Raw genomic sequence first — 124,133 nt, forward strand, 5'->3', positions numbered from 1 at the left:
TTTGTGTTTTCATTTCCATTAGGTTCAAGAAAGGATCCAAAAAAAACTTCCTTCCCTTCCTTCCCACTGAGCAGCTTGCCCAAGACCCTGTTTCAACTCTAGTAGCTAAAGCCTATTTATAGGCCAAGTCCTGCACACTCCCTGAAGTCAATGAGGAACCCCCTATGAGTAGATCTCTCTAGCATAACTCCCAGACTTAATCCACACTAAGCCACCAGCAATTCATCAATTACACTTCACATTTTCCAAAGCCAATACTGGTTCCCCCAAAGGTAAGTTTCTTCTCCAATAAGTTGTGATTCTCTGCACCCATCTGACTTTCCAATTCTGGGGTTATTAGCTTGCTCTGTGATCTCAATTCTCTGACAGATCTAAGAAGAGTTTTTGATTTCTCATTTGTTCAGCTTTTTACTTGTTAGGATGGAGGGACAACTTTCAACCTCCTTACATGCCAGAATAGAAACTAGCAAGGCACTACAAAAATGCAAATGTTTCTTCCCAAAAGATAGACAATATATCAACAATTGGGAAAAGAACATTAACTCTCTGTTAAAAGCTTTCTTTCACTAAAAAACAAAAACAAAAACAAAAACAAAAAACACGCTTGCTACATTCCAAGCAGACATTCTATCACAACAAATGCCTGGACTCAAAAAAGAGAACAGTCCTCTTAAGAAAATTCAAGTGTTCCATAAGGTTGTTTTGAGATCTGTGTAGTGGAATAGCAAAAAATAAGGATGTAGAGATAAGTAGGAACTATGTTATGCATGAACCTGACTGGCCCAGCTAGCATCTGGATTTTATCCCTCTCTCAGCCCTTGAAGATTTTTTTTTTTTTAATTTTTTTTTTCAACATTTATTTATTTTTGGGACAGAGAGAGACAGAGCATGAACGGGGGAGGGGCAGAGAGAGAGGGAGACACAGAATCGGAAACAGGCTCCAGGCTCTGAGCCATCAGCCCAGAGCCCGACGCGGGGCTCGAACTCACGGACCGCGAGATCGTGACCTGGCTGAAGTCGGACGCTTAACCGACTGCGCCACCCAGGCGCCCCTGCCCTTGAAGATTTTTAAATAGTCGAATGACATTTATTTCCTTATAATCCACAGCACTCAGAAACTATAAAAGGTGAAAGGAAATGGCATGAATTAATGTACGTTTCAGAAAGATCACTAAGGGGGCATTAGTTGGAAATGCATTATATTCGGGGGCCTGAAAACAAAAACATTAGATAGGAGGCTTTTTTCAGAAATCCTGTAAGACATAATGAGACCCTGAACTGAGGCAGCAGCAACAGTTGTGGGGGGCGGGGGACACAAAATGTGAGAGGTATTTTGAGTTTGGTGCCAAATTGAATGCAGGTGCTAAGGAATGCAGGGACAGAGAGAAGTGATTTCCAGGTTTCTGGCTGGGGCAAGTAGGTGGATGGTGGGGACACAGAAAGATAGAAGAGTTCCTTTAAGGAGAAAAGATGACAAATGAAGATGTATCTAGTAAGCAGTTGTATGCCCAAGCCTGGAGTTCACCACAGCCATCCTTGTTCATAACCTAGAAGCTGTTGTTAAGTAAAAAGAAGTTAAAATTCAGGATGTAGATGAGAGGGTGGCGTGAAGGGAAAGATAATAGGCAGAATTTTTTTTAATGTTTACTTTTGAGAGAGAGAGACAGGCAGAGCGTGAGCGGGGGAGGGGCAGAGGCGGCGGTGGGGTGGTTGGCACAGACTCCGAAGCAGATTCCAGGCTTTAAGCTGCGTACGCAGAGCCCAACTCGGGGTTAGAACTCACCAACCGTGCAATCATAACCTGAGCGGAAGTCAGACGCTTAGCCCACTGCGCCACCCTGGCGCCCCTGGACATAATTTTTTTAGATCACCAGCTCTTAGGACTGAGCAGAAAGAGCCAGGAAAACGACTGAGAAGCAGAGAAAGAGTGGTCTGGTAGACCTATCTTAAAATAATTCAGCATCCACAATAATCAGAGTTTAAGAGTAAACTGACAAATATTCCGCTCTTCCCTCTCTCTCCACTCTGGCCCCTCCTAAACCACACCATATCAAACTTTCTGGAGGCTTTTCGTTCACTAGTACTCCTTGCAGGTTTCTTCCTGTGTTCTACCAACCGCTAAAAATCCTACTCACCCTTCAAAAGCAGCTGGAATAGTGCCTTTAGAAGTTTCCAGAATGGGTACCTCCTTCGTCTCCCCTTTATCATTCTTCTCCCAACTCAGTTTTCCCATCAATGGAGAGTCCTTTGAAGGGCTCGATCTTACTCGTGCCCTGAAGTCACAGAGCACACAGTGTAGAAGGCGCACAGAATGGTGCAGTCCTCTTTCTCACGTGCTTCCAGTTAAATTCCTGGTCCCTCACCTTCCACATGTGTGCTTCATAAGCCTTATCTACGCTGCCTGGGCTAACGTTACACGGGGAAAACCCCTTCCTGACACAGATGTTTTGCATCCAGCCGGCAGGTTTCTGCCACAAAGCCGCCGCCCTCCAGCCTCGCGCAAACCCCTCCAGCTTTGGAGGCGACACCACGTGGGCGCGAGCTACAACGCCAGCGGCATCACACTTCAGGCACCGTCCTTCGTGCCAGACTGGCCTAGCGAACGCTGTATTCACGCTCCGCCCCCGCGGAGCAGGCGGCGGCGGGACTACGCTGGGAGCACGCCCCGCCCACGCCGCGCCCCCCTGCGCTGGGCGCACGTCCCGCCCATATCCCCAGCCCCATGAGCCCCACCCCGGATGTGCACCTCTCACTGACCGGAGTCCGAGGACATGGCGAACCAGGTAGGCTTGGCTGTGCAGCGCGACCGGGCCCAGGGAAGAGGAGAAAGGGAAAGCATGGGATGGAACCCGGTCGCTTGACTGAGCGGGGCCTCGGCCGGTAGGCTGATATCAGCTTCCGGATCTGAAACGGTGCCTCGGGCAAGCTGCTCCGCGGGAAGGAAGGGAAAGAGTCTTTGGGCTCCTTGAAAGGTTTCGAGGCTTTGGGGGCAGCCCGAGGGGGGAGGGGGCGGTAGAAAAGGTTTAAGAGCGTTCACACTTTGCGTTTGCAAAAATAAGTAACTTGCATGGAGTCATCTTGCTGGTAGCAGAACTACAGCCAGAGCCCGTGCTCCTAACCCTTAGGTTGTTGTGTTTCATGACTATAATTGTTAATTGAATAATTATGGTGCCACTAAAGAATGTATTTGGCGAAGGCTCCTGGGTCCCTTTCAGTAGTAACATTTTTGAGCACTTAAGGCACCAGAACTCTCCTCTTTTAATCCTACCGTGACGCTTCTGCGAGTATTGTCCCCATTTTGCACACCAAAAATTGAGATTTAAGAGGTTGGTCGACCTTAGTGGTCACATTAAGATAGTGAGCCAGGCCTGTCCCTTTGCAAGGAACTGTTCCAGGTTCCTGAAATATACTTTAGACAGTAAAGAAAGGCAGAAATGCACGAGTAACGTGAATAATCAGGCTAAAGTTGCTTAGTGTTTTAATGTTTTGCAAACTTTAGAAAGATTTATGACATTAAATGTTGAGGTTGAAAAGAAATGGTAAACGCTAAGCGATCTTTCATACTTAACAAACTGGCAAGTTTTTCTTTATAACGAAGTGCCTTTATTTGGAGAAGGTGAAAAATTATCCTGTGATCATATTTGAAGTAGGGCAAAGTAGATTTAGGGTGGAGCTTTGTTGTAAAATTGTCATTAAAAGGAAAAAAATCTCTCAAGCATTCCTTAAAATAGGGGAAGGAGGTATAAAAACCTAGATTATTGGGGCACCTGGGTGGCTCAGTCAGTTAAGCATCTGACTCTTGGTTTGGGCTCAGGTCCTCATCTCACCATTGGTGGGATTGAGCCCTACCTGTAGCTCCACGCTGCCAGGATGGAGCCTGCTTGGGATCCTGTCTCTCCCCTCTCTTTGCCCCTCTTCTCATGCACTCTTTCCCAAAATAAATAAAATTTAAAACAGAATTTTTTTCTAATTTAAAAAGAACTTAGATTATGGATGAATTAGGGGCACCTGGGTAGCTGAGTCGATTGAACATCTGACTTGATTTCAGCTCAGGTCATGATCCCAGGGTCAAGGGATCAAGTCCCCATTGGGCTTGCTCACTGAACATGGAGCCTGCATAAGATTCTCTGTATCCCTCTTCCCCCTCACTAAAAAAAAAAATTATGGATGAATTATATTTATTCTTGTTGCCTAAATTCTCTAGAATATGTGACTATTTTGAATTTGACCTTTGTGATTTTGTTTTGAGATTTACGGTCAGTTGAGGTGAAAACGTTCTAATGCAATGTCTGCATATTTTTACCATAAGATTTAGTATCTACCCTTTAATTTTAAAAATAATAATTTCCAGCCTCACCAATTTACACAAGCCACTCAGCTCTCTATATAGTTCAGCTCTGCTTTCCTCCACTCTTTGTTCTAGTTTAATAAACACTATTTGTTTCTGCAAAGCTACACTATGCCAAGCACTATATTAGTGAGTTTTTATTCATTTTCATTTACTCCTCACAATAGCTTTTTATATTTGTAGGTGTTTAATTACTATGATTTGTAACTAACCTTTTCTCATCCTTGGGTATCCTAGTTAAAAGTGAAGTTTTTTCAAACCCACCAATGAAAGTTAACACTCTTTCTCCACTTTGTGCCTCTCCCTTTAACTTACCCTTTTTGTAAGTGTTGACTTTCAAGTCTGTCTCCTATAAACCCAGCAGTTTGCATCCTTTATTCTGTCAACATGTTTCATAAGCATTTTGTGAACTGCTCAAAACTTTTGGGGGTGGGGGGAATGCAAAATAGGTGACAGGGATTAAGAGGTCAAACACGCAGATATAAAATAAAGATGTCATGGGGGTATAAAGTACAACATAGAGAATAAAGTCCATAATATAGTAATAACTGTATGGTGGACAGATGATAACTAGACCTATCATGGTGATCATTTCTTAATGTATATAAATATCAGATTGCTATATTGTCCACCTGAAACTAATACGATATTGTATATTAACTATGCTTCAATAAAAAAAATTTTTTTTTTTACCTTTCCTCATTACACCTGATGCTCTAGTAAAGGAGGCCTAGTATTAAATTCTAGTACTGACTAGAATTTCTAAGTCAATGCTATGCTTGAAGTTAGCATTTCTAGCTAATTAGCTTGGAATTTTTTTTCTAGTAGCCACATTAAAATTGGGTTAAAAAATGAATAATAAAAAATAAAATTGATTAAAATTTAATCCATTATACAGTATTCCCCCCCCCTCCCCTATCCGCAGTTTCACTTTCCATGGGTTCTGTTACCTGCAGTCATTTGCAGTTCAGAAGCAGGTAATCTTCCTTCTGACCTATTGTCAGAAGGTCATTAGTAGCCTAACACTACATCACAAGGCCTATGTCACTCACTTCACTTCATCTCACCAGGTAGGCATTTTATCATCTCACATCAGCACAAGGAGGAGGAGTACATACATATAGTGCGATAAGATTTTGAGAGAGAGACTATTCACATAACTTACTACAATATAATTCTGTTAATTTCTTACTGTTCCTGATTTATAAATTACTTTATCATAGATATATTTGCATAGGAAAAACATAGTATATATAGTTTCAGACATCCACGGGAGTCTGAGAATGTATCCTTTACAGATAAAGAGGAATTACTGTGTTCAAATTACTGCCTTGACATGTAATTAATACTTTTTAAGTATTGAAATACTTTTACTTTTTTTTTTTTTTTTTTTTACTATGTCTTCATAATCTGCGTATCTTTTACACTTACAGTTTATATCAGTTCAGCTTGAAAGGCACACATGGCAAGTGGCAATTGTATTATATAGCACAGTTAAAAGGGGTAGATACAGTAATTTTTTAAGTTTATTTATTTTAAGAGAAAAAATGTGAGTAGGGAAGGGGACAGAGAGAGAGGGAGGGAGAGTGAGAATACCAAGCAGGCTCCACACTGTCAGCACAGAGCCTGACACGGGACTCAATCCCATGAACCATGGAATCGTGACCTGAGCAGACATCAGGGAGTCAGATGCTTAACCGACTGAACCACCCAGGTGCCCCTAAATATAGTGTTTTAAAATTCTCCCATTCTGATCCTCCTTATGCTCCTTCCCACCTTGCAGTTTTGCACTAAACCAGTGTTAACTTAAACCAGCTTTAGTAAAGGAATACCATAGGGTACGTGTTAAGCATTCAGATTCCTTGGATCCTATGGCAGACCTACTGAATCAGATTGTCTTAGAACCTGTATTTTTTTTTTTTAAAGTATTTATTTTGAGAGAGAGAGAGGGAGAGCAAGAATCCCAAGCAGGCTCCGTGCTGTCTGCCTGACATGGGGCTCAAACTCAGGAACCATGAGATCATGACCTGAGCCAAAATCAAGTGTCTGACACTTATCTGACCGAGCCACCTAGATGCTCTGGAACCTGTATTGCTTTTAACTTTTTAAAATATTTATTTATTATTTAGAGACAGAGCACAAGTGGGGGAGGGGAAGAGAGAGAGGGAGACACAGAATCTGAAGCAGGCTCCAGGCTCTGAGCTGTCAGCACAGAGCCAGACACAGGGCTCCAACCCACAAACCATGAGACCATGACCTGAGCTAAAGTTGTACACTCACCCAACTGAGCCACCCAGGTGCCCCCAGAACCCGTATTTTTAACGTATTCCTAGAAGATCGTTAAATATTTGACTAATAAAACTTAACCAAAAGAGGCTTTTACAGCTGACCATGTAGTCATCTGAATTAAATTTTTTTAGTGAACATTACTTATATGAAATCTAAAAACATGCAAGGGGTGCCTGGGTGGCTCAGTTGGTTAAGCATCCGACTCTTGACTTTGGCTCAGGTCATGATCTAATGTTTGGTAGGTTCAAGCCCCACATCGGGCTCTGCACTAAGAGTGTGGAGCCTGCTTGAGATTCTCGCTCTCCCTCTCTCTCTGCCCCTCCCCTGCTCACGCACACTTTCTCTCCATGTCTCTCTCAAAAAAAAATAATGATTTTAAACAATAATAATCTTAAAAACATGCAAAATAATTCTCCGTATCACTTAGAGGTTATGGTTTTTGTGATTCTGCGATATATTTTCTAAGATTAGTAGTCAGGATCTAAATAAGTAGTTGATTATTAGTGCAGGAGGATAAACAACTTGCTCTCTTTTTTCCCTGATCTCAGGTTATCAAGTGCAAGGCTGCAGTTGCCTGGGAAGCAGGAAAACCTCTCTCTGTAGAGGAGGTAGAGGTGGCACCCCCAAAGGCTCATGAAGTGCGAATTAAGGTAATGATGTATTGAGGGCACTGGAAAAGGAGACTTACGATGAGGTCTCTGGATAGATGAATCCTCTGTGGATAAATCCCCAAGGACAGAGTTAAAGAGAAAGTATTGAAAGTCCTCCAACCTGGGAATCACAACATCCTCCTCTTACTTTACCTGCTTCACTTTTGCAGCACTCCTGTCCCTCTTTTTAGCTTGTGATGGTGAGCTAAGCAGCCTTCCCCATGGATCACTGGATAACTGCATTCTTTCTTCTGTAGCCTGTGTTTAAGATGACTTTATAGGATGCTCCCCCTTTCTGCCAAGCCCATAATTTAAAATGTATGATGACACATTAGAAACAAAAGAAGAAATGGTCTTCAGTTTTGTTAGCAGAGGTTTCAAATAAGATTTGGGAAGAGGTTCCTGATTTGATTGGAGCAACAAGCAAGTGAAGTCCGCTTGCTTGGAAAGCTTTAAAATGTACTGACCCTTGCAGGCAAGAGCAGGGTTCAGGGGATTCATTAGTCTAGTGCTTCTCAGCCTCTGCTGTGTCAGAGAAATGAAGTTACCCTTGGAGAGAACAGTATTGCACAAGGCAGCCAACTGGATATTTATAGCATTCTACACTTGTTTTGATGTAAAATTAATACTTTAAAGTAGTAACCATTGAATGAAACTAACATCCTAGAAAAAAATAAGCTCTTTTTTGCTGTGAATTAGAGTATCCTTTCCCCATCCTACCTCCAAACAAATGCTCATGCTCCCAGGGATCAAATAGCAGGTTGCAGAGCCCAGGGCCAAATAATTTCTTAAGATCTTTTGCAACCCAGACTTATGACAGTTTATATGTTTTTCTTTAAGTTCAGAAATGAACCTGATTGTGATTTTGCTACTGAAAAAGAAAATGTGTCCTGGGATATACTAAGATGAGCTGTTTGGGGCACACTGGCTTCCCTGGGAAACAAAACAAATGGCAAAGAATGTTACCTTGTAAGCAGGTACATGGGTGAGAGACAAAGAAGCATAAATATAAACACTCCAAGACTTCCTTTCTGTGCGTTAAATGGTTTGGAAAGATAACCTACTTAAAAGCCAGATAAGAATAAAAGGCTGTTTAAGTAGTAATTGTGTGTGGCTGCTAAAAAGGGAGTTGGTTTCACTAAAAGCTCTGAATTTTGGCCCTAATAAGCAGGCAGGCATATTTCCACAGTAGTCCATACCTTCTTAGGAGTCACATTTGTCAACAGTCACAAGGATCCCAGCAGTGAAATGGACTCTTCCCGCTTTGTACACAGGTCATGTTCTCTCCACACCTGTAGGCACAGTGCCCATAAAATCACCTTGTTCACCTTCTTTTGCTAGCATGCACTGAAAAGGGATAGATGTACCATGTGTCTTTGCATATAAACGCACCATTACTTTTATGTATCACTTAAAAAAATGCTGCCAATTCCAATTGTTAAGATACCATAGATTGTAAACACTTGCTGATTTTAAAGATTAAAATATGAAACAAATGTATCTTAGAATCAATGAAATGTGGTATTGAAAATGCCTTTCCTGGGGCGCCTGGGTGGCGCAGTCGGTTAAGTGTCCGACTTCAGCCAGGTCGCGATCTCGCGGTCCGTGAGTTCGAGCCCCGCGTCAGGCTCTGGGCTGATGGCTCAGAGCCTGGAGCCTGTTTCCGGTTCTGGTCTCCCTCCCTCTCTGCCCCTCCCCCGTTCATGCTCTGTCTCTCTCTGTCCCAAAAATAAATAAACGTTGAAAATGCCTTTCCTTTGACCTGTATCTCTCTGGATTGCAAGCAAACACCCTTAAATGCTCTTGATCTGCTAGATTATCGCCACTGCAGTTTGTCACACCGATGCCTATACCCTGAGTGGGGCTGATCCTGAGGGGAGTTTTCCAGTGATCTTGGGACATGAAGGGGCTGGGATCGTGGAAAGTGTTGGCGAAGGAGTTACTACCCTGAAGGCAGGTAAGGAGGATATCTGAACCACTCTTAATTTTATAATTTCAATTTATTTCTACAAGGAAATTATTTTTATGCATTGTTTCTTTCACAAACAAGTTATCACCTGAGTCATTTTTCAGGAAGAATTTTATTCCTTATCTAGGAAGCACAAATATTTGAGAGTTTTTTTTCTTTCTGATTTTGCAAGCTACTGTCATCTGAAACTATTTAAGTATATTTCCAAAGCCAGTTTGGACCAATTAAACAAGAATTTTTAAAGATTCATCGGTGAGTCAGTATTTTAAAGCCCATGACCTTGTTCTCCAAGTACAGTTTAAGAGCTTTTTCTCAATAAAAATTTTGAAACTTGTGTTTTTTGCATAGTCAGGCAGTGTCTGAATGATGTTGTGTAAGTAAAGTTCTGAGTTGAAGTTAACCTTGCAAAGCCACATGAGGAGTGAGGATTTGCAGAGGCTGATGTATCCGTTTAGAGACAGATGTCACCTATTCAGAATAACGTCTTTGCATTTGTTTCCCAGGCGATACTGTCATCCCACTCTACATCCCACAGTGTGGAGAATGCAAATTTTGTCTAAACCCTAAGACAAACCTTTGCCAGAAGATAAGGTTAGTATCTTTGTTACTTGGTCCTTAAGATAATAAGTAATTGTGTGGCAGTCTATACAGAGCATTCTCCATGAATTACTTCATTCCAGCTTTATGGCAGCCTCACTATCATTGGTATCCCCGTTTTCATAGATGAAAAAATGAAGATTCAAATTAAGTGGTGTGCCCAATATCATCAGCTATTAGATAAAACAGAATTTTCTGAACCCATTCTTCTTCCATAACATTCGTCTAAACTTGCCAAAACGTATATTAAGGAGGGACATGCTTAGGAAATTAAATAGAAGCATTTTTATGAGCCATTTTATTGTCCATGAAATCAAAGTAGTGAAACCCATAAGGTTACTAGGAAGACTACAAGAGATAACATAACCCCTTGACACAGAAAAGGTAGTTACTTTATTGTAATAAGGTAACAGCACTTAACTCTTTCTTTGAGGCAATTTAAGATGTTGTATTCCCCTTTTTACTGAGGTAAAACATACGTAATAAAGTACTATAAACCTTAAGTGTACAGCTCAATGAATTGTTATGTATATACACACCTAATGGTTATAACCACCCAGATCAACGTAGAGAACCATTCCAGCACCCTACAAAGTCATTCGTATCCCTTGCGCTTCAGTACCTGCCTCTCTCAAAGGGAACCACTATTCTGATTTCTTTCACTACAGGACTTCATATAAATAGAATCACATACTGTGTGCTCTTTTGTTTGGTTTCCTCATAATGTCTGTGAAATGTGTTTAAGTTGCTCTGTGAATCACCTCTTTTCTATCATTCCAAATATACATCCATTTATCTCTATCCATTCCCCTGCTGATGGACATTTAAGTTGCTCAAATGTTTGGGGTTGTTGTGATTCTTGCTGCTGTGAACATTCCTATTCATAGCTCTTAGTGAATATGTGACTACTTTCTCTTGGGTATTTTTCTAGGATTGGAATTGCAGGATCCAATATTGTGATTTCATTCAGATAACCAGATACATATTTCTCATATGTATTGGGGTCTTCTGCCATGGTTTCTGGCTCATAGCTATTAAAATTTAGTAGAATTTCCTGTGATGTGGGCTATAAAAGTGCCTTTGTTATGTTAATGAAGGGGTCTTTTGGAAAGCCCTTAGGTAACCTAGGGGTGGCCTGACTTTTGGTAAGGAAAAGGAGGCGTGGAAGTTGAATCAGTCAATGGCCAGTGACTTAGTCAGTCATGGCTATAATGAAGCTTTCACAAAATCCCAAAAGGACTGGGTTCAGAGAGCTTTGGGGCTGGGTTCAGAGAGCTTTGGGGCTGAACACGTGTAGATTGAAGAGAGTGACATACCTGGAGAGGGCATGGAAACTCCTCAGCCTTTCCCCATACTTTATCTTACGCGTCTCTTCATCTAGCTGTTGATTCATATCCTTTATCGTATCCTTCAATAACTTAAACAGCACCTGGGTGACTCAGTTGAGCGTCCAACTCTTGATTTCAGCTCAGGTCATGATCCTGGGGTCATGGGATCAAGCCCTGCACTGGGGCTCTGTGCTGGGTGTGGAGCCTGCTTAAGATTCTCTCACCCTCCCTCTGTCCCTCGCTTGTGCTTGCTCTTTGTCTCTAAAATTAAATAAGTAAATAAAAACTGGCATCTGTGTGGCTCAGTCCATTAAACCTCCAGCTCCTGATTTCAGCTCAGGTCATGATCTCACATTTTGTGAGTTCAAACCCTGCATCAGGCTCTGCACTAACAGCATGGAGCCTGCTTGGGATTCTCTCTCTTTTTCCACCTCCCATGCACTCACTCGCTCTCAAAATGAATAAATAAACTTTTAAAAATAACATAGGTGTTTCCATGAGTTCTGCGAGCGATTCTAGGACATTAAAAGAACCTGAGGAAGAAAATCTTTGGAACCTCCAATCTGTAGTCATTGGGGTCAGAAGCACTGGTAACAGTTTCGGCCTTGCAGCTGTCATCTGAAGTGAAAGGTGGGGGGCAGTCTTCTAGGACTGAGTCCTTAACCTGTGGGATCTGATGCTGTCTCCAGGTGGCTAGTGTCAGAATTGAGTTGAATTGCCAGACACCTTGCTGGTGTCCAAGAATTGCTTTATGTTATGTATAAGGGAACACACCCCCACACACACATTAGAGCTGGGTCCATGACTTAGAAGATTGGGTCATACATAAAAGATCGTGTGTTCTTGAATTTGTTTTCTAGTGCCATTGACAAAATTCTATTTTTGGGAAACAAGATGTCATTCACTATATAACATAAGTCCAGTTAATTTTGGCAAAGCTAGAACCAAAATCTCATTTTGAAAGGTAATTTCAAATGCAGTCTAACAACTTGGGACATATCAAGTATAATAATGGTATTGGCCTTTTTGTGGCTGCCTGTAGCCTTTCAGAGGGACAAGTCCTTTCAGAGCATGAAATGTATCCCACATCACCTTTTGTTCAAGAAACTCCTCTGAGATAGAAGTGATTTCTTCCATTAAGGAAGGGTGAACAAACTTAAGTTGCTCTTAAAGATACAACAGTTATCTGTGGTAGAGCTTTGTCACAGATTTGTTTTTTGTTTCTGGTCATATTTTTTTCTCAAAGGAAATGTATTTACTCTTGAGTCTAGAGGCAATCTATTTTCATGTGTGTATTTGTTTATTCCTGTTTATTCCAAAGGATTAGCCTAAGAATGAACATCAAATTATAGTGCATTATTTTGAAAAATAATAAATATTTAATAAGCACTCTGTGCCAGGCACAATGTTAATGCCTTCCATAACACCTCATTTGATTTTATAGCAATCTTTGAGATATGATTGTTTCTCCATTTTTTAGTGAGGAAACTAAGCCACAGAGGTTAATTAACTGGCCCACGATCACACAGGATTTGACCTAAGTGTGTCTGACTTTAGGACCTGTACTCCTAAGCAAGACATTACATTACTTATTTAGAATATCAGAAACAATTTTTGATACTATTTATCATACCGGTTGCTTTTGTGAGCTTTTTTCTTTTCCTTTATCTTTTACTAGTGTTACCAACTACACAGGCAACAAAGTTATAGAGAAAGAAGAGATAACCTGAATCCTTGAGGATTGTTAGCCTTTTAACAAAGCCTCCTGAAAGATCTAAATCAGCCAGTTTGGCTATTTTCATCACCTAATCTGCATAATTGCTCATAATCTCTGTGTAGATTCTGGTTTGGGCTGTATGCTCTAAGAAGTTATATTTGCTCATAGTTTTTTCATGGAATTTTTTTTTTTTTTTAATGTTTGTTTTGAGAGAGCACACAGAGAAGGTGCAGAGAGCCTCACACGGGGCTTCAATTCACATATTGTGAGATCATGACCTAAGCCAAAATCAAGAGTCCGACACTTAACTGACTGAGCCACCCAGGCGCGCCGGTGATGGAATTTTCAAATTATTTCATCTAATCCATAAGTTGTATCTGTTAAATTTTATCTCAATACCCTGACAGCAAGATCCAGAAGGATACTGAATGTTGGAAAAGATATGTAGGATTATAAGTCTTTTGTAAGGTTTTCTAATAAGGCATTGCTGAAAGGTGGTAAATTATTAATAAATACAGTAGAAATCTGACTTTGGGGCTTAGCACACTTTCTTGTCTACCTGTCATATTTAAAACTTTTTTTTTCCTATGGGTTTTGAAAAACCTGATTTTACCCTGCCTTTCTCCTTTTTTATTTTCTTTAGAGTTACTCAAGGGAAAGGATTAATGCCAGATGGTACTAGCAGATTTACTTGCAAAGGAAAGACAATTTTACATTACATGGGAACCAGCACATTTTCGGAATATACAGTTGTGGCTGATATCTCTGTTGCTAAAATTGATCCTTTAGCACCTTTGGATAAAGTCTGCCTTCTGGGTTGTGGAATTTCAACTGGTTATGGTGCTGCTGTGAACACTGCCAAGGTAAGAGATTGGCCTGGGTTTTAGCTTCCGCCTTCTAGTTTGATACAGTGGAGCTTTGCTGGAATAGTGAAATTGGCCCAGTGTGTTAGAAACCTAGTGATTTCCTTGACTCTTGTGCAATGAGTGCCTTACAAACTATGTTTACTATTAGGTGGAGCCTGGCTCTACTTGTGCCGTCTTTGGCCTAGGAGGAGTTGGATTGGCGGTTATCATGGGCTGTAAGGTGGCTGGTGCATCCCGGATCATTGGTGTGGACATCAATAAAGATAAATTCGCACGGGCCAAGGAGTTTGGAGCCTCTGAATGTATTAACCCCCAAGACTTCAGTAAACCCATCCAGGAAGTGCTCGTTGAAATGACTGACGGGGGAGTGGACTACTCCTTTGAGTGCATTGGTAATGTGAAAGTCATGGTAAGTTTTAGCTTCATTCCTTTTTTTTTCCCTAGCTTTACTGTAAGAATAGAGTATGAAATACATATACAGAATAGCTGGTAATCGACTGTTTATATTGCTGGTAAGTCTCCCAGTCAGCAGAAGGCTATTAGTTAAATTTGGGGGAGTCAAAAGTTAATGTGACTTTTCGACTGGGCAGGGGGTCAGCTTCCCAACCCTTGTGTGTTTTTCAAGGGTCAACTGTATATCCGCTTCACTAACCTTGAGCAACAGCTTCTCTAACACCTCAGTTTCCTCAGGTGCAAAATGCGCCTACTTGACATAAAGTCAATCCTCCGCAAAATAGTACTATTCTCCACCTTGCTTCCTTTATTATAAAGTCTTTAGAATTTTTAACTAGGATTTACTTTTAAAACTAGACGGGAAATAAAAGCTTTAAATTCTTTCATTTTGTGTTAGTATTTAGCCAGATTAATACATTTGGTAATTATCTTATTAAAACTTGAATAAAATTACATTGACTAAATATTCAGTTTGATCTTTTTGTTGTCATTTTTTTTTTTTTAAAAAAGCTCTGTGCCGCCACCCTTCCCCCAAAAGTTACTTACTGGGGAAGCAGAGATGGCCGGCACAACGCACTGACTCCTGTGATTTGATCCTCTCTTTCCTGCAGAGAGCAGCGCTAGAGGCCTGCCACAAAGGCTGGGGAGTCAGCGTGGTGGTTGGAGTAGCTGCTTCGGGTGAAGAGATCGCCACTCGCCCGTTTCAGCTGGTAACAGGCCGCACGTGGAAAGGCACTGCCTTTGGAGGTAAGTTAATGGGTGAGCACATTTTCTCTTTTGTCATTTCCATCGGCAGAATTTTAATCCCAGGCTGATTTTTTGTTTTAAGAATTTTCATGGGCTACCTTCATCAAGTTGTTGCATAGCTATTTTAATAGGAGGGCTTCACATTCAGTCAGTATTTACCCCTGGGACTGGGGAGATACTCAACTTCCTCTGAAGCAGGAGACCCACTTTTTACACACAAAAAATCAGTATCCTGTTAATGAGGAAATAGTTGGGGGTTAGGGCAGAAGTTAGAAGTAGGTTCCAGGGATACAAACAGCATTGTCAGCCACACTCATGTTATGGACTTAAAGAGGTTATCGGCATTTGTGCTCATTTTTCCAGAGTGTCTGGTTGTCGCTGGATGTAGTAATACCTCTTGTCTAAATAGTACTGATTTCAGTAGTAACCAATACAAAGTCTTCAACTGAAAATACTGTATTAGACAAAACTTTATAACAGAAATGAAAAGCTGCCAGACTGATCATTTTTCCCCTTTTGTGCTCCTAAAAAACGCATGGTGGTTTGGGGTTGCCTAACTACTGATAGGATGCTGAGAAACAGTTTCCATCTGTTTTGGTAGTTGCTCAGCTAGGAGGCACAGATCATGCCTGTATATTCCAACAAGTGTGAATGAATGAAATCTAAAGTTTTTGTAGGTTTTTTAAAAATATATTTCTCACCATCCTCTTAGGGAAAAAAATCACTTAGCGTGAATTTTCAATAATCTGAACTTAACAAGGCGTTTAAGATCCCCTATCATGCCAGCTTTTTTCAAGGCCAGAGGAAAAGACCAAGAGGGTATGAGGGGGTTTGGCCGAAGTTTCTGCCTTTATACTATGGAATTCACCATAAAAATTGTCATGCAGACTAACCTCCCCTTTCCAACGAGCTGTACGCCTCACTTGAGTATATCAGAACAGACTTTTAAAGCCACACATCCTCTCAGGTCCTTAGCTGTATTTAAAAGGGCATTTTAAGCCTGGGAGACTGAGCCAGGGGGTTGATCATAACCTCTCACTGAAGCCTCATCACCCCAGCACATGCTAGTTGGGAAAGAAGCTGGAGTATTGGGGTGTGATGGGTGTTGTTAAAATATGACCCACAGATGTAAACAGAAGTTTTGGTCTAACAAATAGAGGTGGCTGTACTTGTCTCTGTTACCAGGGGATTTAAAGAAGGGGGCACCTGGCTAGTTCAGTTGGTAGCGTATGTGACTCTTGGTCTCGGGCTTGTGAGTTCAAGCCCCACATTGGTCATGGAGCATACTTAAATAAATAATACTTTTTTTAAAAAAAGGAGAAAGGAAAAGCCCTATGATTTGTAAGAGAAAAATAATTAATAGAGGATATAAGGAGGCAGATTTGGAAAAGGCTCAAAAGAGGTTTGAAATGAGCTACAAAGTGTCCCTGGTGTAAAAGGTGGGAAGGTGTCTTTGTTGATTTATTGCTTCTTTCAATACAAGTGAAAGATCGAAGCACCAATTTTGTTTAAAATCTTATATAGCTAAGAATTTCCCACTTTTGTTTTCAGTTTCACGGTTTCTGGTGTGAGATGCTATCCCTAATTTCATTGTTGAATTTAAAACCAAAGAAATAAGAGGTGCCTGGGTGGCTCGGTTGGTTAAGCATCCGGCTCTTGGTTTCTGCTCAGGTCATGATCTCACGACTCGTGAGTTCAAGCCCTGCATCGGGCTCTGTGCTGACAGTGAGGAGCCTGCTTGGAATTCCCTCTCTCCCTCTGTCTCTGCCCCTTCCCCACTCAAGCTCACTCTTTCTCTCTGTCTCTCAAATGAATAAATAAACTTAAAAAAAAAAAAAAAAAGGCTTTAAAACCAAAGAAATAAAAGTCCTGTATTACGTCAGGTTTGTTCTTCCTTAAATGTCATAATTATAGAATCTTTGCTGTTGTGGAGCCAAATAAGTTTGTTCTAAGACTTCAGAGTTCTATCCTGGTATCTTAGAAGTCTCACTTGGCTAAAACCTTAATGAGATTTTAGTAAATCTTAACACAGAAAAAGGAAAATACTCAAAAGGCATTTACTGTTTTTTTTTTAACTAAAGATGTACATTAAATTCTTCTTTCTCTGTATGCTAATTTTGAAGTTTTTCAGTCCTCTTTAATTGATGTGAAAATCAGGTTTTTTTTTCTTTTTAATTTAAATTTTAGTTAACATACAGTGAAGTATTGGTTTCAGGAATAGAATTTAGCGATTCATCACTTAGATACAACACCCAGCATTCATCACAAGTCCCTCCTCAGTATCCACTAACCATCTAGTCCATCTCCCACCCAGATCCCTCCACCTTCAGTTTGTTCTGTGTGGTTAAGTCTCTTGTGGTTTGTTTCCCTCTCTTTTTCCCTCCTTCTTCCTGAATGTTCATCTGTTTTGTTTCTTAAATTCCACATATGATTGAAATCATATGATATTTGTCTTTCTCTGATTGACTTATTTCATTTAACATAATACATTCTAGCTCCAAAAATTTATTCTCTTAAATGTCTGTCACCCACTAAGTAATAAGCATACTGCAAAGATTTGTTGGAAGAATTAATACATGTGTGATTTCTTTTAGGATGGAAGAGTGTGGAAAGTGTCCCAAAGTTAGTATCCGAATATATGTCCAAAAAGATAAAAGTTGATGAATTTGTGACTCACAATCTGCCTTTTGACCAAATTAATGAAGCCTTTGAACTGATGCATGCAGGAAAGAGGTAAGCTTCCTCGTTAGCTATATATTATAAAATGTAATGACTTGGGGTTTATGGAGAAGGGTAAAAAAAACTTTTAGTGGTCTTAAAAAATACTTTAGTGGTCATTTAGGGGCACCTGGGTGGCTCAGTCAAAGCATCTTGACTTTGGTTCAGATCATGATCTCATGGTTTGGGAGTTTGAGCCCCACATTTGCTGTTACCATAGAGTCCACTTTGGATCCTCTGTGCCCCTCCTCTCTCTCTCTCTCTCTCTCTCTCTCTCAAAAATAAACATTAAAAAAATATCACTGAAAACTGTTTATTGCTTCCTTCTCTTACAGCATTCGAACTGTTGTAAAACTTTAAATTCAACAGAGAAAATATGTCCATCCTTTCACCTAAATCTTGTGGTCCAACTGGAACAACCAGACAAGCAGGGAGAAGCTCTTCCACGATCAGTCTCTTAGACCTTCTCTACTACTACTTCTAGAGTAACCTATTCTAGGGAGTGATATTTTGTGTATAATTCATACATCTCTAATCAAGGACAAAGCTGATACAGTCCTAAATTAGCTTTCTGAACTCTCCTTCACATGAATAATTGCTAGCTTATTAAGAAATAGTCTAACATAATAAAAGTAATTTCCGCATATGTGTGAAGTTGTGATCTCTGTTTTATGCTGAATTCATTCTCATGGTTCCTGTACTTGTCTTCATTCTTTAAAGGAAAGCCAGAGAAAAAAACAAAATAAAATAAAAAAATAAATAAAGGAAAGCCAGAGGAAACAGGGCAGTGGTGAATATCTTAACCTTGCCTTCTTCCATCCTCGGTAACTTGTGTTTAACTTTTAACAGTCTCTGGCCCGTTTACTAAAGAACATTTCTCGGGGCACCTGGGTGGCTCAGTCGGTTAAGCATCCGACTTCAGCTGAGCTCATGATCTCACCGTTGGTGAGTTCAAGCCAGGCTCTGTGCTGACAGCTCAGAGCCTGGAGCCTGTTTCGGATTCTGTGTCTCCCTTTCTCTATGCCCCTCCCTCACTCTCCCTCTCTCAAAAATAAACATTTAAAAAATAAAAAATAACATTTCCCTCACCATCAGTGGCAATGTTCATGAGAACCCAGGGCTGTCTCTATGAGATTACATTCTTGAGAACAGATAACCATGTCTTGTTCAAACTTAAGAGACCCACCCCCCACAATTCCTCGTATGGCATCTGGCCCACAGTGGGCACTAAACATCATTGACGAAGCTACCCTCTGTGCTTAAGTAGGTGTATGTGTGTAGGTGGTGGCTCTATGAATTCTCTCAAGCATAGGAAAAATACATACTGAATTGCAAAGTTCCCAGCTGCTTTTTCAAATCTTAACATTTTACCATTTCTAGACCACCACATTGCCTTTCGTCTCCAGAAGTTTTTTGTGAAATACCTGTTTACCTCCTTTCCTCACCACCCGGAATTTGGTGTTTTTCACTTACATGTTGTCACACTTACTATATGTATCCATTAACTGTCTCTAGTCTTCAGCATTGAAAACCTGATAACTGTCCTATTCTGCAGCTTTCATTTTTTACTCATTGTGATTAATCCATGTGATGCTCTCATTCACTAATTTTAATACTGTGCATTAGCATTCACTTATATGAACTACCATAATTTATCTGCTGCCCAAATGATGGCCTAACGCTATTTCCAAAGCTGTTTCTATATTGCTGACGACACTGGTGGAACATTCTTGTACATCCTTGTCATGCTCACTGTGTTAGTAATCCTCATTACTTAGGATGTGTAGTTGGCCCTTGAACAACATAGGTTTGAACTGCACAGATTTCACTTATATATGGGTTTTTTACAGTATGGTTCTGTAAATGTATTTTATGATTATCTTCACTTTTTTTTCTCTAGCTTGTTGTAAGAATACCATTTATAATATGTGTGTGTTAATCAACTGTTATCAGTAAGGCTTCCGGTCAACAGTAAGCCAGCAGTAACGTTTTGGGGGAGTCAGAAGTAATACGTGAATTTTCAAATGCATGGAGGGTCGGCATACCTAGTTCCTGCATTGTTCAAGAGCCAACTGTATATCCTAGGATAAGCACATCTGTACTAGAAACTGCCAACATCGTTCCTCAAAATGGTTGGAAATCTTTACAAATTCAATGAGTGTGAAATGATACTTCATTACATCAGTTTGCATTTCCCTCAGTTACTAAAGTACTATCGTACCTTTGTATTTCCTTTTTTGCGAAGTATTTATTTACATCCTTTGTTCATTTTTCTATTGGATTATCTTTTTCTGAGTAATTGTTAGGTGTTCTTATAGATGCCAGTCCTTCCATCAGTTTTATGTTTTAATATATTTTATATTTTTATTTTAATTAATCAACTCTATCAGTCTTTTTGTGGTGCTGTTAAGTAACATTTAGGATTTTCTTTTATTCTGAGCAATATAAAGCAGCAAACAAAAAATGCTTCTCTTCCATCCAGGTAATCCATTGACATTGAAAAAAAAAAACAAAAGCAACATATCCAAGAGTTAGAAAATTCAATTACAGAAAATTATATAAGAGCAACACAACATTCCCCTCCCACAAAAAAAAAAAAAAAAATGGTTGACTCCTAGAAAGTTCATGTATCTTCCCAGAAGTTTCAATTCACGGAATAGCACATATACATATCCTTTAAAACTACACAAAGGAATACTATTAACATTATTTTGCGCTCTTTTGGTTTTTCCACATGATAGTGTATTGCAGACTGCTGTTCTGTCAACACATCGGATATGCCACGCACATAGTTCTTTTGGTTGGATTGAAGTCATGTGTTTTTTTTTGTTATTTTAAAAATACTTTTGGGGTGCCTGGGTGGCTAGTTAAGCTTCTGACTTCAGCTCAGGTCATGATTTCATGGTTCGTGAGTTTGAGCCCCGCATTGGGGCTCTCTGCTGACATCTCAGAGCCTGGAGCCTGCTTCAGATTCTCTCTCTCTCTCTCTCTCTCTCTCTCTCTCTCTCTCTCTCTCTCCCTCTCTCTCCTCCTCCCCAACTCACACACACTCTCAAAAACAACTAAACATTAAAAATAAAAATACTTTTGATTGATATGGCTTAATTGCTCCTGTAAGTGCTTGTGTTTCTGAGAGAGCACTATTTAGTTGATTTAAAAATAGAAAGGTAGCAATTATGGCCATGATCTCTCCTTTTTGGATAGCTAGTGCATTTGTAGAACCAGGTATTGCAACCTAGCTTCTCTCCCATTTTACCTTGGGGGCTGGAGATGCACTAGGGGTCCAAATGGCCCCAAATTATTGTTCTGAGAAAACTGGAAGAAAAAATTAAAACTAGCTTCTACCAAAGCTCTGGAAATAGGCTTTTAACTGTTTCAGTTTAGCCTTAGCCTTCCAGGAACAAAATCTATCACCTTGAGCAATCACACTAAGAAAATGGACAAGTAGTGTGATAATGTAGGAGAGCAAATAATTCTCTAAAAAGTTTTTTCCATCATTAGTTTTCTTCTCATATATGAGGTATATACACGAATGAGATGGCATTTTTATGCCCACCTACATGAAAAAGTAAAGCCGTTTTAACATAAAATAATGGGGGCACCTGGATGGCTCAGTCAGCTAAGCATCTGACTCTTGGTTTTGGCTCAGGTCATACCTCATAGCTTCATGAGTTCAAGCCTCGCATCAGGCTCTGTGCTAGCAGCGTGAAGCCTGCTTCGGAGTCTCCCTCTGCCCCTCCCTGACTCACTCTGTCTCTGTCTCTCAAATTAACAACAAAACCTTAAAAATGATTGCTTTATTTTTAAAAAATAATAAAATATCAAAACAATGTAACTCCAACTTTTGTAGCTGGCCAATGAGGGAGTTAAGTTTATATGATCCTTACTATGAAGATTCTTGGATCATGGGACTATAAAGCCTTTTCAAGATCCTTTTAATATATCCTCTTGGATGGCATCTAGGATGTTGTGTATAATGTTTTTGTTTTTGGAAGAAATAGCATATACAGTTTTTGGAAGAAAGTATAGATAAAACAGGGCTAAAAGCTACTCACTATATGCACATCAGCAAGCCTATCCTAGTTGTCCAAAATTAGGAGGTCTACCACCTGAAAAGTATTGTTGGGAATTTTTTTTAAGTATCTTTAAACTGCTTTCTTGGACAGATACATAATTTTAACACACAATGGCTAACCCACTATATACTTCATGAAAGTTAGTAAAATGTATTTTTAACTTAAGTACCTAAAATTTTACAGTATTAGGAACTAATTTTAAGCAACTTTTTACTGAAAATTTTTCCTATACCTAGTTAGCACTTTTCAAATCTTGCTTGCATATTGTGCTATTCTGTTTAACCTGACTGACGCTCACTGGAGTAAGACAGTCCATTTGCAGACATGTCTGGGAACAAGTTCTTTATTACATGCAGAGAACTAACATATAAAGTAGGAACCTAGGGAATGATGAGGTTTGGGGGGACGGAGACAGGGAAAAACTGCATTACATCCCAAACTGTCACAGTGAACCATTCATGTGTGTACAACTTACATCAAACAAAAAACACTCCAAAAAATATACATAATGCTATTTCTTTCCATTTATCCCATTTGAATGCAAACTTATAGTCAAAACGTGTTTTGATTTGGAAAAGAGGGAACATGTTTCCCATGCACAGAATGCTTCAGAACATTTTCTGCCTGGCTACCAATCTGCCAATTAGGCTGGTGATCAAAGTCCTGAAGTAACTGACAATTCTTTGGGCCTAGAGACACTGTGTGACCCAGGGAAAAAAAAAAAAAAACTGTAGATTGAGCCAATTTTGTTTCAATACACATGCCAGATTGGATTGTCGTCAGCAAATACCCTTTAGAAAAAAGTATACCACAAACACATTTGGAGAACATTTTATTATATTTAAAGAGATATTTAGATAATAAATGCATAGAACTAAGGGAATCGTGTCTTTAAAGAAACAACTACAAAGTGAACAGGGCCATACAAAGTCCTCCATTATACAAATTTCTTTTGGTGGAACTTTATGGGCACTAAGTAGGTGGGATGGTTTTTAAAAGGTAGACTGATTTTTATCAAAGCGGACATCATATCAGAATTCCTTGTGATGAGATAAATTTGCACAAGCCCCTTTCAAGAAAGGAGTGCTAGTCAACTACCTCCAGTTTAAAAATGGACTGAAGCTGGATATATTAAACCAGGATATATTAAGCAACATAAACAGTGAAAATGTGCTTTAAAGTATCTATTGCTCTTTCTCTAACATAGATCTTCAGACTAAAAGTTCTTATCCTTGGCTATTTTGTTTCCTCAGAATCAGATTGACTAATAAAGTTGTAAAAATTCCAGCCTGAATTTTCTGTTGACCCCTGACCCAACTACTGAAATAAATTTGCTTTATAGTCACATTATATATAGAATAAAATAGTTGCTAATAGTATCATTCCACAAATAGGTCTCTCCACAGATAAGTATAGGGATTTGTCCTAGTCTTGCAACCAAATAAAAAACTGGAGAAATCAGAGCCCTGGGGTCCTGTTGGTCCTGTGCTCTTCTCATGACACGAAAATACAAATGTACCTACAAGTTTTGGAAAAGTATTAGCACGTCTGTTCTTGAGGGTGAGGTGAGGAGGCCGAGGTAACATGAAAAGGGCTAAGCACCCAGGAGATGTAAGCAATGCCTCTACTAAAAGTTTTACGATGGTAAAAACGTTCTAGACATCAGTAAAAAATAATTACCAGAAGACTTTGAGCCGTAACAAACGTATCACTGATACCTTTCCAGGAAGCCTTCTTCACTGCTCCACTGGACTTATTGGCACAGTTTGCTAAGACCCCAGCGTTGACATTTTGTAATATAACCACAGAATCGCCATAGACCGACAGCTGTGTTTTTGCTCCTCCACAGTCCCCAAAATGATGAGAGGCAGCCAAGGCCACCTTATGTCCTGCTTTCTTTTTCTCAAAATAACCAAATACAAAGCACTATTTTTCTTATTCATACTTAGCACCAAAAGGAAGAAGAGGTAAAGGAGAGGCTGCCACCAGAGGCTGCTTGCTCCTCAGGGTTCAAACGTGGGGGAGCCTGTGCTAAGCTAACCTTCCCTTGGGTGTTCGTTTTTAAAAACAACACATTAATAACTTTTAGGGTATTAGCATAATGTAGCCTACATTGTGAAACAATCTGTTGCTAAGACAATAATGCCCAGATGTTTTTCTCTACTGGAAAATGGGCCACACATCTACATTACAAAGTGGTATCATGTGCTCCTCTTATAGCTCCAGAGTTTGGTAGAGGTCAAACACCAAATGTAGACAGAATCTTACCACACTATCTCAAACCTTTCCAATACTTCTAACTCCCAGATCACTATCCTTCCCATTCCTCTTACTGTACCTTTTGCCCCCAAGATGCACTGTATTGTCAAAAAGGAGCTCACAGTTTACGAAATTTAGGATACAGAAGGAATAAAATTACTTCCAGTAACAAACCAATAATCTGTACTCCCTTAGTGAGACAGGTTTCAGGAATCACAAATTTTGCACTTAAGTTCACTGTTGGTAGTGATTTTGATACAGTAATTCTAAATTTTACATGTCTTACAGAATCCAGCAAATAAATATTAATGCTGTTCAGAACCAAAGTTCTCACCATGGGATAAAGCAGATATAAATATGAAACAGAAAAAGATGAGGAAGATTAGTGTTAGATTTGAAAGTATCAGAACGAATTCATGATTTATAAAAAGTACATTTCCTGGCTCTGTTCCCTGAAAGTGCCTAGCAACAAGGACACCCAGTAGCACCCAGATCCTCATTTCCAAATACCATTCCCCATGAAAAGGAACGAGGGCTCCTTGGAGAAACAGCCTGTCCCAGTGTGAGACAGGAAAGCTGTACGATAAACTTACAACATCTTGCTACAGCAAAAAGAAAGCGCTCAAAGACTGATAGGCGCAGGTCAAAATGACACATGAATAAGCTTAAAGGTGCTTCTGCTGGCCAAATTTGGGACAATTACAGTAATTAAATAGAATTTTTAAGAACTGATGAGCCCACATTGACAACACTCAACGACCGTGGGTAAAAGGAGGGGGGAAAATGCTTCTTTTTGTAAAAGGGTGCCAGCTAATAAAATGTAAATGGAATGCTAGATTTCAGTCTCAATTTGCAGCCACCAATGTAATAAAATAATGGATTCTGGCAAGGATTATCAGTGCATGTTAATACCATTGAGTGAAAAGAATATCCAAATGGTCTTCAAGTATCTCCTCCCAGATTATTTGCTTCAGAAAAGAAAAATATTCTTAAAATGGAAAGATCTGACAAAGCAAGTGATCAAACTTATATTGGCAATAATGTGACAGTAACATTGTGTCTCCTGATGTGATGTGACACAACGAATGAGACATACCACATACCATCAGTAGAGTCTTCTGCCAAAATATTTATCTTGAAACTTCTCATAAGAAACTCCCAGAGAAATACAGAAATTTATAAGCTAACTGGCCTGCTTTATTAAGTGTCAATTTCATAAAGCACCAAAAAAGGTAGGATTGTTCTAGGGTAAAGAAGACTACAGATACAGGACAACCAAATGCATGGGTCTAGATCCTGGATTTAGAAAAGAGAGAAGCTTTAAAGAACATTTGGAAAAAAATTGAGACTCACATTTGAGTATGTACTATAGATAATTCTGGATCAATGTTAAATTCCTTGGGTGTGGTACTATGATCAGTAAGAAATGTCCTTATGTCTTAACAGACAAGCTGCAATAATAATGTGAAGTATGATGCCATTTGTTTCAAAAGGAAGGTGCTTAAGAGAGAGACGTGGCAAAGTAATGATCGCTGAATATAGATAAAGGGTATATGATCATTTCCTTGTACTATACTTTCAACTTTTTTGTAAATCTGAAAATTTTCAAAATGCAAAGTTGGAAGTAAAAAACTTTTTTTTTTTTTTTTTTTTTGAAAAAAACAGCTTACAGATACCATGAGGGTGCATTCTGGGGGCCTTAGCAAAAAGTAAAGCACCATGCCTGCAATCTTAACCAAACACAAAGAAAAAAATAGTAGTTATAGGACAAAAGAATCAAGGTAAGATGACAAATTCCTCAACCTCCTATTAAATTTCGACCCGTGGCAAGTGGTATTAAAGTGTCAGTGAATGGGTCCTAATGTACCTTAATCCACTACATCAGCAAAAGACATAAAATTTAAAGGCAAATGTTTCCCTGCTTCTAAATTGTAATTCCAAGGGGGCTGGAGGACTGGCAGGAAAAACTATATGTATTAATTTAAAAGCTGACACAAGGGGTGGCTGGGTGGCTCAATCGGTTTGGCATCCGACTTCGGCTCAGGTCATGATCTCACAGCTCAGGAGTCGAGCCCTGCATCGGGTTCTGTGCTGACAGCTCAGAGCCTGGAGCCTGCTTTGGATTCTGTGTCTCCCTCTCTCTGCTCTTCCCCAGCTCATGCTCTCTCTCAAAAATAAACAAACATTAAAAAAATTAAGTTGACACAAAAAATAAAAAGTTAATACACTCTGAAAAGTTGGCAGAATAATGAAACGTGAAGCTCTAATAAACATTTTAAATTAGATATATACAATTAGACTAGAGCCCATACTGTTTTGAAATCTACCAAACCGAAAAAAGCATCATCACCAATGTTAACCTTTTTACAAAAAAATTATCCTATCAAGATATTTTTTCCTTGAGCTTATATTCTAATGATCAAAGAAGCCCACACTGTTAATTCCACCATCAGTACCTAAAATGACTCCCTAAATATTCAGCATTCTGTCTTGAAAGCTCTCAAAACTATGGTTGCATCTCAAATACTGCTGATAGGCTCTGGTGAACTAAACACAGTACTGGAATTATGCAGTCGTTAAACTCGAAAAACTCTTCACTCAAATGGTCATGAGTTTATTTCAGATTATGAAATCAGCCACCCTACTCCCGCCACTTCCCTCTGAAACCCCAAACAAATGCAGCAAAGTTAATAACTACACGGGGGGGGGGGGGGGGGGGGGAGGGGATAATCGTTCAAACTTTTAATCTCCCTTTACACATTATATTAACATTCATATTGCAAGGCATTCCATTCACAAATATTACAGTTTGATAAAAAATTTCACACACATACCCCCAAAAGTCTATACCAGATTCAGTCACTTCACTAAATCATTAAAATAATAAAAGTAATGAAAACATTATCATAATTCTTTTAAAGCAATAAAGGTCTGAGGCACTCTGGGAAAGATGTTCTCATATAACATGTCAGTGGTATCAAATTATCTTACAAGAAAGTTACCAGATACCCAGTAATCAAGTACACTCCAATGACAACGACTTTGATCTGATACGTGTTCCCTGGATACACTTCCATTTGGACTGAACTACTGAAAGGAACAAAGATATTGGGCAGCTGGGGTCATTTCTAATGAGGTTCCCAACCATGTCAAGGTAAAGTGTGTTTTCAACACACCACGGACAGCTGCATCTCTACTGCAAGGGAACAGTACAATCTTCAAAGAAGTTCCTTTCTCATCACTACCAGGTTTACTAAATGTCAGAAGCTAACAGCCCACCTGACTTACTCTGCTCACTGCCAAAGAGATTTCAGAACTGTCTCTTCCCATCAACCTCCACAGTGCAACCGTTCACCCTTCTCTGAATATCTCCAAGGTTTGCCCTTGAAATAAAATAGAGGGGAAGAAAGGGAGCTTTTTCCCTCCCATTTCAACCAGAAAGAGGTCTGAAAGAGCAATGTATCACAAAACGCTCATGCTCTGAAACAGCCAGCTATCATATGAAGCATGGCTATTTTTGCCAGAAACTAGATGTTTTTAAAATGTGACAACCCTTTTCCAAAGTGAATTTTGCCACAACCATTCACTGACAGAGTCCACACTGGAGAGGAAGTCTCACTGACCGAGTGCTTCCTTACACACAATTACAAGGGTAAATAAGTAGCATGGGGAAGGAGGGAGGCCAAATTCCCAACTGGGAAATAAATCACTGCAAACAATGGGTCCATTTATGACAGCATATAGCACTGTCAGGGCAGAATTAACACAAACCCAGGTCATATAGTGTTCAGGAATTACATACATGGAATTTAAAATGTATACATATATATTTTCATACATATATAATAAAAAAAATCTGGAACAACATATGTTGCTAAAGTTTCAAGGATTCTCATCTTCCACATTCACCTGAAGAGCAGCTGGCTCTTGCTGGCCCAGTTGTGGCAGTGATAAAAGCAACTAGAAGCAGGTTTACGTAAAAAGTGCTCAAAGGCCAAGTGAGAAAACAGGGGTGCAGAGATTTCTGGAGGGAGAGGGGAATACTGAAAAGAGTTGAGAATGTTTCTTTTATTCTTCTCAGCTTTTTCAGACCCAAGTCAAGTTCTTGAGGACACACATCCAATGCTGTAGTCTTCCTTATCTATAGTCAAAACAAAACACGTAATAAAAATCTCCTCTTCCATTCTGTACTCTCAATAAAAATGCATGGTACAGCCAGAAGGTATTACTGAGATGTGCCATCTCGGGAGAAATTAAAATTGGGACATGAAGTGAGGCCGCGTGCTATCAAGTCGCCGGGTCAGGATTTCACAGCCAGTGTCCGTGACCAGCAGGGTGTGCTCAAACTGAGCAGACCGCTTTCCGTCTCTCGTCACGGCGGTCCAACCGTCTGGCCAGGTTTCATCCTGCCATCCACCTTAAACAAACAAACAAAAACAATTTCTTAATTCTATCGCTCAGTTTTCTAAACAAACTCTCTAGATAAGTGTATTTGCATGTACTCCTATATCCTTGGATATTACAGAAGCCAATTAGAAAATTCACTATTAAGACTCCAATTTACAAATGGTAGGCAGCTACATTCAAAAGAATGAAACTGGTGAAAAAAAGAATGAAACTGCACCACTTGCTTACATAGTAAGCAAAATACACAACACACAAAAATAAACTCAAAATTAAAGACTTGGAATTCCATGGAACTCCTTAAAGAAAACAGGCAGTAATCTCTTGGACATCAGCCTCACCAACGTATTTATGAATCTGTCTCCCGAGGCAAGGAAAACAAAAGCAAAAATAAACTATCGGGACTACATCAGAAATAAAAAGCATTTGCACAGCAAAAGACACCATCAACAAAACAGAAGGCAACCTACCGAATGCAAAAAGATATCTGCAAATGATAGATCTGATAAGGGGTTAATATCCAAATACATAAAGAATTTATATATACCTCAACACCAAAAACAAAAACAAAAACAAAGAATCCAATTAAAAATGAGGAGAGGACCTGAACATTTTTCCAAAGCAGACATCAGACAGCTAACAGACACATGAAAAGATACTCAACATCACTAATAATCAGGGAGCTACAAATCAAAGCTACAATGAGATTATCACCTCACAACAGGCAATAACATGTGTTGGTTGGTGAGGAAGTAGAGAAAAAGGGAACCCTTGTGGACTGCTAGTGTAAACTGGTGCGGCCACTGTGAGAAAAATTAAAAATAGAATTACCACACAATCCAGTATTTCCATTGCTAGGAACTTACCAAAGAAAACAAAAACACTCCTTCAAAACGATATATGCACCCCTATGTTTACTGCAGCAGAGTAGCCAAGATATGGAAGCAACTCTCAAGCGTCCACTAATAGATGAATGGATGAAGAAGATACGGCATGCACACACAACAAAGTATTACACAGCCATGAAAAAGGGTGAGATCATGCCATTTGCGACAACATGGATGGACCTAGAGGGTATTATGCTAAGTGAAATAAGTTAGACAGAAAAAGACAAATACTCTTATGATTTCACTTACATGTAGAACTTAAAAAACAAAACCAATGAACAATCAAACAGACTCTTATTTTTTTTTTTTTTTAACATTTATTTATTTTTGAGACAGAGACAGACAGCGAGCAGGGGAGGGGCAGAAAGAGAGGAAGACACATCTGAAACAGGCTCCAGGCTGCTCTGAGCTGTTAGCACAGAGCCTCATGCGGGGCTGGAACTCACGAACTGTGAGATCATGACTTGAGCCAAAGTCGGATGCTTAATTGACTGAGCCACCCAGGTACCCCTGCGAAAGACTCTTAAATAGAGAGAACAAACAAGTGGTTGCCAGAAGGGAGGTATATGGGGCGGGGTCGGGGGGTGTGAAATTAGGGAATTAAGAGGTACAAACTTCCAGTTATAAAATAAAGAAATCACGGAAATGAAAAGTAGAGCATAGAGAATATAGTCAATAAAATTGAGAGGTGGTGACTACAGTTATCACAATAAGCACCGGGTAATACATAGTACTGTCTAATCAGTATATTTAATCTATACCTAGAACTAATACAATATTGTACATCAATTATACCTCAGTAATAATAACAATAATAATAATACTCCTATTTATACTTCAACTGTTTTAGTTTTTCCTCCAACTTCATTTTGGTTTTTAGTCCAATGAAGTAATGATGATATTTTAAATTTCCTTGGGTGTGTTACAACTTCACATTTTTTATGCTTCCCGAATACCAAATCAAGATGGTATTTCCAAAATAAAGGCACTGGGTTTCATTTTAGAAAACATATTGATACAGCTCATTATAGAACTATGAGTTAAAAATTGAATTAATAAATTTAGCTCTTTCCTGGTACAACTTTGGCATAAACTACAGCCAATGTGTACTGTAAAGGAAATCATCTTTTTACACTTTTATTACAGCATTTTTTTTAATGTTTATTTATTTTTAAGAGAGAGACAGAGAGAGAGAAAGAATGCAAGCAGGGAAGGGGCAGAGACAGAGAGGAAGAGAATCCCAAGCAGGCTCTTCTCTGTCAGGACAGAGCCTAACATGGGACTCGATGTCACGAACCATGATCTGAGCCAAAATCAAGAGTCAGACGCTTAATCGAGTGAGCCACCCGGGCGCCCCTATAGCATTTAATTTCTAATATGATTTTTAAATGGCAGGCACACAGATGGTGACAAGAGATTCTACTCTGAAATTTTTGACCACACCCCTCTAGTAACCAGAAAAAAAAGGGGCTAAGAGAAAGAAATAGGATTGGTGAGAGAATTTTAAAAAATTAGAATGAGGCAAAATAGGGAGGGGCTAAAAGAGAAAGGAAACAAAGGGACAATGAAAAAAGCCCCAGGACAATGAAAGAAACCACTCTAGAGAAAAAGAGAAGGAGGGGAGGCAGAGGTAAAATGAGAAAGTTATGCAATTCTGGATACTACTATAGAAGTGTGTTTATAGAGACTTTCTTGTCTCCAAATTAGATGTCAAAAAAAATCAATACAGCCTTCATTTTGACTAATCTTTACCAAAGATTAGGTCTCACTGACTCACACAAATCCTAGAACACATATATAAACTGCAGTGAAGTAACCTACTTTTACAATACTAAATCCCAGCCTAAAAAGAAAATATGAGGTAGCTTAAAGAAAGTTAATTCATGCTTTGTCAAACATGTAAAGATGACTATAACTGGGTATTTTCTGATGTAATGAATAACCTTTTCACAACTGGATTAAAGACATAATACTTATCTAACTTTACTGTGAACTGCTTACAAAAGGTTCTTTACCAATGTCAAATCAAACATATCTGGATCCTATTCTGAGAAAATTCAAATTCTTCTTTGGATTTGAAACTTTCCACTCCAGAGCTAGGATTTAGCCTACCTGAGTTACACTGAAGTATGTATGCTATAATATGATGATTATCTGAACAGGCTCTATGAAAAGTTATTTGCTTATTCTTGGAAATACCACACTGTGTCTCACCAACCAGGTGCCAGTTAATGAAAACAGGTATGTAACCAAAACTACACTTTCTTCTCAATGTCTTGCTTTTCTCTGCTAATATACCTCCCGCCCTCAGACTGGTTCCACAGGATCAGAACTTAATTCTTATTCCATGACAACGACAAAAACAGTACCTTGCATGTTTACAGCCCTTAAAAGGACACAAGGTATTTTGTGCTAATGTAAGTCGTCTCAATTCTTAATAGCTGCCCTGGGGAGCTGGCAGTTTAAAGACTGTAATTCCACTTTACAGAAAAGGCAACAAAGGATCAGGTTATAAGAAGGCAGCCTGTAGGCTGAATTTAGTGACTCACTTCTAAGGAAGGCAATCTGACAGAAGTAATGGGATGTCACTGCCAAGATCAGGTTATAAAAAAGACTGGAAGGATCCAGAGAGGAGGTATCCTTTAATGTAGGCCCCAGGACACACCAGCCCCACTACTATAGCCTCACTGCGTCCCCCAATCCCAACAGAGGACTGGCTGAGAAGAAAGGTGAAGAGAACATCCGACCATCTGAGCGACAAGCTCTAATCATGACACTGGGTCTTTATCAATGCTATGAGCCTGCCACAGGGAACAGCGACAGTGAGGACATAAAACTGCCAGCGTTAAGTATGTCTGTGCTGTGCTTTGTCCACAAGAGCTAAATAATGCCACCTGATGACCTGAGCACAGACCCTGACCAGGCAGAACAGCTCATGAGTTTGGTCTAAGTCAGCTGCCACGTAACTAGCTAGATGACTTCAGAAGAGTTACTTACCTACTTCAAGGATCAGTTTGCTCTTCTGTATGATGGGGATGGCACCTACCTCGTAAGTTGTGGAGAAGCAAATCATATACCCGTGTCTGCCTCGAAGTGAGTGGCTCTACTTCTTTTTCCCTCCCCCTGGACACCCATCAAAAAGCTACACAGGCTTGATGGAGGTTCCTGTTATTACAACACACCCTTTGACAGAATCTTTTATGGAAAGGGACCGGGATTCAAGTACTTCAGCATCTACTGACAGCAGAAATCACCAGACAGAAAGCACTGCTTTCTTGCCAGCCCTTACAGTTTTCAGTTCTCTACATGATACTGAATTGAGCTTGAGATGCGACTGGGAGTGGAAATGAACCAAAACGAAAATAAACAGAGCAGACTACTGATCTGATCATGAGTGACCAAAAGTAAATTAAAATTCAATTCAAGAACATTATAGCATCCTTTTTTCTCACCTTCACAAATCATTGGCTCAATTGTAAATACATGGCCAGCCTTCATCACTCCAACTGCTTTATTTTCTGAAATTAAAGAAAAAAAAATTCTCAAAACCCAGCTAAAAACCAGCAGCATACTGTTGAACAGCTCCCTTGTCAGAGTACACAACTTACATTCCTATCAGTGATTCTTAAATTCCTCTCTCCTTTCCCAATTCCCCTTTCTTAAAGGGGATCATTCAACAAACAGGTATTTTGCAGATATCCACCTGCTGTGGGGCAGATACTGTCCTAGGCATATTTTATTCTGCTTCTATTTTCTCTAGGAAAACACAGAGATGTCTGCAAAGTGATTTCAGATGTAGTTATCACTTCTATGAAATGAAAAGTACCACCATTTATGTTACACCAGGAGTAGAGTTGAAATCATGCAACCAAGCAAAGTTCCATTACTCACCCAGATATTTAAAGGAAAACAACAGATGTTCCAGATTACGCCGGAAGCCTCGCACCTTTTGGGCGGGTGTGTGGATGTGGGGTGAGGGGGGAGCAGGCACACAGCCCACAGAAACAATGGCACGATTCTCATGAGGCTTTTATGTTGCCTTCTTTTTCTTATCTTCAAAAAGGAACAAAGCCTCTATGTATGAACCTACTTTTTTTTAATGATGATAAAACTATCCCTTATCTGAAAAGAGAAATTCCATTTTCTCCCCCAAATACTTTTTTAGCTTTTTGTTCACTAATATGAGAGTATTTTTCAGGACCATCATGAAAGACACAACGATGAGTTCAAGTATTCAAACTGGTCATCCTCCAAAAAAGGCCAAAAGGTAAAAACAGGGATGGACATTTTTAGATAATGTCAGACAAAATTGGAGAATCAGTTTAAAGTTCCAATTAAAACAAAAAACAAAAAAACTGACGTGAGCGTCAGTAAACAAATGACTGCATTTGCTCTGCTTAACCACCAGATGGCAACAGCACTGGCTTTCAGGGTTTCTTGGTAAGGCTGGTCTTGGAGATGGTGGCTTTGGTAATGAATGACACGTGTCCAGGGGCTGAATCCACTAAACGCCATCTAGATGTGATCTAATCTCACCTGCACATTTATATTCCTACACATCCTTCCTTGTGAAAAGCCATCATGCTGCTTTTCACTCTCTTACGTATTGCCAAAATACACGCACTGCAGATTCCAAATCTGTACTTTCTAAATCATCCTAAAATCTGAGAGGCAAAAAACAATGACTTATTATTTCTAAGAACTTTCTTTCCTAATGACCTGCAACTTACTACATATAAAGAATTGGTCATATTCCCCTAGGGATATGTATTGTTTTACTGTCAAAAGGGTAGCAGTGTGATGTCACAGAAAGAAAAAGGATAAAGGAATCTGGAACTGAGCTGTCCCACTGCTGCAGCACTGGAAGCATGTAGCCTCTGAGAGCACTTGCCAAGTGGCTAGTCAGAATGATATCAACTGTTCAGTGTAAAATATATGCCGATTTCAAAGATGAAATATATATCTCAATCATTTTTACATTGATTAAATGCTGAAATGCTAATTTTGTGAATGCAATGCATTACATAAAATATATCATTCAAGTTAATTCCACCTATCTATTTTTTTTTTTACTGACCACTAGAAATTTTTAAATTACATAGGCACCTTGCAAGATATTACTATTGGACAGTGATGAAACAGAGACTCAAAGTTCCACTCCTTTCTTCTGTCACTGACTCATTATTCTAGAAGTCACCACTCCTACTCAACTTGACTCATGGTTTCAGTTTCTCCATGTACCTCACTCAGCAAACATACGTTATCTGATTGACTACGCGACTGCAGACAGTATGCTAAGTGCTTCTGTAAAAAGCTGTACCTGCTCTACCACCTACCTCACAGATTATTTAACATACATTCCAAACGTAGGGTATTATCATCATTACCTCTCAGCCCTAATGACTTAAATAAAAGGAAATCAATTCTAACAAGGACTTCTCTAACATAGGAAGCGTGGAGGAAGTTACACAACAGTTTCCTAGTTCCACCTTCAGCTGGTTAGGAATATGGAGTTACAAGCCAAAGCAGGGATCACTTACACATTTAAAAAGGTCTCAGCTGCACAAAGACTCAGCAGTTTCCTTTCACACTTCCCTAAAGTGATCGCAACATATTTTTATATAAACCTGACTGAAACTGGACTTTCCATAAATGTATCAAACATATGAAATCAAGTATACCTGGCCCTTGCTTCTTTTTTCAGAACTGTTTTTTATTTCTAATTAAATGGTTTTATGCATTTTACGGACACGATCATCACTGACCCATGTCCCCTTCTCCCATAAATTCTATCTTCTTCCATCTCTTTATATAATCCATATCTAAACCTGAGTCTGTCATTTGTCAATTCAGTAAGTAAAGGGAATTTTTTCACCCCCCCCCCCCCCGCACACACTCTTTTTACACAAACATACACACACTCATGTATCCCTGTAATCAGAGTAGCCACTTCCATTCTGTTAATGGAATGCACATCAGATTACAGGGCTTACCAGGAAGGAATTAAGTTGGCTACTTATTTTCTGTTGCTAATTTTTATTTCAAACACAATTCACAGCTTATATAAAGAAAACTTCGTGGTCTGCTAATAAATGTTTGCTGATATGTACCAAATGCTGTGCTCCAAACTACTTCTCCAGCTTCTCCCATTGAGAGGTTTCTCACTCCTTTCCCTTTTCTTCACAACTACTGACATCTAGAATCTTACCTCACACCTCGACTACAGCAACAAGTGTGCATCAGGCTGGCTAGACTAGCTCACACCTGCAATACACTCTAGACAACACTGCCAAATTTGTCTTCCCAAAATAGCAACTTCACCTTGTCATTCTTCTGCACGAAAATGTTTCCAATAATCCCAGCAAATAAAGTCAAATATCCTTGGTCTGGCACTGCCTCCTGCTGTATTATTAATATATAGTACTCAGCCCTAGCTCATCATGTCTCTGTTCACTCTCAACTTGAAACATCTATTCATGCTTCCTCTCCACCTGGAATTTCTTCCTCATCTCCACCAAGCCAAAATTTCAACCATTCTTTTTTTCTCCCACAGGAACTACACCAAACTGCTTCGGTCCTTACCAGGCGGCACAAAGTATGGGAATCAAGATTGCCTCTAGAAGGACAAAACCCAGGTACCACTCCTAGTCTTGGTATTTATTTACTAGTCTGTGTGAACCTGAGTAAATGAAGTACTTTTCTAAGCACAGAATCTGCATTTATTTATTTTGTTTGTTTGTTTGTTTGTTTGTTTATTTATTTATTTATTTAGCAGAATCTGCTCTTTAAAATAAGGCTAAGAAATTATTCAGAGTTGTGATGATCAAATGAAATAATGTATATCCATCATTATCATCATCATCCTAACAGTTAACACTAATTGTTTTCCATGTACTATCTCACTTAATCCTAGTAACAATTCTAGGGTAGGTGCCACTCCCTACTATTGTTCAAGATGAGAAAACTTAAGCACAAGAAATTATGTGAAAGTGCCTACACAGCAATAACTCACATATATTTGTTAAATTCCTTCTTAGGTCGCTTACTGTGGACAGCTTTCATTTCTAGCACTAAATAAACAGACTTATTCTTGCATGCCTTATCTCTCCAAGAGAAAAAGGTTTCTGGAAGACATTAATTGTCCCACACTTCCTTTCTTATTCTATCAGATAGCCCTCAACTTAAAGAAAAAGGTACTTCATCTATCTCCTTTATTTATACCAACAAATAGTACAGTATCTGATATATACTACAAAATCAAACCAAGCCAAACCAATTTCATTTAAGGAATCAAAAAAGTGACAGCAGAGAATGCCTGATGACTCAGTCTGACTTCTGCTCAGGTCATGATCTCATGGTTCATGAGTTCAAGCCCCACATCGAACTCGCTGTGTCAGCACAGAGCCTGCTTCAGATTCTCTGTCTCCCTCTCTGTCTGCTCCTCACCCGCTCATGGGTGCACACTCTCTCCTTCTCAAAAATGAATACACATTAAAAAAAAAAAAAAAAAGAACAGTGATAGCTGGATCCATGGCAGAGGCTGTTGACCAAAATTAGGTTACTTCTCTGAGATTCCTCAGCTAGATTACACTTCCCAATCACCTTTTCGGTTAGTGTAGCCATGTGACTGAATTCCCACCAATGAAAAGTAAATGTAAGTGATCTATGCCAATTTCAGGCTGGTTCATTAAAACCTCCCAAAGATACCCCTCTCCATGCTTTTCCCCCTCCTCCCAGTATCTACAGATTAGAAGAATAACTCCCAAAGTGATCTTGAAAGGTATAGGTTGACGATGACAGAACCTGGGTCACAGAATAATTGCTGTATCACCACCACCCCAATAGTGACCAAACACATTTTGGACTGTTAGGTGAGCAAGATAACAAATGTGTATTGTGTATGAGCACATATACATTTTGAGGGTCCATTTATAACAATTAATAGAAAAATAAATACAAAATAGTAGGTCCTGTTAAATGTTTGAATAAATATTTGTTAAATGGTTAGCAAACAGCAAATCTTTGGGTAGTACTTACTGGCATAATGGGGTACATTAGGGGCTGTATGAAAAAGCTTGTGGATTCCATGCCCACAATAGCTTCGAACAACTGAAAACCCATTTGCTTGGGCATGCTTCTGAATAATGTTTCCCAATTCTCTGTATCGAACACCAGGTTTCACTGGAAGGAAAAAAGAGGACTCATGACAAAGTAATAGTAAGTGACACTTACTGCCAATTACTATCTATGTGCCTGGAACCTTTCCAAATGCTTTATATGCCTACATTACATGCCTATACATAAACATGTCCCTTACAAAACTTTCAGATGAGGAAACCAAGGGCAACAGATACTACACTGCCAATAAATAGCAAAGTTGAGATTCAAACTAGGAGCACCTGTACTTCCTCCTTCGGTGCAGAAAGGGACACATGTGCAGTACTAAGGGGTTGAGAGACATACCTTTTGCTTTCTAAATAGACAAAAGAAAGGGGCGCCTAGGTGGCTCAGTCCACTGGGCGTCCCAACTTCGGCTCACCACTGGTGGGTTCAAGCCCCACATCGAGCTCTGTGCTGACAGCTCAGAGCCTAGAGCCTGCTTTGGATTCTGTATCTCCCTCTCTGACCCTCCCCAGCTCATACTCTGTCTCTCTCTCTCCCAAAAATAAACATTAAAAAAAATTTTTAAATAGACAAAAGAATGGAAAACAGGCATCTCTTTCTCTCCTTCTCTAAGGTCAAGTGTGCTATCCTATTAAAGCGAGCAGAAGAAGTAAAGTAGGAAAGAGCACCGGGACAAAAAGCAATGTCCAGAAAGTAACTTGGACTTAGCCTTAGTTTCAGAGTGATCAAGTTCTCAAAGGATTACTTCCCCTGGGCTTCTTTCCCCATAAAAGTGATCCTCAAATTACTCACAGTTGCCTCTGAAGACAGTCCTGAGGATAGGGTATAGAAAGATACTTCTCACTATATACTTCCTGCTCTGCTTAATTTTTATGACTTTTGCCACTATAAACCAAAACAAACAAAGTGGTTCTTGTTGTTGTTATGGCTGACCCAGCACTGAGACCCCCCAAGCTGGGTGCTGCCCAGACTCCCAGAGAACCTAGTCATGGTTCTGGTGCTCCAACTCCCTACAGTCTCCTAACTCTGCCTCCCTGAATTTCAACCTGTGGTTCCAGTACAACGTATCGCCTCCAGCCAATCAAATCTCTGGGCAAATAGCTCCAGGAATTATTTCAATTAATATGTACTTGTTCTTAACTCTATGTTCCAGCTTGACTGTTTTCAGGGGTGGGAAGTTAATAATGTTGAGGAACAAGGCTGACTTGCATAATGACTTGCTTGCATTCCCATCCAAGCCTTCTTATCAGCCCAGTCACAGGGGAGCAAAGCAAAACTTTAACCCATTTTGCGCAATATACAACAACAACAAAAAATCCCTGCTCAAAAATAATGAGAATAAAAGAGAGGAGATTTCTCCCTAATTCTCAAACTAGAGGCAATTCTCATCCCAAGGATGCACTTCATAAGTACCTGGAGACGCTTTTAGTTTTCACCACTAGGAGGGCCGGTGCAAACTGGCATCTAGCGGGTAAAGACCAAGAATGTGGCTAAGCATCCTACAATGCACAGGACAGGCCCTACAATAAAGAATTACCAGACTCAAAACAATTTAATGTGTAGATTGAGAAGCCCAATTCTAAAAGGATAATTTTAACAACAGTCAAGCTCTACTGCTCTACACCATGTTGAGCAGCCAAGCCAGTAGAAAATAAGGGGCAAGAATGATACATACAAAGGTATTAATAGCACTTTCCAGAGTTCTATCCTGGCTACTGTGACAAAGACTTTGGTATCTGCTGGTTTCTTGATAAGTTCTATTCCTGTGTCTTTGTAAAACAACATTTCAGCTCTCTGGTTATTTCCATCAACTCACAGAACAGCAAAAAGGATATAAACATCAAAGATACTACCTGGCAGAAACCCTAAAAAATGTTTTAAACTACAACTTCCAAAAATGAGAAACTAAACACTAAAGAATATTAGCTTTTACATAATCAACACAGATACTTGAAAGTATCACATTTTCATTTTTCATTCCTCTAACTTTATTAGTAAAAATGTCATCATTTTCCATGCATGTTAAAATGGACTCAAAAAAATAAAAATAACAGATCTATGTTATCAAAGATAACTATGTGTTTGTCAAAGAATGTGGTCCTGTCCAATACTTTGTTGATGATATATCAGGTTTATTGTGGGGGAAAGGAAGGTGAATACAGATAATATACTGAACAATATAGCTAAAATGTCATGGGATTCAACCTAAAAAGTTGTTTGAACTCCAACTGTCCTTTTAGTAACAGTCTGCTAACATTCGCAACAAGCCATTCTTTCTCCTCCTAAGACATACTATAAACAACAACAACAAAATCTGTATGAGCTATCTGAGTGGACAAAGACAGCCTGAGAAAAATCCTACAGAAATATACCTGTACTCAAAGATATTATTCACTACAATAGCAAGACATCTAGAAAACACCAAATTCTAGTAGGGGAATACTTGTAGAAATTTTTATAGTATGAAATATAATATACAGCCATTAAAACAAGGGGGTAGATCTATGCATGCAAGTACATATGTTAATTGGGAAAAATCACAAAGACCCTACTGAGAAAACATACAAATTACAGAATATTACAAATATTGTAACTCCAACTAACCTAACTAAACACATACACATAAATATATGTGGTATGTGTATGTCCATCTGTTAATGTACAGGGGAGAAAAAAAACCTAAATGTTAAATGCAGATACCTCTGGGAAAAAAAGATACAAAAAGGAAAGAGGTAAGTATAAAGGAAGATCGTTCATTTTCCTCTCATAATCTAGCATTAATTTTTTTTATAATGAGAACATAATATGAAAGAATTAACATGTAGGAAAAAAAACTGCACTTAAGAACTACACATTTCTATACACTTATCATGTTATACATATAATATACATTCCTCCTCATTTATCGGTCAAAGAAAAGAAAGATAAATCACAGAAGAGATAAAGGATGATAAGCAATCATCTGGTCCACCTCATCAAGGGATCCCCAAATCACCCGTATACCCATCACTGCTAAAACCCACGCTAACTCAGGCAGGGTAGAGGCAAAGCTGGTAAGGGCAAGGAAAGAACTGTGGAGGGACGAGCCATCTGAAGACCATCAACACGTAACAGCTCTAGAGGGTGCCCAGCACTGCCACTGACCTGCATCAATGGCTTGCATCAGGCACTCATACGTGGTCTGAACCAGTTTCCGTGCTCCCTCGTCCACATCTCCGACAAAAAACGTCTCATTCAAGTCCCCGTGGTAGCCATTGCGATAAAGAGTGATGTCCACTGTAAAACAATGTACAAATATATAGACCATATTTTTGTTTCAAAATAGAAGACATTTCTCCAACATGACAGCATCAAGCAGCTTAATGAGAAAGACAATTTCTGCATTCTTAAACTAGACACTAATGGATATACAGTTATCGCCTGAAAGACATTCCTTGTCTGTCATGCAACTAAACTCACTGTGGCGGAAAAGGATGTGGTCACGCAGCACAAGCCAGATGGTGGTCTTTTATACTTACAGTACTAATTAGATCATTTATGTCAGAAGAAATGTATTGAGGATACATTCACACAAGATCAATAAGCAATTAATAACATTAAATGGAGGACTATGCTACGTTTTGACGTTAAACAGAAAATACTGCTTTCACTTACTGTCTAACACATTTTTTTCTCTTCCTAGTGAATCACTAAATAAAAAAACTTATGCTGTTCTACACTTATTTTTTTCAAAAACTCATTTGCTTTCACTTATTTGTGAATATTCACCCTTCCCTTTGTCAACACATTGAATACATACAGACTACTAGCATACAACTGTAATACACTAAATGTATGTTAAATGAGTTTCTTAAAACCATGAATTTTGACCAACTTACAGTATCACGATATAGGTGTGTTGGCTAGCACGACACGTACATTCCTGAAAAACCTCACACATTATGTAATAAATGTGTAAAAATAAAATAACAGGTTTGTATGAAAAATAATAATTAAAAATAACAGGGTAGGTATGAAAAACAGGGTTGGGCAAAAGCCATGGCCTTTGTAAACAGATACCCTAACTAAAAAATAACAACCGAACAAGAAGTGTTGGCTGTCTCCACTATCACTCCCAGTCAGATCATAGGCAAAGCATCCCCTGCAGCCTTACCACTTGGGCTCATGCTTCCTCATCTGACAGGTAAGCGTTTGAAGGTTCTGATTACTAACAAGACCAAGGCCATCAATATTAAAAATACCATCTAGGGATGTCTTCTTCATCGGTATTTCTTTTTATCGCAGCTCCTTCCTCTGCACTTGCAGCGTCCCCAGATACTTTAACACAGTGGCCCCTGTAGCCACTTTCTGAATTTCTTACATCAAGGAAGGCATTTCTGTAGGATTTTACCTTTTTTCTTAAGATCTTCATATATTACTAAAAATTTTTCATCTCTGTAAGAAAGCCTGCCCTGATCTCTTCAACACCATTAGTGGACTAAAAGAAAAGGCAGGGGCAAGGAGTGAATCCCACCTGAATCAACATTACTTCCACATTTCACTGACATCTTCCACGATTTGTCAATCACAATCATGCTGTGCCAAACATATCATACTAGAAGTACTTAAAATCATAAAAAATGTTTCCACAGATTTAAGATTTCTTTAAAATTTTAAATACAAAAAAGGGATAAGTTAAAGACAGGAAGCAAGTAAAGAAAACACAAGTCACTATCAGACCCCCAAAACCTTGTTGTTGCTTTGCTCGTGGTGACAAAAGTCATGCTTACACATTTCTTACCGTTAACAATATCACCTTCTTGCAAGGGCCGTCTGTCTGGAATCCCGTGGCATATGACTTCATTCACTGAAGTACAACAAGACTTTGGGAAATTATAATAATTCAGGGGAGAGGGATAACAATTTCTTGCAATACATGCCTGTAAGAAATTAAAATACAGAGAAAATAGTTTGGAATGTGCAAAAGAAAAATATCTATATGCAATTAACCAGATTTTAAAATTGTTTAAATGTGAAAAAAACTGTTGTACAGATGCTCCTAATGAACTTATTTAATATATCATTTTAGAAAAAGTAATAAATATTATCTTAAACAATATACATCAGACTGTAGACAAACCAATTTACTGGTGCGTGCAAAAGTAAAGCAAGTTCACATATTATAACTATTTCCAAGTACACACAAATGTTACTATATGAAGATTCTAGTTTGGAATTAACTACTCTTTATTAAAAATATATTATTTAAAATAAAAAGATAATATCTAAAGCAAATATTAAATGTACTTTTAATGTAATTATATCTTATAACCAGCTTATATATATCCTTATAACCAAAAATGGAATACCAGCATAATTAAGAGATGACAAAGTACTTCCTGATACATTTTAATCACTACATTCACATGGAACAACAAGGGAACCTCTAAGAAAATGGTCTGGTTTTCCTTAAGAAGTCTTATTTTACTTGGATGTTTTTACACAGTGGGAGTTACAACATATATAATTTCTGTTTCCATACTACCACACAGTCTTCAGACCAATAAATACTTGCATATAATATGATTTGTGAAATATACCATAATTTTACTGGCAATTCCACTACTATTAGAAATTTAAATGAAGTTTCCTCAATTACAAAAAATATTACAACCAGTTAACTATATGCCTGTCACTTTTCCCTTATTTGATGATATGCTTCTCACAGCCAGCATAAATAGTTTAGAGCACATAGCAAATTGTTTTGACTAAAAATGTCAACTCCATCATTTACAAGTTGTGTAACATTGGACAGTTAACCTCTGCCTCAGTTTCCCTATCTATACAACAGAGAGGACAGTGGTATCTAGCTCATGGAGTTGTTGCAGACATTAAATGAGTTAGTGAAAAAGCACCTGGCCTATAGCAAGCATGCAATATGCTACTACTGCATACTACATATTTTATAACATAGGGAAGAATTCCCCAAAATCAGAATTTATAAAAAATTTTATAGGGGTGCCTGGGTGGCGCAGTCGGTTGGGCGTCCGACTTCAGCCAGGTCACGATCTCGCGGTCCGTGAGTTCGAGCCCCGCGTCAGGCTCTGGGCTGATGGCTCAGAGCCTGGAGCCTGTTTCCGATTCTGTGTCTCCCTCTCTCTCTGCCCCTCCCCCGTTCATGCTCTGTCTCTCTCTGTTCCAAAAATAAATAAACGTTGAAAAAAAAAAAATTAAAAAAAAAAAAAAATTTTATAAACGTTTTTTTACTGCTCAAGAAACATCGTCAAATTCCGTTGCAAAAGGTCGTCCAATTTACAGTAGCACAACCATGCAAAAAGAGTACCAGCTTGGGGTGCCTGAGTGGCTGGCACTCAGTGGCTGGTTAAACGTCCGACTCTTGGTTTTTGGCTCACGTCATGATCTCCTAGTCCGTGAGTTCGAGTCCTGCATCAGGCTGTCTGCTATCAGCACAGAGCCCACTTTGAATCCTCTGTCCGCCCCCCCCCCGCCCCTTCCACTCCGCGCTCTCTTCTCAAAAATAAACATTTAAAAAAATTTTTCCAGAGTACCAGCTTCATCTCCACAGAGACTGTGGACATAAACGTCTTTAAAATACTTAACTAATTCAATAGGTCTTCATGATTTGCGTTTGATTACCAGAGCAGGTTTAATTAGTTTACCATATAATTTATTAACTAGTTTTGCTCTTGTCTTATGAACAAGATATTCATATAACGCGTGCACTCATGTATGCCAGGGTTTTAAGGTCTCTCCATGAAGGACAAGCAATCTACCCCTATATCATATTTAGTACAAACATTTACCTGTTTACTGCCTTGTCACTGTAGAGATGAAAGGGAACATTTTGGGGTGCCTGGCTGGCTCAGTCAGAAGAGCATGTGACTCTTGATCTCAGGTTCATGAGTTCGAGCCTCATGATGGGTGTAGTGTTTACTTAACAAAATCAATTTTTAAAAGGAGGGGGCATTGTTCCTACTAATCTAGTTTCAGAAGTTGTATTCTTTTTTTATTTCAGAATATTTAATGTACATAGTGGCATGATTTATTTAAAGCACTAACAAAATTAATAATTTTATAAAAGTTAAAAATGTGAGGTTTTAGAAACAAAATATTTCAAGCTCACCTCAGACCTCAATGCCACAGATGGTTAAAAATGGTAATAACGACTATTCAATATTTTCTTTTAAAAGATTTTTAATTTTTTTTTGTACATTTATTTTTGATAGAGACAGAGCACAAGTGGGGGAGGGGGAGAGAGGAGGAGACACAGAATCCGAAGCAGGCTCCAGGCTGTCAGCACAGAGCCCGACACGGGGCTCCAACTCACAAACTACGAGATCATGACCTGAGCCAAAGTCGGAAGCTCAACCGACTGAGCCACCCAGGTACCCCTGTTCAATATTTTCTATATTGAAAGAAAGTAAAATTTTGCTTTCAAATTAGTCATTAGAATTTTCAGAATTTCTAATTTTTTAGAAGCCTAAAGCATCTAATAAGGTGAAAAACATTTCAAAGCATAAAAGTCAAGTTCTTACTAAGTGTACAGCATGATCTATTTCTTCAGTAGTTACACCAGGTTTAATCATGCCAGCAGCAATGTCCAATACTTCCCTAGCAAGCTGTAAAAGAGAAACATTTAATACATTCAAGAAGAAATGAAATAGAAACAGAAATCTGTACCCTTTGTACTATCTCAGATTTTGTGAGAAATCTGTAAAATGAATTTCACCCTGAATACTATAATCTTGAATTTTCATTTTAAAGCTATTTGTATTTCTAATGTCCATCAATAAATATGTGTGTAAAAATATGTAAATAAAATCAGGCTAACCAGCTTAATAAGTAAGCATGACTGAGTTCCATGTGAAAATGCATACCCTAAGGAATCTAAACAATAATCAATCGATGGAAGATAAGTCTTCTCACATTTCTATACTTCCTAGGTACAGCAGTCTCCTGTTATCTGCAGGGGATATGCTCCAAGACCTCCTGGGTGCCTGAAACCACAGACAGTTCCGAAACCGACACATACTGTTTTTCCTATACGTATAAACCGATGATAAAATTTAATTTATAAATTAAGGAGAGTAAGAAATTGACAACAGTAATAATAAAACAGAACAATTATAACAACATATACTCTCATAAAAGTTCTGTGAATGTGATCTCTCTCTCTCTGAAAATATCTTACTGTACTGTACTCACCCTTCTTGTGATGTGAGATAAAATGCCTACATGAGGAGATGAAGTGAAATGAATGGTGTAGGCTCTGTAATGTGGCATTAGGCTACTACTGACCTTCTGACAATATGTCAGAAAGAAGATCACCTGGGTACAGACCGTGGCTGACTACAGGTAACTGAAACCGTGGAAAGCAAAACCACAGATAAGGGTGGGCCACTGAGTTTCACAATAGAGGCTTTTATTTAACTTTATATAAAACCTCAACTTTGCCCTATGTTACGATGACTCGTGAAAATAAAATGACAAAATATGAAAACTTGGTTCAATTAAAAAAAAAAATACAAGGATCAAAAAATGGACTGCCAACTTGCCATAGTACTTTTCAAAAAGGCTAAGTAGAAAAGAACCGTTGCATAAAATTATATGCTAACAATAGTTTAATGAAAAGTATGACTAGCCATAGTCTTACAATGTGACATTTGCTACCTTTGTAAATCAGCAAATCACTGACTTCATGTCTAGAAACTTCAAGCCCATTTCCATCTATCTTATCTCATGGGGAAAAAATAACTCTTACCCTACATACAAGTCGCATCCCTTCTATGTCTTCAGATGAGAGTAATTTAATTTGAGAAGTACCTTTAAGAGCCTGTTCAGATTCAGACATTCCTGGAAAAGAAAATCAATAAGAAAGCCAAAATGAAGGTAAAAATGTAGTATTTATTAGCATAATGATCTTCCCAATGACATAATAATAGTCAAGTCTCATTGTTTCACACAAGAGTACCCCATAACTTAGGAGGGTCCAAGTCAGATATTTTAAAGAGATATTCTCAACATGAAAAGGAAATTTGCCCCTCACCACCCAAAATAAATAAATAAACTTAAAAAAAAAAAAACAAAGAGCACCTACAAGTTATTATAAAAAAACTCCTCCTCTAACTGGCAGGAAGCAACTTGTGCTACATATTACCTATCTTCCCCGGGCATCTCACTATCGGTACCTATAAACCAGAGAAGACCACGGAACCCACCTCAGGGGTGGTCAGGGTTGTAACGGGAGGAAGGAACACATGTAAACAGCTTAGCACAATGCCTGACACACAGTCATGGAAAAATACATATCAGTTACAGAATCATCATCATTGTCATCACCACTATTTCTGTTACTGCTACAGCCCAGAGTCTTTAGTTAGGCATTCATTCGAGGCCCCCACAATCTATTTTTTATCTAAATAGACACTACATAAAGTAGAGGACACATTAAAATCAAAACAAGTTTTTGGGGCACCCGGGTGGCTCAGTCAATTGAGCGTCTGACTTCGGCTCAGGTAATAATCTCATGGCTCATGGGTTCAAGACCCATGTTGGGCTCTGCCCTGACAGTTCAGAGCCTAGAGCCTGCTTCAGGTTTTGTGTCTCCTTCTCTCTCTGCCCCTCCCCTGCTCACACTCTCTCTGTCTCTGTCTCTCTCAAAAATAAACATTAAAAAGATTTTTAAAAAAATAAAAATAAAAAAACAAAAACTAAATAAAATCAAAACAAATTTTTAATCTAAAATTTGATGTAACAACACAAAATACATTATGTTGAATGTAGCCTTTAACAGCTATATCAACAATGTTTTCAGAACTGGGCATATTTCTAAGAGGAGGAAAGAATCTTTAACTCTCATAAATGTTCTAGTGTGTCTTGGAAAGACATGTTTACATTTACTGAAAAGCCAGCAATAAAAAATTTCTACAAAAAAGCACTCCTTTCCTTTGCAGTAATTACCAAGCCCACAAATTGAGAAATGTAGAATCGGCACAGCAGAATTTACCTAACGGGTGATCAGCATAATCTGGTCTTTGAATATAACTTGGCACTGGCCTTGTTGGCATCTAAAAACATCAGAGAGATTAGTTAAAACCAATTAAAATCTGAAAGTAACTTTCATTATTAAAATTCAAAAACAAAGAAAATAAAAGTAGGGGAAAAACACTAAAGATATAAGTTCACTCATAGCATATAAATGGAAAACAAGTTTTAAATGACATCTTAAATATCGTATCTATTTCATGAAGACTAAGCTTTACTTTCCTAATGTTAACGCCACTCCCTTTCTTAGGATATTTAAGAAATATCCAGCAAGGATTTGAGACGACACACAGACAACATGGTGCCCAAGCAAAATGACAAACCAAAAACAACAATAAAATGTATTGAAGTAAACATATATCAGTATGCTCCTGGTCACTATCCCTGAAGGCAGGATTAAAGAGACTTTCTTATGTTTTTGTTATTTGTCCAAATTTTATAAATTAAAGGTACATTCCTTTTATAAAAAGAAAAACATCAATAAAGAGAATTTAAATATTTGAGGATGGCAGACAGATTTCAACTTAATTCCTATGTTATTAAGATTCTTGAGGTCCACCTGCCAAGAACATAGAAAGAACATAGGAAGGGGTAGGAGTGGCAGAAAAGCCATACGTAAATTAAGGTGGAAATATATTCCACTTTAAAACAAACAAAAAAAAAAAATGGAAAATAGAAATATACTACCACTGTGCTGGCCAGAAAATATCTACTCTACCTCATTCTTAAGATTAAAGAATTTTTAATCCATTCACCTAAGATGTTTTCTTTTCTCCTTTGTCCAGGACTGTCAATTATCCTAAAATCCAAATAATATATCATAAAAGCTAACGAGCTACAATGCAAATTTCATCATGATTATGTGATTCATAATTAGAATGTAAAACACATGTACCATTTCTAGGAAACTGAAAATTCTTAAAACTGGTTTAAAAGAATGCAAAATTTTTATTACCTTATTTACTCACCAGTGGATAATGTGGTCTGAGTTTACCAGTATATCGATAGCCTGCCCACGGATCAGTGTTAATATCACCTTCTAGAGTCCAGGAAGACACTTCTCGCTTGGCCTTTTCATCTTCTGGGAGGTGGATGGATGAGTAAAAGAGAAAGAAATGCTTCAGTGGTCAAGCTACTGAGCACCAGCATACTTTAACCATCACTTGTTTGGAAACCAAGCCACAGAGACCAGGTATAAAAATCTAGCAAACTTCCACCCTAATCTAAATCACCAAAGCTTCTGCTTCCCTGCTATGTTCATAACCCTATGACTCTTCAAAGATCCAAACGTCTTGGGAGAAAAGGCCCAAGCTAAACATATTCTAAGTTTTTACACGAAATTGAATAGGAATAGCTCCCAGAACTCCCTTTTCAAAAAAAATGCTAAATGTATTCTCTCTACAATGTCAATTTATAGGAAGACCATTTATTGAAATGTAAAATCTAAACCTAGGCAAAACTTCCCAACTGAGAGCAGATATTATAAATGGATTCTGTGCTCTTACTAAAACAACAGAGTCTAAAAAATTCCACAGCAAATTTAAAACAAAAAAATTCCCACTTAGCTGATGAACAGCTTTCAGACCAATATTTCAAAATGCTTTTAAAATTTTATAGTCATCATTTGCCTTTTTTCAGGAGGGGGGTAATAGGATGTAGTGAGAAAGTCAAAGATAAGAGGGGGGAAATATCAATAGAAAATTACTGAAAACTCATTAGAAAAATTAAGAATCACACACACACACTCACTCATTTTTACCAGCTTAGTCATTAATACATAATGTTATATTTACTGAAATGCACCTAAGAATTCTTTTCACATGGAACAGACCCTCAATGGTGTCTTATGTCCGCACCCTGACTGCATCTCTTATCCATCAAGTAAAATAACACTAACCTAAGACTTTAAGGGCATCTGGATGGCTCAGTTGGTTAAGCATCCAACTTTGGCTCAGGTCATGATCTCACAGTTCATGAGTTCAAGCCCCACATCAGGCTCCGTGCGGAAAACTCAGAGCCTGGAGCCTGCTTCAGATTCTGTGTCTCCCTCTCTCTCTGCCCCTCCCCTGCTTCTGCTCTGTCTCTCTCTCAAAAATAAACATTAAAAAAAATTAAAAGAAAAACTAACCTAAGACTTTACACAGCAGGAATTCAAATCCCTCCTACACCAAGTATCAACCTATACACTTCCCAACTCACACTGATCTTCTCTTGATTACTGTTATCATTGACTTTAAAAATCAGACTTCAAATAATTTCTGCAGTGTACAAGAAAAATAAAACTGCCCCCCCACACACACACACACGCTATCTAAAATATGAGACTCACACAATGTTAAGCTAGAAAGGAACAGTGAAATGGGTAAGGGGGTCCAAAGGTACAGACTTCCAGCTATAAGGTAAGTAAGTGCTAGGGGTGTAAAGTATAGCATGGTGACTACAGCTAACAACAAAAAGACAACTGAGACTAATTTACTCATCAATTTACAGATGAGGAAACTGAGGTGATGTGGCTCACAGGAGCAGAGACGTGGGAATGCTGGTTCTCAGTCCAGTAGCCTCTGCAGAGAGCCCTTCGTCAACTTGGGATTGCAAGACTATTGAGGCACAACAGACTAGAATGCAAAAATATAGCCAGTCTTGGGGCACCTGGGTGGCTCAGTTGGTTAAGTGTCTGACGTTGGTTCAGGTCATGATCTTGTGGTTCATGGGTTAGAGTCCCACATCAGGCTCTGTGCTGACAGCTCAGAGCCTAAAGCCCATTTTGGATTCTGTGTCCCCCTCTCTTTCTGCCCCTCCCCCACTTGTGCACTCTCTCGCTCTCTCTCTCTTTCCCCTGCTCTCCCAGAAATAAAAAAATGAATAACCTTAAAAATATATATATAGCCAGTCTGTTCACATTACTTTGGAAGAAAATTCAATGATAATATTACAAATAAAATAAAATAAAAGAATAAGACTAGAAAATAAGAATAGCAAAGGACGATGCCTGGGTGGTTCAGTTGGTTGAGAGTCAGATTCTTGATTTTGGCTCAGGTAATAATCCCAGGACTGTGGGATCAAAGCCCTATGTTGACTGTATGCTAAGTGTGGAGCTTGCTTGACATTCTCTTTCTCTCTCTCTCTCTCTCTCTCTCCCCCTTCCTCCCTCTGCCCCTCTCCCCTGCTCACACTCTCTCATTCTCCTTAAAAAAAAAAAAAAAAACAAAAAAAAAACAGAATAGCAAAAGAAAAGAATAGCTCTATCATGCTACTGAATTTTAGATCTTTCTCCCCTCTGGAGTTCAAGAAAGCCACTGTGAATGTGAATGTCAACAGGAAAACTGTTTCCCAACCCAAGATAAAAATGGACTCCACTCATTGCCCCTAGGGTCAAATATTACAGAAAACAGTTCAAAATACAGGCCAATTGATGCCTGCTTCAGCTATGAATTGCATCAAGTGCTTCGTCTGAAATATGAACTTCCAGAATCATTTTCACCTGAAACCCAGACAGAACAGCAATCAAGATGCAGGCTTTCTGGTCTGACACACTCCTGGGGAAGGAGGAGGGAGAAGGAAGGACATAAGATCTTTCAAAGCTTCCTGCTGATCTGCATTCAGACCCTTCCACAATCTATTGTCAAAAGAAAATTAAAAGCAGACCTCCAACAAATATAACTCAGAGCTATCTAAACAAGTAAAGATTGAAATATGGCAATTTCTTTTCTCTATGTAGAATTTACCTAGGGAAATTTACACTTCGAAAGTAAGTTAGTTTACATTTTAGGCCCTCAATTTGAGGACACGTGGGTGGGTCAGGTTATAATTTCACAGTTGGTGAGTTAAAGTCCCACACTGGGTGAGCACAAACCCTGCTTCAGGTGAGCTCCAGCCCTGCTTCAGGTTAAAAAAAAAACAAAACAAAACAAAACACGAGCCCTGGGTGAGCCCTGCTTCTCTCTCTCTCCCTCTCTCTCTCTTTCTCTCATAATAAAGAAAGAAAGAAAGAAAGAAAGAAAGAAAGAAAGAAAGAAAGAAAGAAAGAGAAAGAATGAATGAATGAATCAAATTTGATCTCAGCCTTAAATCCTACAAACATTAACAGACACCTAGTAAGTATGAATCGTATGGGAGTTTTGTAACAAAATTACATACTAATTGGTCTCTGTCAAAAGAATGAAAGCACAGGACAGTGTAAATAAAGATCCGTAAATACAGCTGTCTTTGAAACATCATAATGCAAAAGGGCCAGGTACACTGCAGGGAGTGTTGAAGAGTACCTGATATGTGCAAGGTCTGGCCCAAAGTACATCATACCCAGGCCTCATTCTTTAAAAAGTTCTGTGCAAGCTGTCTCTTCCAGCCAGCTGATAACAAAGAACTACATATGTCTTACATATGCCTGGAACAGGACTTTCTAATCACAATCCTGACTCCGTTCTTCCAGAGATGATTATTAAATAATTGCTGAGCATTTACTAGGCATTGTACATATGCTAAGCACTTTACATGGATCTGTTCATTTAATCCTCACAACAAACCTATAATTTCAGCATTTTGGAGATAAGGCTTAAAAGTAATCCATGCTCGAGCATGAAGGACTCCACGAATCCCGTTTGGAGGCATCTTTGAGCTCGCCAAGCAAGCATGATGGGCAAAGCTCACCCTCCCAAGTTGAAAAAATTTATGGAAAAGAAATTATCATTGAAATTAAATGGTGACTGGGGCGCCTGGGTGGCGCAGTCGGTTGAGCGTCCGACTTCAGCCAGGTCACGATCTCGCGGTCTGTGAGTTCGAGCCCCGCGTCGGGCTCTGGGCTGATGGCTCAGAGCCTGGAGCCTGTTTCCGATTCTGTGTCTCCCTCTCTCTCTGCCCCTCCCCCGTTCATGCTCTGTCCCTCTCTGTCCCAAAAATAAATAAACGTTGGAAAAAAAAAAAAAATTTAAAAAAAGAAATTAAATGGTGACAGACATGTCCAAGGAATACTGCGGGGGTTCGATCCCTTTATGAATCTTGTGATAGATGAATGTGTGGAGACGGCAACTAGTGGGAACAGAACAATATTGGAATGGTGGTAATTCGAGGAAATAGTGTCATCATGTTAGAAGCCTTGGAACGAGTATAAACAATGGGTGTGTTCACCAGAAGAAACCAACTGCCCTCACATGTCCCCTCCATAGCACCTGTTTTACTACAATATAAAAATCAGGTCATGCATTTTCATATTGAACTTTTTTGTTAAATAAACTTCTTTAATAGTCAAAAAAAAAACAAAAAACAAAAAACAAAACAAAAAAAAGTAATCCATGCTCACAAAGCTTGGTGGAAGTAGTTCTCTGAATTATCACATAACACCTTCTCTCTGCAATCCAAAAATCAAGCTTGCTAGTTTCGAGGAGTAGAGGAAGAGAATAAAAAGTGTAAAGTTTTTTGTTTTTTAAATAGAGTTTTCATATCATATTTCTGGCTATTCAAGAGATACCTGTAAAACATTCCTACCTTTTACTCTAGGCAAAGGTGACAAACACACTGAATGTATCAGTAATAAAGTAAAAACAATGATAATCTAAAACATACTATATTATTATTAAGATGTAAAGTGCTACAACTTTTATAGGTCAGACTAAAAGCCAATGCTACTGCATACATTCTGACAGGAGATACACATTGGACACTGTGTACCCAAGCCAGCATGTCAGCATTACATGCCTTTTTTTTTTTTAATGTTTATATATTTTTGAGAGACAGAGAGCAAGTGGGGGAGGGGCAGAGAGAGAAGGAGACAGAATCTGAAGCAGACTCCAGGCTCTGAGCTGTCAGCACAGAGACTGTCGTGGGGCTGGAACTCATAAATTCTGAGCTGAAATCAGACGCTTCATCGAATGAGCCACCCAGGCACCCCCTTTAAGGGCTTTGCAATCTAAGTGACTGTCTTCACTAGGACACATAAAAAATAAATACTCCATTGACTCATTTCTTTAACTGACACTTGAAATTTTCCTAAGGTCTTATTAGCTTCTGCAATCAAAACAACTCCAGGTCCAGATGGCTTCACTGGTAAATTCTACCAAATATTTACAGAAAAATAATACCAGTTCTACACAATCTTTTCTAGAAAAGAGGAGGGAACATCTCCCATTTTATGAGCCTGGGATTACTCTGATGCCAAAACTAGGCAAAAATATTAACAGCAAATGTCAGACCAATATCTGCACCAACATAAATATAAATCAGGCCTCCTTAATTAGAGATCAGTACACATTACAGTTAAAAAAAAAAAGAAAAGAGAAGAAGGGCATCTGGTGGCTCAGTCGGATAAGCATCTGACTTGGACTCAGGTCATGATCTCACAGTTTATGAGTTTGAGCCTCGTGTCGAGCTCTGTGCTGACAGCTCAGAGCTTGGAGCCTGCCTCAGATGCTGTGTCTCCCTCTCTGCCCCTTCCCCAGTCATTCTCCCCCACCCTCAAAAATAAAATAAACATGAAAAAAAATGTTTTTGAAGAAAAGAAAAGTTACTGCTTCCTATGTTAGCTCACTATTGTTTCTTTGAATACGGTGTGATCTGTAATATGCTTGGCTTCTTGCCAGTCCAACATTCTTTTCCCCTGATCCCTTTTCCAGCTATTCCTCTTTGCCCTGGATGTTAACCTTCCCCTATATCATTCCCTCCTCCAGAATAGTCATCCCCAAGGGTATAGTCAGGGTCAATTTAATAGGGTGTAAAAGATACAGGGCTGGCCAGCTGAGAGCTGTCTCCATCCAACAGCATAACATAGCCCAAAGGGATCAAGAATAGTGCTCACCCCTAAGAAAATCATCTCCAAAAAATCCAGGAGGGCACCATTTAAAAGAAGGCACCATGTGTAAACACCAGAGCTATAAGTAAAACGCAAATGGTCTCAGTCCAAGGCAGTAATAATTATGTTCTTTTTACTTAGGGAACATGAGCTATTTAATTCTCTTGGAGTGTAGGTCATAATAGCCCTTATTTCCTGTAAGAATCCAATATTAACGAATCACACACACTTCAACAAGTTAACATATGCATGGAGTAGAGACCCATTCTCAGCTCTTTTACTAACATACTGTTTCACCTCAACCTTTCCCTTCCCTATGCTTTAACTTCCTGGATATAAAATGTTAATAACTGGCTCAAAAGAGCTCTAACAATATCTAACACATCAGACACACAATACTTAATGTGTGACTTAAGTTACATATTAAATAAAAGTAAATGGCATTTTTAAACCAACCTCTATACTGTACTTTGATCTGAAGTAACAAACCCTGTCATTTATGCTTTCTTAAACTCTTACGTATTCATAATCGTATTTCCTCATTTCTAACCACAATTCCTCCCACAATAACCTAACATTTCCATTAAATGTAGACTTCACTTATAGAACCACAGAAAATAAGTCTTTTTAAATTTTAATTTCCCTTTCCTTCAAATGGTGGTTGAACTGACCTCAATGAGGTTTTAAGATATAAATATATACATATGTATATACATACATATATGAAATAATCTATCTACTTTATTAAACCAGCAAATTCCTAAAAAATATACAGTTAGATGAATAAAAAATACCAAGAGCATTAAGACAAAACTTAAGATGGATGAAGACTGTCTGCCAAGCCTTCATCCATTAGGATGGCAATGCTTTAAGACCAGAAAGCCCTTGTCAATTTTCAGGTAACTGTTACAAATTGTCTTAAGCCCTTAAGCCAGCCCACTAATGAAATGAATTTACAGGATGAGTAAGTAAGCCAAAGCAAGAAAGGGCATGTGAGTTGGCAATAGATCCATGCGGCTGACAGCAATAGCTAAGAAGCAGCTAATCGTTTCACTTTGTTGTGTCTCACAAAGTAACTTTAAAAAGGAAAATTGAGTATCTAGCTGCAAGTAATAAAACATCAAAAAACAAAGTAATAAAATTTTGAAATAGCAATCAAATTGAAACTAAACAAAAACAAGAGGTCTGGCTAAATTTAGAACCCAGACAGCTCATGTGCACCTGCCTACAACATGCAAACACTTCTAGCAATGGAAAGAGGGTGCCAAAAAATTAGGACATTCTCAGGTACTGCTCAAGAAAAAGCCATCTATCCTAGCAACCATCTCATGTTTTCATGTTACATACAAGATTAACAAAGACAGTACTCAGCCACATTTTATTTGCATGTTTATGCACCACAAAGAATAAAAAATTTTAAAATATGTGCTAATTCTAGAACATATAGGGATTACACTTTCAGAACATTCACATATACACTTTCAGAACTGGAAGACTTCTAGTCTTCTGCAAAAAGCCACTTCTAAAACGATTAACACAGAGATGTGTAATTTTACTTACTTGCTTTCTTATGCAGTAACTTGTGAGTTGCCCAACTTCCTTTAAAACATTCCTAAAAGAGCAAACATGAAAATTAGTGTCAGACCTTCCTTAATCAGAAACATTTTAAGGAATACTGTATGTAAGATACAGTTACTGGAAACTGCAAAAATCTAAATCAGTTGAGTTTACTATATTCAGTATTTAGGAAAGCTTAAGAAATGATGATATCTATTTAAAAGTTCACTTCAAAAACCCTCCTAAACTTGAGACTACTTCAAATAAGCAAGAAACATCAGCCTATATTATAAATAGTAGTCATAGTCAGGGAGCCTGGATGGCTCAGTTGGATGAGAGTCCGACTTTGGCTCAGGTCATGGTCTCACGGTTTGTGAGTTCGAGCCCCACGTCAGGCTCTGTGCTGACAGCTCAGCCTGGAGCCTGCTTCGGATTCTGTGTCTCCCTCTCTCTCTGCCCCTCTCCCACTCATACCCTGTCTCTCTCTCAAAAATAAATAAACATTAAAAAAAAATAGTCATAGTTATATTTCAATTTTATGTCACCAAATTATTTTTAAGCATTTGAAAAGAACCATGACCCATGTCATACACTGGAGGGATGGGGGGGGGGGGGGGGACACACAAGGAAAATTTTGCAGATTTTTCCATTATTTATAGTTTGATTCCTAGTTAGTTGTATCCTCATTGTTTTCTACACACTGACAATCCTACACTGTAAGTTCAGTAAGGGAAGGGACATTGTCAAGTTTACCATCACATGCCCAGAGGCAACCGTAGTGGATGGTACATGGTGGAGATTCAGTGCGTACTTGCTGATTGATCAGAATGGATGAATGATGTGAAAGATTGGACTTTTCACTTAGGAAAAAAGTTCATATGACATATTTCAGACACCAATAGGAAACACTATATTGGGAAAATGAACTCAAGTAATAAATTGAATTCAAATAATGAACTCAAGTAATAAATTAGAAAAATGAATTCAACCATAGATCTTATTTATGCTTTGATTTTTATAGTATTTCCCTCAAAGAGTTTAAAATCACTCAAACAAATCAGTACAAATACTAAGAGAATTCATAAACTCCTACAAATGTTTTGACTTTGCAAACATATAAGAGTAAGTAATGGATAAAAAAAAGCTAAGACAAAAGTAGAAAGCCTCCCTAGGACTATGTAGTAATTAAACTACATGACACCAGTGTCGCTGAAGCTACTCTCCCTAAAGGTTGTCCACGGGCTCTGAGGGGTTAGTTTCTCCCTCCAGGGCCAGGATGTTCACTACTTCTCCTTTCCTCTCCTTGTACCCTACACAGCCTGTAAATGTTTGCATTCAGAAAACCCAGGTCAGAGGCACCTGGGTGGCTCAGTCAGTTAAGCATCTAACTTCAGCTCAGGTCATGATCTCAGGGTTCGTGAGTTCAAGCCTCACATCAGGCCCTGTGCTTATGATAGGGAGACTATCCTGGATTACACAAGTAGGCCCTAAATACCATCATCATGAGTATCCTTATAAAAGAGAGGCAAAGAGAGGTTCACCCACACAGGAAAAAAGGTAATATGGCCAGAAGGGTAGAGATTGGAGAAATGTTGTAGAGCCTCTGCAGGGAGCATGGCCCCACCATCACCTTGATTTAGACTCAGTGAAACTGATTTTGGACTTCCACCTCCAGAACTATGAAAGAATACTCTGCTGTTGTTTTATGCCACTATGTGGCAATTTGTTAACAGCAGCCACAGGAAACTAAGACAGTAAATAACAAGACACCAGGGCACAGCAAAAGAATGAATCCAATTACTACAATGAGGGTGAAGGATCAATTACAGTCTTCTTGAAGCTTTTTTTGCTTACATGTACTTATTCATGGGGTCAACTCCCAATTATGCATGGTGATTTTTATTTATGTCTTAAAATGTTTTTATACTTATTTATTTGAGAGAGAGAGAGAGAGAGAGAGAGAGAGAGAGAGAGAGAAGGAATGAGCCAGGGAGGGGAAGAGAGACAGGGAGACACAGAACCCAAAGCAGGCTCCAGGCTCTGAGCTGCCAGCACAGTTAGACATGGGGCTTGAACTCACGAACCATGAGATCATGACCTGAGCCGAAGTCAGACACTAACCAACTGAGCCACCCAGGCGCCCCTTTGCATGATAATTTTTAAATGGGATGAGCAAAGGCACATGACTTATTTTAAGAAACTTAATTTCAGTCAGCAATTTCAACCTCTTCTTTTCCTCCTCTTTCCAAATTATTCATCATCATGGATAAGACTGACAAGAGGGAGGAGACAGATTGGAGTTTCACTTGTTTCTCCCTTCTCCCACCCTAGCTGGTAACAAAGATGTTTATGGCAGTAAGACATTCAGCAAGGAAAAGTTCAGGGACAAGGAAAGAAAGGAGTGAGGTATTCAGGGTGGGTCCTAGAATACCAGTCTAAAAGTCGGCCAGGCCTAGAAGCAAAATCCCACCATGGCTGCATGCTAGGTGCACCAATGCTTTTCTTCAGTTCAAGACCATGACTCCAATGTTTCCTTAAACCAGACAAACCATCTGCATGCTAAATATGCTTGGTACAATTTTCAATTCATTTTCATTATGCCAGCCTAGAATAAATCAACTGAATGTCTGCTCAATGAGAACAATATATTGCTAAAGTGGCTTACACATCTCCTAGGAACAAATAGAACCACTATTGCAGCACTGCTATAAATAGACTTCCCTGAAAAAAATTAAGGACAGATTCTTGTCCCATCACATACACCCCCTTCTCCAAAATCCTAAGGTACTCCAATTGTTACGTAAGCACAAGCACAGTTTGTGCCCTCAGCCTGGCTATCCCTCTTCCTGCCATCACTGAAATTAGGACATAAGAAGGCAGAAAACCATCAAAAAATGAGAAGAAAATGTCAAGAACAATACAGAAGAGACTTCTGGACAGAGCAGGGTTATCAAAGGTGACCCTGTAGATACTCTTCAGCTCTACAAGCCTAGGATTCCATCTTACAAGTAATTATGGAAGACATTACAAGTTCTCAAAAACTTAAAAATGTGACAGTAGATCTCAAAGTTAACCTCTCCCAATATAACGAGATGGTATTTGTGAAACAAGATGAAAATAAGGAGATGGTATTTGTGAAACAAAGGACTTGCAACCAACAAGTCTGGGGCACCTGGCTGATTCAGTCAGTAGAGCATGCGACTCTACCTCGGGGTTGTAAGTCCGAGCCCCATAATGGTGTAGAAAATTACTTACAAATAAAAAAATTTTTTTAAATCTTAAAAAAAAAAAAAAAAAAAACCAACAAGTCTAACATCTGAATAATAAAATTTCAGAAAGAAAAGGGCGAGGAGAAATCAAAGAAATAAAAGTTTTCCATAACTGAAAGACAGGAATTTCCAGACTGAAAAGACCCCCAAAGAATAAAACGCAACTTGCCCAAGGATACAATATGAAATTTCTCAACACTGAGATAAGAGAAGATCCAATAAGCTTCCAGAGAAGGGGGGAGAGGGGGGCATAAATATGCAAAAGATTATGAATCCCATGGCAACAGACTTTTCAACACTGGAAGCTAAATGAAAATGGAGAATATAAAAATTCTGAGAAAACAATTTCCAAACTAGAATTCTAAACCCAGCCAAACTGAAAATCAAGTGTCAGGGTATATAACAAGACATTTTCAGAATCTCAAAAATCTACCTCCTGTGCCATCTTTCTCAGGAAGCTATTGGAGGAGACAGTGCATAAAACATGAGAACTAACCAAGAAAGAGGATGATGTGATACAGACAAAAGAGAAGTTAAGGGCGATGCTTGAAGAGGGATATAAGGAGGACTGCTCCGAAGCAAGCCCAGGGAACAAGTTATGGCTGGAGGTCAGAGAGTTCCCAGATAAAACCGATTACATGCCAAATGTATTTAACAGTACTGAGAGGAATTCTATGAAATTGTAGAAGAGTCTGGGAATGAATCAGTAAACGACCAAAGGATACTGTTAAAAGAACGGGAAAGAGGGAGGCCTGGCTGGCTCAGTCGGTGGAGCTATGACTCTTCATCTCAGAGTTGTGAGTTCCAGCCCCAAGTTGGGGGTAGAGCTTCCTTCGAAAGAAAAAAAAAAAAAAATGGATAATAGGGGGCACTGGACTGGCTCAGTCAGAAGAAGAACATGTGACTCTTGACCTCAGGGCCATGAGTTTGAACCCCATGTTGAGTGTAGAGGTTATAAATAGATAGATAGATAGATAGATAGAATGGGATATAGAGGAAAGCAGGGAGGGGATTTGTAAGTTAGAAACATTTGTCTAGGTATGTGAAATAATTTGAATAACCAACTAAAAAGTTACAAAAAGTTGGGGCACCTGGGTGGTTCAGTCGGTTAAGCGTCCGACTTCAGCTCAGATCATGATCTCGCGGTCCGTGAGTTTGAGCCCCGCGTCGGGCTCTGGGCTGATGGCTCAGAGCCTGCAGCCTGCTTCTGATTCTGTGTCTCCCTCTCTCTCTGCCCCTCCCCCGTTCATGCTCTGTGTCTCTCTGTCTCAAAAATAAATAAAACGTTAAAAAAAAAAATTGTTTTTAAAAAAAAAGTTACAAGGGGCGCCTGGGTGGCGCAGTCGGTTAAGCGTCCGACTTCAGCCAGGTCACGATCTCGCGGTCCGTGAGTTCGAGCCCCGCGTCGGGCTCTGGGCTGATGGCTCAGAGCCTGGAGCCTGTTTCCGATTCTGTGTCTCCCTCTCTCTCTGCCCCTCCCCCGTTCATGCTCGGTCTCTCTCTGTCCCAAAAATAAATAAACGTTGAAAAAAAAAAAAAAAAGTTACAAAAAGTTATTTTAATTATGGACATTTTGCCTCCATGATGTTGAGACAGTAAACATAAACCCAATCAAGAAACATCTAAATTACTTTATTGTGAGTTAAGCTTCTATACAAAATATTTTAAAACATATATAGTGCTAAAAAAAACTCTAAAGTTTAAAGTATGAATAAAATCAATATCAATATTTTATCAATAAAATCAAAATCAATATGAAAAAATCAATAGGTAACTTTAGAAAGAAAACACAGACTTTTAAAACTAGGAGAAATTTACAATTTTACAGAAGATGAACTCAAGGGGCATATGGGTGGCTCTCTCAGTTAAGTGTCCAACTCTTAATTTTGGTTCAAGTCATGATCTTGCAGTCATGAGATCGAACCCCGCATCAGGCTCTGTGCTGGTAATGGAGCCTGCTTAAAATTCCCTCTCTCCCTCTGCCCTTCCTCTGCTCACGCTCTCTCCTAAAAAAAGAGAGAGACAGAGAGAGAGATGAAACCAAGTAATCTCCCACTCAATAGGACTTCTATCACACTGTAATATATGTTACATAAAACTATGAGAGAGATTTTTTAAATGCTATTATATAGATAACCATTTTTCAAATGAATTTTATGTTCTACAATGTAATAATTTAAAATGCTTGCTCACTGCCATATATATATATATATATATGTCTAGATATTCAAATGCAGTTTAAAATTAAAAAGTAAACATCTTCTATGTCTAATGATACCATCTAGGTTGAATACCCACTGTATCAATTCCTTTAGTGTGATACTTAACTTTTTTTAGATCACTGAATCTTTTGAGAATCTTGGGAAAGCAATCATTCCCCTCCACAGAAAAAAAAAATCCATGCACATATAAACTCATGCACACAATTCTACTCATTTATTCATATAAATACAGAATGCACATTATGACCAAAGCACTTGCAAGGTGCTAGGCATTCAGCAGTGAACAATATAGTCCTGTTCTAGACAAATATTACACGGCTAATTACACAATTACACAGTTTAAGTCATAAGGGCTAAAAAGAAAAAATACATGGTGCCGTTAAAAGAGGAAGAAGACAAAAGCTAAAGATATAGTCAGGGATCAGATTAGGTTAAGGATTCTGGTCTACTCTAATAACAGAAAGCCATTAAAGAGTTTTAAACTAAGGAATAACCTGAAAAAGACTCAATTCCTGGCATCCCTGACCTCCATCAAACCCAAAATCAAAACCCCTTTTTCTAAATAATAGCCTAAAGAATGGTCTTAAGAACTGGTTTTTAATATAGGCAGTCCTTGCTTTGCATAGTAGTACAGAGCCATAAAAATGACCAGGGCAAGCTATAACCATACAAAGAATCTTGTAAGAAATTGTAAGAAATTACAATTGTTCCATGACCTTTAAAATTTTTTGATAAAACATTAAAAAAACTCTGTCAGTTATAAATATATAGAGAACTGGGGGGTGAAGGAATAAAAGTAACACTTATGTACACTGTAATACTGAGAATTAGAGTGTTTTGTTTCTTTATTTAAAAACTTAGCAAGGGGCGCCTGGCTATCTCAGTTGATCTCAGGTCATGAGTTCGAGCCCTATGCTGAGTGTGCAGAGATTGCTTAAATAAATAAATAAAATTTTTAAAAATTACAAAATAAAAACTCATCAAGACTAGTTTGAACAACGTTTAGCCTTCTTCCCACTGATAACTTATGAAACGGAGTGAGCATCTTTTTGTGCTTGGCAAATTATCCCTCTCCTTTCTAGATGTGGAGCAGCTTCCAAATTTTATCCTTTGCACTTTCAAAACCTCTGAGACTTCCTTTAAAGTTTTTGTTGGTTATCGTTTCCCCTGAGACACTGTCATTCTTTTCAGCACAACCAGTTTCCTCATTGTGTCAACAAGCTGGCCTCACAGAGGTGCTCTGACTACTCGTCTCGAGTTTCTAGAATGGTGAGCTATGCCAACATTCCCATGGTCAGCTACTTTTTCTACAACCCCATTTATGTTCTATTTAGATTTCACTTCCAGCATTATTATTTACCATTTCTTTGCTGCACTTTCATCTTTGTTGACAGATTCCTTCTTTCAATTATATTTGTAAAATATCACAGAAATTGTCACTGAAAAACAAGAAAGCACCACAACTACAGGCTTTGCTGTCTGTCTGGATGAGAACTGAAAGACGGATGCACAGTGACCAATCACTGACAGGTTTTGAAAGAAGGGAGTGACTGGTCACCAATCAAGATGCACACCTGTGATTTACATAGTGCTCCTAGGACTGAAGAATTAGCCCTCAAGTGTGTACTTTATGTAATTACTCTGTGATGTTAGGAGACTTGGTTTCGTTTAACTAAACTATGGTAACAAAACTCATGCGTATCAAAACTGCAAAGTAAGATCTGCCTTTAGGGGGCACCTGGCTGGCTCAGTTGGCAGAGCGTGTGACTTGAGTTCAAGCCCCTCATTGTGCAAATAGCTTACTTAAAAAAACAAAAAAACAAAAAAAAATCTGCCTTTACATAGTTGGCACTCTCATACAACCTATTTATAAAACCTTTCTAAATGGGTTAAGTGAACAAAAACGCTTCTGCATCACTCAACATCTTTTTTTACCCTCACGGAAGCTGACACACATTTCCGTAAGTTAAAAAAAATCTCTATCCCAACTGATTCATTTAGAGAACACAGAAGTTTACATACCAATTTTAACGGGGGCAGGAGGGAGGGGTACGTACCAATCTGAACAAGAAAGGGTAGGGGAAGAACTATCAGAGAGGAGAGGTAAAAGAAGCATTTAAAATGTTGCCAAAAATTTAGTATATTCACCTAATTTTTTAATACTAAAAAAAATACTGCCTACTTATTACTAAGGATAATTCATAATTCATAAAGGGTTTCTAAGTAGGGACAACTCAAAACCCACAAGGCTTTGTAAAACATTCCTTTTCAAAACTAACGTTAGGGCAGTGGCTAAAATCATGGACTTTGAAATCAGACAGACTTGTATCCTAGCTTGGTCACTTATTAAGCTGTGATACTGGAGAAAAAAAAAAATCTTAGTATCTCTTCAGTTCCACTTTCCTCAACTGTTATGTTGGGAAAACAATTAGGTTAAATGTGTGGCCAGTAAGTGCTCAATTCTAATTGTCATCCATTTTACTTTTTCAAGCAATTTAAATTTTAACTTTGAAAAGATGATGCACCTACATATCTATCTTTAACATGTTGTCAACCCTGGCCCAAATTCCTGGCTTGTGAAAACTGATGGCAATTAGGCAGCTATTGCTTACTGTGAGCTTTGTATCTGACTAGCATCATTACTGCCCACAGAAGCTGCACAGTGGGGAAGGGGATGCAACCCAAAGTTCAAACTTGCTCCTAACACGTAGACCATCAGAGAACCCAGCCTACTGGCTCAAGGTGTCTGAGTACAACCTGGGACCAATCTCTGGCAGAATACTAAGCTATGCAACCCTTAGAAAGCCAGGCCACGAAGACAGAGTGCTCCAGGAGAAATCCTCTAATTTTGGTTCAAGAATCAGAGTTCGTGAGTTTGAGCTCTGCATCAGGCTCTGTGCTGATGGCTCAGAGCCTGGAGCCTGCTTCAGATTCTGTGTCTCCCTCTCTCTCTGCTCCTCCCCTGATCATACGCTGTCTCTCTCTCTCTCAAAAATAAATAAAGATTTAAAAAAAAAAAATCAGGACAGGGAACTCCTAATGCTCAAAGAGCATGGGTATCCACCTTCTCTCTCTTCTATCCTCTCACAGCCCAGACCCCAAAGTGATCCTGAGGTGGCCATCTACTACATGAGTTTGTAGGAGCCAAAGTTCTGAGGAAGGGGCATTTTCCTTCCCTGATCAGTGCAGAGAGGGTGGGATTAAACCCTACTGCTTTTTTTTTTTTTGCTTCTGCCCTCTCGCCATTTGGCCACAGATACAGGCACAGTCATGAAGTGTGCAGCAAAGCAGGTAACTAAACCGCAGCTTACTGGCCAGAAGACCAAAAAAGAGAATTCCCAAAGAACCAGAAAGTACCTGCAAGTTGTTCCAGAAAGGGAACTTACAGAAAGTTGTCCATAATACAATAAACTGATGCTTGTGAGAAAAGAACTAATCGAAAATCCATCATCCAAGTCTCAGACCAAGCACTGGGTCAGAAGGCAGGTAAGAACTCATAGCCTGAATCTAACCAGATTAATAGCCTGCTAAAACAAAAATATCAACATTCTCCATAGGATCTAAACAAGACTCAAGATCTCATAATATTCAAAATCTCCAGGATACAATCTAAAATTATTTGACATATATTGGGGTGCTTGGGTGGTTCAGTCAGTTAAGCATCTGACTCTTGATTTCAGCTCAGGTCATGACCTCATGGTTCATGGGTTTGAACCCCACATCAGGCTCTGTGCTGACAGTGCAGAGTCTGCTTGAGATTCTCTCTCTACCCCCATTCATTCACTTTGTCTTTCTCTCAAAATAAATTTTGGAAACTTTTTTTTAAAAACTATTTGACATAGGGGCACCTGGGTGGCTCAGTGGGTTGAGCGTCTGACTTCAGCTCAGGTCATGATCTCAAGGTCTGTAGGCTCGAGCCCCGCATCGGGCTCTGTGCTGACAGCTCAGAGCCTGGAGCCTCCTTCCGATCCTGTGTCTCCCTCTCTCTCTCTGCCCCTCCCCACTCACACTCTGTCTCTCTATCCTTCAAAAATAAACATTAAAAAAAAATTTTTTTTAAATTCAACAAGGCACGAAAAATAAATATAAAAGGCATACAGACAGGGAAGGCAGGAAGAGGGAGGGAGAGGGAGAGGGAGAGGGAGAGGGAGGGAGAAAGAGGGAGAGAGAGGGAGGGAGAGAGAGGAAGGAAGGAGGGGAGGAAGGATCCTCTTTCAAAGATGACATAATTATCTATATAAAAATACAGCAGCACCTGGGTGGCTCAGTTGGTTGAGCGTCCAGCTCTTGATTTTGGCTCAACACTAAGCATGAAGCCTGCTTAAGATTTTCTTTCTCTCTCTTTCTCTCTCTTTCTCTCTCTCTCTCTCTCTCTCTCTCTCTCTCTCTCCCCCCCCCCCCTGCTCCTCTCCTCTCTCCTTCTGCCCCTCTCCCCCCGCTCAGGCTCTTTCTCTCTCAAATAAAAAAAAATACAAATAAATAAAAAAAATTAGAAATACAAAGGAAAAAACTCCCAGAACTAAAATATCAGGGTTACAAATACAGAGTCAACACACAAAAACCCACTGTATTTCTATATACTGGCAGTATATAACTGGAAAATGACACAAGAGCAATACCATTAAAAACCACTCCTCCCAAAATTAAATAATATAAAAGTAACAAAACGTGAACAGCAGCTATAGGCTGAAAACTAGTTAATAATAAGAGATCAAATATGACCTAAATAAGTAGAGAGGTATCTTGTATGCACAGAGTGGAAAACTCAACATCTGAAAGATGTCAATTCTCCCCAAATTCACTTATAAGTTTTAAGCAATTCCAATCAGGATTTTTCTTTTAGATATAAAAAAGTACAATTCTAAAATTTATACAAAAATGCAAACAAACTAGAATTGCTCAAACAATTTTGAAAAGGAAGAAAAGAATTGGAGGACTCTTACACTTTTTCTCACATTCAGGAAATAATTTTTCTATTTCTACTCTAAAAATATTAGAGACTCATGCTGAAACCTATGAAATTCATTTTCGGCATCCATAGAAGCAATTTTTTGTATTTGATGTAATGATTTGATGTATTACTATATTAATAGCTTTTCCTATTATTTCATGATTTCTAACTCCCTGAAATAAACTAGCTGACTATGGTAGATTATTCCTTTTTATACTGCACAATACAACTTCACAGTAGTTGTTTTGCAAAGTTGTGGGCATTTTAAGTCTCTCAGTATGTATTGTTGGTATTTCTTAATTCAGGGTTTTCTTGCTGCCCTGTCTTCCCTTTCCTGTCTAACTACCATTTCAATATTAATACCAACCCTTATTATTACTGGTCAACAGGTAATAGGGAAGCTGTCATAACTTCTCTGCTTCAGAGTCTTGTCTCAAAAATACAAATTCCTGCCATCTTAATGAATAGAAAGGACCAGGTGGCAAAAATCTATAGAGGAAGGTTTCTGTCAAGCTGAGTTAGGAGGATCACTGTCCATTAGAGATAAAGGCCTGTGTAGCCTCCAGTCAACATTTGTCGATTGGAACTACCATTTGTTGAGAGCCTTTTTTGTGTGTGTGGCAGGCACCTTACATGCGTTATCTCACTCAGACCTCACACTTATCCTAGGAATCGGATATTAAGATTCCCATTTTACAGATGGGGAAACTAAAACAGGAAAGGGTTAAATAACTTGAACCAGCTCAAACAGCTGTAGGGCTTTCAGGTTCCAAGGTCCACTCTTTCTATGCAGCTACAAATTTCACAGGGCAGGGCTCTGAAGAAGCGACAGCTCAGTAAAGGGGAAATAAGATGGGGCACCTGAGTGGCTCAGTTGGTTAAGCAACCGACTTAATTTCCACTCAGGTCATGATCTCGAGGTTCATGAGTTTGAGACCCTCGTCGGACCTGGCACTGACCTCACAAAGCCTGCTTGGGATCCTCTCTCTGCCCCTCCCACCACTCGCACATGCGCACGCACTCTCTCTCTCTCTCTCTCTCTCTAAATAAACATTAAAAAAAAAAAAAAAAAAGAGCTCTCTGAGACAGGAGCAGGGAGCTGGTGCCACTCCCACCTGTGCCCAACTCTAAATGTATCTTTCAAAGCAATTAAGCTTAAATAATCAGATGCCCTCCTCTGCTCCATTCAAACCTTACCTTTCTTCAAGAGTACAGAAGATAATAATAACTGATTTTAAATACCATCTGTCCCTCAGTGGGAACTGACATTTCTAACTGCCTCTACAATTCACTTAATAATCTATTCCACTGTGATCTGTACCACTGATTTGATTCTGAGGTAAACTTTGAATAAACTAAAAGCAGCATAAATTTTTTCAAGGGATCATATTTCAAAATCCTTCTCCATCCTCACTTCATGGTGGGCAAAGTAAAACAACCCAAAATAATATATAAAGATCAACATTTAAAATACCCCTTAAGCATTCATGGAAAATTATTTTTTCATATCTGTTTTAAAAAGTCACAAGCTATGCAGTAATTACCAAGATTTAAAAATAATCATGCTTGACTCTGCTTCAGCAGAGAACACTTACAACAAGAACATACTCCTGGAAAAACACAACACATTTTACATTTTTCAGACTACTTGGTATTCTAAAGAAGCTTATGATGCACTGGAGATCAACTCTGTCCCACATCGATTTTTCTCCCAACTGTATTTTCAATGTAGCCATCATCAACTAACATTTTGAAATTTCACACATTCACTGAAAAGTAGCTCTCCACCAAATAGCCTTCTACTTTCCTCAAAGGATTTCAGAGTGCTTTATATTTAGTTCATGAAACTTACATCAAATCCCAATTTTTTAATAAGAGGACTAATAGGATTATTCTCATTAAATAAACTGGGGAACTATCTCATGAAACAGCTTAATTAGCTAAAGGCTTGTATTTCAAGATACCTGAAGATTCAAGAAAATATTCCTAAGAAACACCTCTCACCTGTATAAGTGCACCCACCTTCCCCTTACTTGCTGAGGCCATGAAGCAACCTGGTCATGACCTTCAAAAATCACTGAGGACGTCAAAAACATTCTCACATCTCCTAGTAACTCTTGATGACTGAACAGTGTTCCTTCCCTAAACCACAATCTCCCTCTTTCTCTTCTCCCATTCATTATCAGCCAAGGACCACCCAAAGCCCCGAGTGACTGCCCATTTCCTAAAAAATCAACCTCTTAATGCTTAAGTTGGCAATCTTTCCCTGCTCATCTCTGAGAAATGTACCAATGACCTAACTAAAACTAGACTTAAAGTTCCCCAAACACACTTCCCTTTCCTTTGCACAACCTGGCCTATGTGCTCCTGGCACCTTTACATCTGAGTTCTCAGAAGCCTTACCTATCCCTTCAGGTCTATTTCAAATGCTACCTTCCCCATATAAATGTCCACCACACCCCACCCCACCGCCAAGCCTAACAGGTCACCTGTACTTATTTGGTGCTTGTTTGAGAGCACTTTGTCTCACTGCTTTAGTCTCCACCTATTTAACAGCACCAAAGCACTGTGTATTGATTACCTCTTATAACTAGTTGTGTAAACCTTTAGTTTTCACCCCAAGAGAACGTATTTTTTCTTTAGCACCAGCAAAGGTCTACCAGTTTTAGGAGCTGCTATGAGAGAGTATGGTTCTTAATCCTGGCTACTGGAAAGCTTTTCTTTTCTGAGGACAGGCTACATAGGGGATTCTTATTTATTTCCAGGATTGTGAATCACTGGAGAGCAATAAAGTACCAACAGAATTAAGAGACCTGTGTTTTCATTTCACTGCTATTCCTATTTTATTCTTATCTAGTTAATCCCAATATCCCCACCCTATTTTAGGCTCTACTGACATGTCAAATTACCAAAACAGCTTCCCAAATGGTATCCTTACCAGAACCCTCTCCTCTCTCCAATCTTTTCTTATTCCAAACCACAAACCATCCTACAAGTAGTTGCTAGAATTAACATTAAATGGTTTTCCTAATGTGAACACCTACCTACTCCTGCCTCCTTAAGAACCTATATTATCTTGTTCTTTTCTGCCCTCTCAAAACTAAAATCAATTCATGTTGATAAGGGTCTGAGTAAACAGACACACCATTCAGTGTTAATGAGTCTTGAATGATCAACTGATACCAACAAGGCTCCATGTATCAAATATAACATGTATATAAATATACAACACATATAAATATATATTCCCACACAGAAAAATACCATTTGAGCCGGTAATTCCACTTCCCTCCAAAAAATTTATATATTTAAGTATAATTGATATACAGTTATATTAGTTTCAGGTGAACAACATACTGATGCAACAATTCTATACACTACTCAGTGCTCATCATAATATCCACTTCCAAAAATTTAGCCAAGGAAAATAACCTGACAAACAAGCAAACATGCAATTTAAGGCTCACTGCAGTATTGTTTATAATTGTGAAAAGCTAAAGAGAGTTTAGATATCCATCAATATAATATGGTTTAAATTCTGATTCAACCATGCAAATAAATCCTACATCATTATTAAAAGTAATGGAAATAACCTTACTTACAAGCATACAAAGAATTCTACAATGTTTTAGTGTTAAAAAAAAAAGTAAATTAGAAGGAAAACTGGAAAAATCCACAAATGTGTGGAAATTAAACAATGTACTCTCCTTTTTTAATGTTTTTAATTTTGAGAGACAGAGCATGAGTGGGGGAGGGGCAGAAAGAGAGGGAGACAGAGCATCCAAAGCAGACTCCACGCTGAGAGCAGCTAGCCCAATGTGGGCGGAACCCTCAAACCGCAGGATCATGACCTGAGCCAAAGTTGGACACTCAACCAACTGAACCATCCAGGCACCCCTAAACAATGTGCTCTTAAACAATCAATGGGTCAAAGAGAATGACACAAAGAAAATTACCAAATACCTTGAGACAAATGAGAACAAAACACAACATACCAAAATTTATGGGATGCAGGATAAGTGAAGTTTATAGCTATAAATTCATACATTAAAAAGGAAAAAAGATCTCAAATTAATAACACTAACTTTACACCTCAGGGAACTTTAAAAAAGAACATACCTAATCTAAAGCTAGCAGAAGAAAGGAAATGATAAAGATTACAACAGATTAATAAAAGATAAAAAAACAATGGTGGGGGGTAAGAATGAACACATCTAAGAGTGGAATATTTTTTAAAAGATCAACAAAATTGACAAACCCATAGCTACTTAGAAAAAAAGAGAGAAAACTCAACTAACAATAAAGAGGGTAAATTCTCAGTGCGTTCATTCTACAAAGCCAGTGATATCCTGATACCAAAGCCAGACAAAAGACACCACAACAAATCTACAAACCAATATCCCTGATTAATAATGATGCAGGGGCGCCTGGGTGGCTCAATTGGTTGAGCGTCCGACTTCGGCTCAGGTCACGATCTCACGACTCCTGAGTTCAAGCCCCACGTCGGGCTCTGCGCTGACAGCTCAGAGCCTGGAGCCTGCTTCCGATTCTGTGTCTCCCTCTCTCTCTGCCCCCAACCTACTCACATTCTGTCTCTGTCTCTCTCAAAAATAAATAAAAAACATTAAAAAAAATAAAAATAAAAAATATATTGATGCAAAAATCCTCAACAAAACATTAGCAAACCAAATCCAACAACACATTTAAAAAATTATACACCATGATGACATGGGTTCCTGGAATGCAAGGATGGTTCAACACACACACAGTCAACTGATCAGTATATAAAATTCAACACTACATTAACAGAATGAAGGACAAAAATCAAAGTAATTATCAATTGATGCAGGAAAAACATTTGACAAGAGTCAACACGCTTTCAATGATAAAAAAACTTAAGTTAGGAACAGAAGAAACTACCTCAACATAATAAAAGCCAACAGCTAACATCACAGTCAATGGAAAAAGAGTGAAAGCTTTTCCTCTAAGACCAGAAATAACTCAAGGATGCCCACTCTCACCACTGCTATTCAACACAGTATTGGAATTCTTAGCCAGAGCAATTAAGCAAGAAAGAGAAATAAAGGGCTTCCAACTAGAAAGGAAAAGCAAAATTATCTTAGTTCACAGATGACATAATCTTATATGTAGAAAACTTCTTAAAGATTCTAAAGTGAAAAACTATTAGAACTAATACACAAAATCAGTAAAGTTGAAGGATACAAAATCAACATGCAACAATGTTTCTATATACTAACAGTGAATAATCTGAAAAGGAAATTAACAATTCCATTTATAACATCAAAAAGAATAAAACACCTAGAAATAAATCTAACAAGGCAAGGGACTTATACACAGAAAATTACAAAACAGTGCTGAAATTAAAGGCATATACAAATGGAAAGCAGTCCTGTTTATGGATTGAAAGACTTAATACTGTTAAGATGTCAGTACTACCCAAAGCAATCTACAGATTCAACAAAATCACTATTAAAATCTCAAAAACTTATTTTGCAGAAATGAAGAGTCATCCTAACATTCATATGGAATCTAAAGGGATCCCAAACAACCAAAACAATTAGTTTTAAAAAGAACCAACTCAGAAGACTGACACTTCTACAAAGTGTCATACTACATACTACATACATACAGCATACTACAAAGCTACAATAATCAAAACAGTATGATACTGCCATTAAGACAAATATAGAGACAACTGGAATAGAATGGAGTCCAGAAATAAACCCCCAGATATATAGTTAAATGACCTTATTAGAGTACCAACACCACTCAATACGGAAAGGACAGTCCCTTCAATAAATGGTGTTAGGAAAACTAGAGATCCACATGCAAAAGATGAAGTTGGACCCTTATCTTACACCATATATAAAAATTAACTCAAAATTGGTTAAAGAAGTAAACATAAGGCCCAAAACCATAAAACTCAGGGGAAAAGCTTCATGACATTAGATACAATGATTTCTTGCATGTGACACCAAAAAGAAAAGGCAACACAAGCAAAAATAAAGTGGGACTACATCAAACATTAAGACTTTTGCTCATCAAAGGACATAATCAAAGGTGAAGAGGCAACCTATGGAATGGTAAAAAAGATATGCAAATCACGTATCTGATAAGGGGTGAATATCCAGAATATACAAAGACTCCTACAACCCAACTAGAAAAAAATCACATAACCTGATTTAAAAAATGGGCAAAGGACTTCAACAGACATTTCTCCAACAATGATTTTTAAAAAATAAATAAAAAGGCCAATAAGCATCTGAAAAGATGCTCAATATCACTAGTCATCAGAGAAATATAAATCAAAACCCAATGACATATCATCTCACACCCACTAGGATAAGCTACTATCAAAAAAACCTGAAAATACTGGCAGGGATTTGGAGAAGCTGGGATGTTTGTGTACTGTTGGTGGAACTGTAAACTACTATGTAAACCATACTGAGATAATGTAGCTGCTATAGAAAACAGTATGATGGTTCCTCAAAAAATGAACATATAACTAGTTAAAGATCCAGCAATCCCTCTTCGGAATATATATCCAAAAGAATTGAAAGCAGGGTCAAAGAGACATTTGGACAGCACATTCATCAGCAGCACTGTTCTCAATAGCCAAGAGATGGGAGCAACCCAAATGTCTACCAAAGGATGAACAGACAAACAAAATGTGGTACATACACACAATGGAACACTCTGCAGCCATAAAAAGGAAGTAAATCCTGTCACTTGCTACACCAGGGATGAACCTTAAGGACACTATGTTAAGTGAAATAAGCCAGTCACAAAAGGACAAATACTATGTGATTCCACTTGTATGAAGTATCTAAAATATTCAAATTCATGTATAAAGAAAGCACAATGGTGGTTAGCTACGCTAGAAGAAGGGAGTAAAGGAGAGTTGTTATTTAATGGGTTTCAGTTCTGCAAAATGAAACATTTCTGGAGATCTGCGCAACAACAATGTAGTAGATATACTTAACACTACCAAAATTGTACACTTAAAAATGGTGACAGTGGTCGTTTGTGGGTTTTTTTACAATAAGAAAAAAAAGACATAACTTTAAAAAAAGTTAAGGGGCACCTGGGTGGCTCAGTCAGTTAAGACCGACTCTTGATTTCAGCTCAGGTCATGATCTCATGGTTCATACCATCAAGCCCCATGTCAGAATCCCTGTTTGGGATTCTCTCTCCCTCTCTCTCTGTCCCTCCCCTTGACTCATGCACGCTCTCTTTCAGAATAAATTTACGGAAAAAAAAAAAAAAAAGGGGTTAAATTCTAAAACTGAATAGCTCTATGTAAGAGCAATGACCTCATTTTTGTTTTGAAAAAATAAAAACAGCTAACATTTGAGCATGTACTATATGCCAAGCACAGATTTAGACACTTACCATGTATCAATGCTGTTAATCCTACAACTCTAAGAGGTAGGTAATTATCATCCCATTTTACAGATGAGAAAACTGAGACACAGACAGATTAATTAACATGTCCAAAAAACATAAAGCCAGGTTTTAAATGCAGGCCCTCTTGAGGTACTATCTATGCTCTTAACTTCTATGCAATACAAATATAAAAGTCTGGAAAGATAATTAACCAGAGTGTTAACATTCTTCTAGTATCATCATGATGGACTTTTTACTTTACATGCTTCTATTAAATTTATGCAAAGATCATGTACTGCTTTTTACAATGAAAACCAAAAGGAGATATTTACATTTTCAAAAAATATACTTAAGGGAACAGCAAGGTCTCTGTCCCTACTAACTACTCCTACTCTTCACTACAGTAAAGCTACTCTATTTGCTATGACACAACACCTTCTCAGCTTGCATCTCTACTTCCATAAGTTCATCCTTCCCCTGGAAAGAATGTCCTCTCCTACACCCTAACGCACACCTTCTGATTCACTTTTTCACTTTCACTTATTTTTGTAATTTATCAAAATCCAGTTAACTCACCTCCTTCAGGAGGTCTTCTAGGACCTGTCCTTACCTATAGCATTTTTTCACCTATTTAGTGTACTCCTTTAGAAAAACTGCCCTGTAGAGGTTTTATTTATGTCCCTCATACGGTCATCAGCAAAATTTCCTGAAGATCTTACTACTCCTTTTCCTAGAGACAAGGACCCTCCAGGAGCATGAAACATACTTAAAGCACCCAGATCTGGATTTCTAAAGACATTCCTACCAAAAACAAGAGCTCCTTAGAGACAGGACTGATTCTATGTCTGGGATAGGGAAATTACAAGGTAAATCTGATTTGTCTTGTAGCAGAAAGCCAGGAAGCAATCAGAGACTAATGAAGGAAGGTCAAAAAGATACAGAAGTCACTTTGAAAGTGGTACCACTGACTGAATCTGAGACAATTTGAACATCAAAAAGAGTAAGGACTGTAACTTATTTTAATGCTTAATGAAGGGGAAAAAAAATTCAAAGGTCCCTATACTGAAAAATGTGAAAACTCCAACAAACATTTGTGACCGTTTAAAGTGAGCGATGCATTACCGTTACATGTCTTTTTAGTAGGAATATTATAGTACGTTTTTAGGTGGAACATAATTTATTAGCCAGTTGATAAAGATAAACTCTTCCTTACAAGAAAAAAAAATCAGCTATTAAATGCCAGAATGCAGTGGGGAGGGGAATCACCATTTGCAACCCCTATTGGAATAATTATCAGACAAACATCATTAATGGGTACTAAAACCACTAGGAGAAAGCATGTTGAAAAAAAGCATATTCTCATAGTGCCAGAGGATCACCCCACAGATTACACAGTCATTGCTAAGTGAAAAATGTGTTTACAGTGGTGATCTGGTAGCACTTTAACAAAGAGATCAAGTTTAGTGGTGGGACAACCGGATGTTCTGTGCCTCCTGATGTGATACAAGGCACACAGCATCACCCAGGAGTCTTTTCAAGGGAATCTTGACATATTCCAATTAGGCCTCTGGACCTAATATCTGGCTTAAGGAAAATACAGGGGATAAAAGAACAACTTAAAGACACTATAAGGAAATAATCAAAAAATCAAGAATGTGTGACACTCTATAAGACAACTGACTAGTCTCTATAAAAGTCAGCATCATGAAATAAAGATGAGAGAACTCTTCCAAATTAAAAGAGGCTGAGAGGACAATCAAATGCTATCTGTGAGCTTTGACAGGATTTTGATCCCAAAAATAACAAAAAGCAAAACATACAACTATTAAAGACGTGCTCAGCAAATAACTGAGAAATATGAACAGGCTTGACTATTAGATGACATTAGGGAATCCTTGTCAATTTTCTTAAATGTAATCATGGCACTGTAGTTAAGAAAGAAAAACGTCCTTGTCGTTAGAGAACGCATGCTGAATATTTAATGGCTGTGGTGTCATGTCGTCTGTGACTTATTCTCAAATGTTTCAACAAATACATACAAAAATGCAATATACACACAAGCAGACACAAAGCAAGCAAGGCACAACATTAATTTAGGTGATGAGTATACTGCAATTAGTTATAATATTCATCTTTAAATTTTTCTATGGTTTGAAACTGTTCAAAATAAAAAACTAGGGAACTTAATAAAATTGTATAATAAAGGAAAAAATAATTATTTGTCTCTAACTTTCACTTAGCACCTCCTTGTTATTTTTCTTTCTTTTTAAAAAAAAAAAAACTTTTTTTAATGTTTATTTATTTATTTTTGAGAGTGACAGAGAGTGAGCAGGGGAGGGGCAGAGAAAGAGGGATACAGAATCCCAAGCAGACTCCGTGCTGTCAGCACAGAGCTCGATGTGGGGCTTGAACCCATGAACCATGAGATCATGACCTGAGCCAAAACAAAGAGATGGATGCTTAACCAACTGAGCCACCCGGGCGCCCCTCCTTGTTATTTTTCTTAAGAGAAGTATACTTGCATATAATATTAGTTTCATGTGCACAACACAATGATTCAATCACTTGTCTTTTTTAAAGTACTTCCTGTTTGTACAAGTAACTATTAAGTCCCTGAGGACAGTTAAATTTTTTCAGGTTTACAAACATACAAATAACCCAATGCATGTTGTTATTCAGAAGTAACACAAAAGACCAGATTGACAAAAATCAAAATGTCTGTTAATTTCAAGTCCTAGCTAGGATATAGAACAATATAAAGTTTTGGATGATGGGAGTAGAAGTACAAGCGCATTGAAAAACAATTTGGCACCATCAAAATAAAGCTAAACACATACGTATCCTATGACTCAAGAATTTTTCTCCTGGGTATATACCCAGGAGAAACTCTTGCACACAGGCACCAAGAGCTAGGTACAAGACTATTTAAAGCAGCACTGTTTACAATAACAAAAACTTAGAACAACCCAAATTTCCATTAACAAAGAAATGAATAAAACTATGATATATGAATTCACTGGAATACCATAGAGAATGAAAATGAATGAGCTAGAGCTACACACAACACGAATGAATCTTAAGACCTTAATGTTAAACGAAGAAAGCAAGTTGCACAAGAATACTAGCAGTGATTTCATTTACAAAATTTTCAAAAACATCAAAAGTAAACAATGCATTATCTAAGGAATCAAACATATGGGAAAGCAAATGAATGATAAACACAAAATTCAGGATATGTAGTACCTCTTGTGTGAGGAAAGCATCGGAGCCTTCTGGTTTTACTTGTTTTACTAGTAATGTTCTTTTTAATAACTTAAGTGTTTAGGCATTTACCATGTCTTTTTTCTTTTTAGATTCTATGGATGATTTACCAGTAGTTTTTAATTCTACTCAAAATCTAACGAAAACAATTTAGCAAAGAAAAAAAAGATAATACTTATATATAGATCCTGACTTTAAGGTACATAAAACCTCAATTCAAAAACAATACTAAATTATTCACACAATAACTGCATTTATATTTTTCTCTGCATTTGCTTAGTAGTGAACAATGCAAAGTTATCAGTATTCAAATAATCAAACCTATCAGTAGTACCAATTAGCAAAATAACCAGGAATAAAATAAATCCCTTCACCCAAAAAGTCACGTCCCATTTGAGGGAGGGAGGGGGAAGCCAAGGCAGGTCTAATGGCACTTACATTTACCTATTTAACTGAGTGATTTAACGTCATAGCTTGATGGATAAGACAAAGTAGCCTTCGGAACGTGATATAAAAGGTTGCCCTTTTGTACCTTTCATCAAGGGAAAATCATTACAGACAGGTTTACAATATGGAGAAGTCTCTGTCTCCTCTTACTTTATTAAGGAAAATTGCTACAGTCACAATTTATCTTTTTTACCCTAACCACTAGAGGCCTGAGCTATGACCCAGATAAATGGGACACTAGCAGACCCCAGCTAACAGCGTTTTTAAGAATGCTTTCCAACAGACATGGCACAGCTCTAGTGTATCAGGAAGAAGTCCCTACTGAATTTTATGGTAAAACAGGTAAGTTACTGGAGACAAAAATAGGAGAGAATTTTTTTTTAAGTGTCAATCTAATTTTCCTTGTTGTAGGTAAAATGTTGAATAGCAGACCTCTAGAGCTTATTCTAGAGGGGTGTGTGCGTGTGTGTGTGTGACTGAAACTTAATGCCTGATTAGCACCTTCCACTTCTCCCTCCTCCCAGCCCCTGGCAGCTACCATTATATTCTTTGATTCTATGAATTTGACTATTTTAGATACCTCATGTAAGTGGAATCATGTAGTGTCTGTTAACTGGCTTGTATCAGTTAATATAATGTCATGGCACATTGCAGAATCTCATTTTTAAGGCTGTATAGTATTCCACTATGTGTATATGCCATGTTTTATTTAACCATTCACCCACCCATGGACACTCTGGTTGTTTCCACAACTTAGCTACTGTGAATAGTGAGTGCTACAAGAGATATACTGCAATATATAACTCGGGGGAAGAATTACAGGGTCCCTCTCCCAGGTTTAACTATAGCTGCCAAACATGTTGAGACAAGACACAGCTTACAGAGTGTATTGAATTGCTCTTTATTCAAAGCCACACACAAGACTGATACTAATCAAAGAAATCAAAAGAAAAAGGTGTAATTGTTGAGCTACGAGTACTACCTGCCCAAGCATGAATAAGCAAATGCTTCATGTTGAAACTGTGAGGTCAGGAGAGGTTCATGATCAAGCAGAAAGGGTAGTAATTATATTTATACTCCATTACATTAAATCTTTGATATGCAGAGATTCACAATAGTTGCTTTACAGAGTATGCCTGCCTATATTATATCTACTAAATGGGTTTGCTATTAATACCAAGGACAATTCCTCAGTAATTAATACAGGAGTTACCATGCCATTGCTTTTCCCTCCTAACATCTAGAGCTAAGCATGCGCTTAGCTATGTGCTTATGTGTCTGTCATGCCACCCCTGCCAATTTTACTAAGACCAAACTAAAAATTTTGTATGCCAAATAATTTTTTGTATGTCAAAAAGACTCACCAAAAAAAAAAGAAAGAAAAAAGAAAAAAAGCGACTAAAACATCTATCCACAAACTGTATGAACAATATAAGATCACACCTACTACCAACAGCCCTTCAATCTCTAAAAAATTCATTAAAGACTTGTTCCACTTTTGATTACCTACCAAATGCTGCTTAAAAAAAAAAAAAAAAAAAAAAAAAAAAAAAAAGTTTATTTATTTTTTGAGAGAGAGACAGAGTGTGAATTGAGGGACAGAGAGAGAGGGAGACACAGACTCCAAAGCAGGCTCCAGGCTCTGAGCTGTCAGCACAGAGGCCGACATGGGGCTCGAACCCACGAGCTGCGAGATCATAACAGGAGCCAAAGTCAGACACTTAACCGACTGAGCCACCCAGGCGCCCCAGAGGCTTGCTTTTTATAAGTTCTACTGGAATATAAGTATAACTCATGCCAAAATGCCAACACATTTGTTTATAATATAAGCATGTCAATAAAAAGATCTCCACTGGGGCATCTGGGTGGTTCAGTCGATTAAGCATCTTGACTTTGACTCAAGTCATGATCTTATGGTTCATGAGTTCGAGCCCGACACTGGTGGGTCCTATCAGCGCAGAGCGTGCCTGGGCTTCTCTGTCTCTCTGTCCCTCTCAAAATAAATAAATAAATAAGCTTAAAAAAAAAAAAAAAAGATCCCCACTGACCACCACAAAGTCTGCAAACCAACAATGATCTTTATAAGATCGATGAGCTTCATAAGAAGCTCTGATAGTTATATACAATCACCTAACTTACAGTAGTTATCTAGGGGTGGTATGACATAATGTGAGGAATGTAAAGATAATCCCTATAAAATACAATATGGTAATATCTCCATCAATGATGAAGATGAGTTCCAGAAATACGCTGCATTATCAGGAACTTTGATACAAAAGGAGAAAGAATTTCAGAGGACAGGGTTGCATTTCAAAGATGCTGTATGTTGGAAGGGCAATTCCTTCCTTCCTTTCCAACTCCAACTCACAAGATGCTCAGCTACTCAACTTTCTTCCTGGAGACCCAGTTCATCACCTGACTTTGCCACTGCTTCTCTGAAAGAACCTACCGCAAGACTTTGTTCAAAATGTTCATAAACAGACAGGAGCACATGTGTGGGGGGAAGGCAAAATGGATGAAGGGGAGTGGGAGATACAGGCTCCCAGTCATGGAATGAATAAGGCATGGGAATAAAAGGCACAGCACAGGAAACGTAGTCAGTGATATTGTAATAGTGCCGTATAGTGACAGATGGTAGCTATATTTGTGGTAAGCACAGCCTAAAGGTACAGAGATGTTGAATCACTGTTATACACCTGAAACTAATGTAACATTGTATGTCAACTATACTCAAACTAAAAAATTTAAAATAAAATAATAATGATGATAAGGTTCTAAATATTCTGAGAATTACTAAAATGTGACAGAGACACTAAGTAAGCTAAATGGGGCCAAGAAACTTGCTTGACACAGGGTTGCCACAAACGTTCAATTTAAACAAAAAACACAGTATCTGTAAAGCACAATAAAGCAAGCACAATACAATTAGGTATACCTATATATACCTCCATTTCTAGCTTTTCTTTAATTTCTCTCAGCACTGGTACATACTTTTTTTAGTGTAGAGATCTTTCATTGCTTTTATTAGATTTTCCCTAGTTATTTGATTTCTTTGGGTGCTACTGTAAATAACATTATTTTATAATTTTACTTTTTGATAGGTATTATGGAGAATAAAAATTGTTTTACGGCACCTGGGTGTCTCAGTCGGTTAAATGTCCAACTCTTCATTTCAGCTCAAGTCATGATCTCATGGCTCATGAGATCAAGCCCTGTGTCAGGCTTTACGCTGGCATTGCAGAGCCTGCTTGAGATTTTCTCTCTCTCTCTCTTTCTCTCTCCTCCCCCACTTATGCACACACTTTCTTTCTCTCTCAAATAAACGTTTTTTCAAAAATTGTTTTCATAATTAAAAAAATATTTTTCATAAACAAATGATACTTCTTCCTAAACATTTTTAAACCTTCCTCATAACTAAGTGTAAGGGTATTAGATGTGAGGCAATATGCATAATAACACCACTCACTGAACACTGTGCTAAGCACTTTGCACGCTCTCTTATTCACCTTCCCCTCAGCTCCATAAAGAGGATACACCATTAGCCCTCTACTACAAATTTAAGAGAGAACTTAGCCAAGAACATAGCAGCAAAGATTTAACCCTAGGTCAGACTATATACCCAGTCTCTTTCCACTCACACTATACTATCTTTTAGTTATTGTATCTTATAAATGATTGGAAATCACTCATGTCTTCTCCGCTGATCCTTTACACACAAGGTAGCATCTGCCCTGGGGTGATATTCACTAAGGGCAAGAATGCTCTTTGCTTTCCTTCTCAGGCCCATCAACCTCTCTTCTTTCAGTTAATAAACTAAGTGCCTACAATGTACAAGGTAGAGAAAATGAAAATAAGTAAAGCACAGCCTCCATCTTCAAAATATTCTTACAGACTCCTAGGAAGTAGAAGTAAACTACTATACTACTATTGAAACTACTAAACTACTGGGGCGCCTCAGTGGCTCAGTTGGTTAGGCATCCAACTCTGGATTTCGGCTCATATCATGATTCCACAGGGTTGTGGGTTTAAGCCCAGCATCGGGCTCTGTGGTGACACTGTGCAGCCTGCTTGGGATTCCCTCCCTCTCCCTCTCTCTCTGTTCCTTCCCCACTTGTGCTCTCTCTCTCCCCCTCAAAATAAAGAAACATAAAAAAAATTAAAATAAAAAATAAACTATTAAATAAAAATGGACATGCATCTATAAGGAAATACCATCAAACATCAGAAACTCCTGAAAAGCTTGATTTTCAAGTAAAACAGATTTTACTCATTTAAAGGACCAAAACTTTTCTTAAAATTAAGCATCTTAGGGGTGCCTGGGTGGCTCAGTCACTTAAGCATCCAACTTCAGCTCAGGTCATGATCTCACAGTTCATCGAGCTCTGTGCTGACAGCTTGGATTCTGCAGCCTGCTTCAGATTCTGTGTTTCCCTCTCTCTCTGCCCCTCCTCTGCTCTTGCTCTGTCTCTCTCTATATATCTCTGTCTCTATCTAAAAATAAATAATAAACATTAAAAAAAAATTTTAAGACGAAAAAAATTAAGCATCTTAGGAGTGCCTGGCAGGCTCAGTCAGAGGAGCACGTGACTCTTGATATCAGGGTTGTAAGTTTGAGCCCCACATTAGGTGTAGAGATTACTAAAAATAAATAACTTAAAAAAAATTTAAGCATCTCAGATAAAAATATTTCTACCTTAAGCATAAAACACAGTATAACACTAAGACCTAACATCGGGAAAAAAAAAAAAAGTTAGGGAGGGAGCCAAACCACAAGAGACTCTTAAAAACTGAAAATAGGGGTGCCTGGATGGCTCAGTTGGTTGAGCAACCGACTTCGGCTCAGGTCATGATCTCACACTCTGTAAGTTCGAGCCCCGCGTCAGGCTCTGTGCTGACAGCTCAGAGCCTGGAGCCTGCTTTGGATTCTGTGTCTCCCTCTCTCTCTGCCCCTCCCCCACTCATGCTCTGTTTGTCTCTCAGAAATAAACATTAAAAAAAAAAAAAAAAAAACCTGAGAATAAACTGAGGGTTGATGGGGGGTGGGAGGGAGGGGAAAGTGGGTGATGGGCATTGAGGAGGGCACCTTTTGGGATGAGCACTGAGTGTTGTATGGAAACCAATTGGACAATAAATTTCATATTTAAAAAAAACCTAACGGGGCGCCTGGGTGGCGCAGTCGGTTAAGCGTCCGACTTCAGCCAGGTCACGATCTCGCGGTCCGTGAGTTCGAGCCCCGCGTCAGGCTCTGGGCTGATGGCTCAGAGCCTGGAGCCTGTTTCAGATTCTGTGTCTCCCTCTCTCTCTGCCCCTCCCCCGTTCATGCTCTATCTCTCTCTGTCCCAAAAATAAATAAACGTTTAAAAAAAAAAAAAAAAAAAAACCTAACATCGATTAAATTTACCAATGTGCAAAATGTTTTACATACTCTTAGTATTTACTGAAGACTGAACCCTGTACTATTAATGGCCCCATTTTAAAAGGATGTAACAGAAAATAAAGAAGCTATATTATTTGCCCAAAGTCAAATGGCTAGTAAATGATTAAGTCATGATTCAAATGCAGCCTCTCTATGCAGCCCTGTGATACACTTATGATTGATTCAAACACTCACTGCCCACCTACTGCATACAGAGCATCATGTTGAGAAATAAGAGGGCAGTGAACGAGACAGCTTATTCATGAAACTCACCTTCCAATTAAAAAACAGATAAATAAGAAAATAAATGAGAAAATTACAGATTGTATAAAGTATTATAAAGGAAATAAAGAAGGGGATGTGAGGAAGTAACTGGAAAAGAAAGGCTTACTTCTGTTATGGCCTCTTGTAGTCTTGCTCTCAGCTTGTTTCCACACAAGCTGGCCAGACAGCCAGGCTGGCGACCAGAGAAGCAGACAGAAGACAGACCACTCCTAGTGAAGATGATCAGAGAAGTGGCAAGGAGAAGCCCTAGTTTCATGTTTTCATAACTGTGTTGGCATTTTTCCACAAACCCTAATGAGCCAATGTTCTTTCTACTGAATAATACCGTGCCTAAGAGAACATCACCTATGCTGGATGAATACGGTTTCACAGTACCTTTCTAAAATCTCAACAGGTAAGTGTGTGTACACATTAACTCATTTGGCATTACAAAATGCCACCTAATCTTAAACGCAATGAAAACCACATTATTCCACACAAAGATGGTACATAATTTCCAAAAGCAAATTATTGGGTTTTTGTTTTGTTTTGAATCCAGGTCCCACATAGGCTTCAACAAATGAGAATTTGAAAATTATTTCTAAGAAACAAAAGGACTCATACCAGGTTTAGCATGCTGAGTAGTCCTAATGCTATTTTTAGAAAGAGCAACTCTTCTCATGTGCAACTTTTTCCAAATGATATTAACAAGGTCAAGGATCATATCCTATCTAAAAACATGACCTATACAATATAGCTAGGATCTCTCATAATGGCTTATGCACAAGTGCTGTGACCTGAAGGATTTGTTTATTTTACATACATCTTTAGGTTTACATAGTTTATACTGAAGATATTCATATTCTTGTATTTATTGTTCTTATATATTTGTTTCTATTCCATTCATTGATATTTTTTATATGGCAGTGTTGCACTGCACTGACAGCCTCTAAAACCAAAAAAAGTGCTTCACGTTTTACCAACATTTCCATTTACTGGATAATTTGAGCTCCAGAACAACCTTGTGAAATATGTAAGTGAAAGTATCACCTTTCCCTCTGCACAGTGGGAGCTCAGAAAGGTTAGGTAACTTGACTAGTTCAAGACTGCACTGTAATTGGCAAGGACAGGGCCCTGCCCAGGCCTTCAGACTCTTTGTTCATGCTCTTCTCCCCACAGGACGCTACTAATTTAAACCTGAACTTTCACGTGTCTCTCTTCAACAAATCTGGACTGTAACTACGAGCCTTACCACTGCTACCCTGCCAATACTCTGTTCCAATGCAACCGGAACACTAGTACTCTTCAGTAAACATAAACACCGGCACACGTTTCTGTCAAGACCCCATTCAGTGCTGGGTTTGCTCCACTGCACAAAACTTATTAAATACACCACGGCCTTAAAGCATAACCCTTAATGGAACTGACTTTTTCCCTTAGTGGGAAATTCAGTAAATGAGAACGGTGACTCATAACGCTAACTTACGGTTTTCTAAATTAATAATTTTGGGTGCCAAAGCAAAAGAATGAATTACAGACCCCTCTCTATCCCCACGTCCAAAGTTGCTTAAGTGTCAAAGCGCGGTAGTAAAACACAAGGACACAGGTGGGGCTGGAGCTAACATTCCTCCTGTCTGCGACCCCCACCACCCCCAGGCAACCCAGTCCTCAAAACCCAGTGGGTGTCTTCCGACCTCCAATCCCGCCGGGACCAGAGTGACTACCCAGCTCCGCAGCCCCCTGTGACCACGATCAGAGTCCTGCCGGGAGCTGTGGAGACACGCCAGAGGGGCGTGCCCCCTCCCCGGGGCGTCCCCACCTGTCTCGGGTAGCCCGCACACCTGGTAGCCCCAACACCGGCAGGAGATGCGCGGCGGGAACCCGCCCCTAAACGCGGCGCCTTAGGACCTCCGAGCTACCCGGGACAAGTCCGCTTCCGCCCCCAGCCCACATGGCCGCTGCAGACCGCGCCCGCGTCGAAGGGGCCCAGGCTCTCCGGAGGCGGGAGGGGGCGGCGGCGCTGCGGCTGGGGGTAGGAGGAAGCGCGGCAGGCGCGCCCGGGGGGTGGAAGAGGAGGAGCGCGTCCCGACCGGCCGCGAGGGCAGGCACAGAGGGAAGGAAGTCCGCCAGCGGCGGCGGCGCCGTGGGAGAGCAGGCGTCTACCTGGGAGCAGAAGTACGAGCCTTGGATGCCCAGCTTGATGCAGGTGGGACACTGGAGCTTGGCCTCGCTGCTGCAGCCGTCCGTCTCGCACACCCGCGTCTCCACAGCCGCCATGCTGCCTGGCTGCTGGAGGAGCGCCTCACTGAGGAAGAGGAGGAGGAGGAGGAGAGAGGGCAGGGGAGGGGACAGAGGCCGAGCCGGGGGAGGAGCTCGGCCTGCGGGGCCTGGGCGCGGAAGCAGAAGGAGCGCCGGGCCGGCCCAGACCACGCTGCGCGCCCCGCCCCCGCCCCGCGCGCGCAACTGGCGCCCCGCCCCGTGGCCTTCGCCCCGCCCCCGCCCGTGGCCCCCGCCTCCCGGCGCCAGTCGTGCACGTGGGGGCTGTGAGGGAGTCAGTCGGAGACCTACTGCTCCGCGGGGTCCCACGTCTGTCCCCGGGTAGTGCGACCTCCTGGCGCCCGGCGGCTAAGGGCGCAAAGGGAGAGGCCCTCACGTCTTGCGCTGTCTGTACCCAGGGAGACAGCGCCCCGGCCGTGCCTTACTGAATGTCCCCCACACTCACAGGCGGTTGGAAAGAGCGCCGCGCTCCTCTGCGTTGGTTCACCCGGCAGCTCCTTGGAAAAGGAAAGTAATTCTCTCTTTTAAAGTACTGTTTCTCACCGATAGTGTCTGCTCTGAGGCCTAAGGACCGCCACTCAGTCATTCACAAAAAGAGGAGCCAGAGAGCTGTCAGAAGATGGGCTGAGATTTGCATCAGGCCTCCCTCGTGCCTGAGTTTTTTTCACACTCCCTCCCCCCCCCCCCCATTCGCAGTGTACAATGTTAGTAATAGTGACACAACTACTAGATATTCAATCAAACAATGATTTTTTTGTATTATCCCAGTTGATTGTTTGAAAGGTGAGTAGGGACGAATTGTTCTAATGTTGAAGCACCGGAGTTGAAAGGAGCTTTAGAGGTCATCTGATGTAAACTTGTTGCCTAAATTTCTTCAACTACATCCCAGGTCTGCCATTTTCTAACTTGTGCTTAAATACCTCCTGTCACTGGAAAGGGAGAGGAACTAATATTTATTGATCATCAGCTAAGCGCTGTGAACTTCGTGTTATCTAATCCATATTTTTTTAAACTTACATACTTAATAGACGAAAAAACTCATGTTACTTTTATTTTTATTAAGTGTTGCTGTATAAGCAATACAAATAAATAATATAATAAGATCAAAAAATACATTTTAAAATGTTACACGTGAGCAAAAATCAACGATTTATGTGTGTATAGATGCGTATGACATACATATGTGTATATGTATATATAAAATATTTTTTAACAAAAACAAAGACCATCTTTAGTTACTTGCTTTCTTCAGTTATTACATTACAAACTTCCTTTATTGTCCTTAAATATAGTATAATTTATTATTGATTTAATTATGATTTAGTAATTTAATTATGATAAAATTTACCACATAATTTAATGTCTGCGTAATATCCTATTGTATGGGTAATTCACTGAACAAAGCTCACTAACAATAGACATTTAAGTTATTTTTAACTGTTACATATTATGAACAAGGCTTCACCGAATACCCTTTTAGCTAGAACTTTGCATACATTCTTATTTACCTAGGATATGTTGTTAAAAGTGGAATTGCCTCATCAAAGGATTGTCACTTTATTTTTTATGATACAGTTTGTCAAATTTTCCCTTAAAAGTGTATACAAATTTACACTCTAGTCAGAACTATACTGACACATTATTTCCTGAGACTTTGCTAGTGCTGATTATTTTATTTTTAATGCCTGTCATTTTGATAAATGGAAAATGGTATCTTATTTTTTTTTTATTTTATTTTATAATGAGGCTGGACATTTTTTCTCTGATTATCACCATTTGCATGTCTTCCTGTATGTGTTTGCTTTTATTTGTTAAATTTTCCTTTTGCAGAACAATACTTAAAAACTAAAAAAAAAAAAACAACACACAAATTGGCCATAATACTATCACCTGAACACCTCAATGTTTCATTTGTCCTTGTTCCCTCAATCTTTATCCACATGCATCTTCAGCATTTACATATTTGCAATTATTGATAGAATTTTTTATTCTACATTTTCACATAATACTATGCCATGGATTAATCTCAGATTTAGGAAAAACACTAAGTTCTATTCCTTTTCAACATGACAGCTCTTTTATGTGTTTGAGACTGTCAGGTCTTATGGTTTGTCAGTCTTACAGCATCCCCTTCCATCTGTAGTAAGTTTAGATCCCTTGCAATCTTTCTCCATCTAATCTGGAGGAATTCCAGTGTGTTCCCTAATGGGTTGTGTCCAGATGAAGCTAATCAAATAGAGGAAGAGGAATTATTGAAAACTCTAGTCCAAAAGACCCTCAGGGTTCTTCTCAGGCATGGGGAGACCGGAAACTCTTCTGCTTTTGCTAGCTGTCTGCTCTGGAGTCAGCTGTGTCCTTGCACCTTTAGGAAAGCAATGCTGTGGGGCAATTAAGAGCACAGATGTTGATTAAGATAGGCAGACCTGGGTTGAAACCTCTGCCTGCCAACTCTCCTCCCTTAGTCATGTTCCCATGAGCAACTAATTTAACCTCATTTCCCATATCTGAAAAATACAAGCTAGAGTACCTACCCATGGAGTGTTATGGTAGTTAAATCAAATAGATTTTGTGAAGTGCTTTGGAGCTCCATTAGCAATACTTAGTTAGCTTTGCCATCAAGTCCTCCTTCCTTGGTCCTACTCACCCCACCACCACACCAGCCTCAAACAGGCTGTTGAGTGAGATAAACTTCCTAAGATCACCTTATCTTATTCTCAAGATAATCATCCATATTCCTTTTATTTAAACATAAAAAAGTGACAATATATGAAAGGTTTTACAAAATTATGTCTGTCAGAGTCCCTGTTTTATTCTTCTCTTCCTTTTGAGATTTTAACTGTTTCTGTTTTAATTCCTATGTGCAAAGTTCAGCCAACCCACATCCAGGAGGAAGAATGCGCTTCAGAATCGCAGCTGAGAATTTGGCATTTATCAAGAGTCCTTTGGGGGCACCTGAGTGGCTCAGTCAGTTAAGTGCCCAACTCTTGATTTCAGCTCAGGTCATGATCTCAGGCAAAGCCTGCTTGGGATTCTCTCTCTCCTCTCTCCCTCTGCCTCTATCTCTCTAAATAAATAAATAAACAAACAAACAAACAAACAAACTTAAAAAAAACCAAAAAACAAAAAAAAAACAAGTCCTTTGGCCTTGGAAAGCACTTGTTTCCCAGGACTTCTGCATAGAGAGAAGCATTTTTGATATCATGTTTAAGCACATGTTCAAACTATCTGCCCAACTAGCTACAATATTTCCAGTGTCCATGGACATTTCAAATCAACATAGCCAAAAAGAAACAATTATCTTCTATTTACCCACTTTTGCCCTTCAAATCTACTTTTTCTCCTGAATTCCCTGTCTTGCTTTGTGACATCCTCTATCTACTCTTTTCTCCCAAGTTAAAAATTAGGCCCCTTCTCTTTAAACCCCCACATCAAATGAATCACTCAGTTTCATAGACTTTACCCTCTAAATATTTTTTTAGGGGTGTCTGGGTGGCCCAGTCAGTTAAGCGTCGAAGTTCAGCTCAGGTCATGAGCTTGAGATTTGTGAGTTCGAGCCCCACATCAGGCTCTGTGCTGACAGCTTGGAACCTGGAGCCTGCTTCAGATTCTGTTTCCCCCTCTGTCTCTGTTCCTCCCCTGTCACGCTCTGTCTCTCTCTCAAAACAATAATAATAAAAACATTTATAAATAAATAAATTTTTTTTAATATGTTCTCTCTTCTTATGGCTACAGCTGTAGTTTAGGCCATTTTAAGCCTTTGCTTAGACTGTTACAGTAGCTTCTTAACTGCCTTTAATCCATTGAATCTATCCTGCCATCAAGCTGATTGTTCTCAGAGATAAATCTGATCATGCCTTTCCCCTATTTAAAATCCTTTGCTAATATGGGGCTTGTAGAGCTGGAGCCAGGGTCAAAAGGTGGCCAGACCCTGCAGAGTTGGTGGTAAGGAAACAGGACTAGGGAGATCTGTGGACCACCAAAGTCAAAGCTAAAGACACAGCCAAGGAGATAAGGGGCTTGGTACATAAAAATGAAATGAGCAAATACATAACTAAATTAAGGATAATGAGAGACAAATTTATCACTATCTGAGGGAGTTACAAATATGAAAAGGATGAAGGCTAGGATGAATCATGTGGTATTATATTGGAATTGGAAATATTGATGTGATGGGCTCCTGGGTGACTCAGTCAGTTAAGCGTCTGTCTCTTGATATCCACTCAGGTTGTGATCTTATGGTTGTGAGATCAAGCCCCACATTGGGGTGGGGGTCAGGGGGAGGTCAGCATGGAGCCTGCTTGGAATTCTCTTTCCCTCTCTGCCCCTCCCCCTCTCTCATATACATGCCCTATCTCTGTGTCTCTCTCTTTCTCAAAATAAATAAACATTAAGGGGCATCTGTGTGGTTTAGTCAGTTAAGTGTCTGACTTCTGCTCAGGTGAGGTCACAATCTCACACTTCATGAGTTCGAGCCCTGTATGGGATTCTGTGCTGACAGCTCAGAGCCTGGAGCCTGCTTTGAATTCTATGTCTCCCTCTCTCTCTGTTCCTCCTCCACTCACACTCTCTCTCTCTCTCTCTCTCTCTCTCTCTCTCTCTCTCTCAAAAATAAAGATCACACTGTCTCTCTCTCAAAAATAAGTAAAAATCAAAAAAATTTTAATAATTAAACATTTTAAAAAATATATTGATGTGAACTCAAGGTTTTGCATAATAGATAATATGGACATGCATATACGTGTGTGTGTGTGTGCATGTGTGTATAGTTCTGACCACTAAATGGAACTATAGGCAATGAGCACACCTAATTTTCAGATCTTTGTTTCTAAATACTTTTCTCCAATAAAAAGGATCAGATGTCCTTGGGGAGCTGGCTCATTCCAAAACCAGAGCAGGGAAAGTACAAGTCTGGAAAGTCAAATTGTACCAGAACATAAGGTAGAACACAAAAATTATGGTGACTATAGAAAGGACATGGTAGCCAAGTTGAAGCAGCTCCCACTGGCCAAATTGAATACAATGTGAACCAGAATAAATAGTGATAGTATCAGATTATAATCCACTGAAAAAGGATAATATTCCATGAGCCTATATTGCTAAAAAGACATAAACAAATGAGGGACAAAAGTAAGCTCTTATTTACAATAGAATATCAACTAAGAAATCGCAAGAAAACTGAGAGCTTTTATTCTAAGATCAAGAACAAGACAAGAATGTCCATGCTCACCACTTTTATTCAGCTTAGTACTAGAAATCCTTGCTATAGCAATCAGACTAGAAAAAGAAATAAAAGGCACCTAAATTGGTAAGGAAGAAGTAAAACTTCACAATTTGCAGATAACATGATATTGTATATGGGAAACCCTAAAGGCTCTACCAAAAAAACTATTAGAATTGATAAATGAATTCAGTAAAGTTGCAGGATACAAAATTAATATACAGAAATATGCTGCATTTCTATACACTAATAACAAAGTAGCAGAAAGAGAAATTAACAGTCCCATTACAGTTGTACCAAAAAGAATAAAATAATTAGGAATAAACTTATCCAATGAGGTGACTGACCTATACTCTGAAAACTCTAAGACACTGGTGAAAGAAATTGAACATGACACAAACAAATGGAAATCTATTCCATGCTCATGGACTGGAAGAATTAACATCACTAAAATGCCCATTCTACCTAAAGCAATCTACACATTCAATGCAATCACTATCAAAATACCAGTAGTATTATTCACAGAACTAGAACAAATCCCAAAATTTGCATAGAACAACAAAAGACATCAAATTGTCAAAGCAATCTTGAGAAACTGATGGTATCACAATCCCAGACTTCAAGATACACTACAAAGCTATAGTAATCAAAACAGTATGATACTGGCACAAAAATAGACACACAGATCAATGGAACAGGATAGAAAGCCCAGAAATAAACCCACACCTATATGGTTAATTAATCTATAGCAAAGGAGGCAAGAATATACAATGGGGCAAAGACAGTCTCTTCAACAAATGGTGTTGGAAAAACTTTATAGCTATATGCAAAATAATGAAACTGGACCACTTTCTTACACCAGACACAAAACATGATATGGATTAAAGACCAAAATGTGAAACCTGAAACTATAAAACTAAAAGAAAACATAGTAATCTCTTGGACATCAGCCTCATGAACATATTTATGGATATATCTCCTCACACAAGGGAAACAAAAGCAAAAATAAATGATTGGGACTACACCAAAATAAAAAGCTTTTGCACACCAAAAGAAACTATCAACAAAATAGGCAATTTACTGAATGAGAGAAGATATTTGCATGTACCTGATAAGGGGTTAATACCCAAAATATATAAAGAATGTATACAACTCAACACACACATTCAAACACACACACACTTTCACATACACACACACAAACCCAACTAAAAAATGGGTAGGGGCATCCAGGTGGCTCAGTCAGTTGAGCATCCAACTTCAGCTCAGGTCATGATCTCGCAGTTCATGGGTTTAAGCCTGATGTTGGGCTCTGTGCTAACAGCTCAGAGCCTAGAGCCTACTTTGGATTCGCTGTCTCTCTCTGTCTCTGCCCTTCCCCCACTCATTCTCTCTCTCTCTCTCTCTCTCTCTCTTCTTTTTCTTCTTCTTCTTCTTCTTCTTCTTCTTCTTCTTCTTCTTCTCTCTCTCTCTCAAAAATAAACATTAAAATAATTTTAATGGGCAGAGAATCTGAATAGACATTTTTGCAAAGAGAAGTACAGATGGCCAACAGGCACAATAAAAGATGCTCAACATCACTAATCAGGGAATGCAAATCAAAACCACAATGAGATATCACCTCATACCTGTCAGAATGGCTAAAATGAAAAAGACAAGAAATAACAAGTGTTGGCAAGGATGTGGAGAAAAAGAAAACCTCATACACTATTGGTGGGGATGCAAATTGGTGCAGCCACTGTATGGAGAAAACTGTATGGCAGTTCCTCAAAAAATTAAAAAGAGAAGTGCTACACACACCAGTAATTCCACTACTGTGTATTTACCCAAAGAAAACAAAAACACTAATTCAAAAATATATGCACTCCTAAGTCTATTGCAGCACTACTTAACAATAGCCAAAATATGGAAACAACCCAAGTGTCCATTAATAGATGAATGGATAAAGAAGGTGGTATGTATATACACCGGAATATTGCTCAGTCATAAAAAAGAATGAAATCTTGGGGCACCTGGCTGGCTCAGTCAGTCAGGCGTCCGACTTCGACTCAGGTCATGATCTCACGGTTTGTGAGTTTGAGCCCTGTTTCATGTTCTGTGCTGACAGCTCAAAGCCTGGAGCCTGCTTCGTATTCTGTGTCTCCTCCTCTCTCTGCCCACCCATGCTCATGCTCTGTCTCTCTCTGTCTCTCAATAATAAAATAAACGTTAAAAAAAAATTTTTTTAAAGAATGAAATCTTGCTATTTATAACATAGATGGACCTAGAAGATATTACGGTAAGTGAAATAAGCCAGAGAAAGACAAATACTGTTAGTTATATGTGGAATCTAGAAAACAAAATAAATGAATAAACAAACAAACAGCAGGAATACAGAGAACAAACCGATGGTTGCCAGACAGGAGATTGGTAGGGGAATGGGTAAAATAGGTGAAGGGGAATGGGAAGTACAGGCTTCCAGTTATAGAATGAATAAGTCATGGGGATGAAAGGTATAGCATAAGGAATATAGTCAAATGTATTGACTATACCTATTTGGTATTCAATGATAGCTACATGGGTAGCTACACTTGTGATAAGCGTAACAGGATGTATAGAGCTGTCAAATCACTAAGTTTTACATGTGAAACTAATGTAACATTGTGTGTCAACTATACTTCAATTAAAAAAATAAAACTAGGAAAAAACTAATTTGGAAAGAATGATGGAGTTAGAAAATCACCATTTGGCAATCATTATAGCAATAATTTATTCAGGCAATAGTCATCAAAAAATGCTAAAAAAAATGTATGCTTTCACTGGGTGAAAGTTTCTTAAGTAACAGGGTATTTACATAGTCTCAGTGTAACTACCTACAAAATATGTATCATTTAAAAAGGCAAAATAGGGGCGTCTGGGTGGCTCAGTCAGTTGAGTGTCCAACTCTTGATTTCCGCACAGGTCATGATCTCATGGTCGTGGGATTCAGCCCTTTGTCAGGCTCCACACAGCATTGAGCCTACTTGGATTCTCTGTCTTCCTCTCTCTCAAAATAAATAAGTACATATGTTAAAAAATTAAAAATTAAATAAATATAAAAAGCAAAATAATAACTTCACAGTGAGAACCTTGTAGATACTGTCTTAAGAGTGTTTTCTAAGTTAAAATCACCAGTAATGAGACAAATTGACTTTGTGCACCTCCTGATATGAAACACTGAGAACACAATTTGTCTTCTGTGGTGTTCAGAAATGCATAATTGATTCCAACCATGAAGAAACAGTCAACCCCAAATGGAAAACAATCTACAATATAAATGACCTGTAATCTGCAAAATGTCAATATCCCAAAGACAGAGAAAGATTTGAGGAACTCTTCCAGATCAAAAGAGACTAAAGAGACATGACAACTTGAATCTGGGTTAGATTTTGGATGAAAAGAAAAAAATGATTTTGCTAAAAGGAAAATATAAAGATTGTATTGTATCCTTAAGAATTCCCTGGTTTTATGGCAATCCTGCTCAGTATGAGAGGAACCGCAAGTTCAGACATTTGGTGTGTGTGTTTGCCTCAGAAGCCAATGGGACGAAGCTACCATCTGTGGGATTATGGACTGTTAAACCTCTAAGTCGGAATCCCACCCATCGCAGCACCACAGCTCTTCTGTTGGCCTCAGATAGTTGGTTCCCTGCCTTCCCCACTGGCAAGCCCCCACCTGTGCGCCAAGTGTCTTGGTGTGCCCTACCACACATTGGGATCAGGTTCTGTGCAGAGAGCCCCTCGTCCTGGGAAATAGGGCATGGCTAGAAAGGGGAAAATAAAAAAGGAATTCCCTCGTTTTCCTTTCTTGATAAAAGCCCTCAAGAAAGTAGGGATAAAAGGAACATACCTCAAGATCATGAAGCCCGTATATGAAAGACCCACAGCTAATATTATCTTCAATGAAGAAAAACTGAGAGCTTTCCCCCCAAAGTCAGAAACACAACAGGGATGTCCACTCTCACCACTATTATTTAACATAGTGTTGGAAGTCCTAGCCTCAGCAATCAGACAACAAAAAGAAAACAAGGCATCCAAGTCAGCAAGGAAGAAATCAAACTTTCCCTCTTTGCAGACAAAATGATACTCCATATGGAAAACCCAAAAGTCTCCACCCCAAAAAATGCTAGAACTTATACATTAATTCAGCAAAGTCGCAGGATACAAAATCAATATACTCAAATTGGTTGCATTTCATTGGGATTCTCTTTTCATCCTACTTAAGCTCTAACAGTAGATATAAAGTGGGTCTCCCCCTAAATGGGATGGCCAGGAACGGGGTGTCAGAGCCCCAGCAAGATGACAACAACATCTCTGCACAGTGACGGTCCCACCTGGGGTGTCATGACCAGAACTGGGCGAGAAGGACATACCCACAGAGGGACAGGCTGGCAAGGAGAGTCAACCCTAGAGTATGTTGAGGAGGATGCCTGTACAGGACAGCAGCTTAGCATGACAAGTCAGAGTCTAATGGAGGTGAGGTAGGCATCACTCCAGAGAGGCAGCCCGACATGGGTAGTCAGAGCCTGAATGCTGGAGGAGATCCATAGGGAAAGGGGGGAAGTGTGTGGTGTCTGAGCCTGAGTTGGGTGAGGAAGTCATACAAGTGAAGGGGAAGACTGATGTGGGGTGTTGGAGCCCATGTGTGATAAGAAGAAAATGTGTACACAGGAGGGCAGCAGCAACAATGGGCTTGGTCAGGGCGCCTGGGTTGCTCAGTCGGTTAAGCGTCCAACTTCAGCTCAGGTCATGATCTCATAGTTTGTGGTTTTGAGCCCTGCATGGGGCTCTTTACTGATAGCTCAGAGCCTGTAGCCTGCTTTGGATTCTGTGTGTCCCTCTCTCTCTGCCGCTCCCTTGCTCATGCTCTGTCTCTCTCTGTGTCTCTCTGTCTCTCTGTCAAAAATAAATAAAACATTTATAATAATAATAATAATAAAACAATGAAGATTGGTTGTGTACGCAGGATCCAACAAATAAATATGTTAAAGATAATTGAAGCCAGTTTTCTCTCTGTCATAGAAGGCAGTTTCAAATATGGAAAGGTGGAAAACTAAAAGAAATGTCGTGGGGCGCCTGGGTGGCGCAGTCGGTTAAGCGTCCGACTTCAGCCAGGTCACGATCTCGTGGTCCGTGAGTTCGAGCCCCATGTCAGGTTCTGGGCTGATGGCTCAGAGCCTGGAGCCTGTTTCCGATTCTGTGTCTCCCTCTCTCTCTGCCCCTCCCCCGTTCATGCTCTGTCTCTCTCTGTCCCAAAAATAAATAAACGTTGAAAAAAAAAAAAAAAAAAAAAAGAAATGTCGTGGTGTTGAATGAAATTGAAGGAAATGTTGTGAGCTATGGTTTTCAATATATATTGATGGATATAGACATAAATATACATTTAAATGTAAGTATATTTGTGCATGTAAATATACACATTCCCCAGCTCTATCCACTGAGTGAGGCTGAGACCTGCATCATCCCAATAGTAAGGATCATACTGGTGCCAGATCCTGGCTTCTAAATATCAGCCTGCTAAAGAGGAACCAAAATAATAAGAATTATAGATTATAGCCCATTAAATAAGTAGGAGATAATGAATCATACTTCTAAAAAATGATAAATGAATAAATTGAGTTTGTTAATAGAATATTTACATGGTTTCAAATATTTCACCAAATTAATATTTCAATAATAATAAAGGAGGAAAAGTAACTTCAGAGTTGACAAGCCCAGCAGATGCCTTCTTAATCAGGTAATCATATCAAATATCACCAGCAAAGGAACAAATCAAAATAGTGTTCCACCTGAGAGGATGCAATGAGAATGTATGTCTCTTCTAAAGATGCGTAACCTGCATCTGATCATGAAGAAACATCAAACCAAAACTGAGGAATATTATATAGAAAACTGCCTTGATATGATCAAAAATTAAAGTTATAAAAATAAAGGAAAGACTAAAGAACTGTTTTAAACAAAAGGAGACTAAAGATACATGACAGTTAAAAACATCTCACGGTTCTGAAATGGATCCTTTTGCTCTAAAGGACATTATTTGCACATCTGGTGAAATTTGAATGGGTTTGCTGATTGGATGGTAGTAATGTATCAATGGTAACTTTCTGATCTTTATGGTAGTGTGTGGTTATGTAAGAGAATGTCCTCATTGTAGGAAATGGACTCTGAAGTATTGGGAGGTGATGGGACATCAGGTAGGCAATTTTCTCTGGAATGGTTAAAGAAAAATAACGTTTGCATCGTAATTACGGCTTTTCTCTGGGATTGTTTCAAGAAAGGCAGCCTCATCATATGCAAAGTTTTATAAAATATTTTAGGTATGCTACTTAAATTTTCTAATGCATAGTACAATAAACTCTGCCTATAATTAAAAACAAAGTAAGTATTGTGAAAATTGACTTACTTTCAGGTGATAGTTTGGCCCTGATTCAAATGCTTTAATTTTTGCATGTACATATTTTAATTCTGCTAGAAAGTGTTTTTTACTATTAATATTAGCAATGAACATATTTGTGTGTTTTTTATGTGTATATGTGCACAGAGTAACCAAAACAAGCACAATGGGATCACACAAATGCACATTTCAGATAAAACATATCCCTGTGCTTGTGGCGCCTGGGTGGCTCAGTTGGTTAAGTATCTGACTCTTAGTTTCAGCTCAGGTCATGATCTCACGGTCTGTGAGATCGCACTCCATGTCAGGCTCTGCACTGACAGTGCGGAGCCTGCTTGGGTTTCTCTCTCTCTCTCTCTCTGCCCCTCCCCTGCACACTCTCTTTCTCTCTCTCTAGATAAATAAATAAATAAATAAATAAATAAATAAATAAATAAATAAGCATTAAAAAAGCCATATCCCTGTGCTTATCTACACTATCCATGTGTTCATTAGATAATGGATGTGGTAAATTCTATCTCCAATAATAGTTTTTACTCAAGAAATACAATAGAATTAGCATGTTATATTGTGACCTACCATACCCTAAGCACTATTCTACATTATCGGGATACAACAGACAACATAGACTTTGTATTCTTGAAGGTTCTGACAAGAATCAGATAAATAAATGTCAGGGGCACATAACTGCTTTCATGGAAAACACAGAACTGTGTGTTACTGGCTTATAGGCAGACATATCAATTAATTGAATAGAATTGAGAGTCCAAAATAAATCCATGTATTTGTTTTCCAAAAAATGGAAGCCACACAAATATCCATTAACTGATGAATGAATTTTTTTAAAATGTGTTATAACCATGTGACAGAATATTACTCAGTCATAAAAAAGGAATGGCAGGGGCACCTAGGTGGTTCAGTCAGTTGAACGCTTGACTCTTGATTTCCCCTGGGGTTGTGATCTCACGATTCATGGGATTGAGCTCCACATGGGACTCTCTCCTCTCTCTCTCAAAATAAATAAATATAAATGGATACTAGTGATGGCTGTTCACCCTTGTAAATATACCAAAAACCAATCAACTGTATAATTGAAATTATGAATTTTATGATATATGAATTATATCTCAGTTTTTTTAAGTTAATTTGAAACAAAAAAGGAAAAGAGAAGATGTAAAGACTGATACATAGAGGTACTTCTGAAAAGACTTTAAAGTTATCATTCTAATTGCTCTTGGTTTTTAGGGTTTCTTTTTAAAAACCAGCAGATAGCCTTGTTTTTGTTCCTTTGAAAGTGATTTCCCTCCCTCAGAATACTTTTAAAATTTCCTTCTTTGCCTTTGATATTCAATAGCTTTGCTGTGATGTGCCTAGACATGATTTTCTTTGTATTTATCCTGCCTGTAGTCTATTGCTTACTGGTTCTGTGGCTTGATATCTCTTGTTAGATTTTGAAAATTCTTAGTATCTCTCATTACACATACATTAAAAGTAAACTTCAATTACACATATATTCAATATATCTTCCATGTCTAGTGTGACTCTTAGGTTCTTTTTTACATTTTCTGCCCTTTTTCCTCTCCAAGTTTCTGTCTGAATATTTTAGACAACAAGCCAACCCTTGTGTTAGGAGACCAAAATGTTATTTGGTGGTCTTTTCTGCTGATCTTAAGTTACACAAGAAAATAATTCTCTTATCTCCTGCCAAGAAGTTGTATATATTTGACTGCCTCAATCCCCAGAAAAGAGTCTTTCACTTTATTCTCATCAGCTCCTGGAGTCACTACTTCCTGTGGTCCAGATTTCATATTTTCATTCCCGTTTTATTTAATATTCTGAGTTAGAATATGTATTTTATTTTTTACTGTTTCTTTGTTGAAGCTTTGAGTAAAAGAAAAAATAAATGTATTTGGTCATAGTCCCATGTTTAACAGGAAGTCATGTATATAATACTATTCATTGCTGCCAGTATGCCATTGAACAGCATTCTCAGAAATTTCTTTTGTTTTTAATATTTATTTTTAAGAGACAGAGGAGAGAAATCATGGAAGCATGAGAGCAGGAGAGGGGCAGAGAAAGAGGGGGGACAGAGGATCTGAAGCGGGTTCTGCCAGAGAGTCTGATGTGGGACTTGAACTCATGAACCATGAGATCATGACCAGAGCCCAACTCAGACACTTAACTGACTAAGCCACCCAGGCGTCCCCAGAACTTTCTTTTTTTTTTTTTAATGTTTATTTGTTTATTTATTTTGAGAGAGAGAGAGAGAGAGAGAATATGAACAAGGGGGGGCAGAAAAACAGAGAGAGAGAGAGAGAGAGAGAGAGAGAATCCCAAGCAGGCTCCATGCTCGGTGCAGAGCCTGATGTGGGGCTCATACCCACAAACCGTGAGATCATGATCTGGGATGAAATCAAGAGTCAGACACCTGGGGAGCCTGGATGGCTCAGTCAGTTAAGCGTCCAACTTTGGCTTAGGTCATGATCTCGCCGTTCATGGGTTCCAGCCCTGTGTCGGGCTCTGTGGTGATAGCTCAGAGCCTGGAGCCAGCTTTGAATTCTGTGTCTCCCTCTCTCTCTGCCCCTCCCCTGCTCATGTTCTGTCTTTCTTTCTCTCTCTCTCAAAAATAAAAACAAACATTAGAAAAAAGAGAGAGAGAGACAGTTAACCAACTGAGATATCAAGGTGCCCCTTCCCCAGAACTTTGTGATGGTACATGATGGTGGTGTCCTTTTTTTAAAGGTCTTTAAATATTATTTCCCTTCTGAGAAGAAAGCCTACATAAATAATCTAAAATTAAAAAGTAAAACTATGTTCTATGCACAAAGATATTCACAGTAGTATATTTTATGAAAGTTAAAACTTACATCAACCTAAATATCTAATGATTTGGGACGAGATAAATAATTTACAGACCCTACATTTAACAGAAAATTGTATGGCTTTTTAAAATTTTTTGTAAATTTATGTATTAAATTAGAGAAATGGTATTATTAGAGAAAAGGGCAGGATAAAAAAATAATTGTATACATACAGAAACTCAAAACAGAAGCAGAAAAAAGTGTAGAGGAAACATACTGAAATATTGAAAATACCTATCTTTATACCGTTGAACAATGGCAAATAGGTTTTTTTTTTTCTTTATACATTTCTGTATTTTCCAGTATCCTTAATGAATCTGTTCCCTTGGAGGGGAAAAGCTATTTTAAAAAGAAGAAACATTTCTTTAATTTACACAATATGCTATTTATAATAATATGCTATTTATAATAATATGACAGACACACCATTTGTCCAAACTTTCCTATTTCTTTTTAATTCATTGCAAGTTCTAGATTTCAGTTCAGTTATAAAGGCGGGGATTTTTCAACATGCATTTCTAAAAAATAATATCTGAGAAAACATGCTGAACTCACAAGCCTAGCAAACTCCTAGGATCATCTTCTCTACGTTTCATAGAAAACACAGGTTTCACATATATAAGTCAGCCAGAATTAATTGACTCAAATTCTGTGCTAATATAACTCTACAATGCAATGCCTCAGATAAATATCAACCAAGCACCACAAAGTTTAATTTGAAATATGTGTTCCACGTTACAGTCTGGTTTCCCTCAATACTGTTTAACAAATTAAAATGTCAAGTGGCATCATCTGCTAACCCTTTGAGGCAGCAAGAGATACTGAAGAGTTGCTTAAATTTATTTCTGCTGACATATTCTTCAATGTATTACAAGACTGTTCTAAGATTGATTACACGTACAAGTTGAACTAAAAGTGATTTTTTTTTAAAGTGGGTTTGGAGATATGTAAAATCAGCACCATTCTGGTTTTCTGTCTTGAGTGCCTGTGATAAATTTAAAAGAAGTGAAATCTTTGAGTGATTAGAGACAGGCAAAAATCCATAAACTGTGGAAAATGTGACATATACATTAACACCAAAGCCACGTTCAGATTCTGAACTTTCTCATTTGAACTGTGGATGGAAGTAACATGTCATCTATCAGGCTAGCAGGATCCAAATGATGGAGATTCGATTACCCATGTAACATTTATATACAAGGCAATAGCCTTTTATACTCTGCTTATGTTTGTGGCAATCCTTGTAGCAAAGAGAGACTCCAGGAAAGAAGCAAGGGGAAGTACAATTCTTTTACATCTTTCATTTGGGCTCAAATTACACAGAATGGTTTGTCCCACCTTCCAGGTAAATGGTAAGAAAGACAACTAACTACATTTCACCAAACCAGTTTGGAAATGAAGGACCAGCATCTGTTTGTTTTATAAATTTATCAGCTTCTTTTCTGATAGCTTAGCCAAGTTTCTTCCAAGGCCCTCTACAGCTGCCCTTTGGCACTGCTTGGTGGTACACTCACTCAACGTGAAACAAGCTTACTGATTACTATTGCTTCCTTTCTTAGGAAGCAAATGGTCCTTCTCTATTGTGCTTTCTAGTTACTCTATTTGCATAGCTTTATGTCTCTCAAAGGAACACACAGCACGTAGTGTATAAATCAGGAATTTTATAGTATCCATTCATGGACCTTGATTTATGGCAGGACTCCATTTCAGCCCCATTCTGGGCATGAATGAAAGCAGTGCAAGAGGTGAGATCTACAGAAGCTCACAGAGAAGTCTCAAAGGAGAGGTCAGACATGCTACCAAGGTTAGAATGCCTTTGTGAGAATGCCACTTCATCCAGCTGTGAGTACAGCTGCTGTGTGAGAATGGCCAGTGCAACAATGTGATGCTACTTAATCAAGTGTCTTGATAATTCAAAAAATGTCAATGTGCAACCTGGGATTGCATAAGCTATCTACTTTGCTTTAGTCCAATCTCATAACTATCAAAATGAAGAATGTAACTGAATAATGCAATTCGGTTCTCTTTCCTTGTCTTATGATTAAACCATATTTCTTCTCAAACACTTGGTGCATTTAGGCAAGTTTTTCAATAACACTCTTTATGGGGACACTTGGCTGGCTCAGTTGGAAGAGCATGCGACTCTTGATCTTGGGGTTATGAGTTCAAGCCCCACGTTGGGTGTAGAGATTATTAAAAAAATAAACTTAAAAAAATAATAGTCTTAACAATGAGAATATAAGGATTCCTAAATAATTTTATATTTATTACTGTTTTCTCCATGTATTCTGATATTTTTTACATAGATGAACAGCATAGGGGCGCCTGGGTGGCTCAATCAGTTAAGCATCTGACTTCGGCTCAGATCCTGATCTCACCGTCTGTGAATTCTAGTCCCGCATCGAGCTCTGTGCTGACAGCTTGGATTCTGGAGCCTTCTTCTGATTCTGTGTCTCCCTCTCTCCCTGCCCCTCCTCTACTCGTGCTCTGTCTCTCTCTTTCTCAAAAATAAATAAACATTAAAAAAAAAGAGAGAGGGGCGCCTGGGTGGCTCAGTCGGTTAAGCAGCCGACTTCGGCTCAGGGCATGATCTCTCAGTCAGTGAGTTCGAGCCCCGCGTCGGGCTCTGTGCTGACAGCTCAGAGCCTGGACCCTGTTTCAGATTCTGTGTCTCCCTCTCTCTGACCCTCCCTCATCCATGCTTTGTCTTTCTCTGTCTCAAAAATAAACGTTAAAAAAAAATAAAAAAAAAATAATAATAATAAATAAATAAAAAAGAAGAGAGAGAGAAAAAGATGAACAGCATAGGCTTCCAAATCTGTATGTCATTTCATCATATTGAAAGTATTATCTATAATACTTAGTTTTATAATTTATAAAAGCTGAATCGGACATGAACATAAAGCACTTTTAGAGGGCTCACTGAAAAGTCTGATATTAGTGAACCTGCTCTTCTAAAGCTTCCTTAAAATAAACAAAAATAGAGGTCGCCAACAGAACCAGGCATGCTTCTCACAGTTTTGAATATGGAAGAAAAATATTTACCATAATCAGACTCTATCTTCTTTTTCACTTAGGAAAAAAAAGCAAACGTTTGATGAATTTGTGAGACTGTTGAATGTCTCTGTTGTGATATTCGAATATTGAACTGCAATCAGCAGCTTAATGGGGATATTCCTGACTTAACTGAGGAGCTGGATTATCTATCTCAGCTCAGGAAATAAAGGAACAGCTTCTAATAAACAGGGATTTCATAGGATGCGAGCAGAGAGCTCTTAGCCATGGAATTAGTAAAAATAAAAAAAAAAAGTTTGTGTTCACAATATCTAGAGATTGACTCAAACATAAAAATCCTACCCACACTGTGCAAGACTATACCTGTGATGATTTAGGAGGTTCAAAGAAGCAGAATGTTAATTCCAAAAGGCAAAGGGCCCTTTGGAGTGTATGAGTTTGCTAGGGCTGCCTAGCAAGCCCTACAAGATAACGTGGACTAGGGGGCTTAAACAACAAGAGTTTATTTTTTCACAGTTCTGGAAGTTAGAAGTCCAAGATTCAGATGTTGTCAGGTTTGGTTTCTTCTGAGGCCACTCCCCTTGGCTTGCAGGTGGCCACCTTCTTGTTGTGTCTTCACATAGTTATCCCCTGGTCTGTGCTGTCTGTGTCCTAATCTCTTATAAGGACACCAGTCTTGTTGGATTAGGGCCCATCCACATAATCTCATTTTACCTTAATTACCTCTTTAAAGACCCTATCTCCACATACGATCATATTCTGAGGTATTGGGGATTAGGACCTCAATACATGAATTTGGGGGCGGGGAGGCGGCTGTAGCTCAGCCCATAATATTGAGAAATATGATCTCAGTCAGATCTATCAGACTCTAGATTCAGGAAATGTGGAAGCAGTTCACACTATTTCCAATGATCATCTTGATTATGCACATAATAATTCTAGGAAGTCTGGGGAAAGATGTCTCAGCACATATAAATATTTGCATATATAGCCACACATGCAGAAGAGAAGAGTCCATTACTGCTGGAAGGTATTAATCTTTGGTAAAGATCACTAAAGAGTTTTCCTTTTCTTCCCAGAGCCTTTGTCAAAACTGTTAGGTCACTTAACAGTGTCGGTGTCTGAAACATTTATGTGGTTACAACATCTCAACCACACATTTATCAACAAATTTGCCAATTTTATTCAAGAAACTGGTGCTTACGTGGTGTATGTGTCAGAATAGGCTAACTGCCATAACAACCCCAAATCTAAACCCACTGAAGTTTATTTCTCCCACATGCAAAGTCAAGTAGATGTTCCTGACTGGGCAGCTTTCCCAGGCAATTCTCCAAGTGAGAACCAGGCACCTCCCATCCTATGGCACTACCATCCGAAATAGGTGGATTCCAGGGTTTCCACGGAAGGGGAATAGAGCATGAGGAAGGCACATCAGATACTACTTTCCTTGAACTGAATGTGAAGCACATCACTGGTGTTCACATTGGCTAGAACCAGTCATATGTTCTTACTTAGATTCAAAGGGACTAGAAAAACATAGCCCTTGGCTGGGCAACCACTTCCCATTACAACTCTCCAACAGGAACACAGAATTTGGATCGTTAGTAGTCAGCTAGCCCCTCTGCTGTGCATGGCAGATCCAGTGTAGGTTTCTTTAAAAAATTCAGTCGAGTTGGAAATGTAGCGGGTAAAAGCCAGACTGCCTGGATAGAATCCTGGCTCTGCTGCTTACTGGCTGTGTGACCTCGGAAACATTGCTCACCTCTAACCACATTAGCTTGCTTTTTTATCTGTAAAATGGGAATTTTATTCAGAGGTTTGAATAGACTAACTATAAAGTACTTGGAACAATGTCTAGTTCACAGTTAGCACTCCATAAGTGTTAGATATCATTATCATTATATTATTATTTTCACAGAGTCTGTCCATAAAACTGTCCTTGTACAGTGGGCTATGAAAGTTTCAGGAACTCACAGTGCTGGCTGTAGCAGAGAGGATACAGGTGTGGGCACTCCATTCAACAGAAGTGGCTGTAACTGAATGAATGGACTCTTTTGCAAAGGCTGAGGGCATAACACAGAGAGTAAGTCAGCAGTTTATTATAGGGGTAGAATTCAAAAAATGAAAAGAACAAAACCAAACAAACACCCAGAGAAAAAGCAATCATCAGAAGCCGTGAGACAATAAAACCCAACAGTCGTCAGAAACTATGAATGGCAAAAGCTAAGAAAGACAATGGACAGAATGGAATAGCAGGAATAGCAGCTACAAAGAGTAGCTGAGTCACCAGAATGGTATAGGATTGCAACAGGGATCCATGGCGGCATGAGAACACAATGGCATAAACTGCTAATATCCCGAATGACCTTCCAGATTCATTCCAGTGGGGGAAGAGGGTCTGACTGCAGAAGTTATTTGTCTGCCTTACTTTAAAGCCCTATCACTTAAGCTTCCCTAGCTTGTCATTTTATTTTGTGATTTAAAGAGCCATCATCATAGCCACTATGATTAATCTGAAACTTAGAAGTGATCTTGGTACATTTTTTCTGATAACGCGAGTATAGCGCCTTGTGAATCTCTGTCCACAGATACAGATGTACAAAAATGTTCTGTATCAAGGTACTTCCTGATGCTGAGTCCTACCATCATCTTTCCATCAGGTGTGTGGAAATTTAACATTGTCCATTCTTGGAGCTGACCCCAACCTACCCAGGGTTGTTCATGGTTCTGGAATCTTATGCAGTGCCAAGACATCACTCAGATGGAAGAAAGGCCCAGTGGTTGTTGGTCATCTCTTCACAGCCCTGACTTTGCTCTGCCTGCATTATCCCTTCAGGTCCAGCAGCTCTCAGCTGCTTCTGCACCAGGTCTGCAGGATGGATATTTTTACCAAGAATTCCAAGCTTGGGCTCTCATGTACCCTGCAGCCATCACTTTCTGAGGTCCATCTTGCTGCCTCCCTAACAGTACTACCCGAGAGCATGATCTAGGTTCCTTCATCCAAGTCCTCTGGCCCCCATTGGCATGTAGAATTTTTTTTTTTCTAAACTGAGGGAAGTTCTAACTTCAGCTTTCTCCTGGTAATTTTGTCTCCACCTGCAATTTCTCTCTTCTACTGAGGCTTGGCCTTTTGAAATAAAAGCCAGAAAGTTTTCCAGACAACTTCAATATCCATCCCTAGCACACACTTCATCTTGCTGAAGAAAGCACTAACCTGCCCACCTACTTAGAGGAAGGGAAAGGGAAAAATAAAGAGATAAAAGTTAAATGTCTTAAAATATTTTAGTTCTTTTCTCTTTTATATATATATATATGTATATATATATATATATTTTATATAAATATATAAAAAATATATATATGCCTTAGATACCTGGAAGGTTGGGCTTCAAATTTTATACTGAATATACATAGCAATTATAGATCCTTGAAGTGAGAATATTTACCAATTTATTTTGCTTAAGTTCTGATTTTTAGATTGTCATTCTATTACTAACTCTATGAGGTATATCATGTAAGCAAGTACACTTCCCCACTTATTCAAATCACTGTTGATTTTTTTTAACTGACAAAATTCATTGCAGTAGCGTAGGAGGTAGCTAGGGCCTGCTAGGTTACAGGAATAGAGACATACTTGAGTTACCAGGTCAAGGAGACAGAATATGGCTCGGGAACTGCAAGGTCCATCATGATGTTCAGCAGTTCTTGTGGCTCAGTAATCTTCCAATGACCTTCATTCGATGCTCAACCATAACAGAGACTCTGTTACTCTGTGTCTGATTGTCCTGCTTCACATGCCACCAATAAACTGACCATCTCCTTTCAACATAATGGCATCTGCTTACTTCAGCTTTTTATTTGTGGCTTCTGCTTATAGACTTCTATTAATTACCTTTTTTCAATCTTTGTTTTTCAGTTTTTGTGTTTGCTACCACTTTCTCAAGGAAAGGTGATATTCATCAGCCTAACTACAATTACTCCCAATTGAGTTTCTATGAAATATCAACTCATATGTTATTAACTAAATGCACTATTGGCTTTCCCTGGATCAGATAACTGCCTTTGTTCATATCAGTTGGGGCTAAGATGACAGGGTGATTTTATACAAGAAGAGAATTCTATGTAGAAGTAAAACTCTAGAAGAGTATTATAGACAAGAACCTCTTAGAAGGGGCTGTTGGCAGACATATGCTGAGGCTTAGCTTGTTCAGTGTTACTGTCAAAGGTAGAGTAAATAGAGGAAATATTGCTTTCAGAATATAAACATATCCTTTCCCTTGGGGGATGAAACCTCATCCTGATCCATGTTAAACATGGTTTAGTTCCATGACCTTTATGAGGCAATGACCAGAGTCCAAATTGGTTCATTTCCCAAAGTTTGGGTTATTTAGTCTTAAATAAGACCTTATATAACAAGGTAGCCTGTGACTATAAAATGAGATTACACATTCTATTTGTCTCAAAATTATTATGACACAGTTCCCTTCAAATATCCTCAATAGTCTGATGATGACTTCCGATCTCTAGATTATTTTATATATCCATTTGTCCAGCGTCCACCAGCTTGTAGATGCAAATAAGGTCACTTTAAGAGGAATGACCCACTAGTCATCGGCTTATGTCATCACCTGCATAATGCAGGACTTCAGTCCTTTTTTGAAATCTCACTTCCTTGAGGTGTTTAAGGCATCTTCAGTGGGTGTCTCCCATATGCTCACAAACTCACCCTGATTCAGCAACCACCCACCAGGTATCACATTTGCTCACAAGAACCTGGAACTCTTCCCCCAGCACTGTTTCCCTACCAGGCTCTGCGCATGGCAATTTCTGCTGGGTTCCACTGATGTCCAGGGAGGCTTCCGGATCACTTGATGGGCACTGCAGGCACCAACTTACCTGCAGACGCTGCTGCTGTTCCATGAGGCATCCCAGCTTTTGTTCTACTCCACCTAGGCATGGCAATTCTTACTGGTCTTAGCCACGATTCTGCCTGCCAGTGTCTCTCACCAAACACTGCCACAAAGGCACTAAAGGAAGATGCTTCTCCCCTATCAATTCTGATAAGAGGAATCCAAACCAGCAGTTTCAATGTTTTATGGCACGTTCAGTTTTTACGTAGAGCCCTGTCCCTTGCTAGGTCCCAGACATCTTGCTTAAAAATGAGAATGAGCTAAATAATAGCCACCAGGCAGCCCACAGAGCCCTATTCTCTTCCTAATAAGGCTCTGTTACAAACTCATGTTCATTGTTTCTTACTTGGTCTTTCTTCAAGGTGATTTCTCCCATGAGGCAACTTTGTCTTCATACAAACAGTTCCTAGGGACCCTACCTTACCAGTTTGGCAGACATCCCTGCTCATGCCTGCAGCTTATCCTAATTTCAAATTGAGACTCCATGCTATACTTCAATACTATTTGGTATATTGTTCTTTCCCAGTTTTATCTTTCAGATTAAAAGGAGATCTTCAAGTAATGCGCACAAATACATATGCTCTCTGCACCACTAAAACAGAAACAAGGAATTCCTGTAGATAGGGAAGTGATAACATAGTGACAGAAAATACTGTAGAGATGAGAAAAACAAAACCCACTTTATGTCAGAGCCAAATGCTTAGTCTAATATATGTAATTAGTTATAGACTTGCCAGGTTTCAGCAGCTTTGCAGAAATTATTGCACAAGTAATAAATCATTGCACTCCAGAATCTTAGAATAATTTAGAAAGCTGTCAGTAATTCATAGAACTGAAGAACAAATAGACTGAATCTATTATGATATCTCATAGAGAGTGACTAAATTAGGTTTGCTTAAAGCAAAATTTTTATCCAAATTAAACAGAATTAAATAGACAAAATAAAATGAAGTTTTGAGTTAGTTTTGAAGAAATGTCAAAAGCATTTGTTAGGGATTCAAGAACAATTTGCCATGAACTAGATTAAAGTTCATCGCAAATCTGATTATAGTAAATCACTAACGTAATTGATTAACCTGTTTTACTTCCTACTGAGTTTACATATTTCTTCAGTTTCTGTAGCACTTGCTAGCTATTTGGTTTTTGTGTTTTATTGTTTGTACCATTCCTGGAAGAGCATTTTTTTTTTTCATAGTATGCATTCCAAATAGTATGATAAATGAGGGAAGAAATGAATGGTTGGCGTGTGTGAAAGAAGGAGTGTTTCCCTTCAGTACTTTGGCCTGAGGTCTTGCAGCAGGATGGCGCAATGGCTGCGGGAGAGCCATGTACTAGAGCCAGACATTGTGAAGCTGCCCTTGTTAGTGGTGCGAACCTGTACACTGCACTTCACATTTCCATGCCTCAGTTTCCTCATCTGAAAATGAGGATAATAATAGCACCAATCTCATAGGGTTGTGGGAAGGATTAGATGAGATTTCACATGTTAAGTCCTTAGAACATTGCCTGACACGTGGTAAAGCGTAAGTAATTTCTACTATTATTCCTTTAATTTATGTATGAATACTCTTCAGGTTAAGTAAAAAAAAATGTTAAAAAAATTTTGAACTTTCAAAATTATCTGACATTAATTTGTTTCACATAAGCTGAAGACTAAACTTTCTCAGGATAGAAAATGTTATGTGTGCCGAAGAGAAAAAATATCTAGGAGGAGTGATGATGAATTAGAAAATTCTGAGGCTAGAGGCACCTGGGTGGCTCAGTGGGTTAAGCATCTGACTTCGGCTCACGTCATGATCTCACAGCTCATGAGTTCAGGCCCCACATCAGTCTCACTGCTGTCAGCACAGAGCCTGCTTTGGATCCTCCTCTCCCTCTCTCTCTGCCCCTTCCCCACTAGTGCGTGCTTTATGTCTCTCTCAAAAATAAATAAACATAAGAAAGAAAGAAAGAAAGAAAGAAAGAAAGAAAGAAAGAAAGAAAGAAAGAAAGAAAGAAAAATTCTGAGGCTTGAGGGATATCCTGGTGGCAGGAGATAGTACCGGTGGGCAAGGCAAAAAGCAGTGGTAAAAGATCCCAAATTACCAAGGGACAAAGGAAAACCAAAGCCAAATATTACCAAAAGACACACCAGAGATCCAGACACCATATGAACTTTGTCTTAATAAAAGATTTCAACACAATCTCTTGGGGAATTTTTATCCTATGGAAGGATTTCTCTCATTTCATAAACAGCCAGTGTAAACAGACACTTACAACACCCGTGTCACATCCTTCAGGCCCACCTCTGATTTGTACCACAGATATGGTTCACAATTACATGTAAGTTAAGAGTCAGACTAGTAGAGTCCCACCTCAATCTCTCCGTGTGCGTGTGTTTGTCTGCTTCCGCTTCAGTGTCCCGCCGGAATATGTAGGTGCTCGCACATAGTAGCTATTACCACTCTGTAGAGCTCCCCCGCATTAATGCTGTTGTCAGTTTACATTTATCACCATACTTGCGTTGCTGGGTTTCTTGTAGTAAAGTTCAGAGGACAGGAAACCTTTCTTATACCCATGTGTTATCTGTTTCTTGAAAAAAGAAAATAGCACGCTTTGCAGCAAAAAATACTTTATTCTATCCCGGCTGTGTCATGCATTTATGCAATCTGCCCAGTCTTGTAGGTATTTAAGTTTCTGGGCTATATTCAGAAACTTTGCTTAAGTCAAAACATAGAGAAAGCCTTAACAACTATAATCTTGGTAAAGATTTCAAAAAGATTGAAAATGCCCCGGAGTGGCTTCAGATGAGTGCCTGCAGGATTTCATTGTGAAGAATGACACTGGCTGTTTGCTTCAGGTAAGTAATTATTACGATAATGAAGAAGTATTTTACAATTTCTAGTTTGAACCTGAAGTGGGCACGTAATTCTTATTAAACATATTTTCAGTATTTACGTAGATGACTTTGTGAACTTTTTCCTTTAACTGTTTAATGCCATTAATTTTATATATAATACATACATGCATATAATAGGCTTTTAACAAATACATTAGGTTGCATTGCTGGAATAAATCACTGCCATGATTCATTTTTTTAAGTTTATTCATTTTTGAGAGAGAGAGCAAGGGAAGGGCAGAGAGAGAGGGAGAGAGCAAGAGAGGGGCAGAGACGGAGGGAGAAGGAGTGAATCCCAGGCAGGATCCTCACTGTCAGCAAGGAGCCTGACACTGGGCTCAAACTCATGAACCATGAGATCATGACCTGAGCCAAAACCAAGAGTCAGACATTTAACTGACTGAGCCACCCTGCTGCCCTTGCCATGATGCATTTTAAAACACAAATGGTGGGGGCGCCTGGGTGGCTCAGTCGGTTAAGCATCCGACTTCAGCTCAGGTCATGATCTCACAGTCTGTGAGTTTAAGCCCTGTGTCGGGCTCTGTGCTGACAGCTCAGAGCCTGGAGCCTGCTTCAGGTTCTGTGTCTCCCTCTCTCTCTGCCCCTCCCCTGCTCATGCTATCTCTCTCTGTCTCAAAAATAAATAAAAACTTAAAAAAAACCCACAAATGGTGTATTTGTCTAATATTTGACTTGGGACTATTTTTACTTTTTAAATTTTATTTAGGTATAATTGACATATGACATATTAGTTTCAAGTATACGACATAATGATTCCATAATTGTATATATTGAAAAAATATAACTGCAATAAGTCTAGTTAACATCCATTACCATACATAGTTACACATTTTTTCTTGTGATAAGAACTTTTAAGATATACTCTCTTAGCAACTTCCAAATATGCAATACAGTATATTAACTGTAGTCCCCATGCTGTTCATTATATCCTCATGACTTATTTATTTTATAACTGAAAGTTTGTATTTTTTACCCCCTTTACCCATTTTAATCAGCTCCTACCCCCCCTTTTCCCTCCACTTTTTAAAAAAAATTTAAAAACATTTTTAAGTTTATTTATTTATTTTGAAAAAGACAGAGATAGCATGAATGGGAGAGGAGGAGAGAGGAGACAGAGAGTCCCAAGCAAGCTCCGCACGGTCAGTGCAGAGCCCAACGTGGGACTCGAACTCACAAAACCGTGAGACCACGACCTGAGCAGAAACCAAGAGTTGGAAATTTAACCAACTGAGCCACCCAGGTGCCTCCCAAAATTAAAATAATGTGTTTTTTCCAAACTTTGAGAAACATCTTCCAAATACAGAAGCATTTGGACTAAACTGAAGAAATATTAAAGGAGAGGTATAAATATTAGAGATTAAGAGCAAATCTCTGAGCAAGACTGCCTGAGTTCATTTCTAAATCAGAAGCCCAAGATCTGCAAAGTCTTGAAGCTACCCGTGGCCTCAGCCCACTTCTTCCCTCTCCCAAGCCACAGGAGGGTAATGTTCGTAATAACCCAACACTTAACACAGCCTAGCCTATGCACCAGGTATCACTTTAAATGTGTTGCAATCATAAACTCATTTAATCCTCATAATAGTTTCATTTTACAGGTAAGGTAACTGAGCCACAGAGATAGCAAGAAGCTCAGGGGCACACAGCTAGTAAGCAAAGAATACAACATTCTGGCTCCAGAAGCTGGGAACTCAGTTTTTGTGTATTACATACCACAGTAAGGGATAGTGGTTGTTATAACAAAGAGAATGTATCCATCCTTAATATCATAGGACAGTTTAACAGTTCCCAGGTCAAGGGAGAATGAGCAATCAAGGATAATTCATCAGTAATATTTTTTGGACAAAAAAACAGACTTGGATAGAATTGCTCATATTATAGCAGCACTATCAACAATAACCAAAGCATGGAAAGACCCCAAGTGTCCATTAACTGATGAACAGATAAAGAAGAAGTGGCATATGTATACAATGGAATATTACTCAGTAATCAAAAAGAATGAAATCTTCCATTTGCAACAACATTGATAGAACTAGAGGGTATTGCGCTAAGTGAGATAAGTCAATCAGAGAAAGACAAATATATGATTTCACTCATACATGGAATTTAAGAAACAAACAGATGAACGTAGGGGAAGGGAAGCAAAAATAAAATAAAAACAGAGAGGGAGACAAACCATAAGAGACTCTTAGATACAGAGAATGAACTGAGGGTTGCTGGTAGGGGTGTTGAGTGGGGGGGGACGGGCTAAATGGGCAATGGTCATTAAGAAAGACACTTGCTGGGATGAGCACTGGGTATTATATGTAAGTGATGAATCACTAAATTCTGTTTCTGAAATCATTATTACATTATATGTTAAATAATGTAACTTGGACTTAAATTTTTTTTAAAAATGAAAAAATTAAATAAAATATAGATGTAACTATGGGAAAAAAACCTACAATAATAAATAATGGCACAAACTAAAAGAAAGAAAAGAACATATGGTACAGCTGGATGATAATTCAGAAAAATAGAGTTGGATTCTTACGTAATACATTCCACTAAAAAAAAATAAATAATTCAAAGACTTAAACTTAAGATATAAAAATATATAACTACATAAAACAGGGATATTTTTAAAACACACACTCTTAGAGGGGCCCCTGGTTGTCTCAGTCGGTGGGGCATGTGACTCTTGATCTCATGGTCATGAGTTCTAGTCCCATGTTGAGTACAGAGCCTACTTACAAAAACAACAACATACAAACAAAACCATACTCTTAGAATAAGACAGAGCATTCTAAATATGAGATAAACCCAGAAGCCATAAAGCATAAGACTGATAAAATGAAGCACATAAAAAATCTTTTAAAATTCTCAAATAGGAAAACTCATCAACAGTTAAGTAAAGTGACAAACTATAAACTGGAAAAAAATATTTGCAATTCATATCACAAAGAGAAAACTTCCTCAATACATAAAAGATTCCTTAAAGTCAGTAATAAAATGACCTACCAACCCAATAGAAAAATGGACAAAGATATGAAGGGACATTTTGTAAAACTAGAAAATACACAAATAATTCTTAAATATATGAAGAAACACTCAATTTCACTCATTAGAAGAGGCATACAGACTAAAACAACATTATAATACCATATTTTATGAAATTACTAAAGCACAAAAATTTTGATAACTTAATGTTATTCATGAGGGTATGAGTCAGTAGGCACTGTCACACGTTGCTAATGAGTATTAATAATTTGTTATCTTTCCTGGACATTTTGTAATATTATCAGACTCACATATACACATATATTTTTACCTAACAATCCCTTCTTTGAATTCTATTCCATACACTACTCACATGTGAAATGACTTACATATATGGAAATTTACTGAACCATTCTTTGCATTAAAAAAATGTTTTAAAAAATGCATAAAAGCTTCTAGAATACTAGTTAAATACATTATCCTTTATCTAAAAAATGGAATCATTTACAGTCAATGAAAAGAGGGAAGTATTTCTATATATACTTATATGGAAGCATCACTTACAAATATTGTGTGAAAATATTATATATATGAACAAATTTTGAATATACTAAAAAATATACACACACCGAAATGGGAGTACAATATATACTGCTCTTTATCATATATATGTATACATATGCACCAAATGAGTAAATTAGTGTATACATAGTAAAGAATAAGTGGTATTCCAGAAATAAGATTGTGTGTAGAAACATTGAAGGAAATCATCAGCTTGATACTTGAGGATGCAAATTCCTTGCATTTCTATACATTTCTCCATTTCTCCCTCCATATTGGCTTCATCTTAGAGCTTGTTCTTCTATGGTTATGAGATGGCTACAACAGTTTATGTACTTACGTGCAGATACAACTTTTAGCAAGAAAAAGATTGTCTCTTTTCAGGTTCACTTTCCTAGGAGTGAGGAAGTCTTCCTAGAAGCCCTCTAGTGGAAAATTCCTTAATAACACATTGGCCAGGTTTGGGATACCTACCCAGTTCTAAGAAAAAAGTAGTAAAATTACCATAAATAGCTTACAACAGTAGTTCTCAATCCCAGAGTGATTTTGTCTTCCTGCTGGCATTTGCAATATCTTGAGTTTTTTTGGCACAACTTGGGGGGGGGGGGAGGGTGCTACTGGCATCTAATGGGTAGAAATCAGGAATACTGCCAAACATCCTACAAGGCACTGAACAGCCCCCTACAAACAAGAATTATCTGATCCCAAATGTCAGTAGTATGGGGACTTACTGATTTAGGCTAATCATCGGTGGGGGAGGGAACCAGTGCTGGGAAGTCATCTACCAAGACCACTATAATAACTTTTGACTTGCAGAAGGTCAAGTTTCTGAGCATGTCCTTTCAAGTTATGCCTCCCCTTTTAACTTCCTACCCTAGGTCCTGTGCCTCCATTTGTGGCTGGAGTAAGATCTCTGAGAGAGACCCCAGTAGGACAACATGATTGGAGTGGGAGTGATTAGAGTGGGAGTAGGTCATCAAAAGAAAAAAATCATTGTTACCAGAGGAAGGAGAAAGCTGATCTATAGATCTAAAGATGCCCACTACACTAAGGTAGTGAGAATGAAGAGAAGAGGGAATATTTGAAAATATTAAAAGAATTGTTTATTCCTGATGATTTTCTAGATGTGGAGGATGAGAGAAGGATAGTCTTTGGAGGGCTGATGACAACATTTGTAGAAAAAGAGTGACTGGAGGATGATTTTTATCATTAACCAGGACAAAAAGAATCCAGGAAAAGAAATGTGTGGTTATGTAGAAGAGAGATTAGTAGTGTTTTGGATTCCACTTACTTTCATTAGCATTCATCTGTAAGCAATTTTTAGTATTAATTTTATAGGGCTACCTCTAAGTTTTATATCCTACTTAATAATGACAAGTGTCACCAACTTTGTTAGTCTGGTATAGGCTGAATATCGCAATCCAGTGCTCCAGGGTAGCTCAGTCAGTTAAGCGTCCAACTTTGATTTTGGCTCAGGCCACGATCTCATGGTCATGGAATCAAGCCCACATGGGACTCTGCACTGACAGTACGGAACCTGCTTGGGATTCTCTCTCTCCCTCTCTCTCTCTGCCCCTCCCTTGCTCATGCACGCATGTGTGCATTCTCTGTCTCTCAAAATAAACAAATAAACTTAAAAATAATGAATAAAACACAATCCAAATGTGCTTCTCTAAATTTATACCTAGGACATCTTTACTGAATTTTGTTATTTTCTACTCATTATTGGAGGAGTATGCTCTGTTTTGGCATTACCCCCCTGAATTATTAAAAAGCCTAGGAACTTACTCAGTCCAAGGAGACCTGTTCCAATTCTACAGAAGAAAGAATTGGAGAAGCATGCAAGTTCACTAACAGCTCTAGTTTGGGTTTATGGTTCTGTCTACTAATACAATAATTAATATCTTGCTGGTCTAAATGGGGCACAAGTCACTCTAGGTTTGGGCCCCCAAAGCCATAGCATTGTAACATATTTAAGAACACACTCTCCAAGACAAGTAAGATGAGAGACAGAAAAGAGAAAATCCTCCTTGTGAGCCACCTGCTATGCTACATAGGGATATGTCTCTGTCCCCAGATGCCCCCTTTCTTCATGGCTTATTCCTGGTAACTTTGGTGTTCTTTACTGCCAGATGGGACCATCATCATTTGGGACCATCTCAATCCATTAAATAGATTGTAATAAATTAGAATATTAGAAGAAATGAGGTCAAGATCTTGGTTCCTTTCCACTCAGGAGGCTCCTATTTTTCTAGGAAAATTTGCATATGAAGAAGCATTGGGAAGGGCAGCTTTTGTCAAGCCACAAAATAAAGGATAAGGGGTGGCTGTGTTCTTACATTTACATAACTAAAAACAGCCACTGGGGTGATTCTTCTCAAAAAAAAAATCTATTCTAAAGTGAAATTTTGTCTCTGCTTAGAGTAGCCTCTGGCAATTTTTAAATTTGTTAAAATAAATGTCAATTTCTACCTAAACAGGCAACATATCACACTTCTTTGTTCCATTCTCAGTGGTGAAGTGTATTCATTACTTTGTATCATACCTTGCTTTTAGTTTCTTGAACCAACTAAATTTACCCCCTACCCCATTTGGGGGTATTGGTTATAGGTTTATCTCAACAACCTAGGCTTAGAAATCTTTAAACCACCCCTAACTTTCTTTTGCCTCAGAATCCTCTAATCACTTATTTTTCTTTCTTATCTATCTAGACTTTGACGCACTTTGTGACCTCATGTAAGTATCATACCAATTTCATCAGCTTGGATGTTATTTATTTTGCAGATGTGTTAGAAATAAGCCCATTGACCCAAACAAAGGAGGGACACGGAGACTCGGAGCACAGGGAAGCGAAGCTTTAATCCACGTTCTTGCAAGAGTGGGTGTCTGATGGACAAGCACACTCGGGGCAGTTACAGCAGACAATTTATCTCCTAGCATGCAAGTCCCTTCCCTGATTCCTCATTGGCTGAGTACTACAGAGGTTACAGCCTTACCCAGAAGTCACCTATGCCCATGTAAGGCAAAAAGTAGTCTGATTGAAACACGTGTACGTTACCTGAAGTGACACAGAGACTTTCAGTAGTTCCTCCCTTTATTCTTTGGCACATGCTCATTGCAAAGCCCCTGAAAATAAGCCGGTGATGAAAATAAGCCCTCGAAAGGGAGAGGGGAAGAAGAACCAGGAAGTGGAAGTGAACTGTCTATGAGTTTGGGACTCCATTGGTGTGTGTGTGGGGGGGGGGGGGGGGGTAATACATATTTCCAATAGGTTGTAAACCTATTGTTAATTAGACAGTACAGCTTTTATTTGGTATTTCTGAAAATGCATCATCTCACTTACTTCTTAAAAAAATTTTTTTTCAACGTTTATCTATTTTTGGGACAGAGAGAGACAGAGCATGAACGGGGGAGGGGCAGAGAGAGAGGGAGACACAGAATCGGAAACAGGCTCCAGGCTCTGAGCCATCAGCCCAGAGCCCGACGTGGGGCTCGAACTCACGGACCGCGAGATCGTGACCTGGCTGAAGTCGGACGCTCAACCGACTGCGCCACCCAGGCGCCCCTCACTTACTTCTTAGATAGTCTTCTCCCAGAGAGCAGAAGAGCTATTCTCTCTCTTCATTTCAAATCTACAGAATTGATGACTATTACGTTGTATTGGTGTGTTTTTCATTACACATGACACCTCTGTTAGTTCCCAGTATATAATATTTCTCTATTCCTGTTGCTTAAAAGACTTTTAAGGAATCTTGGGTCTTCTGTCTTTGCTATTTCTTCACAACCTTTGGTATACTACAGTATACACAAAATCATAAAAATTTCAAACACTATAGATGTGTAAAACATGGAAGTCTCTGCATGACCCCCCCACATTTCCCAGAAATAACTATTGTTAATACATTGATATGTATCCCTCTGTATATTTTCATATCATTGTTCTTTCAAAATATGCTCAGTTTTTACTCTGTTGTTAGAGTTTATTCATCTTATAATATCTAGGTTGATTAACCTGGTTAATTATGCATCTGTGTATGATCTTAATTAAGCTTTTGTTTGGGTTTTTCTTTTATACTAAATACTCCTTTCTCAGCAGCACATTACTCCTTTCACTTTTCTGTAACCCACTCTTCCCTCTCCTCCAACTCTCTGACTCACACAGAAGTTACTACGTTGTTACAAATGCTATTCATTCCCCAGGCAGAGTTGACCGTCCAAAAGGAGTATATAACTTAAGTCAGGCCAGATATAACATCCCACCCTTGCTGGACTTCATTGATTGGTCTAGATGTAGGTATCTGACTTAAAACTAACTCTTCCTTCCCTGGGATTACTTTAGCATAGGACCATGGGAGTCAGTACCATTCTGGTGGCAAGTCCTATAGTATGACAGTGAGGTTTGGAGTTTTCGGCAGCCATGTTTCCTACAATTTGGAAACACTTTGCAGTGAGAAGAGAAGGCAGACATGCAGAGCACAAATAAGACACAGAGGAAGTTTTGAAGTCATTCAAATTCCCTGTTCCTGAGACTTAGTTTCATTCTAGTCTTTTCTAAGTTCTTCCAACTAAAAGAGATTCTCAAGTAATTTCCCTCTTTTTGCTTATGCGAGGTCCCTAAAAAACAGATTCTCTTTAGTTTAAGGATACTCCCATTTCATCCCTACCATCTCTGAAACATTGTTTCAACAAAACAAAACATTTTGAAGTATGTCATTAAGGTTACACAGGGTGTTCTGAACCTTATTTTCACTAATGGGATCCTCAAAAGTTGTAAATATGGGATGTTATTTCTTCAGGTAACACTCATGAAGCATTGACTGTATCAGACTATCAGTACTTTCTCCTTGTTACCAGTGCATGGATGAAAACATTCAGTGAGCAGAAACACAATCAGGATCACACCATGTTCCTTGAGTTATAAATCACCAAGACTGGAGGCACCTGGGTGGCTCAGTTGGTTGAGCTTCTGATTTCAGCTCAGGTCATGATCTCACGGTTTGTGAGTTTGAGCCCCACATTGGGCTTGCTGCTGTTAGTGCAGAGCCTGCTTACGATCCTCTACCCCTCCCTCTGTTCCCCCCCCCCACTTCCCACCCCCCAACTTGTGCTCTCTCAAAAACAAGTAAACATTTTTTTAAAAAAGGAAATCACCAAGACTGTCTGGCTTAGTTGGTGGAGCACGCAACTCTTGATCTTGGGGTTGTGAGTACAAGCCCCACGTTGAGTGTAGAGACTGCTTAAAAATAAAATCTTTAAAAAAGAAAAAAGAAGGGCACCTGAGTGGCTCACTCAGTTAAGCGTCTGACTCAATTTCGGCTCAGGTTGTGATCTCACAATTTGTCAGTTCAAGTCCCGCATGGGGCTCTGAACTGACAGTGTGGAGCCTGCTTGGGATCCTCTCTCTCTCTCTCTCTCTCTCTCTCTCTCTCTCTCTGTCTCTTCCCCTCTCCTCTCTCTCTCTCTCTCTCAAAATAAATAAAATAAGCATTAAAAAAATTTTTTTAAAAGAAAAATAATCACCAAGACTGATTTAAGTAAGAGCCATGAAAAGATAGTCCCTCATCTTATACAACCGTAACATTCATAGTTTAAAGCACATCAATATTATTCACAATCTCTTGATAAATTACTCGTCTATTAATTACTAGTATTCAAGCTAGTAATTCCATTTGGCGGGTTCTGACAAAGTTCCTTAACATTAATTTCTTGAAAATTTTCTTGAAGCTGGCAAACAGCCATCATTTTAAATCAGAAAAGATTACTAACCGTTATTACTTACATATGACCAACAATATATAAAAGGATTTTTAGAGGTTCAGTCTTTAGGAATGATGCTCAAGGACTGTGGGGGAGGGTTGGAGAGAAGTGTGATCTAGGAGGAATACAAAAGGGGTTGTAACAATATCTACAACACTTAAAAGTTTTTTTTATTAAGCAATCTCTATGCCCAATGTAGGGCTTGAACTCACGACCTCAAGACCAAGAGTCACACACTCTACTAACTGAGCCACCAGGTGCCCCTATGACACTTTATTTTAAAAATAAAACATCTGGTTAATGTTGGAAGATGCTGGTTATTAAGAACCCAACTCGAAGTTGGTGAGTCCCAGATATTATTTTTAGCTATTCAAATGTCACGGTGCTTGTTAACTTTATGTGTCAACTTGACTGGGCTGAGGGATGCCCCAATAAGTGGTAAGTCATTTTTTTCTGTGTGTATCTGTGAGGCTGTTTCTGGAAGAGACTAGTGGTTGACTGGTAGACTGAGTAAGATTGCCCTCGCCAATGTGGTTGGGCATCATCCAATCCACTGAGGATCTGAATAGAACAAAAAGATGGAGGAAGGGTGATTTTTTTCTCTACTTTCTCTATCTTCTCTCCTTGGACCTCAGTGTTCCTGGCTCTCCAGCCTTTGTACTTGCACTAGGGCTTACACCGTTGGCTCTCTTGGTTCTCAGACCTTAAGACTCAGAGTAATCATACCACTTTCCTGATTCTCCAGCCTGCAGACAATAGATTGTGAGTCTTCCTGGCCTCCATAATTGCATAAGCCAATTTCTTTTCCTATAAGTCTTGTATATAGGATATGTATACATACACATATACATATCCCATAGTAGGATATTATTCTGTTTTGTTTTGTTTCTCTGGAGAACCCTAATATAGTCATGTAAGGTCACTTAGTGGGAAGGTCTTGTCCTAGCAGCCAGAGCTAGGATTGAGTCCATGGGGTTTGGAGACTATGGGGTCAGTTTGTTTAAATGCTGAATTTTTATCTATTCTCAATCCAAAAAAATAGCAGCAACATTATAAGTAATATAAAGTATAATTTCAGGATTTTAGCATTTCCAAATACAGAAATGAGTAAGCCACCTGTATAAGTATAATAAGAAGACACATTATTATCCTAAAAAGCAATAATAATCCTGTGGTTCAGGATATATGAATTCTTTATATAGCACATTTAGAAAAAAAATGTGGTCACAGTTTAAGTTGCCAGATATATCACATTGTAATTTAATATTTTTCACTCTTTGATTTCCATATTTAGCTTAATACATTTCCTCAGGGTTTTATGACAAATTATGCCATTATATATTTTCCAATTTATTCATTAATTATGATTCAATCATGAACTTCTCCAGGCCTATTCAAATGCTGGTACATATTTGAAAAAAATATATTTCATTTAAAATGTACTAAATATAGGTGTTCTACTTATATGTCAAATTACACCTGCTCAAAATTTTAAATTATTATCTATGTATATAGATTGTTGCTTGTTGTACATTCTGGGCAGTACATTCTGACACAGAGCTGGGGGCAATGAGCCGTTCATTAAAGGCAAATCTTGGTGGGTCAGCATTGTATTGACAGTAGTTTATCCCCTGTGCTGCTCAGATCCACTACTTTTTCTTTTAAGCAACTTTTTTTCTAATTGAAATGTAGTTGACACACAACATTACATTCGTTTCAGGTGTACAGACCCACTTCTTCACATATGTTTTGGAACACCTTCTCCCAGATCCCAGTGGTCCTGTTTTCCAAGGGAAATTTGGAAGTAGAAGGTGAGTGGAAGGAATCACAGATACCACCACAGCAGCTGACGTCAGGGCTGTAGCTGAGCCTCACTGTCTCCCTTCCTCACTACCCACTTAAGATTCTCCTCACCCTCAGAGAGCACCTGTGGTGGTCTCAGTAGTTTGCACCATGGCTTGGCCCAGGTCCTTATCCAAGGGGTCTGATTCCCAGGGTACCATGCCCTTCTTTGTCCACGTGCCTTCAAACTTAGTCAAGACAGCACGAGGAGGCACCCATGTGGATCTCCTGGGCACCAAGCATCTTCTCCCTGCCTCCACTACTTAATAGCAGTTCTGCCTCTTCCTGATTGGTAGGGTCAATGACTTCTGACAGAATGATGAGTCTTCTTTTTGTCTGCCAAGTTGCAGCTTGATGGTGGCAGGAGCTAGAGCAGCCTTGGTAAGTAAATTCATCTTTTGGTGGCCGTGTACAGCCTCCATTCACTGTCACCTGGGTATTCTGTTCATGCACCCATTGTGCAAGCACTGAGGTGCTGATGACGGAGGCTGGCTAACATCAAGTGGCCAAGCCATTTTGTTTTCTTGGTTGTTTAGAGTCTCTTCCATGGTGGATGCTCTTTGGGGGACATTAACATGTGACACAGGGACCCTAATACTTGTATTCACAAATGCTTATGTACATGTTCCCCAGATCTACTTGGCTCTAATCTTCTAATATTTCTTTTTTCAGGCCCCTATCTATCAGGCTGAGCCATTGACCACTGACATGGGTTTTTAGACATTCTGACCCTGGGCCACTTATCTTTCCACACAAAGTGGAGGATCCAGTACCAGTGTGCTCATTGGAGGAATTTCATTCACCAGGGACTTTTATTTTTAAATTTTTATTTTATAGTTCTTTTAATATTTATTTTTGAGAGAGAGAGGGAATGCTCGAGTAGGGGAGGGGCTTAGAGAGAGCGAGACAGAGGATCCGAAGCTGGCTCTGTGCTAACAGCAGAGAGTCTGATGTGAGGGTCAAACTCAGAAACAGTGAGATCATGACCTGAGCCGAAGTGGAATGCTTCATCGATGGACACTTGGGCTGCTTCCATATCTTAGCTATCGTAAATAATGCTGCTATAAACATGGGGATGCATGTATCCCTTTAAACTGGTGTTTTTGTATTCTTTCTTTTCTTTTTTCTTTTTTTAAGTGGGCTCCACGCCCAACATGGTGCTTGAACTCACAACCCTGAGATCAAGAGTTATATGCTCTACCAACTGAACCAGTGTTTTTGTACTCTTTAGGTAAATATCCCAGGAGTGTGATTGCTGGATCATAGGATAATTCTATTTTTAACTTTTTTAGTAACCTACATACTGTCTTCCACAGTGGCTGCACCAGTTTGCATTCCCACCAACAGTGCAAGAGGGTTCCTCTTTTTCCACATCCTCACCAACATCTGTTGTTTCCTGTGTTTTCTATTTTAGCCATTCCAACAGGTGTGAGGTAATATCTCACTGTAATTTTGATGTGCATTTACCTGGTGATAGGTAATGATGAGCATCTTTTCATGTGTCTATTGGCCATCTGTATGTCTTTGGAGAAATGTTTATTCATGTCTTCTTCCCATTGTTTAATTGGATTATTTGTTTTTTAGGTGTTGAATTGTACCAGTTTTTTATGTATTTTGGATATTAACCCTTTATCGAATATGTCATTTGCAAATATCTTCTCCCATTCCATAGGTTGCCTTTTAGTTTTGTGGATGGTTTTTCCTGCTGTGCAGAAGCTTTTTATTCTGATGTAGTCCCAAAAGTTTATTTTTGCTTTTGTTCCCCTTGCTTTTGGGGGACCTATTTGGAAAAAAAGTTGCTACAGCTGATGTCAGAGAAATTACTGCCTGTGCTCTCTTCTAGAATTTTTATGGATTCAGGTCTCACATTTAGGCCTTTAATCCATTTTGAATTTATTTTTGTGTTTGGTGTAAGGAAGTAGTCCAGTTTCATTCTTTTGCCTGTTGCTGTCCAGTTTTCCCAACACCATTTGTTGAAGAAACTGTCTTTTGCCCATTAGATATTCTCCCCAGCTTTGTTGAAGATTACTTGACCATATAATTGTGGGTTCATTTCTGGATTTTCTATTCTGTTCTATTGACCTATGTGTGTCTATTCTTGTGCCAGTACCCTACTGTTTTGATTACTATAGTTTTATAATACAAACTCAGGAATTGTGATACCTCCAGTTTTGTTTTTTTCTCAAGATTGCTTTGTCTATTTAGTTCTTTTGTGGTTCCATACAAATTATAGAATTGTTTATTCTAGTTTGTGAAAAATGCTGTCAGTATTTTTATTGCATTAAATGTGTAGGTTGTTTTGGGTAGGATAGACATTTTAACAGTATTTGTTCTTCCAATCTATGAGCATGGAAT

At 38.7% G+C, this 124,133-nt stretch overlaps 2 protein-coding genes across 2 annotated transcripts; one reads left to right on the forward strand and one right to left on the reverse strand.

Annotated features, from left to right (window-relative positions):
- Window positions 1-2,563: 2,563 nt before the first annotated feature.
- Window positions 2,564-18,328, forward strand: LOC123595007 (alcohol dehydrogenase class-3). The gene is made up of 9 exons (XM_045472139.1): window positions 2,564-2,783; window positions 7,186-7,287; window positions 9,103-9,244; window positions 9,760-9,847; window positions 13,542-13,761; window positions 13,913-14,173; window positions 14,829-14,964; window positions 17,559-17,697; window positions 18,018-18,328. The coding sequence occupies exons 1-9, from the start codon at window positions 2,772-2,774 to the stop codon at window positions 18,040-18,042; spliced, it is 1,125 nt and encodes a 374-aa protein (XP_045328095.1). The 5' UTR covers window positions 2,564-2,771; the 3' UTR covers window positions 18,043-18,328.
- Window positions 18,329-25,673: 7,345 nt separating this feature from the next.
- METAP1 (methionyl aminopeptidase 1) lies at window positions 25,674-85,478 on the reverse strand. The gene is made up of 11 exons (XM_045472152.1): window positions 85,215-85,478; window positions 55,818-55,869; window positions 48,445-48,557; window positions 47,439-47,499; window positions 46,194-46,285; window positions 44,968-45,051; window positions 42,213-42,351; window positions 40,577-40,708; window positions 37,346-37,489; window positions 32,761-32,826; window positions 25,674-28,434 (listed from the first exon to the last, which is right to left on the reverse strand). Exons 1-11 carry the CDS (start codon window positions 85,326-85,328, stop codon window positions 28,271-28,273), a joined length of 1,161 nt encoding a protein of 386 aa, XP_045328108.1. The 5' UTR covers window positions 85,329-85,478; the 3' UTR covers window positions 25,674-28,270.
- Between the last annotated feature and the right edge of the window lie 38,655 nt (window positions 85,479-124,133).

The sequence above is a fragment of the Leopardus geoffroyi genome, chromosome B1 (assembly GCF_018350155.1).
Source record: "Leopardus geoffroyi isolate Oge1 chromosome B1, O.geoffroyi_Oge1_pat1.0, whole genome shotgun sequence".
Lineage (NCBI taxonomy): Eukaryota > Metazoa > Chordata > Mammalia > Carnivora > Felidae > Leopardus > Leopardus geoffroyi.

Excerpts from the sequence above, each read along its gene's own strand:
- METAP1 (XM_045472152.1), bottom strand. The coding sequence starts at position 85,328 with ATGGCGGCTGTGGAGACGCGGGTGTGCGAGACGGACGGCTGCAGCAGC. Across the intron at positions 45,052-46,193 it reads GGATGCGACTTGTATGTAGG|CTTGCTAGGGAAGTATTGGA; the intron begins GTAAGAGTTATT and ends TCTCTTTTACAG. Across the intron at positions 42,352-44,967 it reads TAGATCATGCTGTACACTTA|GCATGTATTGCAAGAAATTG; the intron begins GTAAGAACTTGA and ends AATTTCTTACAG.
- LOC123595007 (XM_045472139.1), top strand. Across the intron at positions 14,174-14,828 it reads TTGGTAATGTGAAAGTCATG|AGAGCAGCGCTAGAGGCCTG; the intron begins GTAAGTTTTAGC and ends TCTTTCCTGCAG. Across the intron at positions 17,698-18,017 it reads CTGATGCATGCAGGAAAGAG|CATTCGAACTGTTGTAAAAC; the intron begins GTAAGCTTCCTC and ends CTTCTCTTACAG.